The following is a 117,239-nucleotide window of genomic DNA, read 5'->3' as shown; positions in this document are numbered from 1 at the left end:
TGATCCAATTACAATGGAGAATCATACTTGAGATGAAATGCCAAATGTGACTGAAATGAATAGAAAATGTCTAACACTTTTCTGAAGTAGAACGGGTCGAACTATATGTTTAAAAGCGTGAAGCTTGAATATATAGGCCAATATAGAAGGGCAGACTGTATTATTCACCAGAATGTTGACTTAAAACAGAAACGTAACCTTTATATATTTCAATATTGGTCTGTGATGTGTCTATTGCCTCCACATCAACATCGCTATAGTTTCCTTATACAATAAAAATACAAAAGCCACAAGTCAATTATTTTGATATTATTAGTTTGGCCACATTTTTAAATATAGACCCAGGAACATTCAAATTGAATCTTCATCTTGTGACGTTTTTGTGTAGCCTAATACAGTTGAGATCTACATTGGTGATTGGCGGAGGGATATTAAGTAGGTCGGTGAGCAGGTTAAGGGCTTCAGTAAAGTGAAGTTGCATTATTGCGAGCGCCACCAGTGCTGGACAGCGTTGAGACTCAATCTGCGACTTTTGAAACAACCTTTTTAGTTTTGCAGTTAGGTTAACGGGGAATATGAGAAGTTCAACAAGTGTTCATAGTTGCAACTGTCATTGTTAAGTGGACAGATTCTTTGAAAATGAGAATTAACTTTAAGAGTCTCGGCGCAGTGTTACTGTTCCTAACTCTATGCACAGAAGTGCAGAAGTCCGAGTCTGCGGTAAGTGCACGTTTGCTTGTAACTTTTCTTCAGTTTAATAGCATAACAAAGTGAAACATAACTGTTACGATTGCTCAAGATCTACGAACTACTAACTGAGTCACTGCAAAACTTTATAAATAGTGGTTAGCCTACTTTATAACATTGAAGTATCTTGAGATATGAGCAAGTACTCCCTAAATGCAAATCTAGTAGGCCTGCTATGTCAATTATAATGTTTTTTAAGCATTCGTTATATCATATTCGATATGTGTAATGGTGCGATACAATCCGATACATTAATTTGCCTTTTTGAGTAAAACACGGAGATATGCACCTTTCTCTCATGCGCATCACATTTTAAAGGTCCCAACTGCGTGTAGAAACATGTTAACTATTCCTTTTAAATGTATTACTGATGTAAAAAGTTAAGGAACTTTATTCAAGGTATCAGTAATTGTATATTCAGTGTTTTCCCCTTTATGTTGTTGCGTGTCAAGATCTTGAACGAATATGTCATCAATATTTTTGTAAAAGCATCTCACTCCTGCTCAGATATTGCATTAAAGTTCAAATGTAAATGTTAACCTCAAAGTTGGTATGTCTTCCCTCATGTGTGGTTTCTAATCTGCACCAACAAAATGAACATACTGGCATGAATGAATGGGTTGAAATCTGATAAAATACTAATTTATGCACTTGTAGTTGCACAGTGAAGCTGACATTTGTGCGAAATAGAAAAATACATTTGCTAATTCCTTTTTTATCATAGCAGGTGTAAAATTATGAATAAAAATGTTTCTTGAAAACCAAAACATCTGTGATCTTGATGTTTATATGAACATAACTGTGCACAATATTGCTATCTTACTAGCATCTGCAGCATCTTGATACAACATGTTTACATCACTGCATCTTTGGACCTGTTTAGATGCAATGCCACAAATATCAAGATATGGCATCATAACATTGTCTGGCCCATTCACAGTGCCACTTTCAGAGTAGCCAGTTCACAGAAAGAGGCAGGTGAGAACTTGTTTAGGGAGCGACCTCTCCTAAAGGTACTGATACACACTTAGCTTTGAAAAGAATCTGTGTCCTTACGCCATATCATCATGTCTAACATTCCTACATTTCCCAGTGGGCATTGTTGTGTACCAGTCGTAACCAGTCCTTACTATTGATTGGTTGTTGGAATGTTCTAACTCTCAATAAAGACTCTGCAGCTCTATCAGATTATGTAGGATTCCACCCCTTTCTCATTTTTCTCAGTTTACAAGGTGAAAGGTGGCAACTGTCATTCCAATAAGGAGGAGTTAGCTAGCCATGAGGACAGGCATGTATAAAGCACCACCCATCCCCCAATAGCAAGATTGCACGACCCTCAGTCCTATTCAATAAGCGAATCTAACCCCAGAAACAGCCCATTGTTCACACAACCTCTTAACCCCTCGAGTCCTTAAAAAAATACCAGTTCATACTTAACACCCCCAGTCCAAGTTTGTGTCCATGTTAGCCATGATGTGATCAGGTGATCAGGGAGACTGCAAATTGTTCACTCTGCAGACAACTTGAGGTTGAGGCAACTTGAAGCGGTCATAGGCGTTATTTTAGGTTATTCTTATTTTCATTCTTAATTTTTTATTTGCAGTTTTACACAAAATGAAATATCATTGAGGGGTAGCATGCACCTTCTTTTTTGAGGAGGCACCAATCGCAGTCTTGGCTCACTCTTGGTCAGATGATACATAAGCAAAGAACAAAACACTTTTAATAGCAATTCCTAATAAATGTAAGACATGTGAATTAATCATTACTGCCCCAACGTTCTGAACAGAATCTTAATGATCAAAGATACATCTATATATATATATATATATTAGTTTTTTCAGAAGTAGCATTCAGAATCCACTTGCCTCAAAAATCTGAGTGGGCACGCTTTTGCTTAAGGCTTATGTTTCTTGATTTGGCATGTGAAAAGGTTTTAAAGATACTGATTCTGACATTGTTTTCTGGCAAGAGCAATATTTATGCTCTGGAAAGGCTTCAAAACTAGTAGTATGATGCATATAGAGAAATAATGCTCAATCTGGTTCCACAACTAGGAGATGTCCCTTTCAGAACTGTTGCAGTGTGAAGGAAAATGTCAAAGCCTTTTAACTCAAAGTAGAATGGAATGCCAGGACACAATTCCACCCTTCTGGCTTTCCGAACTGGGCCGCCTAGTGGTGAATATTGGCGTCACGTGACCAAGAAGTCCATTTCAATTGCAGTTGAAGACAAAAAGTGCTTATTTAGTTTTTATATATATTGTAATAGTAATCATTTGTGGTGTTTGGTCTTTTGAGTAAGCTAGAAATCTGGTGTTACCAGGTCAGAGAGTTTGTTGGTAACTTTAAACCATAGGGGCCTGCTTTGAACTTTTCATACTTGAAGGAGTCCATACACTGTGCAATTCAAGGTGTATGAACATGCTTGGGTGTGAGTGTGTGGCTCTGTCTGTCTGTGTGCTTATACTCTTTCATATATGTGTGTGTATGTATGTGAGTGCATTTTTTCACTTAGCGGGTATGTGTATGTCTGCTTGTAAGCACATAGTGGCATGCACACACATGTTGGTGTGCCTTTGTGCATGGTTGTGTGTTTTTTGACTGTAACACAATACACCAAAGACCCTAGAGTCACATTTGATGGAACTCCTCAGATCACAGAAGAGCAGCCTCACACACACAAACACACCCAAACACACCCATGCATTCAACCCAAACATCAGCAATCTGTGGTTCCAGCCATAACATTCATTCAATGCAGAGATATCCACCCAGAGCTCCCAGTCTTTGCTGCAGCCAGGATATGAGGACCAAGGTGGGGGTTAAAGATTGGCAGCTCAAATGGTTCTTTTTTCTCCTAAAGGACAAGCAAATTCCAGTCTTATCTCACCTGCAAGAAAGAGAAAGGGGGTCACGAGATGCACACAAGCAGCTATGCAAGAGACTTATTTCAAAACAGCCCCACAAGCGTCTTCAATGCATACTGTGACATCTCTCACTAAAAAATGTCGTTGAGAAAACTAGACTTGTTCACACTGTTTTTATAGGTTCTAGAATTGTGTTTCTATACTTTTGAGAGTTGAAAGCTACAGAATAAAAATACATACAACATTACAAGGTATTTACCCTCACCATGCTGTATTGACATTCTTACGGCAAAAAAACAATATTTCAATTACTGTAAATTTTTCACATATTTTTTATTTACTTGACCTCCACTTAAGCCCAAAGTATACTTTGGTCAGATGCGAGCGCTAGGCGTTTGAGTACAGGACGCAGAGTGCTTGAGGAATGAACGCATGCGGTTCGATTTTTCTAACCACACGTACTCTAACGTGCAGTATGTGCATACAGATGGAATTATTTGCACTAATTAGTGGGTCCACAAGGTGGCAACACTGACAATTGAGCCTTTGCTGTCACGAAGAAGTGTAAACATTAGAAGAAAAAGGTGGATTTGTGGTGGCGGCTGTGGCTCAGTTGGTAGAGCGGGTCGGCCACTAATCGCAGGATTGGTGGTTCGGTGGTTCGAACAGCTGCTAATGCAACATCTATGTATGTATATCTATGCTCTGTACAGCTAAACTGCATGGGTTTTTATGATAAACATGCTGGAACAAAGGAACTCATTCCCACACTTTTTCACTGACACTGACACTTACTTGCCCATGCCATTGCTACTTTTATGGCTCTACGATGAAGTAAAGTAGAATGTTCTGCATTGTTACGCAAAGCACAAAGTGAATAAGAATGAGTAAAAGATGACAATGTCACAGTTTAGAATTTTCATTACACAAAATATAAAGAATCGCAGTATTACTGGACCACAAACAAGATAATAAAATAACATTGTTTTGTCAGGTCCTTGGTGATTCCCACCCCTAAAAGTAGCATGTACAATTATGTGTTTCTTACAACTTCCGAGGTCAGTATCAAGACTGTGATGAGTAGAACAGCACTTTTTTAGACCCAGTTTACACCTGGTATGAAGATGCATCTCGTGTGATCTGATCACATGTGGTCAGGTGCTGTGACCTAGTCACTCAAATGTGTATCCTGTGACCACTCGTGTTCAGATTTCGAGGGGAGGGTCTTTGATTTCATGTAGACATACATCTGCACATATTGCATGATAATCAACTATGAGAAAGTCATAAAAGACATAGGAAGTGTGAATAAAACTGGCGTGCTGTATCTCCCAGATACAGTTATATTAACCTGAGCTTCAGATGTGTGTGCTAGTTATCTGTGTCCCTGGATGTTGATCTCAGACATGTTGAAGAAGATCCGTAAAGTTCTCTTGCTTGTGTATGTAAGCGCTTTTTTAAATTTTCCGATTAGATGATTATTTACTTTTAAAGCCACTTGTAAACAATAACGTTTATTGACAGGTAAGGGGTGGCGCTTCACTGCTCTCCAGGACGCATTTAGGATGAATTAGCGTTTACACTTCAAATTCGATGCGGTCACGTATGTGTTTTTTATGAGCCGATCACAAAGCGTTTTAGACCCTGTTAAGAACTGTATTTAACACTGACCACTTGTGATGGGATCACCCGAAATTCATGCTAATACCAGGTAGGGCTGCACAATATTGGAAAAAAACTGACATTGCAATATGAAAAATAGTTGTGTGATTGTATTACATACCGCTTGATTTTAAAACCCTCTTTGGTAATCATGTTATTATAGCCTACCATGTCTTTTGCGAGGTGAATTGTTATTGAATCTGTGATTTCTCTCTGCCGTTTGGAACATTTCTCGTATGGTGTAACAATGGCAAAGGCATCCAAAATCGTTTTTTGTGGCAACAATTGCAACGCACTCTCGACAAAGTAACATCATCCTGTCTGTAGTCTAAATATTTCCATATAACTGACAATGCGTTTCTTTTTGCTACCAAATTCTCCATTTCGGTCTTTTTTTGCATGTTCCTCGCTCATCATTTCATCATGTGCAAGCAAAGCCTGCACGTCAACAACGTGCAGCAACGAACTCCGTGTTTTAAAAAAGTTATAATAAACTCTGTGTATCCAAGAACCCAGAGTAAATTACGTCATATCAGACAGATATAATGCTCGTTTTCCTTTTGAAAAATTACATAAATATTGTAGACTGATATATGTTTACCTTAGGCTACTACATCGCACGTTTTGCGATGTGACTATTGCGGCTGAGCACATAGCGATGTCGATATATCGTGCAGCCCAAATACCCGGTGTAAATGTGGTGTTTCAGACAGAAGGCCAAAAACAGGGTGGAAAAAGATCATATACTACTAAAATGTTATTGTTTTTGGTGCAAAAAACTTATAAAATTATCATTGGAATTATCACAGGGAAGATAATAAAATTATTTAAAAAGTCTTCATGACCCCTTTAAAGACGAGATCCACGCAATCCATTTTTCATTGATAATGTTTTTAATAACCTTTCTCTTCTTTACAGTCAGTCGCTGTCCAAAAACAACAAAAATAAAATTTTATTATTATAAAGAAGCCGTGCGACTTCATTCTCATTAATGTTTGTTCAACCAAAACAAAACAAAGAACTGCCACTTATAGATCAGTGGGAATTGCCAGTTTTCTTAAAGAGACAGTACCGTTTTAGCATTTGTTCTACATATCAGCGTGAATAGTACAAATTGCAAATAGAGCTGTTCAGGCTGTCATCTAAAAACCTGGTAGAGAATTCACCATGTGTTCCCTCTGGATTTTGCCATGGGCAAATGTTGCCATTTGCGTTTTATAATGGGGTTTTTGAGTAAAATAAGGTCTGTGGTTAACGTTTTGTTATACAACATAAATTACAAACTTCATACCTCAAATGTGAGTTTTAAAGCCGAATTTAATTGCATACTTTCTAAATATAAAAGAACACACGGCAGCTTCAAAATTCACATTTGTCTATCAAAATGACCAAAAATATGAAAAACTAATGATACATTTAAATCTGTAAAATTTGTATTTCCCAATGTACCAAGTTAGAAGTTTGTTGATAAATAAATGTTATTAAATGTTTTATATATACTATATATATATATATATATATGTATATATATATATAAATTATATTTAGCCTTTGGTAAACATCTTTGGTTTTGTCTCAATGTAGGGGTACTTAAGCCTTACTGATGGAACTTTGGGGGTACTTTTGGCAAAAAAGTTTGGGAAACACTGCTCTAGAGGATAATTATCGATGTCTGAGGGCAAATTGCAGGGAGAAATATATAGGATAATGAAGCAGTGGCACATACTATACGTATCCACACACAAATACAGCCTTTACTGCAACTGTCTAAATACTGGTTGAAGATCTAGTGAGTGGTAATTGATAAAATGGTATGTGTGTTTGTCTATTTTGTGTTTGTGTGTGTTGTGGGGGTGTATACATACACTGTGGTGCGAATGAGCTGCAAATGCCATTTATTAGCTAGCCAGTGCCAGCTGTTTCCTTAACCCTGACAAATGGGTTGATTTTTGGTATGTGGATACAAACACTTGCACACACTGTCTGTTTGGTGTGGGGATGAAGAGGTCATCAAACTGTGCTTGTGAAATGTGAAAGAACGGTGAGAAACAGAGAGAGGCCTGGAAAATTCAAGCAGTTCAATTTGGTAGCATGTATGAAAAGGCATGTCTACTGAGAGCTATCTGCTCAGTCTGAGATGAACAAATAGGCATGTTTTTGTTGAATCAGGCCATGAATGGTAGTGAGGGAATATCTGCTGCTCCAGACATCATACTGGACATTTCTATCCTCTTTGTTTTTTGCTACCTGCCCTGTTCTATGGCAACATCATAAGAGGCAGGTTACTAGCAGAAGAAAATGTATTCATGTAATAACAACACACTTTATTTAATTCTGGTGAATTTGGGGTCATATGTTACAGAAATTGTTAGTACATTGTATTACTGTATTTGGCAGATCCAGCAAATTCCAGTAAAACTATGCAGTTGATAATAACACAAAGAGCTGAAATTTGGGGTTTCCTAGTTTTGATAATTGTTCTCATTTCACTCTTTAAATAGATTTACAAATGTCTGCAAATGTGTTAGTCGTCTCTGTATCAGTGCTCATGATACCTATATCTAGAGATCAAGGTGGCTATAATAATAGAGATATACTTTATATGAAAATGTTTTATGTCAGTAGAGCAAATGAGATTTGCTGGAATCAAATTAACACTTATTTTGTGAAAATAACACATTTAAATTATCTACAAAAATGGAACATGCATTGGATTATCCATTAAGAAAGCAAGGTAGCATTTCTGTAAATCAGCTGATGCCAGTAATCCCAAAATGGCCAAATATCATCTGATTAATTGGCCTGGCAGATGTATTGCTCAATCACAACTCTCTCTCTCTCTCTCTCTCTCTCTCTCTCTCTCTCTCTCTCTCTCTCTCTCTCGCTCTCTTTTGGCTTTATTCTACATTGCAGCATAAATGATCAGAGAAATGTTGTTAGTTTATATCAAAGTTTCATTCACTTCCGAGCATGAGGTTATCCTTCCCTTTTCTTCTTATATTGATGCCAGATGTGTATTCATGTTCATCAGACATGTTTTATGTAGGAAACCTGCCCAAGGCCATACCTGTAGTTTGATCCTTTAGAACATTTCGACTGCTATCTCGCATTCCTCCCTTTAGGTTGATAGAATACGCATTAATAGCATTCTTTAAGCAATAATTGTGAAGGAATGCATGTGTTCACACATATTATTTATTTTTAAAGTTCTTTGACAAGCACACCAGAATGACAGAGCAATTCCTAATGTCCTCTGAAAATGGCACCAAAATGTGTATTCTCTGGAAGTGTTTGAGGAATTTCTGCTCTGGTACTCTTGGACATGTGGAATGAGCATAAAAGTGATTCAAAATCAGAAGTATTAAAACACGAGATGTGCGATTTAAGGTTCAAAGGCTTTGGTGCACAACAAATGGAATGCATGGAGCAGACGGGTGAGGTGCTATGGTGCATTCCTGATGGATTTGATAGCGGTGTTGTTTCCTGGTTGTGTAAAATACAAATATCTGTTGGTAGGGCAGTGCAAAATCAGATGATTGCATGGCTTTGTTTGTGTGTTAGTATATTATGTAAGTTGCTCTCATTTAGTTATCAACAACACTCCTCTGTTCATCGTCTCTTATTTGCCTGACAAAAGAGTTGTAAGGTCTACATTCACAGGGCTGTCCAGATGTTCTGATTGGATTTGTCTTTATTTAAAGGTATGCCATATATGAAGAAACAATATCTTAACAGAAGTATGTGAATGATCCCCAGATTAACCCCCATAAAACATACCACACATCCACATATTCTTTTACATGTCTCTCTCTCTCTCTCTCTCTCTCTCTCTCACTATTTCTGGTTTAATTTATGTAACTGATATGAGTAGCAACAAGATATCTATTATTTTCCTTTGGATTGTTTCCTAAAGGGAGATATGTATAACTGTAATAAGAACAAATTAATGGTGGATGTGTGGTTGGATAGAGTGTAGAGTCAGACTGACCATGATCTAGATGTCTTATCCCTCTTTTATCTGTCATCTGTTAAACTTTATCTGATCTCTCATTCTTCAGTGCTATGATGACTGAATCTTGCACAGTCCATCTGTTTATGCTAAACAAATTAAATGTGTTGTTTTCACATAGAGCAGCAGTTGCATTTGCTTATTTTATTTTGTTAAAAATAAATGTTATATATGGTGGAAATGAACCTCGTCATTATAAAACAAAGTTGCAGGGTTTACACATAACACACATCCAACACATTGCATCTGAACATATTAAACTGTTCATCTCAAGCACAACTGTTAACACTCAGTATCAAGATCAGATTTACACTACAACATCAGGAAGATAAGACCCTTCTTATCTGAACATGCCACATAACTGCTTGTTCAGTCACTTGTCATAACTAGACTGGACTACTGTAATTCTCTCATTGCAGGCCTCCCTGCATGTGCAATTAGACCTCTGCAAATGATCCAGAATGCAGCAGCACGTCTGGTCTTTAATGATCCAAAGAGAGCGCATGTTACACCACTCCTTGTCTCTCTCCACTGGCTAATGGTTGATGCACATATCAGATTCAAGGCTCTGATGCTGTTATACAGAACAGTCACTGGGTCTGCTCCAGCATACCTGAAATCATTTCTGCAGAGCTACACACCCACTAGAAGCCTACATTCGGCTAAAGAACGTCGCCTTGTACCAACACAAAAAGGCACCAAAACACTTTCTCTGACTTTTAGCTTCATCATACCAAGTTGGTGGAATGACCTCCCCAACTCCATCCGTGAAGCAGACTCACTCTCTGTCTTCAAAAAACGACTTAAAACGCATCTTTTCCAAGAGCACTTAACTAGTCACTAACAAAAAAACAAAAATAAAATAATTTGCACTTGTATATGTTTTGAATACTATTCTGATGCTAGTGAAACTTGGTAATATGACACTTTGGTACCACTGTCTCTTTAAGATGATTCGCTTTTGTAAGTTGCTTTGGATAAAAGCGTCTGCCAAATGAATAAATGTAAATGTAAACACTCAGCACCATAAATGATCAAACAGTCAAGACATTTGAAATATTCATGAATGAAACAGTTTACTTACATATTTGAAGTGTTTTAAACTGCCCCATTCTTCAACAACAGTTCCTTTGCAAAGCTTGAATCATGTTTTGACTGTTCACAAGCAATCCATGCTGACATGAGCCAAAAAATACAAACAAACACATCATAGTTCAAAGAACAGTGAAATTACGCACACACATACTGTAGGCACACTGAGGTGCACATTGCCGGAAACACCAACAATTAAAAATAGTGCAGATGGGAGAAAGAACACATCCATGACAAAGGCAGCAGCTGAATGAGACAATTGCTTCTCCCTTTCAGAGTTGTAACTTTACACCGAGTCTTTTAAAAGCAGCGAGATACATGGCAGCGGTCAAAGAGTCTGTGTAGTTCATGTTTATATACCAAATAATTTAAAACAGTCCAGATGGTGTTATGTTTGTAATATTTAGCCACACAAGGCCTACTCTTTTGACTTGCATTGCATGCCAGTGGGCGGGTCCAAGGGTGTGATGATGCATATTATGGGATGTGTAAACACAAATGAGCAAAGTTTTGTGATGTCACAAACAGACAGATTTTAAAATTAGACATTTCAGCAGGGTGGCAACTATATGCTCTTTTTAGACTGTGGAGGAAGTTGAGATCTAAAACTTTTAGTATGTTTTTTTTGTACAGTTACCTCTTAGATGTCTAAATATCAAGGGAAATTGTATTCTCCATTTCATGACCCCTTTAAACATTTATCTTGTGAAAAAAAAAAGTTTAAGAACACATCTTGTGATCCCTTAGTTCAAATTTGCGCTCCATCAAGTGTTTTGAACGTAACGCAGGTTTGTGTTGTGCTGCCTGCTGAAGGGTTGTTTTGTTCACTGTATAAACTGCGCGTTTCCATACAGCTGAAGTTTCAATTACTGCCCTCTGGAGTAAACAGACGGTACTACAAGCATTCATTTCTCAGGAATTTTTCTCATTATGGTCCAGCGGCATTGTGATTTAATTGCGTTAATTGTTTTAACACGTTAGTTTTAATCAAATTAATCACACTTAATTAATGCGTTAAATCGACTGCCCTAAAATATATATAATATACACACACACACACACACACACACACACCAATCAGCCATAACATTAAATCACCTGCCTAATATCATGTTGGTCCCCCTCGTGCCGCTAAAACAGCTCTGACCTGTCAAGGCATGGACTCCACAAGACCTCTGAAGGTGTCCTGTGGTATCTGGCACCAAGGCGTTTGAGCAGATCCTTTAAGTCCTGTAAGTTGCAAGGTGGGGCCTCCATGGATCAGACCTGTTTGTCCAGCACATCCCATAGATGCTCAATTGGATTGAGATCGCTGTAATTTGGAGCCAAGTCAACACCTTGAACTCTTTAGCATGTTCCTCAAACCATTCCTGAACAATTTTTGCAGTGTGGCTGGGTGTATTGACCTGCTGAAAGAGGCCACTGCCATCAGGGAATACCGTTGACATTAAGGGGTGTATGTGATCTGCAACAATCTTTAAGTAGGTGGTATATGTCAAAGGTACATCCACATGAATGCCAGGACCCACGGTTTCCCAGCATTGCCCAGAGCATCACACTGCCTCTCCTGGCCTGCCTTCTTCCCATAGTCCATTGTGCTGCCATCTCTTCCCCAGGTAAACGATGCACACGCACCCAGCTGTCCACATGATCTAAAACAAAATGTGGTTCATCAGACCAGGCCACCTTATTCCATTGCTCCATGGTTTAATTCTGATACTGCCCATTGTAGGAGCATTCGGTGGTGGACAGGGGTCAGCAGGAGTACTCTGACCAGTCTGCTGAGTTACTCTGCCTTCATTACCCACTCCCATCAATGAGCCTTGGGCACCCATGACCCTTTCACTGGTTCACCGGTTGTCCTTCCTTGGACCACTTTTGGTAGGTACTAACCACTGCATACCAGGAACACTCCACAAGACCTGCTGTTTTGGAGATGCAGTGACCCAGTCGTCTAGCCATTACAATTTGGTCCTTGTCAAAGTTGCTCAGATCTTTACGCTTGTCACTTTTTTCTGCTTCCAACACATGAAATTGAAGAACTGACGGTTCACTTGCTGCCTAGTACATCCCACTCCTTGACAGGTGCCATTGTAACAACATAATCAATGTTATTCACTTTTGTAATTCACAGGTGTCTGTGGTTTAATGTGGTGACTGATAAGCGTATATATATATATATATATATATATATATATATATATACAGTATATATATTAGTGCTGTCAGTCGATTCAAATTTTTAATTGTGATTAATCACCAGTGTTGGGTGTAATCAAATTACAAAGTAATTAGTTACTGTAATATAGTATTTTTAATAAAAACCGGTAGTGTAATCCATTACTTTTAATATTCTTGTAATCAGATTACAGTTACTGACTTACAATTAATTGAATTACTTTTAAGTGCATTTGTAGGGTTGTGCTTATTCCTAATATATAATTTATGTAGACTTAATGAATTATGACCCCTGTAATGAGTCATTGTGATGGAGAAATGTTTATTAACATTTTCCAAACAAAGTATTCCAAAGTATAAAGATAGAAAAATAGCACCAATTCAAGTAACATTATATGATTCCCAAAGTGTAAGTGGGATGTCGACTAATTAAAAGAACAAGTCCCCCACATAGGTTACATACTCATTGCAATGGGCATTAAATCTCTAAAACTCTCATCCTCCACAATATTAATCAGCTTTGTTAGGGCATCAATGCCAGCATCAATCATCGCTTTGAACTAAACATGAAAAGCTTGCCAACAAAAACGTTTCATTCTGCATTTTGGTGATAGTTAAGACTTGATATGCTTCTGTGGTAATGAACTTGTGCCTTAAATAGTTTGAAAAATACTTGATTTCTGTTACATTTTCCATCTGTGCTTGTTTTGTACAAGCACAGATGGAATGACAGATTTCCCCATCACTTTATCACTGACAATAAATCACTGTTGTGTGTGTGTTGTAAAGCGTGTGTCAGTGTAATGAGTCCGGAGAGATACATCGAATACATCGAAAGGTTCCACCCTTCCAGCAAATGTCCATCAAATTGAATTGAGCAATCTTAAACCAAATTTACATATAATGAATGAAGCATAATGTGAAGTATTTAATTAATCTTGCATACTTCACATTTACAGTATGCTTAATTGATCATAATACAATTAAAGTGTTCTCAATTCAGTTTGATGAAAATTTTCATACAATTGAAATGTGTAAATCTTAAAATTAGACTGAAATATTTAATTGAATGTTTGTCTAAATATAGACAAATTGTAATATTTTATTACATTTAATTTTATACAAATAATGTTTTACTATAAAATGTATTGTAATACTTTTTTATGTTATAAATCAAACAGATTTTGCACATCAAACTTGCTTTACAGAAACGTTTGGTTTTATTTGGTGCATTCTGATAAAAAAAAGTGTGGGGGTGGGCGGGGGTGTTGCGAGAGTCTGTGTGTATATTACTAGTGTGTAGAAGAGCGATAACACAGACATTGTAATATCCACTTAAATGGGTGTCTAGCCTGCATTAAAACAAGGTTGTAATTATATAGCTTTTTCAGATAGAGAAGTGTGTGCGTGAATGTCTTTTTTGAACAAAGTGCAAAACTTGATCTTGTTTCAGCATGAATCAAACTGTCTTTAGAGACCCTAAAGTCATGTGCTCCCTCCCCAAACTTCAAACCCTCTTTCTTATTTACTTTCCCTGTCATACACACCCTTGCTTTCATGGCAGAAGTGGCTCCTCTGTGTAACTCTAGGAAGCCCTGTTGTTTTACTGAGAGCATGTGCATGTAAAGAGGAGCTAATGTGTACTTGTTTCGAGTAAACCTTACACCAGATGATACTTTAGATGTCAAAACACATAGATGTTTTTAGATTAACACAAAAAAAAATTTAGCTAATAAAAATTAACATTTTTAATTAAACTGAACACATTAACTGCCATATTGTGTCAGACAGTATGATTTCCTTGGCCCATCCATGCTTTTCCAACAATGCTCTGGCATCCATGGCATTTTATCATCTATCCTCCTCCTGCCTTGGGACAGCATAGGATTTTTTTTTTTAAACTCTGTTGGTGGGAGAGAAAAAAAGAATCAAAACAGTAGGCCCTAATATAACACAATATTATTAGTAATATGTAGCTTTTGTGATATATGCAAGTAGCGTAAAGCTATTGCCTTGCTTAAGCAAACCACTTTATTTAAAAAAGAATGCAGTGTGCTTCAAGGTGTAATTCATTTGAACCAAGCAGTTTTAGATTCATATGCTGGTTGGGTATGGCATGCAGGTTTGAACACATTCTGTGGGGGATAGAATTAGATCTTTTGATTATAGTTCAGGTGAGAACTTGTCCTACAATCATTGGCGTACCAGTCCACATCCAGTTGTTTCTCTCCACAACTGATCTCCACTCAACAAAGTCAAATGTTGCCCTAAACATTGATATGAAAGCGGATTCTTAAGAAGCTGTTTAGCTTTTTGTACATCAGTCTAGAAAGATTGACTATTACAGTAATATAAACACTAAATGCCTCTTTTCAGCGTCCTCTTGTGGTGAAGTTTAGGTACTCATGATGTGTCATGAGGCCAGCTGTTGCTTTAATTGCTCTGCTCTGATGTGCAAATATTTAGAGAGAATGTAGTTTGTACCAAAATCACAATCGGTGCACCTGGACATGTTGACATAGTTGTGTTTTAAACAAGTAGATTAGATTGATAGTTTATTTAAATATTGTGCCTTCTCAGACATTTTCACTGCTTGAATGATAAGAGAAATATGCTGATTTCACTTTCTCTTGGGAAATTTGTATATTTTGAGAAATTCAGTTCACGTAGGCCAGGCACACTACAAGGTTTCGGGAATGACAACCGCATTCAAATGCGGGAGTGAATCCAGCTAAATTTTGTGCAGGGGTGTCAAGTAATTGAGTAAAAATACTTAAGTTTTATTTTTGGGGATTTGTAATTTACTCGAGTGTAATTAAACGAATACTTGTACTTTTACTTAATTACATTTCCAAATATTTTTTTTTACTTTTTACTCAGTAAAAACTTGAATTACTCACTGTATTTATTTCAAATAATTGTCTTTCGTCTTACTGGACTGAAGCCGACTTGTCACTGAATCCGACAAACGGAATGTCGCACGGTGGATGTGTGGAGTTCCGACCATCTGCAGAGGTGGAATTTCGGATCTGATTTGAGCTTCGGATACGTTGAAATATTTGTGCGACTAGACCGTATTTGACCGCCCGGCTGAGTGTGATGTATTCATTCAAAACTATAAAACCAGCAATGATAATGATGATAATAATGATAATAAAAATTATGGAATTTAAGTAAATATTTGTTATGAATTTTACTACCTGCTCAACAGCATGGTGTGGTAGCAAACCTCAGAAAATAATTCACAAAACAAACAACATTACTAACTTTCTTCAAAGCTTATTTAGATTTATTGGCTAGATACTCTGACATCACAATTCGTGAGTGCCTTTCCCATGCTATGAACATTGTGTGACAGTGGCAACGTTTTTGGAAAATAAAATGATGTGGTTCATTGCATGTCTCAGGGCAGTTCAGAAGTGAAATGTACACTGTTTGGCGCTAAAAGTGAGTGAAATGTTCTCCCGAACAGATGAGGTTTTTTAGGTTAATGTTCTATGGAGATTTAAATCAACGAAACCAACATCCCTACCCTAAACCTAAAACCTAAACCTTACCGATTGTCATAAAAAGCAAATGTGAGATGAAAAACTATTTCTGAAGCAACCACGTCATTTTGTGGTGCTTCTATGACACTTTCAGCACGTGTCGACTTGAGTGCACTTCAGGATTGCATATAGCAATCTTCAATTGAGCCTTCAATGCCATCATGCCTGATCTTCTCTCAACCAAACTGATCCATCTCTGTGCCCACCCCAATCTGTCGATTGATCATCAGCTTTCTGACAGATAGGCAGCACAGCTAGTGAGACTGGGGAAACTCATATCCGGGACCCTCACTGTTAGGACTGGTGCTCCTCAAGGATGTGTTCCCTCTCCACTGCTCTTCTCCCTGTACATGAATGACTGCACTGCAAGTCCTGAAGTTTGCAGACGACACCACGGTCATCGGCCTCATCCGCAAAGGTGACAAGAGGTTGAACAGCTGGCCATCTGTTGCAGTCACAACAACCTTGAGCTGAACATGCTCAAAAAAGATGATAGTGTCCTCTCTCACACAATCTCCTCTCTTGATTTCATTCTAGCTGGGAAAAAAGTAACGTTTTACTTTTTTAATACTTAAGTAAAATTTCATGTGAAACATGTGAACAAGAAACATGAATGTTTACCAGTTTAACCCAAGATTATCTACCAGAGATGTATTTTCATCCATAAATGTTAAATAAACCCGGTATCACACTAGAAGACTCAAAAAACTAGATTTTTGCTGAGGGTGTCATACTTGTTGACTGTTTTGCTGAGATCTCGCTCTCTTCAGTCGGAGGTATGTCACAATTGCCTATGCAAAATGGTGGAAGTGTGACAGAGATACTGACTCTCTCTGATTCTCTGTCAAGTGGAGATTGCTGTAATAACAACTGGAGTAATGCGTGAACATAAACAATTGTAATTTAGGTTGCGATTCATTGAGTAACTTTACTTTCTGAATGTGTGTCGTTGCGTATTTATATCCTCAAGGCTTGCTGTTATGTCCATATGCAACTTTCATTAAATAAAAATTACTTTCCGAAAAAACTGTAGTGCCTCCGCTTTCTAGGGATGTCATAAAATATTGATTATTGATTGGCACATTATTTAATTGATTTATTTTTAAGGCATCAATATATTAAAATTAGCTGACATTTAAATTAGAAACCCAATTTGCATGCTTTCCAATACACTCAGTTGGCCTCTATTTAACAGTCTGGTGTAATAGTGTTTGGAGACCACAAGAGAACGATAAAACATTTGCTGTATCACACACACACACACACACACACACACACACACACACACACACACACACACACACACACAGGACGAGCTGAAGTGGCTCAGGAGATGTAGTCCAAAGTTACAAAAGTTTTGGTACACAAGAATGAACAATGTGACGTTGATGAGTTTGCAGGTTGGTGAAACTGGTGTAACTGCGCAAACTAACTATTAGACATAGTGATGTTTATTATGTCATTCCTCTGTAGTAGCCTTGAATGGGTCTTTTATTCAAGCTGTCAAACCACAAAATGTCATACTCTTAACTGAAAATTTATTATGTAGGCTATATGAAAGACGCATGTTCAGTAATTGTATTCCGCTACAGTTGCAATTTAAATAGTTGGTTATCTAAATAAAGATACATTCAGAAAGTATTTTGATTACTGAAGAGATTACTTTGCCGAAATAGTTAGTTTTGTTTAAATTGTTGTGTGAACATTTAGCTTTATACTAAGCTAACATGCTATTATTAGCCCTTTTACATAAGGCATGATTATAGTTTTTCTATCAAGAAAATCCACGTTAGATAATAATTTTGTCTTCAGTAAGACCTTCGATATTACAGCAAAAATCGGATTCTCGATGATCATTTTTATATCGTTTTCCTGTAAAAATATTGTTTTAGAAGCAACTCTTTGCTTTATATATTTGGGTGTTTTTCAGATAATGTATTTTTAATACACTGGTGACCAAAAGTTTGGAATAATGTACAGATTTTGCTTTTATAGAAAGAATTTGGTACTTTTATTCACCAAAGTGGCATTCAGCTGATCACAATGTATAGTCAGGACATTACTGATGTAAAAAACTTGCTGTTTATCACTTGCCATTATATCAAACACAGCAGAAAGCTATTTGGTTCATTAAATGAAGCATAACATTGTCTTTGTGTTTGTTTTCAAGTTTCCTTCTGAAACATCGAAATCTGTACATTATTCCAAACTTTTGGCTGCCAGTGTATGTGTATTTTGTCTTCCTCAACTGGCATAATTGTATCACTTGTTATTAACTTGTTTATAGTCAAAACAAGAGAAAAAATCTGGGCTGAAGAAGTTGTCCAAAGTATTTAGATTACTTTACTGACTGGTTTACAACATGTATTCTGCACTCTATGTAAAAGTAACCATCACAACCCTGACGATATTACTGAGTGACAGATGAATTTACACAAACATACTGCAGATTGATTGGACGTCAACAACAGGAAAATAAGGAAATCGTTTATGAGCCTATTTATTCTGATATCCGAACTAAAATATGCATGATTATATGGTTAGATGCATGTTTTATTTGCCTTTAGCAGTGTTTATTAACTGCTTTCTGTGACCTTATCAGAACAGACCCGCAACTTGTATTTGTGTCACAACCTACCAGTTGAGTCAAATTAAGGCTCAAGGCTTATGCAGTTAGAGGTGAACTGAGTTCAGTCAGAGTTCTCTGAGAAGCGAATGCCCAGTTCAATAAGATGCTGAAACTACCTTGGTAAACATTTGACCCCATGTGTACATTTTTACCCAACAAGGCCCCGCCCCCACCCAGTCCACTCTGTCCTAGCTGGTTAATTATTTGAGGTTGAAGGTCATTCTTTTCTTAGCCCTGCAGGAATAATAATAAAAGAATTCCAGAGAAGGGCCAGTGCAGGCCATCAGAGGGAGGTGCTTTCTGGCTCATTACATTTGAAAGAGCTGGAACCTAATAATGTTTAAGGAGAGTTTCTTAGGAGACTTGGGCTAATTTTTTTTTTCTTACTGTTTTCTAATTTCATGGACCTTGAAGTCAAGGGGGGTTTGGTGTAATTTGTCACATCGCAGGGCCATTTAAATAAATTAGTAAAGGCATAAAGGTGTTTAGAAATGGGTAAAACCAAAAAGAAACACTTTCTAGGGATGCACCGATACCACTTTTTTCTCTTCTGATCTGATTCCGATATCTGAAATCTCAGTATCGTCTGATACCAATCTGAAACCTGTTTATCAGTTTAGAATATCTTTACATTATTGTGTTGAACTAATTGGGGGTACTCTGTAATACACCGATCAGCCAAAACATCAAAACCACCTGCCTAGTATTGTGTAGGTCGCCCTCGTGCTGCACCAACAATCATCCAATCGTTTGACAGCAGTGCAGTGCATAGAATCATGCAGATATGGGTCAGGAGCTTCCGTTAATGTTCACATCAACCATCAGAATGGGGAATTTTTTTTTATCTCAATTATTTTGAACATGGCATGATTGTTGGTGCCAGATGGGCTGGTTTGAGTAGTTCTGTAACTGCTGATCTCCTGGGATTTTCACACACAACAGTCTCTAGAATTTACTCAGAATGACGCCAAAAACAAAAAACATCCAGTGAGCGGCAGTTCTGTTTGGAAATGTCTTGTTGATGAGAGAGGTCAACAGAGAATGGCCAGACTGGTTCAAACTGAAAAAGTCTACGGTAACTCAGATAACCACTCTGTACAATTGTAGTGAGAAGAATAGTGTCTCAGAATGCTGTTCTGAGATGCGGGGTTGGCGCTGTTTTGGCGGCACGAGGGAGACCTACACAATATTAGGCAGGTGGTTTAATGGTGTGTCTAATCAGTGTATGTATATAGTATATATAGGTGATGTACTGCTTTTCACCTTTCAGTCCCATCACTTACATTTTAGACACACATACATTCAAGCCAATAATTAACAGCAAATTCTATTTCTCATGTATACTGGATGTACAGTATACAAATAGTCCTCTGCTAAAAACATTGACAATTTAACAGGTTTTTCAATAGTTGTATTTTGTTTCTATTTGATCAGCATCACTGGCCAAAACACTTGTGCGTTCTTATGTAGTTGTTTATTTATGTTTAGAAGTGTTTGTGAGTGTGTTTGATTTGCTTACGTGTTACTTGCGGTCTGCTGCCGCTTAGTTCTGTCTGCTCCCACCATTAATTTGTCCTCAGGCCATCTTTCACCAGCGATCAGTTAATCCACGCTATTGACATGAACTCACACATGAAAAGTTTCCCTAACTGTGTGGTGCTTAATATCTTCCACTGGGTGGCCCTGTTCATCTCCACATATCTGCACTTAAGGGTTAATTCACCCAAAAATGAAAATTCTGCCATCGTTTACTCAACCTCATGTTGTTCCAAACCTGTATGACTTTGTCATCTGTGGAAAACATAAGGATATGTCTCGGTCACCATTCACTGTCATCAAGAATGTAATTGAAAATATAAAAGTGGCCCAGATATTTCAAATGTGAATTCCTGTTTTTCTGTTACCTAAGATTTGACATGGTTCATAATATTTTGATAGCTTGTAACATTTTAGCTCAGACAAAACAAAGGAAGAGTCTTAGAGCATGTTTAAGATTTACTAGCTGGTGCGTGTGCGCGCGTGCGTGCGTGTGGTTGATGAGGAATTTTTTTTAGGTTACAAACTGGTAATTAAAAGGGTATTATGCTATAAATGTGGTTTATGAGAACATTTTCTTGTGTCCCCATAATTCAAATTGCTTAAAAAACATACTAAACCATGTTTATTTGAAAATGTAAAAATGCAGAATGTTTTCTGTGAGGGTTAGGTTTAGGGGTAGTGGATAGAATATAAAGTTTGTACAGTATAAAACCATTATGTTTATGGAGAGTCCTCATAAGGATAGCCGCACCAATGTGTGTGTGTATGTGTGTGTGTGTGTGTGTGTGTGTGTGTGTGTGTGTGTGTGTGTGTGTGTGTGTGTGTGTGTGTGTGTGTGTGTGTGTGTGTGTGTGTGAGCGTGTATTTATCACTTTGTGGGGACCAAATGTCAAATGTCAAGTGACATTTTGTCGGTCCCCATGAGGAAAACAGCTTATAAATCATACTAAATTATGTTTTTTGAAAATGTAAAAATGCAGAAAGTTTTCTGTGAGAGTTAGGTTTAGGGGTAGGGTTAGGTTTAGCGGATAGAATATAAAGTTTGTACAGTATAAAAACCATTATGTCTATGGAAAGTCCCCATAAAACATGGAAACCAAACGTGTGTGTGTGTGTGTGTGTGTGTGTGTGTGTGTGTGTGTGTGTGTGTGTGTGTGTGTGTGTGTGTGTGTGTGTGTGTGTGTACTAAATTCATCTTAATAAAACACTGTTACAGGGGGGTCTGGGTAGTTCAGCGACTACTGACGCAGACTACCACCCCTGGATTTGAGAGTTTGAATCCAGGGTATGCTGACTCCAGCCAGGTCTCCTAAGCAACTTAAGAAAACAAATTGGCCTGGTTTCTAGGGAGGGTAGAGTCACATGGCGTAACCTCCTTGTTGTTGTGATTAGTGGTTCTCGCTCTAGTGGTGTCATGCACATTGAGCCACGTGATAAGATGCACGGATTGACGGTCTCAGAAGCGGCGGCAACTGAGACTTGTCCTCTGCCACCCGGATTGAGGCGAGTAACCACACCACCACGAGGACCTACTAAGTAGTGGGAATTGGGCATTCCAAATTGGGAGAAAAAGGGGATTAAAAAAACAACAAAAAAACACTGTTTCTCAAAAATCCTTTTCCACAAGCCCACAAGAAGTGAAAATTCAATTCAGTTCAAAATATTTGAATTACAAATATTTTGTTGGGGGGGAAAATGCTGTTAATGTAAAGTAAATATTTATCCAGAAAATATTTGTATAATTTTTTTGGGCTTTAGGACAATGACAAATATACGGCAGTTATTTAATTTCCGAAATAACACATTTTCCTTATAATATCAAACTTAGTGGTTTCTTAGTGGGGTAAAATTATTATAAAGTTCAATGTTTGCTGATTGTTCATCTGCTGTACGTAAGGGTCCGTCTGAAAAGTCCACACACTGTGCTAAAACATCTCTGGCATCCAAGCGTGACATGACATGAATGTTTTCTATATTAACAAACACTGTTTTTTTTTTTTTATTCGACATCTTAAGGTTGGAGTTTTTTTTACATTTAAATGATAAGGCATGAGAGGCTGTGCTATATTGTGAATATAGTCATGGCTGAAGGACACTGTTCATTGCATGACGTGAAGCAGAATGCTGGCAACACCTTCAGCTGTGACTCTATTCACAATATAGCACAGCCTCTCATGCCTTATTGCTTTTATAAAACAGTCACCACATAATAAGAATATTAAGGACACAAATGTTCATTAAAATTATACATTTTGTAAGTTAAATTATTAAATGCCATCATTCCACCAGAAAATATAGTCCCTGATATTAATCAGTAAACAGAACTTTGCTAGGCAACAAGAATAACTGTCAGCTATGGGTGCTGCGGAGTGCTTCAAATAGGAGTTCTGTGAAGAAGTCAGAGCTGTGCTTTATCATGAATAAAGCACGGCTGTTGACCAATCAGCATCCAGGACCGGATCTATCAGTTTAATAAGTATAAATAATGTAGTTATATACTCTTTGACCTAATTGTGCTAATTGTCTTTGTAAGATTGTCGCCTCCAGAGAGTACGGGTAAAAATCAAATGTCTACATTTTAACATCTTGGACCTGATAGCGCACTTCAGATCTACTTTATGTGCGTTCTAAGTGCTGGTTTGGGAAACTAAAATTAAGATTACTGTAATTAGTGCAATTTCCACAATTATCACGGAACCCAGCCTCTATGGGAGATATTTTCTGTCCGATTTAGTGCATCTGAGCCCAACTTTAGTTACTTTTTTGTTACACTGCAGGACCATTTAAAATATGGGTTAAGAAATGTGTTTAAACATGGTGACAACCTCAAAAGAAAAATGTGACCATTAACAAGACCTGTAAATGTTCCTTATTACTGAATATATTGTAACCTAAAGTCTTGATAAGTCATTCAATTTACTCAGTCATTTGTCATTCTAACGAACAAATGGCAACATGACTCAAAATTGAGTTGTGAGTGTCTTCCCCTTATAAGTGTTGAAGGGGTGGTGGCCGATTAAGGCCCCTTTAGTGAGCTGCTGCCGCCCCCCTTTACATGGTGCCTATATGTGTTGCATACCTTGCATATATGGTTTTGGGGCCTCTGGGTGTATTCACTCAAACTTATGTCATGAGCCTTTTTGTTCATCTTTTTTCATCATAATTTGTACTTAATTTTGGTTGGGAAATCTCTAGTTCTCTTAAACAAATTGCATTATTTTAGCATTTTAACATGCACGTTAGCATGTTAAAATAGCAAATGTTGTTTTATACTTGTACGAAGGAGATTTAAGGAATTATATATTTGCCCCACTACAGTTTTCCAAAGAAAAAAAAAATCCAGCAGGAAATACTGAAAAAAATATAATAAATTCTGATTCTTTGAACTCAAGCTTATCAGTCATTCATGAATTTAGTTCTTTAATCTTCCCATTCCGTCAGAAGGATGGATAATGCCTCTAAAAATAATCAAAAAAGCATGAGTTTACATAGGAAACCAACTGAAAAACAGCCCAAACAGACACAATACGCATTTGGTGAGAACAGCCCATAAAACAACTGACAACCTCTCACGTGTCTGAAAATTTTAAACGGGCCGTATTTGACCCGCAGGGCCCATTGAATATGGTTGTTAATGTTTCTGACAAATGAGAGACTTGGACGGGTCTATTAGGGTTGTTGTCTGACAGAAAGCCAGCCAACTGGTTACATTATGGAAGATGGATGTTATTTCACTTCTAAACTGTTTGGATACAGGCCTCTTAATCTGTGATTGAGACAAATGGCTGAGGGGATACAGATAAATGGCGCCATCTAGTGATGGAAAAATACTTCCAGGGCCTCTTGAACTATATTACAAATAAGAAGCAAATTGTTGAGGATGACCAAAAAAGAACCCAAGCTGTCAGTCCATTAAACTTTCACTTTCATTAACATGGTGGATATCTTAACTAATACCTATTCTAAGGCATATGGTATTTGTTTGCTAGAGAATTCCATTTTGTAATAAATCCCTTGCATATTTGTTTACATATGTGCTTAAGAGTGAGAATTGTCCACCCTGCGTGACAACATGTGAAATCCACTGTTAACACTATTGTTAGACATTCAGCTCATAGAAATGAACATTTTGTCCAACGGATTTATTCACACATAATCAGCTTCCAAAGAAACAATGTTTTCATTTTTAAACCTTAAATGCATGGGGATTTCACCAAGCACTCTTACATATTCGGGTCTTTAGAGACCCGGCACGTTTATCTATCACAAATGGATCTACAAAATGCCCAGATAGTGTCAAATTTTCCAAATATTTTCAAGACCATTAGAAAATAAAATATATTTTCATGTTTTATTTTTCATATGTCAGAGATCAGGGGAAAAAATTGTTTATAAGATAAATATTGAGTAGTACTAAAGAGGTGTGGGCACAACCCCCCCCAAAAATGTATGTGGTACAGGGGGTGGAATGTGCTCGTGTATACGTTTAAGGGTTCAAAGTCTTAAAGTCTTGAAGTTAGCTTGAGTAAATGCTAGTGGTTAACATCTGTTTGGGAAAATGTGTGGAAACCTTGCATCATTGTTTGTGAACACAGTCTGTATATGGATGATATAAGGTTTATATATTGGAATTTCATGACTTGAACATCTTGAACGCTGTGGATTGATTTGAAGGCGTACACTAATTTATATGTACATGTCTCTTCCATGTGTATATGACTTCTTGTGTTCTGTTTCTTCAGGCATGTCATGGCTGTGGATCGGGATCAAAGTGTGATTGCAGTGGGGTGAAAGGAGAAAAGGTAAGTGTTTACCCACAAACAAGCACCTGCACATGCACACTGAAGCCTGTAGGCTGATAAGCCTGACTCCTTCATGTTTCCCTGCGCCATTAATTAAATAACACCACAAGCATTCCATTTGGCCTGCTGCTAAGGAACATTTATTTGTTTGGTAATTTAAATTTTTTTGCAAGAACAGTTTCCACCTGAACTGCTTTAAATGACACCCTGGTGCATGTCCATGACTGTTAAAACATTTACATATACATGCATGTTGTTATTTCTTTCTTATTTGAATTGCTCAGTGACGTGATCTTCTATGTTGGTACATCTCTGGTGATAATCTCTCACTCTTCCTATCTGTATGACAGGGTGATCGAGGGTTTCCAGGACTATCGGGTCAGCCAGGTGTTCCAGGTTTCCCTGGGCCAGAGGGGCCAATTGGACCTCGTGGAGAGAAGGTCTGTGATCAGCGCATTGTCCATCAGTATATACATCAATTGTAGCGCTTAATAGAAATTAAATTTTGATTATTTACATTTTACATCTGATTCAATTACATTTGTTTGGTTTTTAGTGGATTTTATAAGCCAAAATCAGTTATTGTTATTAGCAGATCATCCAATAAATGAAAGGCAATTATCAATTATTGCATACTTTATACTAATGCTTGACTCTCTCTCTCTCTCTCTCTCTCTCTCTCTCTCTCTCTCTCTCATAGGGTGATGATGGACCTGATGGGCCAATGGGGCCAAAAGGCATAAGAGTGAGATTTTCTCAGTATCAGCCTCTGGCTTAAGATGGGTCTAGGTGTATCCACAAATGATGACAGTTTCTGTGTTGTTTTTAGGGACCTTCTGGATTGCCAGGATTCCCAGGAACACCAGGAATTCCAGTGAGTGAATTGTGAATGAGTTGATCCATTGTTTCAGTTGATTCCCTAAAGGCACAGACTGTAGACCTGTGTCAGAAATGGTCAGAAATGAACCTTTTTTTGATAAGGGAAATATTTGACCCCTGGATATTTTTGTTTTACTTTTTATTATTATTATTATTATTATTTTTTTTCTTTGTCTTTTATAGGGGAATTTGGGTAACACTTTACTATATGGTTCCATTTGTTAAAATGAGTTAAAGAAATATTCTGGGTTCAATACAATTGGAATGGTGGTGGCATAGTGGACTAAAGCACATAACCGGTAATCAGAAGGTCGCTGGTTCGATCCCCACAGCCACCACCATTGTGTCCTTGAGCAAGATACTTAATCCAGGTTGCTCCGTGAGGATTGTCCCTGTAATAAGTGCACTGTAAGTCGCTTTGGATAAAAGCATCTGCCAAATGCATAAATGTAAATGTAATACATGTTGAGCACAACCAACAACAATTGTGACATAATGTTGATTAACACAAAAATGAATTTTGACTTGCCCTTCCTTTTCTTTAAAAATTCTAAAATCTAGTGTAAAGCAGTTCAATGGAAAGGAGGAGGCGAGAACCGGCCTGGCGATATAAACAATATTTGAATGATTAACTTAAACAAAAAGACAAACACACATACACATGACGGACATGTCCGTAAACGATCTCTCTCTCCTCGCACCACCCTCCGCAATTGGCCTTTATCCATCTCGGAGGCTTAATTAGCCTGATAAGGGACCGGGTGTGTATAATCACGACCCGGCCCGCACTCCACCCTGTCACATCTGGGTTACTGTGAGGCATTTACAAAGGAAGTGAATAGGGGCCAATCCATAAACATTAATATACTCACTATTTCAGAAGTATAGCTACAAGACGTCCACAATATGCATGTTAATATGATTGTAGTGTGATTAAATCACTTAGTAACCTTTTCTGTTTAAAGTTAGAGCCAATTTTGCCACTTTGTTGCCATGACAATGTAATGTCAACAAACCCTAATACCCTAAAATGACTGTAAAAATGTACTTTACAGCTCAAATAATAAACAAGTTTATGTTAACTTACATAAGAATTCATGCAAGTGCTTTTTATGGCTGTCACTATAAATTATTTTGGTAATCAAGTAATCTGTCAATTATTCTGACGATTAATCGAGTAATCAGAAAAATAATCAAATAAGTCCAATTGTATGAAGTTGTCGTGGTAATGTTGCGTTTGGCTAAAATGCGTTCATTAGCCTAAGTTCTCTATGATTGAATAACAACAACAAAATGATCGTGCAAACAATATATAAGGCCAATACACCCAAAGCAGATCTATAATCGAAAAAATATATATAATACTAGCTGATAGAGATTGGCTACTCCAGGTGTGCCCAACTTTTTTTTTTTATCTACATTTTAAAGTTTTTTTAAACACGATCTACCCATTTAAAGGTTTAGTTCACACAAAAATGTAAATTCGGTCATTATTTACTCATCCTTTTGTTGTTTTAAACCATTATGACTTTCATTCTTTTTCTTAACACAAACGGAGAAATAGTAAAAAAAAATATGTTCTCAGTGATGTCATACAATGGCACCAGAAACTCCACTGGCTGCCCTTACTCACACGTTATACCTTATTCACAGACCCAAAAGCAGTTGCAAAACACAGACGATCACCTCATGTTCGCACCAGGCATTGCATTTTGGACCAGTGCCAGTTCATAGCGAATGGGGTTACGTTGGTTATATTGGTCCAAATATAGAAAACAAGCGATCGACAGAATGTCTCGTCGAGGCTGCTTAGGGCAAAAACTCTGATTAACATAGAAAGATCACTTTTATTGTGTGTCTTTAGTGTCTGAGTAGGACACAGCGGGACTGTAGCTACCTTCAGCCCCATCTCTCTGATTGATGGAGGACTCCGACTCAAACAAATAAGTCTGGACATTGAAATGCACCTATTCTTCCACTACAAACTCTTCAGACATGTTTGTAAGTTATGTTCTCTGGTTTGTGTGCAGCTATGTTGTGTTTTCTGTTGATAATATCACTAAACAAAATGAGTTTTAGCTTGAATGCCTCATCTCGTGTGTGCTGTGGAGCTATTGTTGCTCTCATGTAAAGAGGTGCACTCATCGCACAGGAGAATAACGGTCAGTAAACATTTTTACTAAATAATACATTCGATTTCACCAAACCTTATCGAATGCTTCAATAACAATAATGAGTCTCATGGAATAATTTATTAGACTTCTGAATTTTGTGTCCTTTTGAAGCTTGAAGAGGTGGTCACCATAAACCGTTATTGTATGACAGCACAGGAATATCGTCTTAGCTCATCTGGTTTCTCTGGCTTTGAGACTCAATGACAAGAAAAGAGTTCTCTCTCCTACTCAGAGAACTACGTATCTGGGGATTGTATGGATTTCGATCATGATATGGGCACAATTGTCTCCCGCTCGAATTGAGACAATTCAGAACACCCTGAGCAAAGTCAGGCTAGGCCAAGGTTGCTTCAGTATCAACGAATACTAGGTCTCATGGTATCTGCATCCTCTGTGATTCCTTTGGGCCTTCTGCAAATGAGACCGTTTCAGTTGTGGCTCAAAGCCAGGTGATTTCATCCAAGGCCCAGTCCCCTAAGACAGATAAGGGTTACGCACTGCAGGCTACATAACCTCTCTATGTGGTTCAGACCCCGGTTCCTCAACTTGGGTCCCACTCTAGGTGCGTCTTGTCTATGTGATCATCCAGCTCAAAGGGAATGGGAGGGTCATCAGCTCGATTGGCACATCAACTGTCTCGAGTTGATGGTTGTATTTCTGGAACTGAAATACTTCCTCCAGCATTTGAGAGGCTGCCATGTCCTGGTGCGGGTGGACAACACAGCGGCAGTCTCTTACATAAACCATCAAGGAGGTCTACGGTCACGCCAGCTAAACAGACTGGCACGGCAGATTCTCCTTTAGGCCCAGGGCAAGCTCCATTGCCCTGCGCTTCATTGCCGCAGGACTGCTCTTCAGACAAAAATACCTGACGATGTACCTGTGGCGCATCTATTTATAGCCCCTGGTACTGGCACATCCTGATGATATCACCAGCAGAGGCTGTAAATTCCAGTCAATTTCATTGATGTGTTGCACACACATTCACAGCTGGTCACTCCTAAAAGACGTTCCCAAAGCGCTAAATCAGCACAGCATCTCGTTCCGCTTTTTCAGGGAAGAAGGGTTACAGTTAAGTAACCCGAGACGTTCTCACACAGCTGACATCTCTTGTCATTATGTGTTTGGACCCTCGCCCGTGGACCGCGTAACTTCTGCCTTATTTTCAATTTGTCGATTCAGCAATTTTGTAATCTAGTAATTTTTTTGAATTGAGTAATCTAATTAAATTCCATTATCGTGACTGCTCTAGTGCTTTTATAAAATTATAAGCATTTCTGCCTTTAAACCCTCCAAACATTGGCCCCAATCGTTTCCATTGTAAGTGCCTCGCTGTAATCTCGATTTTTGCTTCTTTTTTTTAAAGAAAAGAGGGGCAAGATTAAAAATAATATTTTTTTTTTGTGTTAATAAACATTAAGCCACAAATGCTGTTGATTGAGCTTAACTTGTATTGAACCCATGAACTAATAAACAATATTTTTTACAGCATTTATTAATCTTTCTTAATGTCAGTTTATGAAAATATAATTGTTCATTGTTAGTTTGTGTTAGTTTAAAGTGCAATAACTAATGTTAACTAACAACATTTGATTTTAAAAATGTATTACTGTGTTGAAATGAATGTTAACCAAGATTAATAAATGCTCTAAAAATATTGTACATTTTTAGTTCATGTTAACTAATGTTGTAAATTGTTACTGGCATTTTTTTTTTACCATAAACAATTACATAGTCAATATGCTGTCAAATAATTCAGTTTAATCTGTTAAATGAAATACATTTGGAAAAATACTGTTACCCATAAAATCAAATAATAACCAAATTGAATTAGATTTAAGTAATGTCCAAAATATCACAAAACTATAAATGCTGTGCTAGAATAGGCTGCATTTAAAGTAGTTAATTAGATGATATGCTGTTATAAATTGCTAGTATGGATTTGAGCAATGTCTCTGGAATGATGTAAGGCTCTCATGACATGCGTATGTCAAGTTGCTGCCCTCTTCCTCCCCTGATTTTGAATCACACTCTCAATGGCAATAGTTGTAAGCATCTATGTGCTCTTTTTGACTGACAGGGTATCCCAGGACAAGATGGCGCCCCAGGACCCAGAGGAATTCCTGGCTGTAATGGAACTAAAGTATGTGGCAATCAAACATTCCTTATCAGTGCACGGATCAGTTGAATTATTTAAAAACTGAAAAAGAGCTTAAACAGCAAAAAAAAAAAAAAAAAAAAAAAGTTTTGTTTTTCCTTTTTTTACAGGGTGAAAAAGGATTTACAGGAAGTCCAGGTTTTCCAGGTTTAGATGGTCCACAAGTAAGTGTTAATTCATGTCACATTTGACATGGTTTGTGCATATTTTTGTATCTTCTGCTTTTAGAAGAATATTCTCATTTTTAATTCTTGTCTCCACAGGGTCCATCTGGTTTTCCAGGACAGAAGGCAGTTTTTTCTTTCCATAATGCACATGTTCATAATTTCCACTGTATATATATTAGCATATATGTGAAGTTAGGTTTCTAAATACCCTCTCTTTTCTCATGCAGGGAGAGCCTGGGGATGTCAATGAAATTAGTCGCATCTCAAATAATGGGAATCCTGGCATTGATGGTTTGCCGGGTACCAGGGTGAGAATTTACAATTTCGTAATCAACAAAACTGGATTTTGTCTGGGTGAATCTCAGATCCACATGTTAATAGTTTTGGGGAAAGATGAGGCATAAATTGACCCACACACTCTTGTGGATTTTGTTCACTGTGTACCCCCTTAAACTGGTTTCTTACCCAAATCTAATTCAATAGAAATATGTAATTAGAGAAATAAATTGAACTGACCCTATGTCATAACACACTGTTTACGATATATAGGGCGATCCCGGACTCCAAGGTCTTCCAGGTCCCATTGGTCCTGCTGGTCCCCGTGGCTATGAGGTAAGTGATCTCACAATTTCACTGTTTGAATCACACAAGCAAACACATGTGCAATGATTTATTGAGTTTCATTTTTTTTATTAAATTGTTTTTCAGGGTCGTCCAGGCCCTCCTGGTCTACAAGGGCCAAAGGTTAGTCTACATGCTTCAATTAAACATTATCATGGTTTACTCAGTTTTGACAATGTCTTAATGTGTTTCTGTGTCTTACAGGGAAACATGGGATTGAACTTCCAAGGACCTAAAGGAGAGAAGGTACACAGATTCTGCTGTGAAAAAAACATACAAGAGGTTTAATAACTGTAGTGTTTTTGACATGTGTGTTTGTGGATTAAGGGGGATCGTGGATTACAAGGACCTCCAGGGCCACCAGGACAGGTTGGCGAAGTCTCAGGCTTACCTGACACAGTCATTCAACAAGGAGAAAAGGTAAAATAATGCCAGTGTGGGAAATTTTGGTTTCACTTCCTTTCTGCGAACCTTTTAAAGGTGCACTCAGTAATTATTTTTTATATGACGTCTTGGACTTACTCTGACACCTTGCGGTGTGGATGCAGCATCATTCAACTGAATAGTTTTCATTACCCAGCGTCATTGTAGAACTTCACTATTCACAGTCAGCCATGATTAATTTAACCCATGAGTGAAAGTGTCCAATAACATTGCGGTTAAAGAGAATAAGCGATTTGTACTTGGCTGGTCATGTGATTTTAACATGGCCGCCCCCATGAGGGGACCCTCTCCATGTAGAATAAAACAGCTTTTATAAGGTTACTGATGTGTCTGGAGTCTTTAACTCATGTGAGTGCTCATGCTTTTAGACATATATTTCAAAATGACAATTCATTTCTTTAGAAGTAAAACTTTTTTAAATGAGGAAAGAATGTACGTAGTGCACCTTTTAATGTCTCTCTTTAAATCTCAATAATAAAAAAACAAAAATACTGATAAAAGAGAAAATTCTTCAACCGGCCTCAGTTGTTGTAAAAAAGGCTGTTCTAATTTTAACAGGGTTCCCATGCTCCTTGAAAGTACTTGGATTAGGGCTGTAACCATGGCTGAAAAATAAATACAAATAAAATGTAAATCACGATATGACAGGACCGTTTCTAGCTTTAAGTGGTAAAGGAGCCGCTTAGGGCCCATGAGCCACCAGGGAGCCCCGCAAAGCAAGGTCGTTTATTTAATAATTGTATTTGTTAAATATACAAAAATATGTTCAGAATAAGCCCTGCTATATGACCTAGTGTGATTATTAAGCCGCAACAGCTGCGACTGGATTCATTACTCTGCATCTCCACAGCTCTGTTCTCTGTAACATGTACTCAAAGTACGCGCGAGGCTAATGATTGTGTTTTTAGTAGTTACAGAGCAGTTATATTCTTTAGTGTATTACACATAGTCTGACAAGGCTTAAAATTTGGTGCGGGGTTGCGGGTATTGAGCACAATTTCAAAGGGATAGTTCACCCAAAAATTCCAATGATCTCATAATTTATTCACCCTCATGCCATCCCAGATGTGTATGACTTTTTCTCTTCTCCAGAACACAAAGGAACATTTTAGAAGTAGATTTCTGCTCTGTGGGTTCATACAATGCAAATTAATGGTGACCAAAACTTTTAAGGTCCAAAAAGCACATAAAGGCGGGATAAAAGTAATCCATAAAACTCCATTAATCCAATGTCTTTCTGAAGTGATCCAATCGATTTTGGGTGAGAACAGACCAAAATATAACACCTTTTCCACTGTTCATTTTACCATTGCAGTCTGTAGGCACAATCGTAATTTTAAGCTTGATTACACTTTCCAGAAATCACGATCGCCAAGTAGACTGCAACTTCTGTTGCTGTCTAATTGGCAGGGACATTAGTTACAGATGTTTTTCTTAATGGTTGTGCATTTCATTTGTTCAAATGGCACAGGGCTTGTACATGGCATTAGGCTTGGATAAATTTAGTCCAATGAAAAGTCCCTTCCCTTTGGTCATAGATGGATACTTTGAAAGGTAATACTGTATACAATACTGTTGGTCTGAATGTATTGACAAATTGTTATTGAGCTTAAAGGTGCACTCAGTCATTTATGCTAATTAAAAAAGCTTTACATCTAAAGACATGAATAGCATTTTATAGAAATATGATCAATTATGCACTCTTGATAACCCAATTAAAGTTGTTACATTTTACATTTAGCGGGTCACCATCACATGGGCATTGTCATGTTGACAGCACATGATAACATGTGTCATGCAATTGACCGAGTTACTACCACTAGTTATGACAAACATAATAGAACATGATATTAACATGATGTACTGTAAGAACACGGATTTGTGAGTGTTTAGCAAAACTGAAGGTGTCAGAATAAACACCTTGTTAATGGCACACTACATACTACTCTTATTTCTGCCATAAATTGGTACAGCAGAAGTAGTAAGAGTAGTACGTGTAGTATGCCATTGCAAACTCATTGCAAGCTTGTCATCGGTGAGTCTGGCCAATCACGAATAAGCTGTGTCCTCAGCAGAGCTTGTGCAGCCGCTCTCAGATCGCTCTCGCGTCATCTAAATTTCTAACCAGCATGCACTGCTTTAAGTCCGGTGCCAATCTGTCTGTGCAGCGTTGCATGAAGTCGAGCACACCTGATAATAATAAAATGTTACTTTTTATAGCGCTTTTAGCCAATGCTCAAAAATAAATGTACTGTACATGTAAACAAACAAGCAAACCAAACAATATGACAAAAAACATACTTACTACAGACAACAAAGGAGCACAATATCAGCAGGAGTGTGATCCACCAGACAGTCCACATAGAATGAGTGCAAGTGGAAAGATAAAATGTCTAAACAAGACGTCCCTGCTGGAGCGATGAATCAAACCGCTACGACGTGCTGTTCTCAAGGCGCGGGTCATGGATAAACGGTGTGACATTGAGCACTAAGTGCGAGCGCAATGCGGTGTTCAGCTGCCATAAAGCTTGCGATTGGCGGCTGCCCAGTCACAGTCCAGAGTGCAACAGGGAGCAAACATTTGTTTGGATTCAATCCAAGAATGTCCATAATAGGGATGTGTGTAGTATGAGGCTGAATGCAACAAACAGAAGATAAACATCAAGCATAACCATAAATGTAAACGTCTTTGATGTGAATTGGCAGCACTTACTAAACTAATTTCCAGTATCCAGGACGATAGGTGTCAGTATAGAGTCCAAATCCACAAGTACTACTGGGACTGATGGGACGAGTAAGAGTCAGCTAAAAACATAGGGGCAAATTCACATCGGAAGTGATCATCCCTATGCCCTACTCACTCCAAAGGACAGAGCTCTTGATGTGGGCACTCTGAAGGCAGCATTACATTACTATATGAAGGTACCACACGCTAACAGTCTTATGGAACGGCCTTTCTTACTTGGCATCCCCTTCCTTTAAAAATGCTTTTTGGAAAATGCCCACTTATTGGAAAATGTCTGTTGACTCATTAAAAATGATGTGCAATTTAATATCTAAGAGGCCTTCATTCTAACATGTATGCCGGAGCGTGAATTTGATAGGTGCTTAATATGAAATGAAAGGTCCTTGAAAGTCCTTAAATCTGGTGTTCATAAAAGCATGGGTTCCCTGTTTAAACAAGGCATTGACTGCCCAAATCTATATTATCAAACTCAAAATCAGTCTAAACAGATAAAACACTAGATCACTTCAAACTGACCTGAAATCTTAATCTTATATGTTCCTATTTACTTGCTTATAGATCCATTACAAAATGCTTTGGTATGTGTGTTTAGTATTGTTTTGTTTGTTTTTGTATAGGGTGATCGTGGCATACCCGGAGATTTTGGATTTCCTGGGCCTCCTGGACCTCCTGTGTGTATTTCTCCTTTTGTTTTATCATGGTCAATATTTTCAACAGTCCAAAGCCATTTTATTTTAAAAATAGACTGACTGAATTGACTGGTAGAAGTTTTAGGAGTTATTTTAGATGGATGGATGGATGGATGGATACATTAGATATGCAATGATCTTAGCACTAAATGTTTTCTTTGGTTCAGTTTGTTACTAACTGTCCTGGTTTTGTCTGCCAGGGCCCACAAGGTGGCCAGAAAGGTGATAAAGGAGAACCTGGGGATCCTGGAAAGAGGGTAAGTAGAATAAGACATACCCCTTTTCCATCAAATTGGTGCTGGTGCCGGAGCCAGTGATCGACCAGGGCATCTGCGAAGTTGGAGCGAACCTCTTTCACACCCAGCCTGCATTTCCACTGTCTTGAGAGCCGAACAATGTTATTACTGATTGTGACTACATAATGTGCCCAGAAACGAATATAGTGCATTGTGGTCTTTGTTTACGAGTCTTACTCCTAGTTATCAGAACATAATATAACATCCAAAGCATCTTAATGCCATCACAACTTTTATGTATCAGCCAGAAGTTTTTTAAATGCATAACAAATGAAATTCATAGCAATCAATTCACACGAAAAATAATTTATACTGTAAATAGGGTTTTTTTCAGACAGACGGCTGAATGGGGCGTCCATCAACTGAATGTGCATCACAAGGTGCTGCATTGGGCACTTGAAGTGTAGACAGTTTCATTGATCATAATGGGAGTAATCTAGTTTCGATTTGCGTTTACAGTTGTTCTTTTGAAAACTGTACGTGGGCAGGTCATTATTCCGGCTCGCGGCCTCTGACATTGCTGGTTCCTGGTTGAAGATCAGCAGGCTTAATGTACCTTTTCTAGAGTTGAAACAGCTCTAGGTTGGGGCACAATTCCAAAACCAGCACTGTGTTAATGGAAAAGGGGAACAGAGACCCAACAGTTCAGAAATACTTACAGATTGCAAAAGGCAGCATTTTATGATATTGATATTTATTGTCACAAGGGAAAACCAGGCAAAGATGGTGAAACTGGTAGCCCAGGATTTCAGGTAAGCTGTCGTCTGTAGCTGTTCACTGTAGTTTCTCACATTGATAATATTGTTTAATGCTGCCTCTGACACATCTCTCTTAGGGTGAAAAGGGAGATTTAGGTCCTCCTGGTGTGTCTGGTAGAGATGGTGTCAGAGTAAGTAATTTTTTCCACTAAACTGGGTGAACACAGCATTACACAATTTCTGAGAAGAGATGCAATTAATATGATATACTTAAAATGTGTATTTATTAATACATTTAGGGTGCGAAAGGAGAACCAGGACCTCCTGGACCTCCCGGATTTGGGGTACGTAGAATATTTTATTCTGTCATCTCTACAAAATTACATATACAAGGATTTGTAGCAACTCATAATGTAACAACACAGCACAATGTAAAAACTGCACATAATGCAATAAGTTAAATGTAATAAATGTTCATAATGTAATCATTTTCTCAAAACTGAATGAAATGTTTTTTTTCTCATAATGTAATATGCAGGGTTGGGAGGGTTACTTTTAAAATGTATTCCGCTACAGATTACATGCTGCAAAATGTCATTCTTAGCATATTCCGTTAGATTACTCATCGTCAGTAACGCAATCTAAATACTTTGAATTACTTCCTCAGCGCTGGCAGATTTTTTAAATGGTTTAAAAAAAGTGAAAATGTGAAAACAAAACATAGTACAGTAAAACAAAATACACCTAAACTCTGAAAAAGCCTAAATATCTTATGCAATGTAGCTTCTCAAGGATTTATTATATATTTATTTACAGGAGTTTTAAAAAACAAAAAAGGCTTATTAAGAGTAATATTTTTACAATACATCTTTGCACTATATCAAAGGTTTATTAGAGGGGAAAAAATATCTAATGTGGATTTTTGAATTCTTTTCCATTTTCGTTCACCGCACTACTATTGCCTCTCTCCCCCGCATTAATGCGAGATGTTATTTTAAAGATAGTAGACTGTAGCGGAGACACACAGTGAGCAGTGATATGGATGATAGTAGCATCTTTCTCTAAAGACACTGCAGAGAATGAGAATGAAGCAAAGTGAAACCACCTGCGCATGATGATTCAGATGAGCCGCCCGCACAAACTATGTTTTGTGATAGGACAAATGAACGTGTCCAGTACAGTTACCAGTAGAGTGCAGTACAGTAGCTTAATCAGTGTTTTTTCCATCTTAAGTTAGCTTTACTAAGCAGCATGTTACCAGCATTTAATAATAAACAAACAGAAAGAACACAAAAATGTTGTAAAGTGACTTCAGAGATGGCATCATCTCTATCATATGGATCATCCCATTCATACTTAACTATCAAGCAGTGTTTTTTTAAGCTGCACTGTTGTGGTGTAAATTGTAGTTTGTTTGTTGTAAGTAGTTCCCAACATTGAAGAAAGAATAAAATGGTACATTTTTCATACTAGTAAGGGTCCATTCAGACCACAGAATTTTCTTTTAGGTTATGCCTCTGAACCCCCCAGTATCTATCCTCAGCCATAGTACATAATGCCCTACATGCCCCAATCATAAGGTATCTGGATGTAAAGATATTAATAATACCTGTTAATGGACTCAAACACAAATACTGGACTGCTGATTCAGCTTCAAAATCTACAGTTAATAGTATCTTATAATTAGAATATCAATTTGAATCTTATGTTGGAAGATTTCTCAGATCTCACTACTTTGGCTGTCTCTGGGCCCCCAATGTCCTCGTCTTTGCCTCTGGTATATACTGGACAAAGCAACGGTCTTGAAGAGACTATTTTGACTATTTAAGATGAATAATTTATTTATTTTACAAAGTACTATAGCTGCCAACTTTCTAATTTAAAATATGTTTTCTAAAAGAGGTAGATTGCAATTTAATATCAATGTAATCCATATTGGCTACTGAAACCATGTAAGTTATGATTGCCTGGACCTTTGCTGGGGAGGCAACGTTGAGACCACTTGGAACTTTAAGTGAGTTCCCCACTATACTCTGTACACAGTATTTTACCTCACAAAATGAGTCACTAATCAACATGTACAGTTGAAATCCGAAGTTTACATACACTTAGGTTGAAGTCATTAAAACTAATTTTTTCCACTCCACAGATTTCATATTAGCAAACTATAGTTTTGGCAAGTCGTTTAGGACATCTACTTTGCACATGACATGAGTAATTCTTCCAACAATTGTTTATAGACAGACTGTTTCACTTTTAATTGACTATATCACAATTCCAGTGGGTCAGAAATTTACATACACTAAGTTAACTGTGCCTTTACGCAGCTTGGAAAATTCCAGAAAATGATGTCAAACCATTAGACAATTATTCAATTAGCTTCTGATAGGAATATTGAACTGGAGGTGTACCTGTGGATGTATTTTAAAGCCTAAACTTCAAACTCAGTGCCTCTTTTCATGAAAATAATAAGAAATAAGCCAAGACTTCAGAAAATAATTGTGGATCCCCACAAGTCTGGTTCATCATTGGATCATACCACTCAGGAAGGAGATGTATTCTGTCTCTTGAGATGAACGTAGTTTGGTGTGAATAGTGCAAATAAATCCCTGAAAAACAGCAAAGGACCTTGTGAAGATGCTGGGGGAAACAGGTAGACAAGTATCTATATCCACAGTAAAACGATTCCTATATCAACATAACCTGATAGGCTGCTCAGCAAGGAAGAAGCCACTGCTCCAAAACTGCCATAAAAATGTCAGACTACAGTTTGCAAGTGCACAAGGGGACAAAGATCTTATTATTTAAAGAAATGTCCTCTGGTCTAATGAAACAAAAATTGCACTATTTGGCCATAATGACCATTGTTATGTTTGGAGGAAAAAGGGTGAGGCTTGCAAGCCGAAGAACACCATCCCAACCGTGATTCATGGGGGTGTCAGCATCATGTTGTGGGGGGGCTTTGCTACAGGAGGGACTGGTGCACTTCACAAAATAGATGGCATCATGAGGAAAGAAATGATGTGGATATATTGAAGCAAAATCTCAAGACATCAGCTTGGAAGATAAAGCTTGGTCACAAATTGGTCTTACAAAGGGACAATGATCCCAAGCATCCCTCCACAGTTGTGGCAAAATGGCTTAAGGACAACAAAGTCAAGGTACTGGAGAGGCCATCACAGAAGCCTGACCTCAATTCGATAAAAAGTTCTGTTCTGTCTGGAGGAATGGGCCGAAATTCCAGAAACTTATCGTGAGAAGCTTTTGGAAGGCTACCCAAAAAGTTAGACCCAAGTTAAACAATATAAAGGCAAATCTAACAAATACTAACAAAGTGTTTGTAAACTTCTGACCCACTGGGAAGATATCTGGGAAGACAGGGAATGTTTTCTACGATTAAATGTCAGAAATTGTGAAAAACTGAGTTTAAATGTATTTGGCTAAGGTGTATGTAAACTTCTGACATCAACTGTATACCTTTAGATGAAAATTGAAGACTACAAGTGTCTTTGGCTTATGTATAAATACAACATAAAAAATATAGCATATATGATTATTATTAAAATTAGTAGATGGATGGAGGATTTAATGTATGTATGTATGTAATGTATGTTACCCTTATCATATTGATTTTTAATTTTAAAACATTTCTTTCATCCCCTAGGGCGGACCATTCCCAGGTGGAAGAGGACCAAAAGGAGAAATTGGTGACCCTGGGTCACCTGGCCCTAAAGGAGATAAAGGACTTCAAGGTATTTAAAGTCTACTCAAGATTAAGATCAAGGGTCAAAAAGGTGAAATAATTATGCTTTTTATTATGTTTGCTCATACTTAGTTCATTTAACAACATGCGTGTATTCTCAAAGAATATATGTAAATATGTTTTCTTTTTTGTTTTTTTTTTGTCATTAACATGAAAATAGCAGTTGGTTTCTTTCAATGATGAAACTATAAGAGAAATGTGTTGTGTGGGAAAGCTAGCAGAAATGCTGTGCACCATGCATTGTGTTTATTCACAACTATATGTACATAATTCTCTATCAGCAATCAATGCATTTTGTGTCCTTTGGTAGGTTATCAGGGACCACCTGGTCCACAAGGTCCTCCAGGTTAGTGACATGCAAATTTTCTGCAATTCACCCGTTTTAACTTCCCACGCTCATGGACAAACTGAAACTAAATCTAAAAAGTCATGAGAATTTCTATATCGATGTACATTTTTCTGGTTATGTTCTGCTCTAAAACTGTTAAATATTGCTCTTGGGTAGAGTCAAACTTGATTGCTAGTCAAATAAGTCTAATTTCTGAGAAGTTCTTTTGAGTCAGTTCTTCAATGTATCTTCAATGAACCGGACGAAATATTAACAAATTGTTGTGAAGGATTAATTAGCAAATCATTCTGAATTACTTTAAAAATCCTAATCCAGTAATCACAAAAAACAAACAAGTTAATGGACAACTTATCAACTGGTCAAAAGTTTGGGAACCCTGCTTCTAGAAACCGTGTTTCCTATCCTTTTATGTTTTTATTTGCCGTTAATTTGCTTAATTCTAAGAAATCCCAGCAGAATGTCTGCAAATGTTTACATCGCATTAAATGAAGAATCTCACTCTTATTATAGGAATTGGGGGTCCTGGTCCTAGCGGTCCACCGGGTTTACCTGGAGAGAGAGGAGAAAAGGGTGATGAAGGACAGCCAGGAATCTCCCTCCCTGGGCCACCTGGAAGGTCAGGTTTTCCAGGTCCCCAAGGTCTCCAAGGACCTCCAGGTCCCCCAGGAACCTCCAGAGGTAATGAGCAATGTCCTCTTGGTCCTTCTGGACCTCCAGGCCTGCAGGGGGAGCGTGGATTTCCAGGAGATGTAGGCCAGAAAGGTTAGCCCTTTGTCCATACAGAATGTGTGTTCTAATTCTTGTGTTCTGTCCATACACTGTATGGATTTTTGTATGGTTTGAGGAACATTGTGGATTGTACTCTCTATTGCCAATTGTCTCAGGTCAAAAGGGAGAGACTTGTGTGAATTGCTTCACAAATGGGAACCCTATCCCTGGACCACCAGGTTTTCCTGGTCCTCCTGGAAATCCAGGTAAGATTGAAATCAACTTCATGTAAGTAGCTTCCTGTGGTGTGATCTTTATAAGGAGATCATGATGTGCAGGTCTTTTCAATGTGTCGAGTTGAGAAGTGGTGCAGCAATAGGACATATGGTTGCCATTCTGACTCTGCAGAGTCATTCTCTAAATCATTGTTTTCTTTTCTTGTTTTCCAGTAAAATATCTAAACATCCTTAAAACAAGATAGATTTACTTTAGAACCAAAATTGTAAGATCATTTGTAAGAGATTTGTTTTCATGGAATATGTTTGTGACCGGCTCAATCATTTTGAGCCACTTTGACCCAGAAACACATTTAGAGTTTAACCTCTTGAGACCCGAGTGTGACTGATGTGTGCATTTTCCATTTCCCTTTTTGATTTGTACCTAGTAGCACCTAGTAAACATGCAAAAAAAAAAAAAGACAAAAAGGCAAATAGATTTCCTAAAAATATATGGAAACATACATGGCCAACAGGACTAAGTTGTGAAATTTTACATAATACCAAGCTATAGAAAGTCAGATATTGTTATCAAATTGATTATGTTTCCAGTGTGTGGAGTGTTGGTTTTTCATGTTTTTTGAGACTTTACAGACATTTCAGCTTTACAGAAAATCAGCTATATAAATTATTCTGATTCAAAATAATGGCCAGCATCATCCAATCACTGCCAACCATGTTAAAATATAATTATATAATGTACTGATTAGCATTGCTCCATGTCTGCCAAACATGTTGAGTGGTCCAAACATCATCTGCAGCCTGAAACTGAAACTTGTAGTCAGATTTTAGATGTAAATGCACTTACCTGCATAGGAAAGATATAGGATTCTCCCTTGCTCCCTATTTAGTGAATGACTTAACCGCCAATGTCAAAGCAAAATTTTTCAGCTTTTGGATGAACCCATTGATTCTCAATGTGATAATGCACAGTGAATATAGGATTTCTAAGGGGAAATGTGCAAAAGTACACGTTAGTGTACATTGTGTTGACCAGCGTGGCGTTTCGCAATAAATCGCTCAAATTTTTAAAATGGCATATCAGATGGAACTAGACACTTTTGACTTAAAAAGGTTTCAATGTAAAAACTTAAGTAGGTTTCTTACCAGATGTAGTTTTGTTGGTTTTTAGACAAACACTGGTTTGATCAGTACAATGTTGTTTTGTCACATGAATCTGTGCATCGAATGTTTAACCTTTTACTGACAGAACAGAATATCCTGAACTGAGATCAAACTCGTTGCGAAAAGTGAAGCAAAAATACAATGTCCACTCATGTGTACACCAGGCAACATTTAAATAATTATATATAAATGGAAAATTGAGCTATCTTTTTGCTGAATGTATTTTTGAGTCAAAGTGACTCCATTGAGCAGGTCCTATTTTAATTTCATTCATTTAATTTATGCATTTGGCAGATGCTTTTATTCAAAGTGTATTACAGTACATTCATGCTATATATTTGATCAGTTTGTGTGTTCCCTGGGAACCGAACCCATGATCTTGGCAATGCTAGCACCATGTTCTACCAGATGAGCTACTATTTGCCAGTGGGATAAAATTAAACTTAGTTTTCTTTTCTAAGAAATTAATCATGTTTTAAGAAGCTTTAGATATTTTGTTGAAAACAAGGTGATTTCTTTTGCAACGTAAGAGCCATGGTGTCCCCAAGGGGATGTCCTGTCCCCATTTCCCCCTCTTTCTCTCCCTCAACTTTCCTGTAGCTCTCTTTTGTGTCCTGCTAAAGGTATAAAAACCCATAAATAAATGCAATAGAAAGAAATCTCTTGTTTTAGTCACATTTAAAAAGGAACTGCAAAACAAATAGAATTTAGAGGACTAAAGACCAAAAATGTAATTTCATAAAAGAAGGCTATTTTATATTTTTATGTTAAGATGCAAATGAAGCTAGATGTCCCACTTGCCTTTGTCTCAGGTACACCTGGATTTCCTGGTCCTAAAGGAGATAGAGGATTCCCTGGAGGGCAAGGGTTTATGGGCCCACCTGTGAGTGCTCCCTAGTTTCCTCTTCATGCTCATGTCTTTGAAGTGGCAAATGCTTCAGATTTATAATTTTTCAATGTAATTGTGATAAACGTCTTGGTACCCTACATGTGATGTTACAGTGGCAAGAAAATATATGTGAACCCTTTGGAATTAGCTGGTTTTCTGCATTAATTGGTCATAAAATGTGATCTCATCAAGTATAGACAACCACAATGTGCTTAAGCTAACATCAATATAATATTTAATGTTTTTATTGAACACATCCCATTAAATTTTCACAGTGCTGAGGAAAAAGTAACTTTTTTACTTAGATGTTAAGGGTCGTTGTCCTGTTGTATTATCCAATGTCTACAGAGCTTCAGCTGGTGTACAGCCGCCCTGATATTATCCTGTAAGATATCTTGATAAACTTGGAAATTAATCTATCCCTCGATTAAGACAAGCGTTCCAGGCCTCGAAGCAGCCCCAAATCATGATGCTCCCTCCACCATACTTCACCGTTGAGATGCTGTTTTCATGTTATGCAATGCCCATTTTACACCATACTTAGTGATGCGTGTTATTCATCAGTCCACAAAACATTTTACCAGTAGCATTATGAAGTGACAAGGTGGCCTTTGGCAAAATTCAGGTGCACAGCAATGTTTTTGTTGGAAAGCTGCGGCTTCCTTCGTGGTGTCCTGCCATGGACACCATACCTGTTTATTGTTTTCCATGTAGTTGACTCGTGAACATAGATGTTAACCAGTTCCAATGATTCCTTCATGTCTTTAGCGGTCACTCTATGGTTCTTTTTTTTTTTTTTATCTCATTGAGCATTCTGCGGTGTGCCCTTTGAATCATCTTGGCTTGATGGCCACTTCTAGGGAGAGTAGCCACAGTACTAAATCCTCTCCATTTATAGACAATTTGTCTAACTGTGGACAGATGAATATCTAAGCTCTTCGAGATAAATTTGTAACCCTTTCCAGCATAATGTAAGGCAACAATTCTTGATTGTAGGTCTTCTGAGATCTCATTTACGCGAGGCATGCTAAACGCCAGTAGATGCTGCTTGTGAATAGCAATTGTTATTAGTGAAAGTAGCTCTAACCCTCAACTCCAATCTCGTTTCATTAATTGGAGGCCAGGTTTGCCAACTCCTGACTCTAATTAGCTTTAGAAGACATCATTAGCCTAGGGGTTTACATATTTTTCCAACCTACACTGTGAATGTATTCAGTATGTACAATAACAATACAACAATGTGTGTTATTAGTTAAAACAGATTGTGTTTGTTCAATATTGTAACATAGATAAGGATCAAACAAGATTTTAAGACACATTTATACATAAATGCAGGAGATTCCAAAGGGTTCACATAATTTTTCTGGCCACTGCATATATTTAAACCTAGTGATATAATTACCCTTTAGGGTACACAAGGACCTCAGGGTTCCCCTGGATTCCCTGGTGAGAAGGGTGACCCAGGTGAAGCCATCTCCGTTCTGGGTGTGAAAGGGGAAAAGGGAGACACAGGTTTTCCTGGCCCTCCCGGACTGCCAGGACTGGAAGGAAGACCTGGTCGTGATGGAGTGCCCGGTCCCCCTGGCCTCAGAGGACCAGCTGTGAGTGTATATTTCTCAGATTCCACTGAATCACTTATTTGACCATTGTTTGTGTGCACTCCATTCAGTTATTTTAACCCTGAATTTGCTTGTCACTTACAGGGTTCTGCACAGTTGAAAGGCACACAAGGTCCCCCAGGTGATCCTGGCTTGACAGGTCCTCCAGGAGACAGGGGTCAGCCTGGTTCCCCAGGATTTGGTCCTCAGGGACCCTCTGGAGAAAAAGGTATCCAGGGTGTTTCAGGAAGAACAGGGGCTCCTGGAGCACCGGGTAAGGAACAACTATTGCTTGTTTTTTATCCATAGTGTAGGGATAACTGATGGATTTGATATTGCTGTTTTCGTCCATTGTAGAAATTACATAATCTCATTGTTGGTCTGAATGGTAGGTCAGAAAGGTGAACCTGGGCTAGCTGTGTCAGATAAGGGTGAACGTGGACCCCAGGGTCGTGATGGAGATCCTGGTTTGCCAGGAAGTCCAGGTAAAGAGGAAATAACTGTCAACTACACTTCTAAAACTTACACTCAGTAGTTTGAATTCATATGGAACAATTTGAGAATTTTGAAGATCAACAAAATCTGGTTCCTTATCTGTACAGGTAACCCAGGCCCACCTGGACAATCTGGGTTCCCAGGTATCCCTGGAGCCAAAGGAGAGCCTGGTCTTCCTGGTTTGGGCTTGCCAGGACCCCCTGGTGTTAAAGGTATAATGTATGCCAGCAGTTGACTATGTCACATGTAGTATTACATTTACATGTATTCATTTAGCATTGTACATTTACAAAGCTGTCTGCAAATCTCAAAATGTCCAAATACTGGCCGATGGGTCAGGTAGATATATCAGTCGGGACATGTATTATATCAATACGTATTGAGTTTTACTTGGGTAGTGAGGAACAGTTTTGTCCATACCTATATGACCATATTCTCTAGGATTTCCTGGTATTGCTGGTTCCCCTGGTGGGCCTGGCATTCCTGGACGGCCAGGTTTGGACGGACTCCCTGGTCAGCCTGGATCACCTGGATCCAAAGTATGAAACACTACACAATATAAGATAATGATACACTTCAGTAGTAAACATATTGACCCCCTCACATTAAAGTTTGCAATGCAAAAAAATAAATAAATCTCAAAAAAAGACAAAAATACTAACTGAAAATATTTTTTACAATGTTTGAGAGAAGGCAGTTAAAATTGATCTTAAAGTGTTCTTATAAGTGTCTTTGTCTCTATAGGGAGAACCTGGCTTTGGTTTACCGGGCCCTTCAGGTCTTTCAGGAATCCCAGGCAGTAAAGGTGCATCTGGGCCTAAAGGTGATCCTGGTTTCCCTGGAAACCCTGGTGCACCAGGGCGACCAGGTCTTGATGGTGCCCCTGGAACTAAAGGTAGAGAATAATTTAATGTCTAAATGGAGAGAGAGAGATTCTATAGTATTGCTTAAAGCTGCACTGGGATACAAATGCCTTTGCTATGTTACTAATATGAAGTTGTAATACTATATGAATGAATACAATGAGTTGCCTAAGACTTTGCATTTGCATTTAGGTGATCCTGGTTTTCCTGGTGGTCCTGGTACTCGTGGCCCCCCAGGGCCCCCTGCCTTTGGCCTTCAGGGCCCCCCTGGTCCTCCTGGAGCACCTGGCTCAATGGGAACTCCTGGTATGCCTGAAATTGTTTTAGAAATAATGTGTAGACATATACACACTTATAAGAAGACGATTCAAATATTTATGAAATGTGAGACCAGAAAGAATTGATCTTAAAGTTGGTGTGTGGATTAGAGATATGCTTATGTTTATTTCTAGTCTTAGGATGCAACCACAAACACTTGTGTTAAGATCCATGGTGGGTTATTAGAAAATTTGCAAATTATAAACAGGCAGGCAGGGTAAATCTCCAGCAATAGAGCATAACAGGCAGCAAACAATCAAAGTATAAATCCAGATGAAATGGACATTATCATAGGGCAGGTAGCAGAGAATCCAATGATGGGTAAACAGGCAATAATCAGTCTAAATGCTCAGAAATGTTAGCAGTGGCAAAACAAGACTTTGCATAGTCTTAAGTTTGTACAGCGCTTACACAGTCCTTGAAATAGGGAACAGGTGTGAGTGTAATCAGTCCAGGTAGGCATGCTGGGAATTGTAGTTCACAATGCACTAGAATTCAGGCAAGGGTGACCTCTGGTGGTGAGTAGGAGAAGTCCTTGAGTTTGTGACACTTACCTTCATGCCATACAAGATGTGGATGACTTTCTTTCTTCTGCTGAACACAAACAAAGATTTTTAGAAGAATATTTCGGCTATGTAGGTCAGTTTAATGCAAGTGAATGGTGCCCAAAACTTTGAAGCTCCAACAGAACATTAAGGCTGCATAAAATAAATCCGTAACTGTAACAGATATTTAAGTCCTTTTTACTCTCAATCTTCACATTTACTTTCACATTCTTCTTCTTTTGCTTTTGGCGATTCATATTCTTCATCCATATGGCTGCTTACTGGGAAGGGAAGATAATTTATAGAAAAAAAAAGGACTTAAATATTGATCCGTTTCTCTCCCACACCTATCATATCACTTCTGAAGACATGGATTTAACCACTGGAGTCTTATGTATTACTTGTATACTGCATTTATGTGATTTTGGAGCTTAAAAATGTTTGTACCCATTCACTTGCATTGTGTGGACCAACATTTACTATGTAAAAATCTTCATTTGTGTTCAGCAGAAGAAAGCCATACATATCTGGGATAGCACGATGGTGAGTAAAGGCCTGTTCACACCACACGTTTTTTCGATGCAACTGTTTTTAACAGGAACAATGGATTCTTATGGTGCTATTCAAACCGAGTCAACAAATCTGACAAATCTTCCGCTCACAATCGGAATGTTTTTTTTTTACGGAGAGTGTTCCAATTTTAATTTCTTCGGACTGCGATTTAAAACTGACTGACCAATGAGATTAGAGCTTTTTGTAATTTTTCCAGAGCAGCTGTTTAATCCAGCGTGTTGGTGGCGCTAAGCAACTGGAAAACACCACATTGGACATGCAGCTGGTACACACACCGAAAATGATATACCTAAAAATAAATAGTTGCAGTTCATGAACCATTTGTTCTGCAAATATAAACCAATTCTGTTTATGAAAGTCTGCTTATGGTGTTTTGTCTTAATGTACATCATTTAATATGTATATCTCTGTGCCTGTTATATTCTCATTGCGTTAAAAATAGCAGCAAGGTTTTGCAATTATTTTTTTATTGCAAGGACAATATAACAAAATATTGCACTCATTTAAATAGAATAATATTATAATATTATGCATCCTATTTTCAGTGTTGGGGAGTAGTTAACTACAAGTAGTGACGCTACTAACTTAACTACATTTTTCAGTAGCTTGGCAGTAGCTCAGTTGCTTTTTAAACAGTGTAGCTTTTCCAGTAGCTAACTACTTTGTGCAGCAAGTAGCGGTGTCTCGCGAGCAAAAGCTACATTGCGGTCTATCGAGCCTGCGCGAATCAGCGCGATGCAAGGATATTCTTCTTCTTTTTAGATTACAAACTATTTTTTTGCCATTACCGCCACCTGTTGTTTAATCATGCATCTTGCGGCTAACGATTCACTGATGTACAGCAGTGGTTTGACACACACACACCCATATGATCCATGTTGGAGCAAGACGTGGCGGCAGATTTGGAGGATGGAGAAACAACTAACGTTAATTACCCATGGCCTTATTTGTCCAAGTTCATGTCTCTCAAAGAAACGACAGGTAAAGGTTACACTTTTGTATGCAATCTTTGCAAACCAAAGTTTAAAACGCTGTCTACGTCGAAGACCTCAAGCACAAATTTAAGGACGCACATACAGGTGAGTAATGGCCATTTTAAATGTATTAATTATCCTGCTTTATTGCTCTCTCTGTTACATCAAATTTCTATTTCTGATTTAATTACAATGACCCACAATGATCTGTACGCCAGTTTGGTAATGAACCTAAAAGACCACTAACGTTTGCGCCATCTTGTCAGTTGAACAAAAAACGTAATCTTAGTTGTTTATCGCACGACAAAGGCTTTGATCTAATTAAATTGCTGTATAGATTTGTTGTGACTGGTTTCAGAGCAAACCGAACTGTGCTCACAAGCAGCTTGTGATTCACGTTCTTCTTTCACAGTAAATTCTGCGAGCTCCATCACTGCATGTGAGTGAGTTTAACGTGCTTTTTCAAATACCAGTTAACGCTGTTTAACGTTCACATAACTTCCAACATTTGTGTGGGCAGGCAGATAATTACAGCATTTCACTCGATTTGTAATATAAAAGCATTTTTAATGTAATAGAAACGTAAAGGTCTCGTCACACAGTTCCCTTCCGAGGGAACTCGCACTGCGTCGTTGAAAACAACTCTTTGGGGAACGCTCCTTAGCGTGCGCCTCTGAATTATGAATGAAACTATTCCAATCTTGATTGGTGTTGCGTCATGACGTAACATGTGACGGCATAACCGGATGCATAAAATTGACGCCGGCACACAAACACATTAGCTTTCGCTCTTCAGCAAGCGCTCTGTGTGTATTGTTTGTCTTATTTGGTGTTGTTTGTCTGATTTAAAAATATTATGGCCACCCAACAGTTCATGAAGTGCGTGCACCCCTGCCCTCATTTCATTACGGGTAGGGACACGCACGCTTTATGTGTGAATTGTTTGGGAGCGCAGCACGCACAGGCAGCTCTCGAGGGATCTGCCTGTGAAAGTTGTGAAGCACTACTCATGAGAGTGCTGTGCTCCCGGTTGGCGTGCTTTGATGATCACGGTCAGGCTCGCGTTCCCCACGGATCTGGTCCCGCGTCTGTTGAGGCAGCGCGGCGGTTGAGATCGTGGGGTTCGCAGCGGAATCTTGCAGATGAGAATGAGACTGCTGCGGCGCTTTCTCATTCTTCGTTTGAGGATCCCGAGCCTACTGTGAGTGGTGCAGAAGCCCGCGTCGCGGCTTCTTCTGCCCACGATCAGGTCCCAATGCTTGAGCTCTCTGCTTCCGAGGAAGTGGATATGCTCAGCATTGATCGCGAGCGACCGTGAGTCAAGCACGCCAGTTTTCAGCCAAGCTTATGAGGAGCTGATTGAGGTTGTGACGCGTGCGTGGCCAGACTTGATATCAGCTGGCCACAAAATGAGCAGGAAGCGCAAGTTGAAAGACAAATTAGACGAGCGTTTCCTGCGGCACAGATCACAACCTCAGCGCCGGGGTTTGCCGTTTTTCCCCGATCTCCACAAAAAAAATATATAAATATATCTCGAGATCGTGGGGTAAACCGCATTCGTCCCGTGTCTCCAGCCCCAGTGTGGTGATTACAGACGATGTTTTGGGGGCACGGGATATGGGCTAAAACCCATACGCTGCCTAGTAAGCCCTGCAGGGATACATCTGCTTTAATAAGTAGGGCTTACATGGCGGCAGGTCGGGCTGGTTCTTGCCTGCACTCAATGGCTATTGGCCGCTCTATGGCAGCTATGGTGGCCACAGAGAGGCATCTGTGGCTGAATTTATCGGGGATAAAGGAAAAGGTTAGATCTTTTCTGCTTGATGCTTCCCCCGTAAGGTAAGTCTAAATCGAGTAGGGCAAGCAGATCAGCCCCAGCCATCAGTCAGCTCCTCACACCACAGAGTTCCCCCCCGCTGCAGAGCAACCGAGGTTGTTCTCGCAGCAGCGTCCTCAGGGAATCGGGTGTCGGTTTCCGCCGTCTCTGGCGCTTCAGGCCACATCAATTTCCAGCGAGCATACCGTGCCGTTACGTGTCAAAAAAAAAAAGTATCCATTGTGGTCACAAGAACCGTATCGACTAAATCCTGCCGGTCTCTCGCTTCAGGAAGTCGAGAACAGTGCTCGGAAACACCGAGACCAGCCTCGAGAGGCTGGTTCCCTTAGTAGAAGCTTCGGGAAGGAGGTCCTACCAAGGTGGTAGAACCTCGGAGGGCTGTCTCTCCCCTGCATGGCGGAGTCCTCAGGAAATCGGTGTCGGTTCCTGCCGTCTCTGACGCCTCGGGCCACATCAATTTCCAGCGGACGCACGCCGTGCCGTTCGTGTCAAAAAAAAAAAAAACATGCAGCAATTGTGGTCACAAGAACCATATCGACTAAATCCTGCCGGTCTCTCGCTTCAGGAAGTCGAGAACGGTGCTGGTTCCCTTAGTAGATTTTGTAGAGGCATGGAATCATCTTCCCAACATATCTGCATGGGTCCTGCATATAATAAAATCAGGGTACAGACTGCAGTTCGGGCACCGCCCCCCCAAATTCTCTGGGGTGGTGCAGACTACAGTGGTTCCGGAGCAGACTCAGGTGATGGAACAAGAAGTGCAATCTCTGCTGCTAAAGGAGGCCATAGAACGTGTTCCTCATGCAGACAGGGAGTCCGGATTTTACAGCCGGTACTTTATAGTTCCAAAAAAGAACGATTTTAGATCTCAGAGTTTTGAACCGGCCTTTGAGGAGGTTCAGGTTCAAAATGCTTACTATTCCTGCCATCGTGAGCCGGATCAGATCCGAGGACTGGTTTGTCACGATAGATCTAAAAGACACCTATTTTCATATATCCATCCTTCCATGTCACAGGAGGTTCCTGAGGTTCGCTTTCGGGGGCGAAGCTTACCAATATCGGGTTCTTCCGTTCGGCCTAGCACTCTCTCCCCGCACATTCACCAAATGTATGGATGCAGCTCCTGCTCCTCTGAGACTTCAGGGAATCCGCATACTGAATTATATCGACAATTGGCTCATTCTGACCCAATCTCGAGAAATGGCGGTTCGGCATCGAGATGTCGTCCTTGGCCACATTCGAAGTTTGGGGTTGAGACTCAACACAAAAAAGAGTGTGTTACAACCATCCCAGTGCACAACGTTTCTGGGTGTTGTGTGGAACTTCGATTACGATGCAGGCACGCATGTCTCCTGCACGTATCGAGTCTGTTCTGGCGATGGTGTCGGGTTAAAGCTAGGCCAGGCCATCACTGTAAAGCAGTTTCTAAGACTGCTGGGCCTCATGGCAGCGGCATCCAACTTTATACCTTTGGGCCTTCTACACATGAGGCCCCTCCAGTGGTGGCTGAAAGCCAAGGGGTTTTTCCCCAAGGGGAATCCATTTCAGTAAAATCAGAGTAACGCGCAGATGCCTTCGTTCTCTGCTAATATGGAAGAAACCTTGGTTCCTGTCCCAAGGGCCAGTGTTGGGAGCGTCATGTCGCCGGAAACAGTTTCGACAGACGCCTCCCTCAGCTGGCTGGGCGCGGTCATGGACGGCAGCTTTGCCAGGGGTCTGTGGCAGGACCATCATCATTCTTGGCACATAAACTGTCTAGAGATGTTGGCTGTGTTCAGGGCTTTGAGGAGCTTCCTTCCAGACATCTAAGGTTACCATGTCCTAGTACGTTCGGACAATACATCAGTGGTAGCTTATCTGAACCGACAAGGGGACTCAGATCGCGCCCTCTGTGCAGACCGGGCATCAGATAATTTCTTTGGTCCCAAGGGAAAATACTGTCTATCAGAGCACGTATGTTCCGGGGGTTCAGAATCAGGGAGCAGACATCCTGTCGAGGCAGGGGCTGAGGCCCGGGGAATGGAGACTTCATCCAGAGGTGGTGAAGTTGATATGGGACAAATTTGGACCATCGAAAGTGGATCTATTCGCGTCTCGATAGACGTCCCACTGTCCATTTTGGTTCTCCCTCTCACATCCAGCCCCACTGGGGTTGGATGCCATGGTACAGGCCTGGCCGAGGCTTCACCTGTACGCATTTCCCCCGATCGCTCTGCTCCCGGGAGTCCTGGAAAGGGTCCGCCAAGAGGGCATCATTCTACTTCTGGTTGCTCCGATGTGGCCGGCCCGAGTATGGTTCTCAGACATAGTCTCACTCCTGATAGCTCCACCATGGCAGATTCCTCTGAGGAGGGATCTGTTGTCTCAGGCAGGGGGCACAGTTTTCCACCCTCGTCCAGAGCTGTGGAAACTGTGAGTCTGGCCCCTGAGGGGGTTCAGTACCTAAATGCTGGTCTATCAGCGGGGGTGGTTGAAACCATACTTAACTCTAGGGCTCCGTCTACTAGGAGATTATATGGCCTCAAGTGGAATGTGTTCTCCACTTGGTGTAGAGAACATGAAGTAGATCCAGTTAACTGCCCGGTGGCTTCAGTTCTGGAGTTTCTTCAAGATCGCTTCTCTATGGGTCTCTCCCTTCCACACTTAAGGTGTACGTGGCTGCCATTGCGGCTTTCCATGCACCATTGAGTGCTGGGCCTCTGGGGAGGCACCAGCTGGTCATTCGTTTTCTCCGTGGTACATGGAGGATGAGACCGACAACCAGGTCCAGGGTTCCTGCCTGGGACCTGGCGGTGGTTCTCGAAGGGTTATCCCTGGCCCCCTTCGAACCCCTTCAGTCGGCCTCGCCCAAGGACCTGGCGGTCAAGATGGCTTTTCTCTTAGCTATTACCTCTCTAAAGAAGGTGGGAGATCTTCAAGCCCTGGCAGTAACACCAGCTTGCTTGGAGTTTGCCCCTGACGGAGTTAAAGCCATTCTGCACCCGAGACCTGGCTTTGTGCCTAAGGTGCCTTCTAACACGGCACGGTCTACGGTCCTGCAGGCATTCATCCTCCACCTCATGTGTCGGTAGAATAAGAGAGGCTCCATTTGCTCTGCCCTGTCAGAGCTTTGAGCGTTTACCTTGAGAGGTCCTCTTCTTGGAGGAGGTCGGACCAACTGTTAGTTGCTTCGAAACAAACCATTAGTAATTGGATTGTTCAGGCTATTATCTCGGCCTATAAGGTGCGCAATTTGCCTTCACATTTGGCCATAAGGGCTCATTCAACTAGAGGCATGGCGTCCTCTTGGGCTCTCTTATCGGGAGTGCCCCTCCAGGAGATCTGTGAGGCAGCCGGTTGGGCTACCCCGCACACTTTCATCAGGGTTTCTGCACCTCCCTAGTACGCCTGGCGCACGTGTGCTCTCGTCCTAGCTGAGTGCCTGAGTTCAGTTTCACTCTAGGGCAGGCTTTTTCGGCGCGTGGCCTAGTGGGCATTCGTTCCCCAAAGAGTCGCTTTCAACGACGCAGTCGCGAGTTCCCTCGGAAGGGAACGCCTCGGGTTATGACTATAACCCTTGTTCCCTGAGAAGGAACGAGACACTGCGTCGTCCTGCCACGCCCCTCAATGCTTGAGAGCGGCTTGCTTCATCGCTAGGCTAATGTGTTTGTGTGCCGGCGTCACTTTTATGCATCCGGTTATGCCGTCACATGTTACGTCATGACGCAACACCAATCAAGATTGGAATGGTTTCATTCATAATTCAGAGGCGCACGCTAAGGAGCGTTCCCCAACGAGTCGTTTTCAACGACGCAGTGTCTCGTTCCCTTCTCAGGGAACAAGGGTTATAGTCATAACTCGAGATGTTTTCCGCCAAAATAAAATCTCAAGTGTTTAATCCTTTCAAGTGGAGAAATTAAGACAAGTGTTATCATTTAGCTACCTTAGTGTAAAATGAAAATTAATATAAAAAGGAAACATTCCTTTTATGTTGTTGCATGCATGTTGTTGTATATGTTATGTACGCAGTTGTATTATTAGTAGGCTTATATATTTCTGTCTTGTATAATAATAATTTAAAAGTATGGCATTTAAAATGTGTTTTTCTTTCAATTTTTTTTCTCCTTTATACTATAAAACTAAATATTTTACTTAAAACATTCCTCAGACACTTATTCAGTTATTTATAATAGACGTTGTTCAAAACAAGCAAAAGTAGTTTCAATGTAGCTAGCTACTTTTTGATAGTAACTTGTAGTGTAGCTAACTACTTTTCCAAAAGGGTAGCTTGTCTGTAGTTTAACTACTTTAACTAACGAGTAGCTTGTAGCTTGTCAAACTACAGTTTCAGAGTAGCTTCCCCAACACTGCCTATTTTATACTATAGCCTACTATTATTCTTTAATGTACATTATTCCATGTGTATATGCATCACTGTACCCTGTGTCATATTATCCAGGCATTAATCCAGACATTATAAAAAGAGAGTCCATTTTGAATACTCGTAGCAAAATACAAGTGCAAATGAATATGCAACATTTTTACATATGCAATTATCTCACTCTCACAGATTATATACTCCTCAAAATATATAAACACCAACATCTTATGGGGTTTTGTGTTCCTTGCCACAGTCGCCTTCATCTTGCTCACTGGGGTTCTAAATACAATTATTATATAATTGTTTATTTTTATACACAATTTACAATCCTATTTAATCAAACTATACAAGACAAATATGATGACTCTAAGAATTTATAGGTATTTTTTATTTTATGCATGATTTCCTGTAAAGCTGCTTTGAAACCAAGTGTGTTGTGAAAATAAAAATTATTGACCTGACCATGGAAAGAACATAATGAAACAGTTATGCCAAAGTAGGTAAATAAAGGCTTTAACATTATTCAATATATTAATCTGTAACAGCTAAAGGTGCAGGTAGGAGACTGTTATAAAAATGATATGGTTATTATCTGTTTATTGCGGTGTCTGCATCCTATCATTGTTGTGTTCTCTATCAGGAGTCCCTGGTTTGAATGGAGAGAAGGGAGACCGTGGCCCCCCTGGTCAGAGTATTCCAGGATTGCAAGGTGACAGAGGAAGCTCTGGACTCTCTGGACCTCCTGGCCCAATTGGCCCACCTGGGAGTCCAGGAGTACCTGGTCAAGATGGCCAACCTGGACTGCCTGGTATTATGATTCTGTAATTCAGCTCAGAAATATCATCTGATATATCTGCACTTTTGACTTTGACCGTATACCACTCTAAATCCTGTACTCTCTCCTCTAATCCTATGTAATTAATGCAGGATCTAAGGGGGACATGGGTGCCATGGGGACGCCAGGACCTGTAGGTTTCCCCGGCAACCCTGGAAAACCAGGCATTCCAGGACCAAAAGGTCTGCTGCTTTTACGTCAGCTCAAATCTTTCAAACTGTTTCAGAAACGTCCTTGATAGAGTGAAATATTATTTTGCTCTTTGCCCCATTAGGAGATGATGGTGTCCCAGGACGACCAGGTAGCCCAGGTTTTGGAGGATCAAAGGGAGACAGAGGTGATACAGGCCTTCCAGGCCCACCTGGCCAAATCTTATCTCCAGCCGCATATAAGGGACAAAAAGGAGAACCCGGAATTCAAGGTGAGCCAATCCTGTTAGCTGCTACCTTGATCTCTACCCTCCTATGGTCACACCATCATGGTGATCAGGGCTGCTTTATAGTAGCCAGCGCTGGTTTATAGTGGCTGTTTGGGGACTTGTTTGGTGCTGGTTGGCCAACCGAGCCATGAGGTTCACCAGTTAAACTTAGCAGTTGAAGCTGGGCAGCCCGTATTTTCTGTCTGATGCAGCCGATCAGCATCCAAAAAAACAACATATGCTTGGTGGAAGCTATACTGATTTTTTCAGCATGTTGCTGTCTTTTCCCACAGTCTTACAACCAGCTAATGACCTTTTTAGGTCTATTCACAGGAATGGTGAAGAAAACAAAAGATCTGGCAGACATCTTTCCTTTTAGAATCATTCCATTTTATCTATCCTAGACTGACATTCTTTATCCTATCAGTCTCTTCCCAGAGCCCAGTGTTTTCCCATACCTTTCCTTTGCCATCAGCCACTCCTTTACCTCTGTTTATACAAACTCCTTATTGAGGCTCAAGTTATCTTACAACCAGATAACTGTTTCGGGCTAACTATAGTTCCAAGAATCAATTTTTATTTTAAGGTCTGCAGTCATTTAGCTCCTTTGTTGCTGATGCTTTTCTTTACCACTAAACAAAATTTCAACTATATTAGTACACCATTTTCGCTGCCATTTTGTAGATCTAGCCTGTTAACATGTTTTTGGACTTGACTTGTATCTACCACTTCATCTGCAGTTGACATTGTTTGCAATTGTATTTGTGTTCTTATTAGATCTTGAGGTTATTTTATGACTCTCTTTCTTTGTCAAAAAGGTTTGAGTGGACAACCAGGAGCAAAGGGTGTTTCTGGTCTCCGTGGAGATTCTGGCTTTCCTGGGCAAGATGGACAGCCAGGGCAACCCGGACCCCCAGGTAAAGCATATAAAACTAACGAGTATAGTGTTAATTTTAGTGTTAGTTTTTTTGTTTTAGTCATAGAGCTCTTTTTTTTTGTGACCGCGTTAGGAGCAGTGCTATGCACAATGACTGTGCGCTACACTTTTTTTAGAGTGCTGATTCAAAGCGCAATTTTCTTGCCAGTGCAGTATGCAAGTGGACATAGGTGGGAGTGCTTGTGCTTTCTGGAAGTGTATTGGCACAAATCGCAATTCGCTATTTTCAAAAGACATGTGTATTCGCGCTATGTCGTCTGAGAACTATCTATTCTCAGTGCAAAGTCTAAACTAATTTCCGGCATTTGCAGTTTAGGGATTCTTATGAATGGGCTGTCTTCATTTATATCAATGTTGCTTGACAGGGAATGGAATATACTGTATATAATAGGATGCAGACACCGCAATAACCAGATAATAACCATATCATTTTAATTGCACTTGACCAAACCCATTCATTGCGCTATTTCACCAACCCAATAATGCATGCAAATTAGAAAAATGTTCCTTCATGTTCTTTCGATTTCACAGCGTAGCGTGTCCCGCCTTTCCAAGATTCTCATTGATCAACCCATGTTAGAGTGTGTTGTTGCAATAGCGTCTCTATTGCAAACCCTTGCATTTTCACCCTCCGTTCTTCCAAAATGCCAATCCTGTTGAAATCTATAAATTTGCTGCGTTCTCTGATGCAGCGTAGACTCTAGTCTGTAGGCACCGTGGAGGCCAATTTATACTTTTACATTGAACCTATGGTGTTGGCTTCGTAAATCTACGCCATTTATGCCATCAAGTGTATCATTATGCATCCTGCAAGACAAGGAACACCCACTACATGACATGCCCACTCCAAGTAACGCTCCCCTCAGATCATAAAGCGAACATATTCACTAAAATAACTTTTAAAATCCAATGCAATCGCTTTATGATTCATGTTGTCTTGACTATGTACAGTTCAATTAGAAGTTTACATACACTTAGGCTGAAGTCATTAAAACTTATTTTTTAACCAGTCCACAGATTTAATATTAGTAAACTATAGTTTTGGCAAGTCGTTTAGGATATCTATTTTGTGCATGACATGAATAATTTTCCAACAATTGTTTACAGACAGATTGTTTCACTTTTAATTGACTATATCACAATTCCAGTGGATCAGAAGTTTACATACACTAAGTTAACTGTGCCTTTAAGCAGCTTGAAAAATGCCAGAAAATGAAGCCACCTCCTAGATTCTGAATTACTGAATTGGAGGTGTACCTGTAGATATATTTTAAAGCCTGCCTTCAAACTCAGTGCCTCTTTGCTTGACATTATGAGAAAATAAAAATAAATCAGCCAAGACCTCATAAAAAACATTGTGGACCCCCACAAGTCTGGTTCATCATTGGGAGCAATTTCTAAAAGCCTGAAGATACCACGTTCATCTGTAGAAACAATAGTACGCAAGTATAAACACCATGGGACCATGCAGCCATTGCGAAAAGTGACAATCCAAACAATCCAAGAACAACAGCAAATGACCTTGTGAAGATGCTGGGGGAAACAGGTAGACAAGTATCTATATCCACTGTAAAACGAGTCATATATCGACATAACCTGAAAGGCTGCTCCGCAAGGAAGAAGCCACTGCTCCAAAACTGGCATAAACAAGCCAGACTACAGTTTGCAAGTGCACATGGGGACAAAGATCTTACTTTTTTGAGAAATGTCCTCTGGTCTAATGAAACAAAAATTAACTGTCTTGCAATAATGACCATTGTTATGATTGGAGGAAAAAGATTGATGCTTGCAAGCCGAAGAATACCATTCCAACCGTGAAGCATGGGGGTGGCAGCATCATTTTACATTTTTATGCATTTGGCAGATGCTTTTATCCAAAGCGCCTTACAGTGCACTTATTACACGGACAATCCCCCCGGAGCAACCTGGAGTTAAGTGCCTTGATCAAGGGCAAAATGGTGGACAACAACCTTCTGATTGTCAGTTATGTGCTTTAGCCCACTACACCACCACCACTACCTGCATCATGTTGTAGGGGTGCTTTGCTGCAGGAGGGACTGGTGCACATCACAAAATAGATGGCATCATGAGGAAGGAAATGTATGTGGATATATTGAAGCAACATCTCAAGACATCAGCCAGGAAGTTAAAGCTCAGTCACAAATGGGTCTTCCAAATGGACAATGACCCCAAGCATACCTCCAAAGTTGTGGCAAAATGGCTTAAGGACAACAAAGTCAAGGTATTAAAGTGGCCATGACAAAGCCTTGGCCAAAAAATGTATGGGCAGAACTGAAAAAGTATGAGTGAGCAAGGAGGATTACAAACCTGACACAGTTACACCAGTTCTGTCTGGAGGAATGGGCCGAAATTCCAGCAACTTATTGTGAGAAGCTTGTGGAAGGCTTCCCAAACAGTTAGACCCAAGTTAAACAATATAAAGGCAATGCTACCAAATACTTCTGACCCATTGGGAATGTGATGAAAGAAATAAAAGCTGAAATAAATAATTCTCTCTACTATTATTCTGACATTTCACATTCTTAAAATAAGTAGTGATCCTAACTGACCTAAGACAGGGAATGTTTTCTACGATTAAGTGTCAGGAATTGTGAAAAACTGAATTTAACTGTATTTGGCTAAGGTGTATGTATACCTCTGTCTTCAACTGTAAATATGACAAAGAATAACTTTAAATTATATGTCACATATCATATTAATATTTTAAATTAAAAAGATATAAATGGTAAAAACAAAAATAATAATTAATCCCCTTTTTTCCCCAATTTGGAATGCCCAATTCCTACTATACGTAGGTCCTCATGGTGGTGTGGTTACTCACCTCAATCCGGGTGGCAGAGGGCAAGTCTCAGTCAATACGCGCATCTTATCATGTGGCTCGTTGTGCATGACACTGCTGAGACTCCCAGCATGTGGAGGCTCATTCTGCACTCCGTGATTCACGCACAACTTACAACGTTCCCCATTGAGAACGAGAACCATTAATTGCCACCACGAGGGGGTTACCCCATGTGACGTTGGCGTATGGCGTATTGCGTAACACTACGCTTAAGGCCTTGAAATAGGGCCCATAGTTTTAGTTTTTTGACATAAATATCCTTTAAATTGAATACAAAAATGTGTCAAACTTAAAAATATCAATCTTTATTCAAATCATCAAACATCTAGAAAAAGGTATGAACATTTATAATTAAACACATATTAAGCATATCAAACTGAGCTCCTAAAATAATAGCATATAATGAATATACTGAATTATTAGCTACTTTTTTAGAAGTGACCGTATTCTGAATACTGTAAGCTTAATTGTCATGACTGTAATACATTTCATGGTTTAACCGGTTTAGGATCTTACATTGCGTGTTGTGCGTGTTTAACGGAAACAGCGTATTTACAACTCAAGTCATGCATTATCACTAGCACGTACATTTACCTGTTCACTTTGTTGTCAGATGTAACTTATTACCATTATGCTGTGGATGAAGTGAATGATCTCATATATAAATAGGATGCATTTGAGGTAATTAACCCTATTGTAACCCATTTGAGGGGAAATGCCCAACATACTGAATTTATGGATTAAATCAATTATTTTAGATCTTTTTTGTTTTGCTTGTGCACTGTCAATGTCTTTGCATTTCCAAAATTGTGAAGTATATAGATTAGTGAATAAGTGTTTGTTTGATTGTTTGTTCATTAATTTTTGTCTTAATGTTTAGGCCCCAAAGGTGAGCCTGGTCTTTCAGGAAATCCAGGGTTCCCAGGAGGACCAGGACTGAAGGGTAGCATGGGAGAGATGGGAATCCCAGGTCAGCTCCTCATTGCCACAAAGATCAATGCTAAAAAAAAAATGTAAACCTTGAAGCTAGACTGAGCCAGTCTTTCTGTTATAGGAGATACTGGAGTGAAGGGAAACCCTGGCCAAACTGGCCGAACTGGCCAGCCTGGATCACCAGGAGGACCAGGCTTCCCGGGACCCAAAGGTGATCCTGGCTCATCAGGATATGGTTTGCCAGGAAATCCTGGGCCTAAGGTAAGAACTAATGAATTACCGGCCTGTGTGAACATTGACTTGATTTTATAGGGTCATCAAAGTCCCCTTGTTCATCCCCAATTTTTCACACCTCAGACTGAAAAGAAACTCTCGAAATGGTCAGGGAAATATGTAAATATGTGGGATGGTATTGTGGAGTTAATTGGAAGGGGGTCAAGAGCTACTTTCAATAACATTCCCTCAATAGAGATGGCTGAACCGCTCATTATGAGTGGAGATAAAAACAACAGAGTTTGGGGCTGTATATTAATCATGAGACAGAAATGTGAACAGTTTGCAAATCTGCAAAAATATTTGTATATTTTGTTCAAACTTTTGAGAATGAAGTGAGAACATCACTTAGAGACATTACCATCAAAACCAGCACTGCCTTAAGACTTTACAGTAATTTATAGATATTTATTCTAACAAGGATTGTTTTGGGTTTAATACAAGTTAAACTCTATTGACAGCATTTGTGGCATAAATTTATTGCCACAGAATATAATTTCCACTCATCCTTCTTTTTCTAAAGAAAACAAATGCGTGCAGTTAGGCCCATACAATTAAAGTAAATGGGTCTGATACATAAAACATTAATTACACACTGTTTTTGAAAGTATAGCCAAAACACTGAAGCATAATATGTGCTAACATGACTCTAGTGGATAAAATTGCTTACTAACCTTGTCTGTATCCAGAATTTTAACTCCATTATCATGACGACATACCACCTGTAATCTATGTTGGCGTAAATCTCGGAAACTTGATGTGAAATAGATCAAAAGCAGATTTAGCACAACTTTGACATGAGTTTTTGGTTCTCATCATTGTGTTATGTTTTTAACAAGCCATTGTGTTATCCTCTTATGATCAGATGAGAATTTGTGTCATACAAGAGGACCCAAGTGGTGCCATCTAAACAAAAAAGCCTCCTCAAATACACTTGCTGTACACAGCTGCTTGATGTTTGTAGCACAACAACTGCCGACCAACAAAAATGCTCGCTTCGGTGCGGTTATGGACTGTGGTCCATTCTGACATGTGATTTCAATCTTATCAAATCCATGATCCAACACTGAGAATAAGCAATGTATCATCACTTGTAACAGCCCTCCCTAATAAACAGCATGTTTGAAGTGCAACTAGAATAACTGCAGCCAATAAATGCTCACTCTGGTCCGGTAATGGATTGCAGTGTGTTTTGTGGGGCGATTTTGATCTGCCCAAGATGTTTAGTGAAAAAGTCAGCTTCCATGCGTGTTCCCTGAGTGCTGTTGAAATCTCATGCCTGCAGAACAACAGTTATGTCCATGTGTTTGAATTCTCTGCTATGTCTGTAATGTGAGCTCATGCATGAAGCAGTGCTGTGTTTGGATGGAAATGTTCCTTCTCATAAATAATGTGGAGAAACGCTAACATACATGTGTGCTGTACTAACAATCATAACTCATAGTTTATGCATATATGTCATTTTTGTGACGTTGCTTAAATTTTTGTTTTGAAACCGGAAGTACGAAATGGCTCAATAAAACAAATTAACCACTTTCCCCTTAACAATAAACATAATGAGTGCTATCATTGTTTTCAGTTATATGCAACCTGTACATATCTGTTCTGAAACATAATACATTTTGCATGTGATAATGTGATAATGTGTTTGACTAAGCTTATATTATATTGACTGGTTTGCTATTAAATTCCCAGGGTGAACCGGGAACTCCAGGATTCCCTGGAGTGCCAGGGCTGAAAGGCCAACCTGGTGTTCCAGGACCTTCGGGATTGACTGGCAGCCCTGGACCCAAGGGTGACCCAGGACCCCCAGGATTCCAAGGTGCACCTGGCATTCCTGGCCCTAAAGGTTTGGATGGAGTTCCAGGCCCTTCTGGTCTTAATGGATCTCCTGGTAGGCCAGGAGATCCTGGCCGATCTGGACCAACTGGCATTCCTGGTGATAAAGGTTTTCCTGGTCGTGATGGCATTCCAGGGCCTGCGGGACAAAAGGGTGAACCAGGTCAGTCCATCTTTGGTCAGTAGGGAGTACACGCTGAAATTATCACATGCACTCAATTATCGACAACGTCGACAATAAAAAATTGTTGACTAAATGTTTTTTTGTCGAATAGTCATTTGATGTAATTTAACGTAAACATGAAATGACATTAAACTCTAATGATGACACACAAAAGCAGCACTGCAGCTTGCGCCTGACTGAGGAGAGGGAGAATTGCACTGCTTACAGTCCAGATGAACTCTAAACTTTCCAAACAGCTTCAGGTGATGTAGATCACAAAGTATGAGGGAATTATACAAAAATACCAAATAAGTCAAAACAGAAGCTCTCTCATTGTGGAATAAGCGGAGCCGGAGCTCTTTAAAGGAAACACCCAGTTATATTTAATGTGTTTGTAACAAGGTCATAAGTTGAGCAATGGAGGAGTTAGGAGGCAGCAAACCATCAATGTGAGTATTTTATTACTCTTCACTCAAAAAAACTTAAACAAAAAGGGATCTTAGTAGCCACATAAACACACAAACGCGTCATACTGCTACAGATGCAGGAACAGTCCAGTCTCTCTCGGTTCTCAGACTACGCAGTCTGCGTAGGGCACCATCTCACCCTTGGAGGTCACCAGAAAAGTCCACCGGCTGCCCTTACTCACACGTTATATGTTATTCAAGTACCCGAAAGCAGTTGTGGAACACAGATGATCACTTTGCGCTCATATCACATGAACCAAAAGCTTGGTATGTATCCTCTTTTAGACTCACTGGTATACGATACATTTCTGCCCAATCGAGGTCAGCCTGCAGAGTGTCAGGGATCCGGACCAGTGTCCCCACCTCCATCACTGGACCCTGGTAGTGCTCAGATTCCCTGCAGCCCCAACAGACCGGCCCAGGCTTCCCTACCAAGCCCATGGGGGCAGCTTTGTCAACCTGGGGGGGAGAGCAGAGGGAGACAGGGAAGAGGGAGACACAGACAAAGGGAAAGAGCCCCTAAGTCTGGGAAGTGGGGGGTTGAGATGCAGGGGGAGAGAGTGAGAGAGAGAAGAGAAAGAAGGAAGAGTCTCTGGGTCGCTGCCTCCTGGAAATGCGCCATGTAGTCCTCGGCCAGCTGGACGCCTCCTCCAGGAGGAAGCTGGGAGATGAATTGCTCCAGCGTCACCAGGTTGACGATATCCGCGGTGCTGTGTATTTTCTCAGCCAGTAACCATTTCCAGCAGGCATCCCGGATCTGTTGTGCAGAAGCAAATTGGCGGCCGTTATTCCCAAACTTCAGGGACCTGAAGCACTGGCGGCTCAGTTCAGGACTATGGCCAAACCGTTGTACGATGGCATTCTTCAGATCTCGATAATCGAGGAGGCTGGCAGAAGGAAGTTGTTGGGCCACAAGTTGTGCTTCCCCGGAGAGGAGCGTTAAAAGGCAGGCTGCCCACTGGTCAAGTGGCCACTTCCACAACTCAGCTGTCTTCTCAAAGAAGTAGCCCCCTCTCTGTCGATCAGGCTCCGGAATACCTGCCGGTCCTCTGTTTGAGCCTGGACAGGAGTTGGAAATGCTGTTCCTGCTCCAGGCGTAACTCCATATGGGCCTGATGTTGACTTTGTTGGTTGCTGGCAAGGGACTTGATGACTTCACCCAGCAGTGAAGATTCCATGACGACATTTCCTCCGATCACTCACGGGTTTTGTCACCACTGTAACAAGTTCATAAGTTAAGCAATGGAGAAGTCAGGAGGCAGCGAACTGTCAACCTGAGTATTTTATTACTCCTCAATATCACTACATAAAACCTAAAACATACAGATGCAGATACAGTCTCTCTCTTGTTTCTCTCTCTCGCTACTGCCGTGTCCTATTAGGTCTCCCTTCCCTATAACAAAACAGGTGTTAGATAATGATGATGTTACATACTTAATCTTTAGAGGCACAAGAAATATGATGTATACCTTTTAATATAGTCAGTGTAGTAAATTTACCTACATTAATTTCTTTTTATCTTTTTACCCAGGTGCTCCAGGTCTTGGTGGGCCAGGCCTACCTGGTTTCCCCGGGTCACCAGGTAAAGACTTTTCTTCATTTATCTCTTTTAACACTAGAAGAATTCTGCCAAATTTCTCATTACATTTGTTCTTTGTCAAATTACAGGGCCTAAAGGGGACTCTGGCTTTCCTGGTTCTCCCGGTGGTCCTGGACTTCCTGGTCCAAAGGGTGAGGCAGGATTCATTGGGTTGCCAGGACAATCTGGTCCTGTAGGGCCTCCTGGCCCTCCAGGTCTGCCTGTGCAGGGGCCTAAAGGTAACCAAGGCCCACCTGGTCCTCCTGGAAGAACCGGTAAGTTAAACATCTCATCCTTTTGGCCAGCTCTACCCTCTGGATTTCACAAAGACATAGTAATGATATCAAGCTGATATTTTGTTATTACGTTCATATATGTTTAAATCGGGTGTGTCGAAAGCAGAATATCTGATTTGGAAACAAATAATGACCTTAAAACGAATAACAAACACTAAATAAATGAATTCAACAAATGATTGTCCAAACATTGGCTTTAAAAGGAATATTCCGGGTTTAATACAAGTTAAGCTCAATCGAAAACATTTGTAGCATAATATCAATTACCACAAAAACATTTTTGACTTTTTTTTTGCCCCTCCTTTCTTTAAAAAAACCTCAAATGTGTTAGTGAGGCACTCAATGGAAGTGAATGGGGGCAATCTGTAAATGTTGAAATACTCACTATTTCAAAAGTATAGCCACAAGACATAAATGCTATGCGTGGTAATATGATTTTAGCGTGATAAAATCACTTACTAACCTTTTCTGTGTTAAGTTGTAGCCAATTTTACAACTTTGTTGCAATGACAATATATTGTCAACAAACCCTAAAACAACTGTAAAAATTACGATTTAAACAAATGTACAGCTCAAATACAGTAATACATGAGTTTTAACAGAAGTGTTTTTATCAAATTATCATCTTCATATTTAGTATTCAAATTTAGTATTGTGATTGTGAACCAGAGGGTATACTTGCTTTGAGTGTATGATTTGCATGGGATGTTGCAAAATCAATCGTGGTTATGCCACTATGCACCACTACACTGACTCAAATCAAAGAGCATAAGGCACACTGTTTGTCCATTCACTGCAAAATCTTCTATGTCCACAACTCTCTTTCCCAATTATGTGTACACACAAGTGCAGAAGTGCTGGTGTGTCTGTGTGTTAGAGATAGGTGGACTGTCTGCATGCATGCAGAGGCTTTGTGCATTTAGTGTTTCACAGATGCCAGCTGAGACCCCAGGAGCGTTACACACAGTGTCTACATTGCTCCTCCACATTTACCTGTTCATCCGTCATGCTTTTGTGTCTTCACTTCCACCCCCTCCCTTCTCTCCAGCAATGGAAGCTGCAGTGTCTCGATGGTTTTGAAATGGGAAGCACCTGTCAGTCAACAGACTGTTTATTTATGTGTTCACAGTACCTGTCTGCATGTCACTGTACCTTTTGGCTTTGTTCACACTGCAGAAAAAAATCTGATTTTTGGGACGCAGTCACTCAAATCCATTTCGGTTTTTGTAGTCTGAACAGGACAAAAACACATAAAATAAAATTTTACAAGCCTCATCCAAACAACATTCATAGTTGGTTTGGAATCTGATTAAAATGTGATTTTTCTTAATGTGTCTCAGTCTGAATGGCCAGATCAGATTTCATGTGTTTTTTTTTCGTATTTCATTTATATGTTACAGGGCACACAAAGCACTGCAAACCTCTTAAAATAATACAGACATTGGCTTAAGTTACCCAAAGATATGCACTAAATTGCAGTAATCCATACCGGTTGTGAGAAACCTCAATGCGATAAAGTATTGAGTGGCAGCAAGGAACATTGCGTAGTGCATTTTTAAACCCTTGTCTGTGAAGAATGTTCATATTTGGATACGCCCTCATGAAAAGCATAATCGGTGGTAAAACATCCATCGATAAAATCTCATGCATGGTGAATATACGCAAGTTTGTTGCATTACTATGAAACAACTAATAGCATGATAGTAAATGCGAATGTGGTCTGAACAGAAGAAAATATGATCTGGCCACATCAGTTTTCAGTTTGAACAATCACTCACTGAGGAAAAATCAGATTTTTCCAGCATTATGAACAAAGCCAAGTGTCTGTATTTGCACGAGAAAGAAATGAAAAGCCAGCACAGGACTATTTAAAATGGGTTCCACTCAGGCCAAAAAACAAACACTTTGTATGAGTTCTGGAAGTATTAATGTAAATTTGTTTTTAAAAAATACATATATATATAATTTTTTATATTTGACTTGTCTGCCATACAAAACACAGTAACTATGCTAACACTGAAACTGAGATAAATGGCCTCAAATTTACTTGCTTTTAGTGGATTTTGTAGTTACTGCAGTTTTCACTGAATCTTTGTTTTGCCTTTACATGGCAGACAAAAAAGACCTCCTCAGTTTACACATAGAGATTTTGGTAGACAAAGTTGAAATATTGGTGTATTGATGCCTTTTGTATTGAAGTTTCTGAAGTCAGTGTAAAAGGTAACCCATTTTGGATAGTGTCTGTTAGCCTTGTTACCCAGGTTCATACTGGGTATGACATGTATTTCTTGTTTCCTGTGGCATGGCTCTGCCTCCTCCTGATGACATTGGATCTGTGCAGGCCCAGCAGGTCAGGCTCATACTATTTTAGAAATAAGCAAGATTTTATTTTATTTATTAAATTATTATTATTAATGTTTTTGTTTTGTTTTTGTTTTTTTTGCTTCGAGCATCTCATTTTTAATTTGGTTTAGAACAGTGTTTCCCAACCACTAGTGTGCTGTGAAATATTGTCATGTGTACCGTGGAAAATTATCAAATTCCACAAAATAAATAAATGCATGGAAAAAATAATAATAATAATTTCAGGGATCCAAACTCCTCACCTTTCGGATAAAGTAGCCATTTTGAAACAATAATCGGTCAGTTTTGTTAATTGTGAAGAGCAATGATTAATGTGCATGAGTGATATTTATAGAGTTAAGGGTCTTTCATGTGACTCGCGTCAGCGCTGCAAAATACATTGAAGTCTATGAAGTGACGTCACACAAAAGTGTGTGTCACACACGTTTTTGCTTCACCAACAATATCTTTGAGAGCAACAAGAAATATTTAAAAACTGTCCAAATTTGTGAAGAGACATTGAATGTCTCGTAATGTATTTTAATTAAATATTACCTTATCGTTTACGAATATCAGAGACCCCATTTATTGAACTAATTTAAATTCACCAAGAAAACACTTAGACCTAAACATAAACAAGCCATTTAATTTATTTCTGCTATCAAAGCAACTGCAAGCTTTTTTTCTCTCTTCCAAATACATGTTTTCAGTGTTTATTGTGCACACCTCCCGCTTTTTTCGTGGCAAACTGGTCAATTCGCCCCTCTGTGACGCTTTCTGCAACTCTTGTCATGTGGAGGGCGATGCGGCGCTTAACGCTGAGTTCAGCCCCCAGAACCAAATTAAAACTGACACGAGAAATCGTCTGTCCGAGACAAAGATGCAAAATCTAATGACAATTACCTCAGCATCAGTCACCATCAGAATCACAATCAGAATCAGCTTTATTGCCAAGTTTGCTTACACATACAAGGAATTTGTCTTGGTGACAGGAGCTGTTAGTGCACAACAATACAAACAATACCAAAAACAGCAGCAAGACATAAGTAATAAAAAAAAAAAAAATAAAAATGGGAATGAGTGGGATCCAGAGTGATTTTGACAGCCTTTTTCTTCACTCTGGAAGTGTATAGTTCTTGAAGGGGGGCAAGGGGCAACCAATAATCCTCTCAGCAGACCGAGCTGTCCTCTGTAGTCTTCTGGTGTCCGATTTCGTAGCTGCACTACGCTTGATTACGTGCAGGTGAGCACTCAGTTTAAGTCAAAGCAGATGTTTTGTTCATATTTTAATCGTATTTGTTTTTGTAATATTGCATTGTTCATATGTCGTGTTTTAGTGGCCTCCGCTGTCACTGCAGGGAAAAAACATTCATCTGCTTCCTGTGTTCATCTGTTCTCTTCATTATTAAATAAATAAATGCATAATCTGCTGTATGCTCGTCCTGTAAATTCATGATTAAAATGAAAATGTGAACGAAACTAAAAGCTATTAAATGTCTTATTATCTTTAAAATATGAAAATTAAAATGACGGGTAATAATATTTTACGAATTTTTACAACCCTGTCCGTCAAAATGACGGACGATAAGAAAGTCTAACGCAAGCACTTTAATGTGACTTTTTTTATTTTTTTGCATAGACGAATTTCAAACATTACAAGTAAACAAGCAACTAAGATGCACAGAAAACATGGACAAGTTCTTAAAAAGGAAAAATATTGACGATGGTTAGCCTATGTGGGATAGTGGTGTGCCATATCATTTTTTTTAGTCGTAAAAAGTGTGCCGTTGCAGAAAAAAGGTTTGGAAACACTGGTTCATTATTCTTGATATATCTGTATGTCGTTTGGTCAGTAAATATATGAATCTTTCCCATCATGCAAAAAAATTCTACTTCTATTGTCAAAATTGGGACATTGCCACAGTATAATTGACTACATGTGTAATTGAGCATTTTCTTTCTGTATTTGAATGGAAGTTGTTTCAAAGTTTGTAGATTTAGCACTGTGAGCTTGTTTACATGCACAAGAATATTCCTATATTAATTTTAAAATGTGGTCATTCTGATTGTAATATAAACTTTATTGCAGTAAACAAAATAAGCCAAAGTTACAGTGGATTTTAGAAATGTAAACAAGACCACTAGCATATTCATTTATTAAAATGAATTCAATCATTCAGAAAAATCATTGTAACAGAATATTATTAATTTATATCTGCACATGTCTAAATAAAAGTAATTCTGTTACTTTTGAAGGGAAAAAATAAGACTTTTTGGAATTAGGTTGATTCTTTTACTCAACCTCATGCCATCCCAGATGAGTATTAGATGTATTTAGAAGAATATTTCAGCTCTGTTGGTCCATACAATGCAAGTGAATGGTGGCCAGAATTCTGAATGTCAAAAAATCACATAAAGGCAGCATAAAAGTAATTCATAAGACTTCAGTGGTTAAATCCATATCTCCTGAAACAATAATAGGTGTGGGTGAGAAACAGATCAATATTTAAGTCATTTTTTACTATAAATTTTGACCAGCCCCAACCAGTAGGTGGTGATTTGTACAAAGAATGAGAATGGCCAAAAACAAAAGAAGAATGTAAAAATGAAAGTGAAGATTTATAGTACAAAAGGGCTTTAAAATATTGATCTGTTTCTCTCCCACAATTATCAGATCACTTCTGAAGACATGGCTTTAACTACTGAAGTCTTATTGATTACTTTTATGCTGCCTTTATGTACTTTTGGACCTTCAAAGTTTTGGCCACCATTCACTTACATTGTATGGACCTACAGAGCTGAAATGTTCATACACATCTGGGATGGCATGAGAGTGAGTAAATGATGTGAGAATTTTCATGTTTGTGTGAACTGTCCCTTTAATTGGAAAATGGTGTGCTTGTAAACATGGTCAATGTCATGCTAAGCTGTTTTATCAGTAACACTTTTTTAAAGTCATTGGATGCAAAAACAAAACAATATGTTTGAATATTTTTTTTTTAATTCTGTTTAATTTGACAAAGCTCATATGCTCTTCAAAACATAATATACAGAAGCTTGCTTATGTTGCTTTGCTATTCTTTGATTTAAACTTGTAATTGTATTCCTTGCCTCTCCTCTATTTTGGATTTTTGGATGTTGACCTTTGACCCCATAGGTCCCGCAGGTTAGACTGCTTGGGTTGATACTCACCTGTTTCATGCTGTTATTAGATGTTTTGCCAACGGTTAAGAGAAATTTAATGTTGCACTCCATTTCTTTTCATATGCCTATCCGTTTCTAAGAAAATAGTTGAGTCTTTTATTGTTCTCTTCTTTCTACTCATGCTCCCAGAACATCACAGAACCATTCTACAAACCTAAGCACTATACAAAGCAAGATGCACGTGATAAACATACACAAAAACCCAGACAGTGGTTTATTTCCTGATGTGAGATTAATGCTATTTGTTAGTCTGTTTGTGGATTTGATCTGATTCAGCATAAAACATGGGTTGAAACATAGGCCTAACTGATTTCTGTTCTGTGAATGTGAAGGTCCTCCTGGCCCTGAGGGTCCCCGTGGCCCTCCAGGTAGTGGAGGAGTTAAGGGCGAGAAGGGCTTACCTGGACTCCCCGGGACACCTGGTGCACCTGGACTGAAAGGAGATTATGGTTCCTCTGGTTTCCCGGTGAGCTTTATTGATGTGTTTAATGTTCTAATGGGAAGTTTAATAAGTGATAAAGCTACTTTATCTTTCCCAGATTAATGTTTGTAGACAAATTTGAAAGAAAATGTAAATTGTGTAATCACATTGTTCCAAACCATAATTTAGTAGCATATGATAATTTTCCATAGGTTTGTTCCCTACTTCACAATATATATTTATTAGAATAATTTTTATTACATTTTAGAATAATAGTAAAGTCATCAAAACTATGGAATAACATAAATGGAAATATGAGAATTATGTTGTGAAATATCCAAAATAAAAAGTTATATTTTAGCAGCTTCAAAGGAGTTCCCATCTATGTTTGGCACTTATTAGCTACTTTTCTTTATTATTTGGTCCAAGTCATCCATTTCAAAAACTTTTTTTTTTTTTATAAAATGGTAGTTTTATATTGAAATAAATTAATATGGTGGCACTTGTATTTTTGTCTACAAAACAAATTTCAAACATTTAAGCATATGCCTTCAGATCAAAAGATTTTTAAGATCATGAGAAACATTTCAGTCAAGTGTTTCAAAACTTTTGACTGTGTGTGTGTGTATATATATATATATATATACAGTATATATCACAATATCCAATTACATCGGCAACACCTGGGCTAAGGGATCGGTGAATTCTTAATTTAGTGATTTTGCATTGAAAATGTCATTTATTTATTTAAACTAAAAACTTAAAATAAATTTCTAAATTCAAATTGCAATCCAAACAAAACAAAAAAGCAATTAAAATAATGAAGTGATCGAAAAAATTAAATATACGTAAGTAACCACCTTTCAATTTACCATCAGGCAAGTATCCATCTAAACATGGCGGCAGAAAATTACTTACACAAGTGAAGACAAAAACAATTGTAAATGTAAAAATAATAATTATAATGATGATGATAATCACTGAAACAAAAATCATGGTTTGAGGTGAACGTGTTTTTGTATTATTTTATATTTTAATCACAGATGTATAGACTACAGAGTTGTGATCACAATGAACAGCTCTGTGGAAATAAAGTGAACTGAACTCAAAGCACCTCCTGAGCTGAGATGTCTGAGGTCATTTGCAGCATTTATAGACAAAAATGTTCTTGCATAAAACAATTCACATGACAGAAACAAAGAAAGAGTGAGAACCTTTTAGATGCGCGTGTTCAACGAGACTGCACACCTCCATATCAGCGCGTCATACATGCGCATAGATGGCTTTTCTGTCATCTGTTCTTAATAATATAATAAAGTTTCTTCAAGCACGTGTCTACGGGCAAATTATTTGTAATATTAATTTGATAATAATCATAATAATTTAAAATACATTAATGGGAAAACTAGCCAAATATCATCTTGACATGGTCAAAGGCATCAGCTATTGGCGATCACTCTGACCATCATCGTTCCCGAGATCATCATCTGTCGGCACAAGCCTCTCTATAAATTAACTAAATGTTCAGACAGACACATTCAGAATTATTAACGCTTTTGCCGGTGTCGCTGCGGCTCTCTTCGTGTGTGCTTGTAAAATGTATAATTTAAAGGTTTAGTATTTCTATGTAATGTAGAACAGTGTTAGCAACGTAACTGATAACATTCATTCTCAGCCCTGGAACTCAAACCATTTTCTGATGCCACCCCAAATATATATATATATATATATATATATAAGTCATTAAATGAATATCATAAACGTGCTACAACTAGTCGACTAATGGCTTAAACTAACGACTACTAGTCGACTAGAAATATCTTTGGTTGTGGGCAGTCCTACAATACACTGACATGAGCCGAAAAAACATACAATTCACACTGAAATATGATGAAGACACATCCACATGACTCTCACACATAGTCCAAAGCACGGTGTGAACTAGACGCACAAACATACAGAATCACATTGCCGTAAATGTATCAAAACGGTTAATGATGCCGCTAGCGCATTTTTTCAAACACCAACCATTAAAAATAGCGCAGTTGGGCGAAAGAACACGTCCATGATGTGTTTGCTCAAAACAACAAGTGTCAGAGCAGCTGAATGACAGAAAATGGCTTCTCTTCAGAGTTGTAATTTGATATGTATCAAGCGGTCAAAGATGTCTGTCTAGTGCATGTTTATTTACAAAAATTATTCAAAATAGTCCTAATGGGTCCCCTTTGGTGTTCAGGAATAGTGAGGCCACACTAGGCCTATTTGTCTAGTTCTCTCTCTTGAGTAGGAACTGAGCACCAGTGGGCAGGGCTAAGGGTGCAATAATTTTAAGTAGGCCTTGATGTTTTTTCGTAGTAGAGGCAGTCATGAATGAATGTAGGGTAGAGCCGCGAAAGTAAAGAACAAGGTGTTTTTTGCAGCTTGGTTTCAATAAATGTTTTTATTACACTGGGGATTAATTTTTGAGTTCTGAAATTTACATTATGTTTTTATACCTTTTATATGTCAAAATATCAAGGAAAATTTGATTCCCCATGACATAACCCCTATAAACCCTAAAGGTAATTTTGAAAATGTAGAAGCCATGTTTCATTGATGTCCAAACATATTTTCATTTTCATTTTCATTGAGGGCTGCAAATGGTATATCACATTTCAGCTGACGTTGCCAAAAAGTGAGCGGTTTGTTTATCTGTTCATTCAATCGATACTTTGTACTTTGGTTTTCACAAGGGTTCACCAGGTCCTCCAGGACCCATTGGGCTTAAAGGAGATTTGGGATCTCAAGGAGTTTCTGGATTCCCAGGTCAGTTATCCCTCTGTATAAACATAGCAAGAGTTCATCATTTGCTTGTTTTTAGTGTTATTTATATTTATATATTATTTATCCACAAAACATCTGAATGGACAGGACCTAAAGGACAGCCTGGCCCCATGGGTCCTGCCGGCCTCCCTGGGGACCGTGGTGAAGTTGGCTTTCCAGGTGTGTAACTTTGAAACCTGGACATTATCCAGTACCTTTACAAACCAATAAGTAATGCATCCTCTGATATTTCTCTCCCCTCTGTCGATCGTAGGACCTGCTGGTGACCCAGCTCAGTCGCCAAGCCCTATTGTTTTGAAGGGGGAGCGTGGGCCTCCTGGACCACCTGGTTTCCAAGGCAACAGAGGCCCACCAGGACCTCTGGGACTGCAGGGTCTTCCAGGTTAGTGGTCATGTTTAGACTATGGGTAGATGACATGAATTACCTTTGGGGAATTGACATGTTGTTTCTTGGGTTTGACTTGCTGAACATGTCTAAAATATTGATGTTGATTAAAAAAGGTCCATGTACCCATTATGTGTCCTGTACCCCTATACACAGTAAAGCTAATAGTTTTTTCACTGCAGAAAAACACTGGTCAATAACGTAGTCCTTATCATGTCTGGTGTCAATACATCCTACAGGTTCACCTGGCAACCCGGGTGACCCAGGTCCAATGGGACCTCCAGGATTTAATGGCTCACCTGGAAGGAAGGGAGATTTAGGACCATCTGGACAACCAGGTAAAAGGGACAGGATGTACAGGTGCCAAATGATGGCATTTGTTGAAGCAGCGTTCAAACTGTCCATGATTCCGTTTGATGCTGCTTGTGGCTCAATGATTACACACTTCACGTTTAAGGTTGTTTTGCAGCACTGAAAGTTAATTGCTTTAAACAGTGACTACATTTCCACTGCCTCATTTATGTACAGGTCCGCGTGGTTACCCCGGCCCTCCTGGTCCAGATGGAATTCAGGGCCCTCCAGGTTACTCAGGACCATCATCTGCAGCACACGGTTTTCTGATAACACGCCACAGCCAGACCATTGATGTGCCAGATTGTCCTGTTGGCACAGAGCTCATCTATGATGGGTACTCTTTACTCTATGTGCAGGGCAACGAGAGGGCACACGGACAGGACCTGGGTGAGTAGCCTCAAAGTTGCATACTGGAGAACAAATATCATGTATGCATTTTTATTTTAGTTTAAAATAACAATAATCTCTTTTAACAGGTACGGCCGGTAGCTGCCTACGTCGTTTCAGCACCATGCCTTTCATGTTTTGCAACATCAACAATGTTTGCAACTTTGCCGCCCGCAATGACTACTCCTATTGGCTGTCAACACCAGAGCCCATGCCTATGAGCATGGCACCCATCAGTGGAGAAGGCATCAAACCCTTCATCAGTAGGTAAGAGACAGACATGAAAACAGAGGCTATATGATGTGTTGGAGAGGTATCTGTTTGCATGGTGAAGCTCATATACAAGAGCTTTTCGAAGGTGGTTGGGCAAAAGTATCAGAGTCCATTGCAGAAACGTGATGTGTGTTTGTGTGTGTGTAGGTGTACTGTGTGTGAAGCCCCAGCCATGGTGATTGCTATACACAGCCAGACCATTCAGTTGCCAACCTGCCCACAGAACTGGGATCACCTCTGGATTGGTTACTCCTTCATGATGGTATATTCCATAAACTTTAACCCTAATATTCTGATTAAGTAGGGCCGCTTACTTGACCGGACACAGTACAGGTGTAATTTATTTTTTATTTTTTTAAGAAATTATAACATTTCTTCTTCCCTGAAGTAAAAACAATAAAATTATGCACTTCTTTTGGGATTTTATGTTTGTTTTTTTGTTTTTGTAGATCTTATTTACATATAAATGAATCGAGTTCACCATTCAATTGCATATGTAAATTAGCACATTTATATAATTTCACTAATTTAACTATACTACTGTGGGGGTGTTGATTTCGGTCAAAAATGACTGGACAGAATAGGAAAGTTAAGATCATCTTCCAATTAAACCCGTTCACTTTCAATCCATCTAAAGGTGAAAGAAGATCTTTTTCATGAGGATAGTTCACCCAAAAATCATGCTGCCTGAATTGCATGATTATTTTCATGGTAGATTAGAGTTATCTAGCAGAATGTCTAGTTTGCTCTTTTACATACTATAAAAGTGGGTGGTAACTGTCGTTTTCCAGCTCTAGAACGTGCATGTGCCTGTACGACGTGCATGTTGTGTTCCATGTCTTCTGAAGTTTTACAGTAGTTCATTATTGAAGTAATAACGGCAAATATCAGAACACGCATCTGCATCTATTTGTCAGTTTGCCTTTATTTCTCTGTGTAACAGCACACCAGTGCAGGTGCGGAAGGCTCAGGTCAGGCTCTTGCCTCTCCCGGATCCTGTCTGGAGGAATTCCGCTCCGCTCCATTCATCGAGTGCCATGGTCGAGGCACCTGCAATTATTACGGCAACTCGTACAGCTTCTGGCTGGCCACTGTGGATGTGAATGAAATGTTCAGGTAAGAGCTGTATATGTCATGACACTGCATTGCGTGTTAGCTAGATGACTTTATTTATGTGGGAGTCACAAATTGTGTCGTCATTAGATCAGTTTCAACAAACATCAGATAGTTTGTGAAGTAGACTAAGGTTGCCTGTTGGGTCCTTTTGCTACTTGGACAACTGTAGACTTATAATGTCAGTTTGAATGGACCTTTTCACTCTTGTAAATCTTTGCAAATGTCACACACTGTATGCAGCACTCATACATTCAAAAACTGCTTATTATTATGAGTTCATAAACTGGTTTATCAACCTAATCCCTTCCTTTTCTCTGCTCAAATAGAAAGCCGCAGTCGGAGACACTAAAAGCTGGAAACTTGAAGACCCGTGTGAGCCGCTGTATTGTGTGCATGAAGAGGACGTAACGTAGTGGCATCTGTGCAGTCTGTTGTTGTTGTTGTTGTTGAGGATCAGTCATCGCCTACAACAACTGCAGCCGTCATGCTGATTACCAGTGGAATTGCATTGGGGCAGCCTCTCCAGTTTAACTCTATGGTGCTACTGTGCAACACAGCAAAAGATACTGAACAAAATAAATTAGTTTTTTTTCCCAAAGAAGTACCTCACAAGAAATATGCAGATCCAGCAAAGGTGCCATGGCAGTTGTGACACAAAGTGCATTAGATTTTTTTCCTCTGAGATTTTGCTGAGATTCTTTTCCGATATTTTCCTACAATATATTTTATGTTACACAAAATGTGGTACATTTTTCGGAGAAAAGCTCTCTCATTCTTTTTTCTTATGAGTGGGATTGTCTCCATGTTACCAAATGGGCACTTTGAATTTCAAAGAGACTAAAATGCACTGAAGCGTTACATTAGTGGGACTGCTTTTTTTAAGCCTAGCATTACCCCCCATCACTTTCTCTTCTTTTTGTTGTTGGTGATACTAACACTGCTGTATCAGGACTTTTTAGCAATGTGTCATTTATCTCTTTTGTAAGTTATACAATGTGTATATTGTGTAAAACACCTTTTTAGTATAAAACAATTTGGTTCTATAATGAATTTCTGGGTTCTTTGTTGATATGCTGACTCACTCACTCACTTTCATTCACGTATTAGCTCACACATTCATTTACACTGACATTTGTACAAAGATCTTTCTTTAAATGAAACAGTATTTTATATAAATATATAGTAATTATTTGTTGTCAAGCAATTACAAATTACTGACCTAAAGGAGTCAGTGGCATTGATCGTAGCATACCCATTTTGTTTTTAAAAACCTCATGGAAATGCATAGAACAAAACGTAAACATTTTCAGAATTATTTTAATAGGTCTTTCCTCCATTCTGATTTAATTTAACCAGGAAGGAAATATCCGTGGAAACCCAGAACCTAGTGTTCCGTTGTTAATTTGTGAAGCTTTCATTGGTGCTTGATTGTTAATCTACACCACAGTGTGGTGTATAGTTCAAATGTGGATATGTTTTCAAATCCTTTTGAAAGTCATCATGGGGTGCAAAAATTTGTATTTTAAAATCATTTTCCCTTTTTTTATGTTTAGTATCCAAAGGTTGTTATAAACTTAAATGACTGAAATAAAAGAAACAATCTTTGTCTGTGCAAGGTGACCTTTTTTTGTGCCCATTGTTGTAATTCTGATGTCTTTTCTTCTCTGGACCGAGATGGCTTGTATGAGAACTAATCAGAATAGTATTGGATTTGACTATGCATTAAGTTGTTAACTGTAAGATATGTAACAGTAGAGCAAAACTACTGGTTTCATCATATATGATCCTGTGTTTTCCAAAATGTCATAATATTCATTAAGATGGACGGATGCTCTGTGCATTCCAAACTTGTATGATGCGTGTAAGCTGCATCACAATAACATGACCTCGATTTCAGAAGATGGGGTCAAATGTTAAGTAAAATTCCAGGAAGTTTGTTAAGTGGAAGATTCAGTGGAAAATGTATCCTCTCTCACTCTTGCTCAAAGTTTACCAATGTGTTTTGATGTATAATGCAGGACAAATTGGATATTTGTGCTTAGGAACTAAGTACTGTAGTTCATTTAAGATCCAGTTGATATTTGGCAACAGCTAAGCTCTCAATAGGATCATTGAGCAGATGACATTGATCCCATTGCCACTGGTATGATGGTCTTTGTTCCAGGCAACAACAGGATCAAGGAGCAATGGTCAAGCCAAGTGCTTAACAAAGAAAAGCCAAAACAAGGGTTAACGTAAATTCTGAATGATTGAAGTTCACTGTTCAATTGTTATGCCATTGAGCTTTCAGTCATTTAGTCAGGGTCCGACTGCAGCAATGCAGCGAGTTCTTTAGAAATACAATTGAAAGCAAATCCTTAAGTTGATGGAAATTGGCAGACACAGCAACAGAAGTGTCATGCCCACTTTCTTTGGAGAACCAAAAATGGTTATTTTATGGCAATGCTCAAAAAAAAGAAACACCTGTGTGCAAAGGACATATATAGTTCATATAAGGACCTTAAAAGTTCATGGATATTTTTGTATCTTTGATAAAGTTACATAATTAGCCTATTTCAGGTTAAAATCGTAATAATTGTCAAAGTCAAGAAATTACCCATTCTCATGAATAAAAGTTCATCACTGACCCTCATGTTGACTTTCTTTTCTATGGAACACAAAAGGAGTAACTATCAAAAGGCAAAGAGGAAAAAAAGGCGGTTCTATTTCATACAACAAAAATGGCTGATAATCACTAGCTATCAGATTTAGTTGCAATTTTGCTTGGTTTATTAAAAAAAATGTGTATTAGTTCAGGATTTTAACCTGGGTCCCTTTGCACACTACAAAAGTTCTATGGACTGTCATCTTTCACTCTTCTCGCATATTTTCAAAGGGATAGTTCACCCAAAATTGAAAATTCTCATAATTTACTCAACCTTATGCCATCCCAGAGGTGTATGACTTTCTTTCTTCTGCAGAACACAAACAAAGATTTTTAGAAGAATATTTCTGCTCTGTAGGTCCATAAAATGCAAGTGAATGGAAAACCAAAGTTTGAAGTACCAAAAAGCTCATAAAGCTAGCATAAAAGTAATCCATAAGACTCCAGTGGTTTAATCCAATGTCTTCTGAAGTGATCAATTTGGGAGAGAACAGACCAAAATATAACTCCTTTTTCACTGTTCATCTTGCCATTGCAGTCTCTAGGCACAATCATGTTTTTAATCTCAATTTCACTTCTTAGTTCTTGACGCATGCACAGAGCTTTAGATGGCGCTAGGAAGTGTAATCGAGCTTGAAATCATGATCACCAAAGTGACTGCAGATGTCACGATTTAAAGTGAAAAAGAAGAATTTGTGTGGTCTGTTTTCAACCAAAATTAATTGGATCACTTCTGAAGACATGTATTAAACCACTGGAGTCGTAAGGAGTACTTTAGTGCTTTTTATGTGCTTTTTTAGCTTCATTGTATTGTATGGCATTGTATGGACTGACAGAGATGAAATATTTGTTTCTGTTCTGCAGAAGTAAGTCACACATCTGGGGTGGCATGAGTAACTGATTTTTGTGGTTAAATTATTTCGATTTTTGTGAATTATATTCAAGTCAGAGATAACCCCTCCCGAAATGACCAGCATTGCTGGTCACCATATGTTGTTTTGCACGCTGATCTCCAGCATGTTGATGCTTCTTAACTATTTTAACCAGTAATGCAACCTTGGTCCACCATCTAGACCAACACAAATCCAGAACTGACCAGAACAAGCCAAGCTGGTCTAAGTTTATTTGTGTCAGGAAATGCGATAAGTCATTCAGCTCATAAACTCAAAGCTTCATTTCCAGGTAATTTGCTCTTCTTAGGGCATACCTGACCTACATAATTTAGAGTAGGCCTATAACCTTCTCCCTAATGACTTTTAAAAGAAACCGCTGCTCATGTCTGTTTTGAAACATGAAGACCTAGCAGCAAATACTACATCCCTTGAGTGTGGATGCCTAATTGCTCTGTGGCCAATGTAGAAGTTAAGGAATACTTTCAGATGTTGCCAGTGAGCTCATGAGCCACATACAGTCTAATCCCTGATCTTCCATCAACATTCATACACATCCACGCCCCTGAAATGATCCAAGGAGAAACCTCAGCTCCATATGACGCAAGAAATGTCTGTCAGTGGGTAGGGGACCCCTTCTGGATTCAGCAGGAGTCCAGCCAAATTCAGCAGAAGACCTTCTAGCTATTTCAACAAGGGGTGGTTAGAGCAATACTTTTGGGGGCACTGATGACTCACCATTCTAAAACAGCTTTCTCATTCAGATCGAATATTTTTTGGAATACCATTACTTAGTTGCAATGGACCCTTTTCACATTTCCAATGTGAAAAATAACAACTAACCTAAAAACATTTTTCATTAGCATATCATTAGCTAAGCTGTTTTCACAATAATGTAGCTTTTCCACTGTAGCGTCACAATAGCTACATTTGTCACACTGCATTGCGAATGCAGCAATGGAGTCGAGGGAGTAATCAAACAAGCTCACCTTAAAGCCCAAAGTATATTTTGGTTTTGACGAGAACGCTTAGCATTTGCATAGTCGAACGCTAGCCTTTCAAAGTATACTTATTTTTTTACTATGCGCACATACACAGGTGATTGGTATATGCGCACTACGACTGCTATGAGAGAATGGACTATTTATCTCCTGACCTCCTCAAACACATGCTCTTGACGTGCACATCCACTACTGTTCCCACATTCGTCTCCTGTTGTTAAGTGGGATTACACCTTCCAGGGCTTCTTCGTGACAGCAACGGCTCAACTGTGAGTGTTGCCACCTTGTGGACCCACTAATTAGTGCAAATAATTCCATGCGAAATTCCAGAGTATACTTCGTTTGTCCGCGTTGCTGATTGGAATGTGCACAGTATGCGTGATGTAAATTTTGCCATGTCCGCACATCAGTACCTGTATAGTGCCCTGTACGAGTCTGACCGAAGTATACTTTGAGATTAAAGACCTAGGTATACTTCCATTTTGTGTATACATCCAAAGTGTACTCCATTTTACTGTGCGCGCACACGGGCGGTTGGCGCATGCACGATACAACTATTATGAGACACGACTTTCTCTTCAAGAGTTTAGACACATAAATATGTCTTTATATTCCTACAGACTCAAGCTATACAAATGCAGGTATTTCCAGACCTCCTTACACACACACATACACACACACACACACACACACACACACACACACACACACACACACACACACACACACACACACACACACACTTGACTTCCACTGTTCATCATCTCCTGATGTTTAGCATTGATTAAATCTTCTACTAGTGCTTCTTCTTGAAGGCAAAGGCTCAGATATGAGTGTTGCCACCTTGTGGACCAGCTAATTAGTGCAAATAACTCATGTGTTCATTGCTCTTGCACTCTGCTGATGATGAGATTTGTGTCACAAGTCCTACTGAAGTATACTTTGGGCTTTACGGTTCACTTTCATGTGTACTGCTAGGAAATCCAAATAATTTATGTTCTAAATCCAAATCGGTTATTTCGGAGAGTTCATGTAATCATAAACGTTTCACTTATAAATAGCGCTGGGAACTTTTTAAAATACATTTTAGTGAGTTGATTCGTTTGGCTATTCATGCAAATGAGTTAGGTCACATAAAGGATTCACTGATTTACTTGGGCACACATATGTACACATATGTATATATTCATCTTTAAATAGCTTCAATGCTATTTGTAGCTTGGGAAGCTACGGTTTCCCCAACACTGGTCTGTTGCTTACTGCCAATGTTACAGAGAATCCATTTAAGCCTGTCATTATGGGGGGACAACAACAGTGGATGCTCACTCTCTAAACATTACTTTGCAGGTCACTGGATTCCTGCAGCAGTTTGAGCTCTTTAAGGAGATAATGGTTTCCAAGTTTAAGTGTCTTGCTACATGCTCATGAGTACATGAGCTCTAAAGAAGTCGACCCCCCACTGAAAAGTTCCCCTGCAATGGTCAGTTATACGCTTTGATGTGCCCAAGCTTCTTACTGGCACTGCTTACCGGAATGAGTGTAGTCAATGCGTCCACACATATCTGTGTGCTTGTGGGGGGCTAACTGTATGGCCCTAATGACTCATGCATGTGTGGCCATGCCTTTATTTAGCACAAAGACCAAAGTCCATGTAGTTAAACCCAAGTTTAAGAAAATGTAAATGTACCAAAAAAACAAAAAGAAATCTCTCATGTAAATCTTGCTGCCTCTAATACGGTTGTCATGATGGACTGGGAATGGTTTTTATTAGACAATGTCCTGCAGTTTATTCACCCAGTTTTGTGGCTGATTGTTTCTTAATTTGACCTGATTAATGAAGCACAGTGTCACTGCTGACTGTGTCATGGTCTTTTGCTTTGGTTCCGCTTCATTTTTTGCCAGTTGTCTTTTTACTCTTGGAAATGTTACATTAAATGTACTGATTAAGATATGAGCAGCAGTGCAGCACACAACTGAGCAGGTTAACAATATTTGCCAATGCTCCAAACATTATCTACCATTATTTATCAAGTTTGGTGTTCTATACGAGTGCTATGATGTTCCTCGTGGAAAGACATTGCCATGAGGGCAATAAGTTATGGATGGAGATAGACAAAATAAAATAAATTATATGATCAAACAATTAAATACCCCCTAATGTTGAGATCAAGACAAAAATAACAATAAAAAGAGAGCATAAACTGATTTAATTGTAAATTAATTATAACTCTCAGGGTAATCTTCCCTGAGAAATATCCAGTGGGCCATCTTTCTCATTACAATTTCAGTGTCAGAAGTATTCCTGGGCAAAATCTTCATATATCAGTGGAGTCCATGTTTTTTCAATATTCTAAGATTGCCTCATCATAAAGTACATACATACTCAAAACTTGAGAATAATGGAAAGACGTGGTTTGGCATTGCCAAAGTCTGTGTGACAATAATATCTACTTATTTCATTCTATATTACAGTATGTTGTCTTTCATATTCCTTCATTAAAATCCCTCTGTTGAGTCCTTCTGTCTATAGAGTTTGAAGAATTAAATTTGATAGTAAATGTTTAATTAAACGATTCAAACGGATGGCATTCTATGACAGAAGGCACACATTGCCCCTTAATAAAATAAAAGTACATTTCTAACACTGATATTATTGCCCTGTATACATTTTCGGAGGCAAACATCAAAGTTCAGCGTGGGATCGATGAGACATCCATCTTCTCTTATTCACTCACAGACATACACACAGATAAGTGAAAACAAACTGTACAGCAATGTGTTACAGGAACTTTTTTTTATTGCAATAGCTCTATTGAAAGCAAAAAAAGAAATGCAAACACTAAGCAATGCTCAAATTATTTACCTGCTATCACTCTCTTTTTCCCACCAGAGGAAAAAGCAAATTTCAAATCAAATGCAGGAAAACAATCAAATAAAGTATCAGTATGTACACATGGACACAGCCATAAAAAGATGTTTAAAGATTTTCCTTTTTGCATTTTCTCTGACTTCTTCTGGAGGGTTGACCTCCAACTTTGCCAACCGTCAAGCTTGGACTTGGAAAAACAACAGCAAACAGAATGCAAGTGTACCAAAACGTTAGTCAGGTTTAACAAGATTACAAAAAGACTACACAGGCAAGGGGAGCCCCAATGTCCCCCGACTCTTTGATTTTGAAATGATGCAGAGTAAATTCAATTCCCTTACAGAAAGATTCCAAAAAGATTAGCCAAGCTATTGTAACTATAAAGAAAAAAATTAGGGGGGGAGGACACATTAATATCGTACCACAGCACATCTGTACTATGTAATCACTTTAATCAAGTTCCAAATAAAAATGTTAATGTATAAAGATGGAAACTCAATGCAAATCATTGCAAAACAGCAGTCAACTTGATCACATACATTAGCAAAAGGCGGAGTTTCTAACAATTTGGCTGATTTAAAGCTTTTTTTTTTTTGCATTTGACAGGAATTTGTTTCTTTGTAAAAGCATTTTTAGAGGTCAGTCTCAGTTACTAACAAACAAACAAAAAAAGACTATCCCTTACCCTTCTGTTTAAAATAAAATGTTCATTATGTAGAGGCAATTTTGGGTCTTAAATATAGTTTTGCATGTTTGGTAAAACCATGTTTTCACAACACCACTGCTGGACTGTAATAATCTGTGCTAGTTAAGTTGTTCATTTTGTAATTGTCCACGAGGAATGGTTCTTTTAACCAGAATTGCTGATCATTATTGAAATGCAGAACACATTTTCATACCTTTCATACCATTCCATAACAATGAAGACCGTACCATATATTGTCTTTAGCATTTTTTCTGTCACAAGTATTAAGTTATTCACATTTGATTCTGTCTTTTCAAACAAGTTGCAGTAACGGGGAAATATAAAAACAATCTTGTTTCTATGTAATCAAGGCGATTCAACCTAAATCTGCAGTTAGTAGTGTGCATATCACTACTTTGTTCGCTCTCTTCACTTGCATATTTCTTCAATGCAGAAAACACTGCCGTTGACCACACAGTGTTTTTTAGCTCTCTGCAAGAACTGTACCATTTCTCCACTTCCTGAAAGAATAACCTGACCAAAGGGTGTCATAAAGTGAGCACAATACTGAGGGGAGAGAGGCAATGAAATACCACCGATTGGTAAATACTAAAATTATAAATATGCTAAATTATAAATATAATATAACTGAAATGTTGTGTCAATCTTATAGAGTATAACCCTATAAGGTATCATTTTAGTGGATCGTTGGAAAAGGAGAACCTCCAGTCTTGCCATAAGCATGCATAATGGTTTCTACTGTCAAAATTCGGCTTTTTATACTTGGCTTTTGTGCTATTTGTTCACAAAGGTTTGCTTATATTACAGTTTCTTTGTTTTAAGTACCAAATAAGTAACTAGAGAACTCATTTATATTTATTTGGATTGTGTAATCGACTCTGTGCTCATCCTGGTGGCATTTTAGCAACTGTAGCAGATATCATCTGGCATCTTGGGTAGTCCCAGAATAGACCCTAACCCTTTTTCTGCAACCCCTCCCGTGCCTCTCTAGCCGTCTCTCCAGCACACTTGGCAAAAAGGAGATGATGGTTGAAAATTAGTAAGGGAAGAGAGAAGGCAGGCCTGTTTTGACTGTGCCACAAACCATGAAGGCACCAAAAACACACCAGGGCCCAGCACAGGGTAAGCAGGAGGCAACTATCCTGACACTCACAGATATTGAGGAACCGCTAATACGAAAAGGAGGTTTCTACGGTCCAAACTTTAAGATGTGCGAGACATTAATAAAAATGCAGTCCGTACCGATTCTATATATGCTTTCTCTGATAAAGCAAACTGTAAACAAACACTAAAATCTGTAATTGCACCTGAAATCTTTATGGGAAATAAATACAGTTTGTACATATTAGTGATGCTTGTAAACAGCATGCACCTGCCCGAACCAGACTCGTGGATTATGGTGTCTTTATATGTGGACCTCCCTTTTTATGCATCAAATTAAATACAAATGTGATACAAATCACAAAGCACTGAACTCATACAGGAAATTCTTCGCTCTGAGACAGCACATTGAACAATAACAAAAAACAAAAGTCAATCAAAAGAAAATCGCAGGATCCTTGTGTTGTACCGCAGGGTGTGCAGTGTGCTAGAGCAATCACGTTATCTGGCATCTCTGCAAGAACTTGATGGGACAGTCCTCAGTCTGTAAGGAGAAATGGAGAAAGAAGTGATTAAACAACTCACTGTGAACAGGGTATTATTTACTGCCATTCAACTACACATAACTATCACTTATATGCAGGGACGTACACGGGGCTGGCTAAATTGGCCCAAGCCACTGTCCCTTTGCCCTCTCGGGCTGATGTGCCCCTCTGGAGAAAGTAAATTTATTTGCATATATATTTATTGTGAAGATGCTTTTTATCCCACGCATCACAGTGATTTATATATTGTTGTATGTGCATGTGTTTTTAGTTCTTATGCACAAGTATTATTTTTAATTTGTTTGGAGAGGCTTTGGACACTTGGAGACATTTTTGGACACTAGAATACATTATTTTTGTAATGTTATAACTTTTGGTTGCTTTGTTGTGTCATCACAATTTTACTCAGTTACGGGTGACATGATTGGAAACAAAACAAAAGTTTTTCAGAGCTACCTTATTTACCGCCTGAGGTATATATAATGTCAAATCTCATGCTGAGAGTCTTAGAATTTATAATATATCATTAAAAACATTGAAAATTTTCCTTTAAAATTATACCAAACAACTGACCATATTTATTTATTTTTTGGTCAAATTATAAGCCTTAAATTTTGGACATGCCACTGAAACAGGAAATCTTTAAAAACACCTTCAGAGTGGACTGGGTAGCTCAGTGGTAAAAAGATACTGACTACCACCCCTGGAGTTCGCTAATCCCAGAGCCTGCTGAGTGACTCCAGCCAGGTCTCCAAAGCAACCAAATTAGCACAGTTGCTAGGGAGGGTAGAGTCACATGGGGTAACCTTATCGTGGTCTTTATAATGTGGTTCGTTCTCAGTGGGACGCGTGGCGAGTTGAGCATGGATACCGCGGTGGATGGTGTGAAGCCTCCCAATGCGCTCATCAAGACACGTGATAAGATGCGCAGGTTGACTGTCTCAGACGTGGAAGCAACTGGGATTCGTCCTCCGCCTCCCGGATTGAGGCGAATCAATACGAGACCACAAGGACTTAACCACATTGGGCATGCCAAATTGGAGGGGGAAAAAAAAAAACACCTTCAGAGCTTAACTACTAATATTTAGCAGGTCTAATAACAACAGAAAGGCCTCTTTTGTACATCTGTTGCAAAAGCAGACAGCGAGTGGCAACTTTAGCTTAATTATACAGTATATGCTAAAAAGCTACTGTCTACTCTGCACATTCAAACAAGGCACAGACATATTTTGAAAATGCCAGAAAGGGGGATTTGACCCAATTGCTTGTGTCTGTGTTGATGTTTGGCTCTGACAGGTATGTCTGGACTTCAATGTCAAAGGTCAGAGAACTGATGTCTTCTTTGTGTGCTTTAGACTGCTATTCGGTGCAGACTACCCAGACTTAACATTTCCAACCTGTCTTGCCTGAGGATAATACAATGTGCCCTTCACCTGTAATAACCCTCTATATCCCCTGATGGTTCTGGTAGGCAGTGGTGGCCTGGTTTGACCCTGGTGCACACAAGCAATGCCTTTGATAAAGGCCTTTGTCTGATCTAACAATGATGGTGTGGGCACAATGCAGCAGCTTTCAGAGCTCTCCAATCAGCAGCCGCCTTTAGCGGCAGGAATGCCGCCATTTCATTGTTCAAGTGAAGGGCAGGTCCATTGGGGTACCAAAGGTCTTAGAGTTCTTCCTGACTCAACCCTGCTTTCATGCCATCATTACACCACAGCAACAACCACACCTTCAGTGCGCAAGATTGATGGCACTAACAACCAAAAATATCGGTCACAAATATTGTAATCATTGAGTGCACGAGCACTGAATGCGCCTAGCCTGATTTTTCTAACCTTGTGTCTTTGAACATACAGAATGCGCATGCGCTTTAAGTTATTTGCACTAATTACTGGGTCTTCAAATTGGCTTCCACGAAGAAGCGCTAGAAGGTACCGATTTATACATGCCATCATAACCAACAACAAATGTATAATTATTGCTCTCATTTCTGAGTACTCTGGTGCTCATGCTTATCATTAGTTCATAAATCTTCTTCCAATCCAAATAGAGAAAAACAGAGAGAAAGGAAGTGGGTAACCCCCACCCCCAACCAAACCCCAAGCAAACCAAGACTAAGGTGACCATTTTTAGTCCAAGACCAAGCATGTCCAATTTGGGTCACCATGGTGTTACATATAAACCACCTTAGTACCATAAAGGAGCCCTGATTCAGCCATTTTCTCAAACTGTCCTAAAAAGTGAATGGCAGCTTTCAACAAAAGACTGTCTGCGTCACTGTACGGACACCAGACTCCACATGCGTCATCACACACTGCACTAAAATCACAAGCATGTCATAGTGCAATGATTGTGCTATAAGTGGAACATTGGCCAAATCATTGCTGCCTCTCTTTTTCATTTACGGCCTATTTTAGGGCCTGTTCTGCCCATCTACGACAGTGGGATTGCTCCTGACCCAAATGGGTGTCTCTTCTTTCAGTAGTGGATGCATGTATGAGGGGTGGCACCTTCTAGTACAGACGTCATTCATTTAGTACCATGTTGGCATGGAGAGCTGATTCATGTGATTAAGATCACATTAACACTGAAGCGACTCACCTTGACCCACAAAAACCAAACACGGGCATACTGAATGTCCCAATGAACATACACATTCACATCACCATCTCTGCATGAATAGTTAATAGTTTAACCTTTGGTGATGCAAAAGGCTCCATAACAACTGGAGTGTAGGAATGGGAATAATAAGGAATTTAAAGAATTCTGGTTTCGATTCCACTTAATGATTTGGTTTCTCTTGTTTTAGTCGTTTTGATGAAGCATCACCCCCTTCAATAATTTGTCCTATGTATACACTGAACAGAGATATTTAAACACAGTAACGATTCTTGTTAACGGTTCAATGAGAAACCACTTCAATCGATTCAGTGAGCAAGTGGCCACGTTTACATGCACTTAAGAATGTGGGTTATTCAAGAGTTTTTTAAGAAAGCAGTGTTCAGAAACGTCATGTAAACGAGAATGCAGATTTTCTTACGCTATTTAAGGGATTAAGAGAAAGCGGTTAAACACACCTAGGTTTCTCTCAGAGAAAGCTGCTTATGTGGCCATGTAAACACATACGCAGCGTTCTAACAGGTTTTTGAAGAGTGTGCATGTACGTGGAACAGACCGAATAACTAATGTTATAGGATGGAGCCAAACAACAAATCAACAAAACATTTCTGGGAGTACAGTGGGAAATGCACATACACTATAAACTATACCCATTTACTAACAACACTGTAAAATATCGATGGTCCCTCATGTTCGCGTGCTCATACATTAAGGGAATCCCAGAGTTTTACGCAAGCCACTATTGAAGCACAATTCCACTGCATGTCACAATAGAAAGGCAAGGAAACAAACACTCTGAAATATCTGGAACTAAAGCAAAGCAACAGAGAATAAAATAGTGAAGTCTTCCTCAGATACCATGTTTGTTATTTACAAAAGCATCATGGGGTAATTACGCTGCTCTGGAGAAAGCTCGAGTCGCATGTACAACAGAATTAAGAGTACGCTGCTTATACCGTGCATGTAAACAAGAATGCTTTCTCGCAATGTACTCCTTACTCGCAATAATCACAATAAATGTAGTCAGTGACTCATTAGACAGATTCAAACCAATAGCTTGTGTGAGTCTTTTTGACTGATTTATTAAAAAGAACTGGCTCATAAAAATCCTATATTCTTAAAGTTAGTCTGCATTAGTTGCACTGTATGTTTAATGTTCCGTCGTTTATGCAGAAGAATCCAAAAACTGTAAACTGTAGGGATGCACCGATCTGATACATGGATCGGTATCGGCTCCGACACTGGCATTTTTAACTAAATTTGGGTATCGGTCCGATGAGCCAGATCCAAATCCTGTACTGTGTTTCAGTCATGGCATTTAAACTCCAAAAATGACATAAAAGAACAATAAAAGCACCATTAAAATAGTCCATATGACATGTGCATTTTATTCAAAGTATGTTGAAGACAAACATTAGCTTTGTTAATCACTCTCAAAGTGGTGCAAAATATACGAGTGCTACACACGAACAACAAGCAGATGATAATTGTGTGAATGAAAAAATAAAATAAAATAAAAAAGAAGAGAGATCTGAATTCTTTTAAGTCCACATCCAAGTTGAAGAAATTGCAGTGAGAACTGGCTTTTTTTTACTGAGCACTTTCACTGGAGTTACTGTTAATTTTGGCACTACATTATCCAGTGGACTACTTAACAATACAGGTTTTCTACTGTTAAGAGGATTCTTTTGTATGTATAAAAGAGTACCCCCAATTAATTCCATATTCTAAACTGATAAAGAATATGGCGATCAGCTTATACAGAGAGTTCAGTTATCAGAATCTGATTGGGTGAGGAAAAAGTGGTATTAGTGCACCTCTTTCTTCAAATAACACATTTTAAGTAATATTTTCTTAATTGGTTTTACCTAAATAGATAAACCATGTAACTCAGCTAAAAACACAATTTACTTCCTGTTCCTGGAGCCACAAATGGTTAGTCATTGTGCTTGTAAAGCAATTCACAACACCATCCGCTAAATCATTGAACTGGAGTTTCGAATAGAAACAAACAGCCCTTTGATTCAACAGTCAATATAACAAAATAGAATAGCCCATGTTGCTGGCACTGCCATACCTCAGTCAATTTGACGGGCAGGGCTAATCAAAATCAACACCAAAAACTCTTTGGACAATGGAAAATGTGAACAATCTATGGGAAGATGTACTGTCATCATTAGTTGTCAGTACTTACGTTATCAGTACTTTATGGTGCTGTAAGTGATTTTAGCCATTCAACTTCCACGAGACTGAGTTGTCGAATTAGCCACAGCCACTCTTTCCAAAGCAAGCAAATTAGCTTTATTGAGACCGATATAGAGCAGAAAAACTGTTATGAGAAACATGCCATAAAAATGGAATTGGGCCTTAATAATTTTCTGCAACTACAATACTGAGAACGGGCAAAATGATTGACAGGCAGAAAGTGTCAGAGATCAGAGCCCGCAGACACATTTTTGTTTGTGGTTTACAGAGTTTAGCGCTGTCCCAGAGATGGTCAAGATATCACACGACACTTATTTCATTAATGTCTTTCGGGAAGTAGGACTTTGTTTTGCATACCTTTCCATTAAAAAATCTCTTACAGCACTTTTAGATGCAAATATACTTAATCTCAATGTTCTTCTGGTGAATCAGTAATTAACACATTTATGGTAAAAGCATCTTTTTTTCCAGAATATATGGAAATAAGTGCCAAAACACAGCTTCACTAATTCTATATTATAAACAAGATATTAATCTTTTTTTTTTTTTTTTTCAAAGATAAATTAACAAGGCTGTCCCAGTGTGGGATGGTTTTGAGACAGTTAACAGAACTTAAAACATAAAGTTTTGCATTCTGTCATGTAATGAACATAGTTGTTGCAAATACTGATTTAAACATGTCACAAAAGGTAACATTACCTAGATGACTGACATATTAGTATTGTTAAAATTGATAGATTGACTTGTCTTAGTCTTGAAAGCAAGTAAGAATGGTTTGAAAATTGCAAACCAATCAGTAATGTTTTTCATTGTATTACATCTGTTTCTATTAAGAGTGTAAATTAATTTATAGCAGTCATGGAATTACATTATTATATAGGATTCTTATTATTAGATCTCATAATTGGATTGGGGGAAAACATTTATGCCACATATACAAATTGCTAAACAAAATACATGTGTAAATTTGTGTTAGGGCCAGTGAAAACATTGACAGGACAAGTAGAAATCTGAACTACTGACTCATCAGACATAATATTTACTGCGGTGTCATGATTACAATCTTAGCATTCATCCCCTACCCAGTCTTCCCATATACAACTTGTCCTGCCTGAGAATAACACAACATGCCCTTCACCTGTAATAACCCTCTATATCACTGTTGTTTTGGTAGGCAGAGGTGGCCTGGCTTGACCTTGGTGCACACAAGCAATGCCTTTGATAAAGGGCTTTGTCTGACTTGATGTTGGGGACACAATGCAGCTGCTTTCAAAGCTCCCTGCTCAGCAGCCATCTGGAGTGACAGGAATGCCACTGTCTTATTGTTTAAATGAAGGGCAGGTCCATTGGGGTACCAAAGGTCTCAGAGTTCTTCCTGGCTTTACCCCGCCTTGATGCCATCTTTATCCCACAGCAACAATGGCATCAAGAGATGGCACTAACAACCTAAAAGTCAACCCAAAAATACATGGAGGGAATGAGGACAGTAATAAAGTACAACAGGTTTTTGGAGATAGGCTCTATTGGAGACAGCATGGCTACAGTCTACCTGCTCATAAGAAATGTGAGTCTCATGTTTGGCTCAAACATGCTTCTACCAATCCAAGACAGAAAATGAAGTCGTTACCCCCTCCCCTGCTATGGTGGCAATTTTTAGAAATCTAAGAAAGTCCAGTTTGGGTCATCAAAATGCTGCATATTAACCACCTTAGTGGAGAAGTGATCCATGCTCTCAAATGGTTCTAAAAAGTGAACGGCAGCTTGCAACGCAGGACCATTTGCGTCATTGTGTGGACTCCAAACTCCACACATGCCACAGTTAGTGCAAGCTGGTGCTATATGTGGAACAATGACCTAAGCACTGCATCCTCCTTTTCATTCCCAGCCTATTTTATGGCCTGTTCTGACCACTTATGACAGCGGGATTGCCCCTGACCCCAATATTCTTTCTGTAGTAGATGAACATACAAAGGGTGACTCCTACTACTACAGACGTCACTCTTTCAGTAGATCTGTGTTGGCACGGAGAGCAGACTCATGTGGTTTAAGATCATATTAACACTGAAGCGCCTCCTCTTGATAGCGATGACCCACAAACACCAAACATGGCCATACTGAATGTCCACACAAATATATCAACATCAAATTTAGAGGCAAGTTTTCAAAATACAAACAGCTATCCTTCACTGTTGCAAGGGGATCAGTTTCACCATTATTAACTGAAGAAATCACAAAGCATTCAGTTTCCCCTCAAGAAAGCACCAAGTTTGCTCAATAGTCACAATAAAAGGTCACGGTGAAGGACTTGACACTTAGTTCATGACACAGAGACAAACGTCTAATCCACCTTTGTCAGGAAATGCAGTAATACAGTGCTAGGCAAGCATATATATATATATATAGTGCCTTGCAAAAGTATTCAGACCCCTGACCACTTCTCTCATATTACCGAATTTCAAATGGTACACTGCAATTTCATTCTGATGGATATTTTATTATAAAATGCTGAAACTCAAAATCAATTATTGTAAGGGGACATTGTATTTTTGTTGGGAAATATAAAAAACTTAAATATCTTGCTTGCATAAGTATTCAACAGCCACACATTAATATTTGGTCGAACAACCTTTTGCTGCAATAACTGCTTTAAATCTTTTGGGGTACATATGTACCTGCTTTTCTCAGAGTGATGAAGTCATTTTGGTCCATTCTTCTCAGCAGATTTTCTCAGGTTGTTCAGGTTGGTTGGGTGACACTTGTGGACTGCAATTTTCAAATAGTGCCAAAGATTGAGATCTGTACTTTGACTGGGCCGATGAAAAACATTTTTTTGTTCTTGAGCCACTCAAATGTTGCTTTGGCCTTGTGCTTGGGATTATCGTCATGCTGAAAGGTAAATTTCCTCCCAAGTTTAATTTTTTTAGTGGACTGAAGCAGGTTATTTAGCAGTATTTCCCTCCATCCATTCTTCCTTGAATTCTAACAAGATGTATTCCCTGCTGATGTGAAGCATCCCCAGAGCATGATGCTGCCACCACCATACTTCACTGTATTGATGGTGTTTTGAGGCATAGGAAGTGTTAGGTTTGCGCAACACATAGGACTAGCACTTTGAGTTTGTCAAAAAGCTCTATCTTAGTCTCATCTGACTACAAAACCTCCCACATCACATCTGGTTCACTCGCATGCTTTCTGGCAAACTCCAGCGTACTTTCAGATGGTACTTTTTGAGTAACGGCTTTTTTCTTGCCACCCTCCTATACAGGCCAATGTTACGCAGTGCTCTTGATATGGTTGACTGGTGCACCATTACTCCACTCCCAGCCACTGAACTCTGTAGCCCCTTCAAAGTGATTGTTGGCCCATCTGTGGCTTCTCTCACAAGTCTCCTTTTTGTTAGAGTGCTGAGTTTTGAGGGATGGCCTTTTCTTGGCAGTGCCTGGGATGTGAGGTGCAGCTTCCACTCAAGATTATTGATCCAACTGTGCTCACTGGGATATCCAAAACATTTGGATATTATTTTGTACCCTTTCCCTAATCTATGCATTTGTATTAGTTTATCTCTAACTTCTGTGGAATGCTCTTTCGTCTTCATTTTCCTTCAGATTCACAGCCTGACCAATGATCCTTCAACAATGGGTTTTTTGTCCAGAAAATGTGATTGCAACTTTGATGATTCACTGGTGGATGCCAGTGGAAAAGTAATTGTGTCCTCGTTAGGGCAATTTATTTCGTCGGTGTAACCTGGCAGCCTCCACAGCACAGGGGTTGAATACTTATGCAAGTAAGATATTTCTTTTTTTTTTTTTCTAACAATAATTTACTAACCTTACAATAATTGATTTTGAGTTCCAGTGTTTTCAAATAAAATATCAAACAGAATGAAATTTCATTGCACCATTTGTAATTCAGTAATATGAGATAATTGGTCAGGGGTCTGAATACATTTGCAAGGCACTGCATATAATATATATACACACACACACACACACACACACACACACACACACACACACACACACACACACACACACAGAGATCAGCCACAACATTAAAACCACCTGCCTAATATTGCATAGGTCTCCCTTGTGTCGCCAAAACAGCGCCAACCCGCAACGGTTATCAATAGATTGTTCAAACCAGTCTGGCCATTCTCTGTTGACCTCTCTCATCAACAAGGCATTTCCATCTGCAGAACTGCCGCTCACGTGATGGTTTTTGTTTTTGACACCATTTGTAGTAAATTCTGGAGACTGTTGTGTGTGAAAATCCCAGGAGATCAGCAGTTACAGAAATACTCAAACCAGCGCATCTGGCACCAACAAACATCCATGCAATTATCTAATCAGCCAATTGTGTGGCAGCAGTGCAGTGAATAAAATCATGCAGGTCAGGAGCTTCGGTTAATGTTCACAGTAACCATGTGAAATGGGATCTCAGTGATTTGGACCATGGCATAATTGTTGGTGCCAGATGTGCATTTAGAAGCTTTGCAATCCAATTCAAACACACTATTACTTGATATATTTTGGAAGCCATGTAGCCCATCTACTAATTTCTCCCATCTGACTAGACGTACTTGGAACTGCTCTGCTAGACATTCCAAATCCAGAGATGTGCTGCGTACAATCTAGGAGAAAATGGTTCTCTGCTGCAGTCTGAGAACCACTGCACAACACTGACTTTACACATAGTTCAGTCTATGCAAAGCGAACGAGAGAGATTGAGACAGACAGTAAAAGTTATCAAATGTGGCGCACAGGGGTTTATGTTGTGGCCTTTAATGTAAACAGAATACACATGATATTACAGTAAAATAAACACTGGTTGAACAAGCAATTAAAACAATAATTGTGTGGGAAGAATTAGTGTGACCGTGTGTGTGTGGTGTTTAAATGCACTCTCAAACTCAGCACACCGTGTTCTGGACCAAAATCATTCCTGTCACCCGGCAAGCCTAATTTGAGTCCATAGGTTTTTAAAAGCTCATGTGATGGCTTATGTAAGGGATGCATGAGAGAGAACCTAAACATGTGCCAAACACCATCACACACTCATGAACTCAACATACTGCTGCCATAAACCTCCTTTTGTCACTTTCGGTCCACATAAGAACCATATCTAAAAACAATTTTTTTTATAAATCAATGACAAGAAGCAACTGCGCTCTGTGTGTATGTACAGTGGCCCCAAAAATTATCTTGCTACTACTTTTGGACACTAAGGCTACACTCAGTAATTCTTCCCTAAAAACATTTTTAAACAGGTTTCAAATCACGAGCACTGCATTAAATGAATACGCCAGTCACATCAGTAAATTCACTTTTTTCTATTCTAGAACATTTTTGCTTTGCACATTTCTACAACAGTGTTAACTGAAAGCAACTGTTTTTGCTACAACATATCAAACCAAGTGGCATCTGATAACAAATTATGCTACAGCTTTTCTCAGAGCTAATTTCACTTTTCTGCACCATTTTTGCAAATTACATTTAGCCAGCTAGTGTCAAGGTATTTTCAGTGAATGAAATTTGTTTCCATCACATACCTCCAGCAGAGTTACAATCCATACTTCCAGCAGAGTAACCACAGCAATAGTTAATCACATTAACTTTAGACATGTTTCAATAAGTTTAAAGTATTTTAAACAGAATCTCTCGCTGCATACTTCCCTAATATTTAGTATGCCAAAACAGTAGTATGTCATTATTCTCTGTATTCAAAAACAGTAAGCACAGCAGGAAATACCCAAACTACCTACTACAGCTGAAGTCAGAAGTTTAGATAGTTTGAAATCATTAAAACAATTTTTTTTTAACCAATCCACAGATTTCATATTAGCAAACTATAGTTTTGACAAGTTGTTTAGGACATCTGCTTTGTGCATGACAAGTAATTTTTCCAACAATTGTTTATAGACAGATTGTTTCACTTTTAAATGGACTATATCACAATTCCAGTGGGTCATAAGTTTACACGCACTAAGTTAACTGTGCCTTTAAGCAGCTTGAAAAATTTGAGAAAATTATGTCAAGCCTTTAGAGAACTAGCTTCTGATAGGCTAATTGGAATCAATTGGAGGTGTACCTGTGGATGTATTTTAAGGCCTACCTTAAAACCTTCAGTGCTTCTTTGCTTTACATAATAGGAAAATCAAAAGAAATCAGCAAAGCCCTCAGAAAATAAATGATGTACCCCCACAAGTCTGGTTCATCCTTGGGAGCAATTTTCAAATGCCTGAAGGTACTACGTTCATCTGTGCAAACAATAGTATGCAAGTATAAACACCATGAGACCACACAGCCATTATACACTCAGGAAGGAGATGTATTCTGTCTACCAAAGATGAACATGGTTTGGTGTGAAAAGTGCAAATCAATCCCAGAACAACAGCAAAAGACATTTTGAAGATGCTGGAGGAAATACGTAGACAAGTATCTATATCCACAGTAAATGAGTCCTATATTGACATAACCTGAAAGGCTGCTCAGCAAGGAAGAAGCCACTGCTCCAAAACTGCCATAAAAATCCAGATTATCGTTTGCAAATGCACATGGGGACAAAGATATTACTTTTTAGAGAAATGTCCTCTAGTCTAATGAAACAAAAATTAACTGTTTGGCCATAATGACCATTGTTATGTTTGGAGGAAAAAGGGTGAGGCTTGCAAGCCGAAGAACACCATCCCAACCGTGAGTCATGGGGTGGCAACATCATGTTGTGGGGGTGCTTTGCTGCAGTAGGGACTGGTGCACATCACAAAATAGATTGCATCATGAGGAAGAAAAATTATGTGGATATATTGAAGCAACATCTCAAGACATCAGCCAACGAAGTTAAAGCTCAGTCATAAATGGGTTTTCCAAATGGACAATGACCCCAAGCATACCTCCAAATTTGTGGCAAAATGGCTTAAGGACAAGTCAAGATATTGGAGTGGCCATCACAAGCCCTGACCTCAATTTTGAGGGCAGAACAGAAAAGGCGTGTGTGAGAAAGTAGGCCTACAAACCTGACACAGTTACACCAGTGGAGGAATGGGCCAAAATTCCAGAAACTTATTGACTTCAACTGTATTTTTGGTCAGATTCCAAGGTGTGGATTGACTGGACACTTTATGATCCCATATTTACATTTATGCATTTGGCAGACGCTTTTATCCAAAGCAACTTACATTGCACTTATTACAGGGACAATCCCCCTGGAGCAACCTGGAGTTAAGTGCCTTGCTCAAGGGCCCAACAGTGGCATCTTGGTGGTGCTGGGGCTTGAACCCCCGACCTTCTGGTCAGTAACCAGAAGCCTCAACCACTGAGCCACCACTGCCCCATATTCCCTCTGGAGCGGAGATGACATCATGTTCAAAACACTAGATTTAAAAGAATGCCTGCAAACCACAAGTCGGACAGCTCTTCTCAACTGTAAGGGATATATATTAACCAAGAAAGTTGTTTCTTGTGTTTAAATGGTGCTTGTTTAACAAAACCATTGTAGATTATTTATGCAGTTGTTATTATGTAATATATTTGGGACACGGGACAATGCCCATGTCACGCAGGTTTGGAACATCACAAGAGTGAGTTATTTATGCAGGAATTCAGTGTTGTATTCAAGACCTCCTAAACCGAGACCAAGTCAAGACCAAACCGGTGTGAGTCCCACACTGCATGACACACTTACGATAAAATGTGGAACATGTAAACCATAGGCACTCCTCAAACTGATCTGAAAGATCCACATTCCCATAAAAACACCCACAGAAACCAAATGAAGATTCCTCTTAATTCACCTCTTTTATTGCCATATATATTTATGCAGAGTGTAGTGTTACAACATTGATGTAACATAACATTATATACATTAGCTACACAGCTTTATGTGGCCTGTCATTGTTGATCACAAGCAAAAACATAACTTGGGAACAATTCACTACATGCCCTGTCCCCTCAATCTCTCACAAAGTAAACACACTATTAGCTACATCCCTCAATATATGTTAACCGGTTCATGATTTTACACACCCGGCCCCTTATCAAGCCTCCGAGAGGGATAAAGGCCGACTGCGGAAGGTGGTGCGACAGAGAGAGAATGTTTACGGGCAGCGTTGAACTGGTTTATTCTGGTGCCGAAACCCGGGAAAGAGGAGGCGAGAACCAGCTTGACAATATAAAAAATAGTTTAATGAAGAAATAAACCAAACGACACAAACACACACATCGGCCTCCGAGAGGGATAAAGGCCGACTGCGGATGGTGGTGCGACAGAGAGAGAATGTTTACGTGCAGCTGTCTGTCCGATGTGTGTGTTTGTGTTGTTTGGTTTATTTCTTCATTAAACTATTATTTATATTGTCAAGCTGGTTCTCCCCGCAATTTAGCGATTTCTCCACAGTTATGGTCTTGAATATAAAACGGGATATATATACACTCTGGAAATAAAATCCCGAGTCCTCTTTGTCTGAGACCGAGAGAAGACAGAGCAAAAATGTTATCGATTCCGAGACGAGACCATCAAAAAGACCGATCTCGAGTACTACAACACTGCCAGAATTTTTATTTTAGGTGATCTATCCCTTTAAGTGTCCAAAATCATTTCTGGAGCCTCTGTGTTTGTGTACGTGTGATTCACCAATCACTGTGTACACAAACAAGGGGTGAAGGTCCGTTAATGGAGGGGAAACTTGTTTGCTTGTGTATGGGGTCAAAGTTTCCATCTGTGTCTCAACGTAGATCAGTAACTCAGTACACCACTAAACTAGTGGGGGTTGAACTCTAAAGGCTGATACAAACTCAACCACTATCACTGACAAACAATATTGGCACACTGCAATGCATGTCACTTCAAAATATAACCACACTTATTGAGTTTATATAGCTCAAAGGCTTTTAAGACTGTATGCAAGGCAACATAAAATGCAATTACAGTTTTTCATAAAAATGCAACAGGCAATGAAAATCTAAAATAAAAAAAAGTCATTTGTGGATGCCTTTCTTGAAACATACTGAAACAGAGAAGTTTACTGGATTAAATACATTCTGCAAAGAGATTGTTCACACACTTTATCATGTTTAAATACAACAGAATAAGGTCACAAGCAGACATCACAAATGAAGAAGGAAGTACAAAAGAGAAGTAAGCTAAATTGGACAAAACTCCATTTGAAGACATTTTGTGATGGCCTCATTTGGAAAAACAATCCATACATAAATAAAATCATGATTTTTACATTTGTAATGCAAAAAGTTTTTTGTTAGGTTGAGGGTTAGAGTCTGGGTTAGTGTAAAGTAATTATAGTTAGATTTATCTAAAAACAATAGTATAGACTATGGTAAGTCCCCATTTAGATGTGCGTGTGTGTTTTTGTGTGTGTGTGTGAACAGAATTTAACACAGGAAAAGGATTCTGTTACCTGTGGTCCTCATTTCCTGCAATAAGAGCAATACTGTTCAGCACATGCCATGGTCGTAAATAAGGTGTGCTCTCAAAATAACGCTGTAAATATAGCCATATGTGATGTAGAGAAAGGGCATGATGCCTCAGAGCTCAGCACAGCTTATCTGCTGCACTCTTTTCATGTATTAAATGGGGCCTGTTAGACAGTTTAGCAAGATGTGCCAGAGTAAGATGCTAGAAACAAATGGTTAAGAGTTGAGTACACGACTGTTTGCCATCTGCATGCATCAACCACACAATCTTTCATCCCTGACTGAAAACTACAATCCTGAAATGTATTCACAAACTTTTGCACAGAGGTTGCGTTAACCAAAAATCTCTGTCATTAACAGATTTTTTTAAAACATTGATCGAAAAAGCTGTCTGTTATTTTGAGAGATTAAAAAACCATTGTAAACCATTTCAACCTAGTGCATCGGTTTTGACTTCACTCTCACGCCTGCTGTGTGTGTGCGCCCTGTTTATTGCCTGGCATAAAGATGCGTTTTGGGCGATCTGATCACAAGATGACAGATGCCATCGCCATTTACGCCTGGTAATATCTTTGGAACACATGTGTTGGGATTTTGAGGGGAGTGTCTCTGATTTCATGACAAAATACACAGTATTTACATCAGTGTGTTACTGTTAGATGATAAAGTGCAAAAAAGTAAAAGAACAAAAAGTCGAAAGCAGGGGCACACGTTTCTGCCAATTATACTTGCATTAAATCTAAGCGCATACATTACTTTTAGAGCAGAATTATCAGTTATATTGTGGAGTACATGTATTGAATTAGCTTCAGATGTGTGGGTTTCTCATCTGTGTCACACTATGTTGATATTAGGCACACTGAAAAAGTTCCGTGAACTTGTGGATGTAATGTTTATGCACCTTTTCAAATCTTCAGATTACAGTTATTTCTTTTAAATGCTGCATGTAACTGGCAAGTTTTAAAATCTTGTTTTAGTGTAGAAGGTGATTGACAGGTAGAACTTTCACCCTAGAACTCCTTATACAGTGCATTCAGAAAGTATTCAGACCCCTTAACATTTATCACATTTTGTTATGTTGCAGCCTTATGCTAAAATGCTTTAAATTATTTTATACATTTTCTTCACATCAATCTACAATCCATACCCCATAATGGCAAAGCAAACCCCATATTTTTTAAAAACTTTATACATTTATTAAAAAGTAAAAACTAAAATATCACATTGACATATGTGTTAAGACCCCTTAACTACTTACGTACTTAGTTGAAGCACTTTTGGCAGCGATTACAGTCTCAAGTCTTATTGGGTATGATTTGCACACCTCGTTTTGAGGCCAAACAGTTCAATCTTCATTTCATCACACTAGAGAATCTTGTGTCTCGCAGTCTGAGAGTCCTTTAGGTGCTTTGTTTCTTGCACAGAGGAGAAGCATCTGTCTGGCCACTCGGTGGTGTGTTGCAGTGATGGTTGTCCTTCTGCAAGTTTCTCCCATCTCTACACATGATCTCTGGAGCTCAACCAGACCATCGGGTTCTTGGTCACCTCTCTTACAAAGGCCCACCCGATTGCTCAGTTTCACCGGGCTCAACCAGGAGTCCTGGTTATTCCAAACTTCTTCCATTTAAGAATTATGGAGGCCACTGCACAGTGGCTTAAATGCAGACATTTTTTGTGGCCTTGCCCAGATCTGTGCCTCGACACAATCCTGTCACTGAGCTCTGAAGGCAGTTCCTTTAACCGTATGGCTTTTTGGTTTTTGCTCTGATATCCAATTTCAGCTGTGAGACATTATATAGACAGGTGCGTGCCTTTCCAAATCATGTCCAATCAATGTGTAGAAACATTTCAAAGATGATCCAAAGAAATGGAATGCACCTGAGCTAAATTTCAAATGCCATAGCAAAGGGTCTGAATACTTATCTCAGTGTGATATATATATATATATATATATTATATTAAAACATTTGAAAAGTTATAAAAAAAAAAAATCTTTTTTTTTGCTTTGTCATTATAGGGTATGGAGTGTAGATTGATGTAATAAAAAGAATTAAAGCATTTTAGCATAAGGCTGCAACAAAAGTTTTTTTTAATTTGTTTTTAAATGAAGGGGTCCGAATACTTTCTGAATGCACTGTATATTATAGTATCCACTGTTATGTGTATATCTGCAATTCTAATGACTAAATTCTAGTAAGCCTACTTATGAAATGAAAACAAAACTGAGGGATAAAAAAAGATTGTGATGGACATTTTACAACTTTAGATTGTTTAGCACAACCTCTGCACTCGCAAATAGCAAAGAGAGCTTTTTTTTCGTGATAAGTAAAAAAACAACATGAAAGATAAACTTGCGCCATTTATTACGGTACTCTGATTTGCATAGAATGGGGGAAAAAAAGCTGAAATTAATGAGACAGCAGTTCAGATATTGGTGATGTTTTTAAATCCTTTTTTGTCTGCTGCTTCCAAATGCCCTTCTCTCCTCTTGCGCTCTTTCTATATTTCATTGGCTGTTTCTTATTGTGGTTTCTTGCTCTTTGGGTCAGTGCGCATACCTGATGACTCAGACAAATTTCAAGTATACTTGAAATTCCCACACACTTTTCAGTGCAGCTGGAAATTAATAAACCAATAGATACAGATGAACAATTCAAACCAATAAACTTGTTTTTGTATCAAACTGTAATTCCAGAGACTGCTCTTGTCTCTCACTTTCTCTCATGCAGCTGTCAGCTATGTCAGAAGGGTAAGCATGCGCTTAATTGCATAGTTACTGAATTTAAGATGTTACAGGTCCTCATTCCAAATCCGGAGAAATTCTGTCATCTACATCAAGTGTGTCTGTGCATTTAATTTGTAGGCTGCTTATTTAATATTTATAAATATTTTTAAATATGTGAATGAGAAAAAAAATGTGTTTCATTAACAATGCACGTTATGCAATGCACCCCAAATGAGCCGTGTAACCCCCCCCCCTCCCATCATCATTTTCAGAATTAAAATCCAGGCCCTTAGTTTGTTATAATTCAATGTTCTCATTTGGCCCACCGCCCTCAGTCAAGATTGATTTTTAGCTCTTTTTAGGAAAAAGTTTGGGCACCACTGCTCTAGAATGTATAGAGAGTGGTGCGAAAAACTAATATACAACCAGTGAGCGCCAGTTCTGTGGACGAAAACACCTTGTTGATGAGAGGTCATCAGAGAATGGCCAGACTGGTTTGAACTGAAAAAGTATATGGTAACTCAGATAACCACTCTGTATTGAATTGTAGTGAGCAGAATAGCATTTCAGAATGCACAACATGTCGAATCTCGAGGCGGATGGGCTACAATAGCAGAAAACCACGTTGGGTTCCACTTCTGTCAGCCAAGAACAGAAAACAGTGCAGTGGGCATACTATTTGTGTATCTCAGCAGATATCCAGATTTGTCAGCCCAGGTGATGCGTTTCCAGTCATCTACTGTCAAGTTTTGGTGAGCCTGTGCCCACTGCAGCCTCAGTTTCCTGTTCTAAGCTGACAGTAGTGATACCCGGAGGGGTCTTCTGCTGCTGTAACCCATCCGCTTCAATGCCTGACATGTTGTGTGCTCAGAAAGCATACAACATGTCTTTTCTGCATAGCACTGTTGTAACGCGTGTTTATTTCTGTTACAGTCACCTTCTAGTCAGCTTGGACCAGTCTGGCCATTTTCCTCTGACCTCTGTCATTAACAAGCCTTTTTCGACCACAGAACTGCCTCTTGCTGGATGTTTTTCCACACCATTCTCTTTACACTCTAGAGACTGTTGTGCATGAAAGTCCCTGGGGATCAGTAGTTACAGAAATCCTCAAACCAGCCCATCTGGAACCAAAAATCAAGCCACTGTCAAAATCACTGAGATAAAATATTTTCCCCATTCGGAAGGTTGATGTGAACAATCCAGAATACAGGTACACCCCCTCCTTAAACCATAAACATTCAAAATTACATTAAACGATTAAAATAGAAAACATAAACCCACATTGTGTGTCTATTCAAAACATAAACTAAACCTGGAAATAAAGTTTTAGGATGTTGCAGGTGCAATTCACAGAAAAGGGCTAAATAATTGATCTTGTGATGTGCGAATGAGACTAGCGCAGCGCGTGCAAGCCATCACACTTTAATAGTGTATAGTCTCCCATTCATCTGATGAAAACACTCTGCATGATCATGAAGGATTACATCAAGATGTAGATTGGAAAACTTAATATAAATAAAACAGCCTGCTCCTCTCTGATTTACCCCTCTGTGTGATTTTGAAAAATGTATGACATAAGAGATATTTAAGATTCCACACTATTTTGTGATCAGTAATCAAACAAGCAAATTTGTGACATTAACTGTGTAAATTAATTTAGTACAAAAGGGCAAGTTTTCTTTCATTAAAGCACCTTCACATAATGCTCTGTTAAAATTCACATGCAGGATCATGATTATATCATAATCATTGGGTTTTTTGCAAATTTTTCACTCAAACTATATACTGATAATATAATTTGTAATTAAAAATAAACTATTAAAATAAACAATTAAATTCGAAAAATGCGAAGTAAATTTTTTCACAAGTGGACTCAAACTTCACGCAGCCACTTTTTCCTTTATTTCCCGACAAGGAAAATAAAAAAAAATTCCACTCCATGTCAAAAAGTTTGCCGACACCTGGTCTAATCTAACGTTTTTCGAAAAATGTATCGATTAGTCAGACAATTATTGCAGTGATTAATCATTAGCTCTTAACAGACAATTCAGCTTCTGCCTCAAGTTAATAGGTTGTATTAAACATCCTTTCTAAAAAAATAAAGAGGATAAAAATATCTTTTAAAAATACCTCTAAATGCCCCTCACTGATTACAGGAGAAAATACTTGAGAATTTATATTAAGTTTAATTCAGTAAAAAAAAATCTGAATTTGTTTTCAATTATCTAAAAATCCTTAAAACAAATACATTTACCTGAGGGACATACAGTAGAAGATATTAAGACTTGTTAGAGAATATATCTTGAATAAAAATATATTTTGTACATAAATGTAGTTTTTTCACAGTAAGACAAAATACACATATTCATCATTAGATTTATATTGTAAAAAATGAATTTAGTTGCGGTGTATAATGGGTGAAATATACCCTCCCTCACCTCCCTCACCTTTTTGTTCACTTGATTTCGATCCATCTTAAACTCACTAAAAACAAACTCTGTCTTCTTAATAAAGCTGCATATCGCAGAATTATTTACAATAAGATGCATCACATTGATTATGATTGAATACATCACCATCTTGTTAACATCTGAAGCTGTGGCAAACACGCATAAGAGACGAGGGTTTGCAGCAATTCATAGAAGTGGCTCTGACCACACAGAGAAATGTCAGGATAAGAGTTTGTTGTTTACACAACCCACTTCCTAATTATTTAAACTGTAATAAAGGATGCATTAAAAATAAAATGCTGGGGTGTTTCCTTTTTTAGACACTCATGCAAGTTTTGCTCCAGTGGAATGCCAGCTATGCTGTATTTCACAACAAGACTGATTCTGGATTTACTGAATTTGTATTATTGTATATTTCTCAAATACTTTGCAATCTACATCACCTTGAGCTGTCTGGAATGTTTGAGTGTGTCTGGACAGTAAGCTGTGCCTTTTTCCTTTCTGCCTGCAGCGGGATACTATTGCCCCTTTAGTGCTCTCACACATCATTATTTGAGTTTCATATGATTTCAGGTTACATCCAATGAGATAAAACAAATATTTAACAAATAATTTTTTTTTTGACCAAAACAAATATTAATAAATACTTAAACATTTTTAATTTTACAACAATCTCATGGGGGGCTACTTTTCTCAATTCCTGATTTATTCACATGGAATGCTTTTTAATGCATCAAGTTTTTGGCCTTCAATCACTTGTTTCCCAGCAAGACATGATGCAGCCATGAGCTGACTTACATTTATGTTGTTGTTCTTCGCAGATATCTTTTAACAAAAGGGCAGTTCACAAAAAAAGGAAATGTCTGTCATCATTACCCACCCTCAAGCCCATATTAATTTCTCTACTCCGGAACAGGAGATTTTAGACAGAATGTCAGTCACCATTCACTGTCACTGCATCTTTTTTTCCCATTCAATGAAAGTGAATGGTGACTGAAACTACCATTGTCCCTAACATCTCTTTTTGAGTTCAACGGAAGAAAGAAAGTCAAACTGATTTGCAACAACATGAGGGTAATAATGCTGGATGAATTGTATTTTTAGGTTCACTATTCCTTTAAGAGTTTAAATCAGTTCTCACCAGTTACATTAAAAATGGTCGTTTAGTGTTGTCAAAATGCAATGAAAATGTAAACAAAGGTGAGGAAATCCTGAGAGAGAAACTTGCCTCTCAGTTATGATGTAAACAGTAATGTAATATGAAAAAAAAAATATATATATATATATATATATATATATATATATACACACACACACACACCAACAACATATTTTGATATTAAGTATTTAATAATATTATGGCATCAATGCTGTATAATTATTATTGATCTATATTATTATATATAATAAAACAATAGCAATAGTTTTATCGCATCGCTTGCTTACAGATGCGGTAAAACTCAATTTGCATGTCGAATTAACAGGTATATAAAGGGTTATAGATCTGTAAAATCTTTAATTCAGTAAGTATACGCTCTCTCACTGCGAGCGCTCACACTGAACTCAACAAGCATTCAATGAATTGCTGATCTGCACAAGAGATAGAGCGATAGAGAGATGTTCTGTCAAATAAGAGGGAGAGAGGAAGAAAGAGTTTAAGAGAAAGACATTCGGGTCCACTGAGTCATAGTTGCTCCAGGTGGATGAACACAGCAGGCTTAAAACATTTCAGCTCTGATACACTTCCTGCTGCACGTGTCCTATGCTGCAAAACGCTGTCTATTAGCCCACATCAAAAGAAATCAGCGAATGAGCCAACATGTACAAGCATGAAAGACACTACACAATATGCTCTGTCCCAACAGAGAGAACGAGAAGAAACGATGGGATGAGATTGAGAAGAGAATGTCAGAGTAACCCAGATACACTTGCAATCTCTTTGTCAATGGACAGTTTGTGTCTGCCCCGGTTTTGAACACTTAAACGAATAGTTCACCCAAAAATGAAAATGATGTCATCATTTACTCACCCTCATGTTGTTCCAATCAAATACTGTATGACATGTATTCTTCCGTGGAACAATAAAGGAGATGTTAGGCAGTATGTTAGATTCAGTCCCCTTTCACATGCATTGCATCTTTTTCCATCCAATAAAACGTGACAATGAAAAAAGTTAACATTCTGCCTAACATCTCCTTTTGTGTTCCACAGAAGAAAGTCATATGGGTTAAGAGTAACATAATGGTGATAGAATTTTCATTTTTGGTTGAACTATCCCTTTGAGTGGTCAAATACAAATACATCTGACATCCACCACATTGTAGTTTTATAAATACTCAAAGCAGTGAGGCTAATGAGCCGATCACCCTACATTTACAGTGCTCTAGATTTAATAATTGCATATTTGTGTAATTCCAAATATACTTGGCCGCTAAAAGTTACTATCCAAATCTAAAGTAACCAAGTTTTTGTGAACTGACGAGTGAATGAATGCATTTCTCCTTCAGGTCTTCATTCAGTGTACCACCAAAATAAAAGCTTCAGCCCCAATAAAGGTCCACATAGCCATTCGGCATGCAGGTTAAGAAAATATTACATAATTATGGTACTGTTTAATAATAACAATAATAATTGTTGTTGTTGTTAATTTTATCCAAAAATATATTTCTATAATAATTTCTTAAAGCTGAAGTATGTAATTTCTGCTACACAAGCGCCAATGAACGGAACAGCTTTCCGAATACTCCCCATACCTGCAGATTTTCAAACTGTCAGATAGTTCCGCCCCCAACTCACACCACTGGTTGAGTAATGTTGATGGGGCGGGTATAAGCGGGTCACAAACAGAGGTCTAAAAACAAACAGACGATTTTGGTTATGGACTTATAATTGGATTCCAAAAAACAATAATGAAAAAGTGGGCTCAGACCCTATCACAAACTGGATAAAAACAGGTTCAGGTATCCTTTATGTTTCACTATATTTTTTATTTATTTAGTTCTTTTTAAAAACCCTTTCTTGAATAGTATTTCTATTGGCAGTAGAGCATGTTTGCCCATAACCAAATTGTCCCAGTTGCTAGGTAGGGTACAGTCACATGGGGTAACCTCCTTGTGATCGCTATAATGTGGTTCTCGGTGGGGAGCATGGTGGGTTGTGCGTGGATGCCTCCATGGCAAAGGGTGACTATTTTGAAGATGCTAAAATATAACACAGTTTTGATTCATTTTGGATTTTGTTTAGTCACAACATAATTCCCATAGTTACATTTACGTTATTCCATAGTTTTGATGACTTAACTATTACTATTTATTATATTATAAATTATAATAAAGAAAGAGTGTTTCAAAACTTTTGACCGGTAGTGTATATTTTTTTACTGATGCTACCAAATCATCTGTAGAACTATATGATATTCTGGAGCCCTGTGACATGTATGTTCTGTTAAATAGGTTTAATGTTATCTATTGGTGTTTGTTTAATAAAAATACTAGTGAAAGTAATTTTCTGCATTGAGGCATTTCATTATTTGACAATACATTATTAGCTCCCAGTAAATAATAAACATACACACACGACAAGGCGAAGGTCATTTTAAGCAATTACTCCACAGACGTGCGTAAACGGAGGTCCGGCATTGCAGGCTCGTGGACGCGCGCACAGCAGCACTGCTGATGAAAAAAAATCCTAGGGGAAACACTGTGTATATATTACGATATGTAAATATCCATGTGCGCTGTGTGTGCACATCTAACAGTAGGCAGGGCTTCATGTGAGACTGAGAGAATTGAAGGACATTTTTTTCCGCCATTGAAAATTTCAATGAAATTCAGCAAGTTCAATGACATTCATTATGCGTTTGAATATGCTTTTCATTGGACACGCGCATCTATGCTTCATGTATCTCTGGAGCACACAAGTCCAGCAAGCTTGCCGACATTTGTGCAACAGAGATAGGTGAGCACAGAGCTGGATCATTTGCTCTTAATCAAAATCATGGCGAAGACCAGGGCTGTATTAACACATAGGCTTATCGAGAGCCTATAAGTGTTTATTTTTGTTGGAATTCTTTTTTACTTATGTAATATTTTCTTTGTTGCATTGCTTTGAGAAGATGTTTCTTAAGTTTATAATAGTAATAACATCGGTAAACAACATTGTGAAATTTAGCATTAAGGTAATGTTAATGAAAAACCAAGTTTAGTGTTTTTCTTTTTTACTTTGACTATGTTTGTCAAGTTCAAAATAAAGGGAAAATTATAAAAGTAGTTTTCATTTATAAAGTATCCACTGTATACACTGAGTGAAAAAAAAATGTTTTGCTTTCCTCAAAAGATTTACTATAGCGTGATATCATTATCATGGAACAAAATTATTCATATCATGATATAAGATTTGTCAAATGGCCCACCCCTACTTGAGCCAATGACATATGCAAAATATCTATATCTGTAGCAATGTTGTCAGGAAAAAATTAAACAAAATCTAGTCTTGTATATCATCGACTGAGTTATGAATCTACAACAGTGCTCTCTGCCAGTGGGGAAAGAAGGGGATTTTTTTTTTTTAAAGAAAGGGAGAGAGAGATGCTACAAGCTTAAGCCAACTTTTTTCAAACACAAACACACCTCCATCTCCGCTTTAACTATGATAAACAAATGAGCAATCGAAGGCTTGCTGAGAACACTGACTCACACTTCATTCTCCTACAGCAACACAGACACACCACACACACACCCTCAAACAAGTACATAGCAGCCCCTAAACAAAGTAGTTACAAAGAAGATACAATTTCAGAGCAAAGGAGTTGTTGGAGAATGCAACAGGAATGTGGAACTGTTTGAATGATGATCTGTTTGTGCACTCTTAACTACTGAACAATTGTCTATAATATTATTCAGAACATAAAAATGCTCTACATTCAGATCTTCCAGATCACAGTGACGTAGTTATCGAAAAATTAGACTAACACATTGAGGAAGTCTTTTTTCAATCAACACATAAAATACCAGAAACAGTGTAGTGTGGGAAAACAAAAACACTGCAAAAAAGTATATTCTTAGTGAGTATATTGGTCTTGTTTTCCAGTAAACACCTTAAAGGGATAGTTCACCTAAAAGTGATACTTGACTTACCCTCATGTTTTTCATAACCAGTATCAAAGACTTTATTCTCTTGAATGTTAGGTCGTATGCAAGCATCCTTTAATTGCAAGAAACAAGATGCAATGAAAGCAGCTGGTGCTAACATTGTCCAATTTTGGCTTCTAAAGATGAGAGAAAGTCATACAGGTTTGGAACAACATTAGGGTGGATACATGATGTCAGAATTGTCATTTTTAGGTGAACGATCCTTTTAAAAGTAGAAAAATTATTTACCTGCAAAAAAATAAAACAGTACAAATAAGGCTTGATTTCAGAGAACAGATCTTAAAAATACGTTTATTTTGTCTTGTTGCACTGGCATTTTCTCACTTGTTTAAAACAAATAGGTGAAAAATAAGTTTAAAAAAATCTGCCCGTGCTACAAGACAAAATACACTTATATTGAAGATGCATTATCTGAAAACCATTTTATAATTTGCAATTTTCCTTATTGGGTGAATTTATCTTGTTTTAAAGATGTTTACATATTTTACTTAAAAACAAGACAAAAATTTTTTAAATGAAATTGTCATCATTTCCTCACTCTCTGTGACACTAAAGATGTTCATCAGAATGACAGCCTCAGTCACCATTCACTCTCATTGAAAGGGGGAAAAAAAAAAGGTACAATGAAAGTGAATGGTAACTAACATCTACTAAAGAAAAAAAGCCTGTTTGGCTTGGAATGACAGAATTAAAATTTTCAGGTGAACTATCGCTTTAAGAATATTATTAGCCAAGTTGGTATGTCGAAGTCCATTCAGTAAGTAGAGAGACGTGACTTTTATTCTTGCAGTAACTTTAAAAGAACAAAATTAGAGACATTGAATGAACTTATATTTAACATGTAAGGAGTCATACTGTGTGTGCTTCAGAAGGAAAGCTTACCTTTAGATGCTGCTGTAAGCACCTCAGATTTGATTAAATCTATACTGGCATAGGCACCATTCTCTGGAGGAGGAGCACTGGAGGTTGCCAAGGAAATCACATCATGAGTGTTCCCAGGCCGGAGGTCATCTCTCAGGTCTAGGGCAATGTAGTTTAGGCCATTCTGGTGTTCTGCAGGTAAAGTTCTTCCAGGCCTCACAGAGGAGGTTCCCGGTATCACCTCACTGCTAGGTGTCACACGGTCTGTCCAAACGCTGTCAAAAGAGTTCTGACACGTGTTGCATCCCACCTGTTGACTGTTGCTAGGCACTGTGCCATTGGCATCCAGGCCACTTCCACCTGATGCTGCTGCTGATGTCACAAAGGTCTCTGAGCTGTGTCTCCGCCTGCCTTGAGGATCAGCACGGACAACCCTGGGCTCCATCGGGGGAGTGCAAGGGAAAAACTGACGTTCCAGGATACACAGGCGCTCAAGCATATCTGTAGGGCTCTTAGTCTCCTCCCCAGCTGCAAAGGACATTTCTGTGTAGTCGTCAGGTTTTTCCATAGCAAACTCGCTGCAGTGAGAGGATGAGGTGGGCCGGACATATGAAGGAGGATTCCAGGGGGCCACCAGTGAGGTCCTTGGGGACCGACTCTTTGGTGGAAGACCACCCACCTCGACAGTCATGTAGTCCTGTGGCAGGGGGGACTTACGTTGTTCCCTGCCGATATTGAGGGTTGAGGTGGGGCCTTCAGCAGACAATGGACATGCAGGATGTGTGGGCCGATCCCCAATTTCAATATTGATGTACTCTCCAGGGCTGGAAGGGCACACTGGTGTTTCACCTGTTCTTAGAGTGCCGTGCAAGCTCCGCCTTACCAGGGGTAGGCGGTTCGGCCGAACTGCTAGGCGGTCGGAGTATCCATTGTGATGCAGAGCTTCAGAAGGTGGGCACATGCTACTACGATCTGGGGTGCAGACCGATTTAGCTGGTGAACTCATGGGAACGTACTCATCATGCTCAGGCTGATCTCGGGATGGAGCTCTATATGAGCGAGGGAGGGAGAAATATGGACTGTAGGACTTGGGGATCACAGGAGTGGTCAAGGCATAGTAATTCTCATTAGAAACCCTTTGAACATTAGCTGTGGGGGTATTCTGAGACATATCCATGTATTCGCCATTCTCAGGGCGATTTGAGTCTCTATGTCCATCTCCTCGTCTGCTAGAGTCAGGGCTGGAAGGGACGGTGGAGTAAGTAGCCCCACTCCTACCGGGGAGCATCATCATATAGCCTTGAGAGTCCATGTGCTGGGGAACAGGTAAAGCAGCACTTTGGACTTGTGGAGAGCCAGAAAGGAGGATTTTTGGTTGCATAAGCATGTAGTCTGCATCACTGGTGGAGGGCAGCACACCTGCCATCATGGGCATGTAGCCATCATCTTTAGGGGCATCTGCAGGACGTAAGATAGGGGGGCGGTCTTGGCTGTGTTCAGAACTAGAGCTATAGTCAGAACAGAGGGAGGAGGAGTTAGAGATGGTCTGAGCACTGGCACTCCAAGAGCTATCCTCAACCACAGCCTCGTCCAGCGAGAAGGTGGTCTGGGTCATCTTCTGATATACAGCCACTCCAGCAGCACTAGCGCCCCCAACCTGCCTGGAGAAGGAGTGTGTCCGCCTCCTTAACGACCCCGGTCGTGAATCTTCGTCAGTACTCTCATCACGGGTCGCCTCACCTGTGCCCGTTCCGAACACATCACGGTTAAATCCCATTGCCATGTAGTCACTGAGGCAGTGCTCCTCGCGGATGGGTGGCGTGTTTCCCAGAGACTCGGGGGTGTTGCTGCGTACTCTGAAGTAGCGGAGGTCTCCAGGGCTGGAGCCATACTCATCAGAGGAGTTGAAACCTCCATCACTCGGGGATCCACAAATGGATGCGCTGGAAGGGCGAGTAATGGTGTCGGTCACAGAGCCATGCCCACTGCTGCTGGACATGCTGACTGGGCTGGTGGTTGAGGGAAAATGCGAGACTGGCAGCGAGGCAGAGCGTGCATGATGGGTGGAGCCTGGCAGGGCACGAATGTAGCGGCTGCCAGCCCCACTGCTACTTTCCTGGCGGCTCAGGTTAGCACGGGCCGTGTTGAGATGAATAAGGCTACCTGTCACAGAACGAAACGGGCGGTTCATGGTGCTTTCTCCCTCACTGGAGGTGCGGAATCTATACCCACTCGCTCCATTGCTCTTCCTGCTGGGTGGAGTGCCCACCACAGACTCGGTCCGAGACCGCCGCTGGAGCCCTGTCTGACTGGGTGGCAGGTTGCCTAAGTGTCGCCGTGTGGTGATAAAACCCATTGAGTTGGAGCCAGACGACTGGCTTTTGCTTCTCGGCCTGAACTCAGCAAAAGCCTTGAGGGCCTTCATGGTCTCCAGAATGGTTTCATGCATGTTTTGAGCCACCACAGAATCGTCCACTTGCATCCAAACCTCCCCAGGTCCTATAGAAGAGGAGCGGCCGACCTCAATGAAAAAGAAGCTCTCCGAATGGCCACAGCGCCGTATGTTCATAAGCTGTAAATTCACACAAGGCGTCTCAGAGTTAAGCTTCATCAGATGTATGCTCTCAGCAGACAGACAGAGCCTATACACACCGGTTAGATTTTTAGTCTGGCCCAAGCCCTTTGGTTTAACATTCACCTGCCACACTTCTTTAAAATCAGTGCCAGCAGTTACAGTACCATAGCCGTAATCAATATCCTCCGCGTCCATGTGGCATCTCTTGCACTCACTCATGAGCTCGCTGAGCGCCTGGTGCCACTCCTCTTGCTCCAGTTCATTCTCGGCGACAATCGCGAAGTATTCATCCTTGGTATACAGAGCAATGAGATGTTTATGCTTAGAATCCGCCCTTTTATTGACAGTAAAGCACTGGTAGAGATAGATCACCCTTTTCGGAGGAGAGGCGCTCACCGCAGCCCCGCCAGATGAAGCTGAGGAGCCGGCGGCGGTCGAGCAGAGGGTGTTACGAAATTTCTTTTCGCTATCGTAGTATTCCAATCTGCTCGGCCCTAAATGACTCGTCGCCCGCAAGACAAAAAACCTCTTATGACCGTGTTTCTGCTTTCTTAGGTAACCGCACTTTCTGATGTCGTCCGCGACAGCGGAACTGGCGTTCACAGCAGAGGTAGCGTGTGTGTTGCTCGAACTACCGCCTGAGTCCTCATGTGCCCGGTTTAAAGAGTACGTGGACCCCTTCCTCGCCGGTGATTCCAGGTTGTTTTCATGAGCAGCGTGTTGCCGGTAGCGACACTGTTGTTGGTGTGCTTCACCCGGCTGTTGATCGGAGGGCGGTGAGCGTTGTTGATGAAAACCAGCGCCGCTAACATCCAGTACGGAAGAGGGTTCCCCGCCGTTCGCCGTTGCAGCTGCTGCACGGTTAGTTCCGAGAGCCCTCTGTTGCGTTTCCAGCATCAACATAGCGGCTTCACCTTCTTGGGAATTTGCTAAATTTGCCATTAGATAAGAGAGACTTCACCTTAGGCTCACAGACCGAGACCCCATTTTGGTTTGGGGAGGCTTAAGTCTTCTCAGTGTTGCGCTTCTCCCAGCCGCCACATGAAAAGCAGATATTCCAGCCAATGCTCCTCGAACTCAATGCCAGCGACTGCAGCATGACCACATTTACCCGTTCTATTAACGGTAGATCCTCCTAGCGGGCTACCAATCTGCTCTTCGCACCCTGTGTACACTACGGAGCACAGCACAAACAACACATGACTCGTGCGTCATTCGCCTGTGGGTGGGCGGGTGCAATGACGAGGCGTCCGATTGGACGAGATGAGTGATTGTAAGCTTCTGCTCTGAAACCGAACCAATCACGGTAGGCCTATTGGATCCACGTCAATGTGACTGACCAATAGTTTCACTTGGAGTTTCACTGAACTGGCATGGTAAAAATATCGAAACGTAGGCATATATCATTAATCTTAATTTCACCTACATAGGTGTACATTTACTAACCAGAAGTTGGATGTCAGGCAGTTGTTCTTAAAGAAACTGGAAAGTGTATAGGTATTATTATGGTCAGTACTAGTGTGCATTGCTTTGAGAAAAAATATATCATAATAATGCATTATTATTTTTGGTGTATTTTGTATTTTATTATTTTTTTACCCACTGCCTACTTTTTGTTGTTATGTTCTGAGCATAGTAATAAAAAAACTGGCAAGGTGATGTCGGATGACTGATAAAGTTTTGTCCAATCAGATCATAGAACGTAGGTTGCGTCATACAGTGTAGCGCGTTCATTGGCTGTAATGTTTGATCGAAGGATCATCCGTCCAATCACGAGCTCCTGTACTGTACGCTGTCTGCTTAACATTGAATTTCGACTTACTGCAGCTACCTTACATTTTTGCCAACCACCAACAAACAAATCCTTTTATCCGATTAGTTTTGTAGTTTGCGAGTGATTGGTATTTTAGAGCATAAGTAGTCTGGCTTTTCAGTACGTGGGAGAACTTACAGGTTACTGAAAGTTATTGAATTGCAATAAAATGGCTATAATAATACAGTTAATAATACAGTTAATTTTATAACCACTCGTTTTACACACAAAGGCAACTACTGGCAGCTAAATGTGTTTTGAATGTGTGTACAGATGGGATTCTTGTAAATGTGTGTTGCTTATAATGAGCGTGGGAAAGCAGACTCTCAAATCTGGAGTGGCAAATCAAAAATCATGTGAAAGCATGATGCTAAAAGGAAAAAAACAGAGACAAATTAGAACCTAATTAGTATAAATGGTGTCACTTGTGTTATAGTAACACTAAATACCATAATTATTTAATTTGTATAAATAATACTGCTGTTATGAACAAAACCATTGTCAAGATATATCACTTTGCTTGTATGTACACATGTATGCATAAAAACAATTTCCAATGCTATGTTCAATGCTTAATTAAGTCTCTTCACACTGATGATTATTAGACCTGGACTGTATGCGACATGCAGAGTAGTGCATAAAAGCTACTCTGTTGAAGATGGAACATTTCGTTCCAAAGTTCAATGCCCTATCTGACCTGCTAAGTAATTATTGTGAAACAATTATTGTGTTCATTCATTCATGTGGAACAAAGGTCAACAACACATTGAAATGTATTTGGTGAAATTGATGCGAGGAACAATAACTGATGGTCAGTCTTAGTCAAGGTAGTTAGAGTCTCTAAATAAAATGTGATAGTTTAATTTTCAATATAATAGAAGGTGTATCTTAAGTGTTTTGTCGTGCCATTGATTTCCTCTAAATTACATTGATGGCTCCCTCATATTGTGACCATTCTGAACTAACAAAATTGATATTATAAACATAACGTATTCCTCATTTTATTACTGTTCACTATGACACAGTGTTGTAAGATCAGCTTGGTTTTGTCTCTAAGGTGCACCAAATTGCCTACATTGTATTGTGTGTAAACATTAAAGTGTATAATGAACAGTGTTGAGTAAGTTACTAAAAAAAA

At 39.1% G+C, this 117,239-nt stretch overlaps 2 protein-coding genes across 2 annotated transcripts; one reads left to right on the top strand and one right to left on the bottom strand.

Annotated features, from left to right (window-relative positions):
- Positions 1 to 458: 458 nt before the first annotated feature.
- On the top strand, positions 459 to 78,159 carry col4a5 (collagen, type IV, alpha 5 (Alport syndrome)). The gene is made up of 49 exons (XM_052146417.1): positions 459 to 720; positions 25,016 to 25,075; positions 25,426 to 25,515; positions 25,776 to 25,820; positions 25,905 to 25,949; positions 30,209 to 30,271; positions 30,397 to 30,450; positions 30,550 to 30,576; positions 30,681 to 30,761; positions 31,003 to 31,065; positions 31,162 to 31,197; positions 31,279 to 31,320; positions 31,402 to 31,494; positions 34,882 to 34,935; positions 35,154 to 35,210; positions 35,957 to 36,001; positions 36,085 to 36,138; positions 36,247 to 36,291; positions 39,612 to 39,699; positions 40,021 to 40,056; positions 40,570 to 40,821; positions 40,944 to 41,033; positions 42,980 to 43,050; positions 44,466 to 44,657; positions 44,760 to 44,928; positions 45,047 to 45,139; positions 45,257 to 45,361; positions 45,591 to 45,688; positions 45,894 to 46,044; positions 46,205 to 46,318; positions 55,260 to 55,427; positions 55,547 to 55,636; positions 55,729 to 55,875; positions 56,691 to 56,789; positions 60,550 to 60,639; positions 60,724 to 60,863; positions 62,571 to 62,877; positions 64,876 to 64,926; positions 65,013 to 65,198; positions 71,099 to 71,232; positions 73,920 to 73,992; positions 74,098 to 74,169; positions 74,264 to 74,392; positions 74,635 to 74,733; positions 74,924 to 75,136; positions 75,226 to 75,403; positions 75,557 to 75,671; positions 76,353 to 76,525; positions 76,852 to 78,159. The coding sequence occupies exons 1-49, from the start codon at positions 640 to 642 to the stop codon at positions 76,931 to 76,933; spliced, it is 5,040 nt and encodes a 1,679-aa protein (XP_052002377.1). The 5' UTR covers positions 459 to 639; the 3' UTR covers positions 76,934 to 78,159.
- A 5,295-nt stretch (positions 78,160 to 83,454) lies between these two features.
- LOC127654729 (insulin receptor substrate 2-B-like) lies at positions 83,455 to 115,462 on the bottom strand. Its single transcript, XM_052142049.1, has 2 exons — positions 111,735 to 115,462; positions 83,455 to 86,277 (listed from the first exon to the last, which is right to left on the bottom strand). The coding sequence occupies exons 1-2, from the start codon at positions 115,228 to 115,230 to the stop codon at positions 86,273 to 86,275; spliced, it is 3,501 nt and encodes a 1,166-aa protein (XP_051998009.1). The 5' UTR covers positions 115,231 to 115,462; the 3' UTR covers positions 83,455 to 86,272.
- Between the last annotated feature and the right edge of the window lie 1,777 nt (positions 115,463 to 117,239).

Source organism: Xyrauchen texanus, chromosome 2, assembly GCF_025860055.1.
Source record: "Xyrauchen texanus isolate HMW12.3.18 chromosome 2, RBS_HiC_50CHRs, whole genome shotgun sequence".
Lineage (NCBI taxonomy): Eukaryota > Metazoa > Chordata > Actinopteri > Cypriniformes > Catostomidae > Xyrauchen > Xyrauchen texanus.
Note: the sequence above shows the minus strand (reverse complement) of the source record. Positions and strands in the feature narration are given on the sequence as shown.

Bases quoted from the DNA above. Each gene is read 5' to 3' on its own strand.
- LOC127654729 (XM_052142049.1), bottom strand. From the start codon at position 115,230: ATGGCAAATTTAGCAAATTCCCAAGAAGGTGAAGCCGCTATGTTGATG.
- col4a5 (XM_052146417.1), top strand. From the start codon at position 640: ATGAGAATTAACTTTAAGAGTCTCGGCGCAGTGTTACTGTTCCTAACT. The intron at 30,451-30,549 runs GTAAGTGTTAAT...TTGTCTCCACAG, and splicing joins CAGGTTTAGATGGTCCACAA to GGTCCATCTGGTTTTCCAGG. The intron at 76,526-76,851 runs GTAAGAGCTGTA...CTGCTCAAATAG, and splicing joins GATGTGAATGAAATGTTCAG to AAAGCCGCAGTCGGAGACAC.